Source organism: Vipera berus (genome assembly GCF_964194415.1).
Source record: "Vipera berus genome assembly, chromosome: 4".
Taxonomy (NCBI): Eukaryota; Metazoa; Chordata; class Lepidosauria; order Squamata; family Viperidae; genus Vipera; species Vipera berus.
Genome location: NC_138206.1, coordinates 52,171,097 through 52,315,275, shown reverse-complemented (window position 1 = coordinate 52,315,275; position 144,179 = coordinate 52,171,097). Strand labels below are relative to the sequence as shown.

Below are 144,179 nucleotides of genomic sequence, written 5' to 3'. Positions count from 1 at the left end.
GCTGCTGCATTTCCCAGCCTCGGCTTATACTCGAGTCAATAACTTTTTCCAGTTTTTGGGGGTAAAATTGGGGGTCTCGGCTTATACTCGAGTCGGCTTATACTCAAGTATATACGGTATATGTTGAACAAGAGGAATGTATTCTCTCATGTGTGAAACAAATACATTAGCCCTTCTAATTGTGAAGGGGAGGCATTTAGGCCTTGTCTTTTCCCCCACTCAGCTACTTGTATCTGAGCTTCAGCACAGTCATACTCTTCTGGCTGATTGGAAACCCTTGTTACAGCCCCCCCCCTCATATTTAGTGCTCTGATTCTCAGTCCTAATATCTTAAGATATATTGCAATTCAGAGATAACTATTTATTAAAATAAATGTTAAATAGAACAGCTCATAGAATATCTGATACCATTTTCAGTACAGATCAATCCATCTTATAATAAAGTTCTATGCATCAACCAATGTTTCATAGAGTAGAGATAATTGTTACAGTATTCATCTGTTGTGATTTGAATATACACCTTCCTCTATAAATTTCTTTCACTGTAATTTTTAATTGGAGACGCAACACTTTACAATTAAAAAGAGTAATCTGAAGCCAATGACATTTGTGGTAATTTGGCATGACTAGAGTCATGCCAAAATAATAAAACATGCATTGTGCTGTCTTAAGTCTAGCTTCAACATTTTATACTCGAATTGTGAAGTTGCACAGAAGTACATTAGGGGCAGAATTTGTGCTATAACACTGTAATTCATTTTCATCACTTTCCCCATGAATTCCTTCATCTGAAGCATGCATCCAAGCACACCTGAAAGTTCTGTTTTTATTCAGGCTCTGGTCTTAAACATACCAGGAAATAAACTGTATTGAATGCAAGTCATGTTTCTGAATAAATATACCTAAAGTTATTTGTCTATCTTGTCTGTTGATACTATTGCCAAGCCTATCCCACACATTCCTTATAAACGTCACTATTTTCTCATTCAAGTTTAACAATTAATTATAAATTGGCCAGGAGCTGATAAAATGAAGTCCTATATTCATAATAAATTCAATTCACATATGGAGTTTAGATTTAAATTAATTACAGTATATGTCTAATTATATGGTTATAAATCTGATGAGCATTTCTGCATATCTTAGTTGGTTTTTGAACAGAAAGAAAGGTTTTTTCAGGTGCCCCTAATGTAGCCTGTTTTTGCCATATTTCTTGACTGGTATTGTTTGAAAAATTGTCTTCAGGGAATACAAGAGGTTGCTACAGTATTGTAAATGGGAGACAGGAATTCCCTAAGCTACTGGTAGAACTTGATAATAATCAAGCTGCAGGCAGGAATGGCTTCTGAATCCAGGCAGGAATGTTGGAGTCCCAACTTTTTTGGTCAAGTGGGTAGAAATAAATGCCTTAGAAGAATAGGAAAAAGTTGAGAAAAGGCCAAAGGAGAGCACAGACCTTCAGAAACAGTTGCAAGGTTAAAAACCGCTAAATTTATTTCTCTGTCTGTTTGTTTTTACTCATCCAATTCATTAAATTTGTATGACTGCCCTTTCAAACATATCTTGAATTGAATCCTGAAGTTGATTGGCAGCCTGTGCAGCTCAAGAAGCAATGGTTTCATGGGTGTACGGCAGTGAATCCGTATTGTAACAATTTGTTTTTGTATTCCAGAGCACTTCAGTGTAGCGTGTAGCGTACTGTTCTTCATCCAGGAAATAAAATCAAACTATGTGGCATGTTATTGGGTACCATGCACCTCAGAGTTTTCTAAAATTCAGTGTGGGGTTGGCCTGTTCTGGATTAAGATAATAGGTTAGCAGGAAAAGATCATTCTACCTTTCTTTAGCAAAACCCTCTTCACCTCAAATAAATCACCACAAAACACAACCCCCTCACCCCAAATTACCTTTCTCAAGAGCCAGTGATGATCTGGATCAGGACTGGCTTCTAAGTAAAAGAAAAATCAGAGCTGTTCGTTCTATATTTCCTGAACCAGAGGTGTTCAAGTGTTCACATGAACCCTCTCAGGATTGTGAGAGTACCATGCTAAAAATCAGAACAAGAAGACTCATTAGACTCGAAGGGCTGTTTATTTTTGATTCCTAAAGCAGCATCACACCTGAAAGCTTGTGAGGAATGCAAGTCAAAAGGTTTTTGCATTTATCTAGGCTGACTTAACATTATATTTCCTGAGGCAAAAGACTACATGGTGCTCTTTTCAGATCCCATCTCAGAGACAAATATCCTCCACATTATGTGTGTTAAGAGAGTAGCTTAGGGGAACAGGAAGGCTGCAAAACATACTTTGCTCTGTCCTCCAACATTAGCCTCTTCCTGCTTCTTAACATCTTCTGCCTCTGGCAGCTGCCCCATTCTGCCTAATTGTAGGGCTGGCCCTGATATTCATAGCTTTATAATACTGGTTGCAGTGCATGAATTACATGTATCATGAACCAAAAGTCATTTATGTTGTTTGAAATAAAGTCATCATATGATGAAAATTTAATGTTTGTGTTCTAGGCCTAGAATTGCAAATCCTTAATATGAACAGAATGTATCTCACCAATCAACTCTATGGAGCTAGTCCTCTTTCATTAGAATATATTTCCATATTTTTATCTGCATTTCTGATGTCAGAAATGTATTGTATTGCTGCTTAATTTCTAAAACAGAATGGGATTTCCAGTTCTTTTCTTAGAAAGAAATCCTGTCTCTTTATTTTAATAGGATGGTTTATTCCATGGTGCAAAGGATATGAACAGATTGATAGCCCCTGGGAACATCTGGAATAGCCCTAGCTAGAAGTATATCGGGACTATTTTCAGATAGTAAGCAATGAGTAAAATGGGATACTTTCATACATTTTATAAAGAAGAGAGTGATGACTGAAAATATGAACTATTGGTGATATTTTTGGTTCTTCTGACTTTTGTGCTATTAAACTTTGAAAGTACTTTTTATGATAATTACAATGAATTGTGTGCAAAAATGTATTAACAGCTAGCACTGAATTGATTCAAGGGAACTTCTTGCTCTCTCAGTTTTGCTGATGAAGCCCTAGCAACTATTCAAGCATTCAGGTGCTCAATACCAGTTCAGGTTCCCAAAGTATCTTCCCACATGGATGACACTGCAGTAGTCAGAGCTGATTTAACACCAACATTCAGAACCAAGATTAGGATTGCTTTCCTTAGACAAGATCATAGTTATGAAGAAACAAAAAAAAACCCTTCTATGTCTGAAGGCAAGAAAGCTCTGTAAAACAACTTCATTTTTCATTATATCAAAAATACTTTTCATGACAAAACTGGATTAATATGTGAAAAATTGTGCTCATTATAATGATTAAATAGCAAAAGGCAGATGTGCCACTGCTGGGTTTTTGCCATGATCCTGAGAGTCCATTTACTTGTTGCCAAGGAACTGAATGCACACAGCAGGGTTCTTTTTTATCATTTTGAAAGCCACAGATGAGGGATTCTCAATAGAGATTTTAGTTGACAAATTAAAAAGAAATATGTAAAGAAGTAGTGAACGGGAATCTGACTTTAAAAAAAAAATACAAATCCCAAACATTGAGTTTGGAGTGGGGATGGATTAGTTTCATTTTTTTGTGTGTTACTATATTTACTTAACTACTTAACTGATCCGTATATATGGATTAAACTACAGTACAGTTGTTTTCTAGACATCCAACTTGAAGTCTGCTACATGTAACCAACATTAAGTAAAAGGGAACAAGAAAACAGAGGTCAAAACCTCCCTTTAATAGATTGTCTAACAACATTGTTTAGATTACAGCTAATGATTCCATTCTCATTAACGAGGACCAATGTATTCCCAATGTCTTTCTTTTGGTGAAGTGAGGCAGTCAAGAACCAACTGATTGTATTCAAAGAGAAATGATCTTAAGGTAAAGGTAAAGGTAAAGGTTCCCCCGCACTTGCGTGCTAGTCGTTTCCGACTCTAGGGGCCGGTGCTCATCTCCGTTTCAAAGCCGAAGAGCCAGCGCTTGTCCGAGGACGTCTCCGTGGTCATGTGGCTGGCATGACTAGACGCCAAAGGCGCACGGAACGCTGTTACCTTCCCACCGTAGTGGTCCCTATTTTTCTACTTGCATTTTTTACGTGCTTTCGAACTGCTAGGTTGGCAGAAGCTGGGACGAGTAACAGGCGCTCACTCTGTTACGCGGCACTCGGGATTCGACCCGCCAAACTGCCGACCTTCCGATCGACAAGCTCAGCGTCTTAACCCACTGAGCCACCGCGTCCCTGATGAAATGATCTTAAGAGTCAGAAATTTTGCTTTCAACACCTGAAAATATTTCTTCAACAAAAGATTTAAAAGAGAGAGTTGATTATAGTGATTAATGTTCCTGGAGCTTTTAAAGTGTTTTTGAAGCAATTTATTTCATTTATTTTTAGGAAATAGTAGATTAAAAGATGAAAAAGTAATAATAATCTGGCATTCCAACTAACAATTAGGAGTTTCTACTGTTCTTGTAATGAACATATTTAATGAGCAATCCTGAAAATAGAGACTCATCTGTATACAGACTCATCATCCATAGCAGCAGTCCCTTAATTTAATGTATCCCTCCTTATCTTACCTATGGATCAAAAGTAGTGGCACCGCAATTACTGAATTTTAGATATAATCCATCCATCCTTTCACATATCTATAAGTTTGAAATATCTAAAATGGGAGGTCATATGAGGAAGCCAAGTGGAAGACAGTCACCATGCTTGAAATATTACTTTAATATATATTTTGAGGGTTGTGCAATGATCTACATTCAAAGGAGAAAGGGTAATTTAAGGTGTGTATGGATATGCATAGAGCACAAGATGGCAACATCTTTAAAAACTGCTTCTTCAAGGAGTTGCTGACAGCTTTAGATGTATGGAATTATTTTTTGACATAATTTCAAAATAGGGGCCAAGTATTGCCATAATTCCTGTGTATTAAGGGGAACAGTGGTAATGACATTAAAAGAAATGTGCATTATTAGGAAATGTCCACCTTAAAATGGATTGGCAAGAATAATTGATAGCTATTCTTGATTTTACCCATTAGGTAATTTTCAAAGTTCGTCTAACCTCTAAATTACATTACTCTTCTGAGGAGGAAAAAAAATGAAGAAATTAAAAATTTGGTTTAGCCTGATTTGGGGGCAACAGACTTGAGAAAGGGAAGGGAAGGTTTACATTCTCTGAATATTTGTTTTTTAACATCTAAAGAGCTATTACAGTCGGTATGAACTAATGGGGCACAAGGCTTTGACACCCAAATGCGCCCTAGATTTGGGCTGAAGACCACTTAACACAGAGAGGTTGGGCATATTCTATATGAGGGGTAGGCAACCTTGGCTCTTTTATGACTCGTGGACTTCAACTCCCAGAATTCCTGAGCCAGCCATGCTGAGGGGAAAGGGAAAGGTTTCCATGCTTAGCCATGCTGGCTCAGGAATTCTGGGAGTTGAAGTCCATGAGTCATAAAAGAGCCAAGGTTGCCTACCCCTGTTCTATACCCTAGGACAGTGATGGTGAACCTTTTAGAGACCAAGTGCCCAAACTGCAACCCAAAACCCACTTATGTATCATCAGGTGCTGGGGTGGTGTGGGGTGGCCCATTAGGTGGGTGTGGCCAATTGGGTGGGCCTGGCCCTTTGGGGGAGCGTGGCTGCAGTGGTAACGGCAGACTGGGTGGGACTAAAAAGTTCAATCAATAAATTCCAACTTTGCGAGTTTTTTTTCCCCGCAAGAAGTTGAAAATGATTGATTGAACTTTTTTTTTTTTGCACATGGCGGTGGAGGCCTAAAGCGAAAAGTTTTTATAAAGCCCAGCTAAAGGCCTAGGACTGGGTTGTTAGTGTGCATGCCCACAGAGAGGGCTCTGCGTGCCACCTGTGGCACCTGTGCCATAGGTTCGCCACCATGGCCCTAGGATGATTCTGAACAGGGGATTTGTGCCTGAACTTTCTCCCCCTCTCCTAATGTTACAATTATTAAATGCTCAACAGTGTTATAGCTGCGTTAAGGACATCAGTTCCTCCTATCTTTAGGAATGAAGTTTTATAAATACAAAACAAAATAGAAAAAGAAAACAATAGCAGCAGCTTTTGTGGTTGATAGTTGTGTCCCAGCTGGTTTTGCTGTATCAGGTTTTTCAGGGAAGAAAGTAGAAAACTGAGGTAGATAACCTTTGGAAGGCCACATCTTTGGATCATAGATTTAGAAGCTGCAGTTGAGGCTATAAATTCCTACTCCTGTTCAGCGGAGAAATACCAATTAAAGCTCCTCTGAGAAATTACCTAGCCTCCACTTGAACACATCTAAATGAAAAGCAGCCCAATTCATTGCCAGATTAATAGTTTCACTGTTGAGTTGCTCTTACTGTTAGGGAAAGTTGGCCCCTGCCAACTTTCAGCTAGAATCTGCCCTCCCGTAGCTTTAATTCATTTGTCCTGTGCTCTGGAATTATGACAAATATGTCAAGACCATTTTCTGTGTGACACTGCTTCAGGTATTTCAAGAATTCCCCTCATATCCCCTTTCAATCTTTTCTGATGGGAACCCATTCCCAGTTCCTTCAATCTCTCTTCATAGGCTTAGTTTCTAATCCTTTGATAATCCTTGCTGTTCTTCTCTGAGCCTGTTGAGGTGACACTGATCTTTCTGAAAGTCTTGTGCCCAGGATAGAACACTCAAAGTGGAAACTATACTTCCCATGATGTTTGAAACCATATTGCTAACTAGTCTAATTCTGCTGACTGCCAGCAGTTCGGTTCTCATCGGCTCAAGGTTGACTCAGCCTTCCATCATTCTGAGGTCAGTAAAATGAGGACCCAGATTGTTGGCGGCAATTTGCTGACTTTGTAAACCACTCAGAGGGCTGTAAAGCACTGTGAAAAGGCATATAAGTCTAAATGCTCTTGCTATTCCAAGATCATTTTCAGAAGCAATGTTTTCGAGCTAGATATTTCTCAGTTTTCATTCCTGAATTTATCTTTTTTTTTTAACTTACCAAGTTTTTCTTTTGGTTGTGGAGGCTACTGTTGTCTAGCTAGATTACAATAATTACTGTGCTGGTGGGAAATTATGAGTATGGAGGAACTGAGGCAGTTTGTACTGATTCCATTATATCTACAGGGTACATATGGCGTCTTTTAGAAACACAGCAGCAAATAAATTCATTTCAAAAGTTCCTAGCATGAACACTTTAGGCAAAAAGAAGAAAAATGTACAATTTTATTCTGAATTTAATTTCTGTCTTTTATGGGATTAATTATACCATCCAACACTGTGACATCGACAAATTTTTTCCCTTTTCACTTAAGTCATTAAAAAAGGAGGAATTTAGAATTGAATCATATAGCACATCTCTCAGGACTTCAATGGGAGTTATAGTTCTGCACTCGGAAATCATTGGTTTTCTCTTTCTTAGAGTTGTGCACCCCTCTGGTTAATACAAGAAGCCAAGTTTTCTTCACTATTTCACGATAGATTTTTCTCTTTTGTAAGGCAGAGAATGAACCCAACTCCAATTTGAATGAAGAACTGTGTTTGCATTGTTCCTGTAAAACAGGGGTGTCAAACTCAATTTCATTGAGGGCCGCATCAGCATTGCGGTTGCCCTGAAGGGGCCGGGTGGGTATGGCCAGGGTGGGTGTGGCCTACTGGGTGGGCGTGGCTAGAGTGTGTATGGCCTACTGGGTGGGCGTGGCCAGCTCTACATCGTTTGCATCAAGGGTGCCTATGGGGGCCTGGGCAGGAGTGGGACAGATCTGAGGGTCTCTGGCAGAAGGAGGGTCTCTGGGCCAGGGCCAAGGCAGTGGGGGCCGTTCCCTCACTGTTTCTAGGATGGCTTCGCGGGCCACATGAAACCACTTCGTGGGCCGGATCTGGCCCCCGGGCCTTGTATTTGACATGTCTGCTGTAAAATAATTATTTCTTCTGTTTCCATTATCCATTCTCCTCACTTTCCTTTAGTTATCATTCTAAAGTCTCCACATTCTGATATATTAGAAACAAGAGACGATGTAAAACGGTGGGCAAGGTTTCAAAAGTAGTAGAATATAGCATTTTTATGCTTCTCTTTTTTCCTCTAGCCTCTTTGATATTTCATCCCCCCCCCCGCTACCTTTTCCTTCTTCTGCAGAGATCTCTTTGCTACCTGTCAGCTTCCAACTATAAAGATTATTTCAGGTAGGTTGAAGTCTTCTCCGCTCCTCAATCCTGCTAGGTTTTGGGGATATACTGCAGTATTTTGTTGTAGGTCTAAAAACTGCTGGAAATTTGAATCCAATATTGTTTAATTCCAGATGTTTTGGTAACAGATTGCATGAGTTTTATAATATTAGATAGCAATTTAGAGGCTTATACTGCAGTGGAAAGACAGTGAATTCTACAAAACAAATTGAGCAAAACTATTCCTGCTTATGCTTAATTTTGAAGGTTGGAGGATCTTTAACGTCTGGGAAGGTAAGGAGAAAACTCTTTCTGCTTGTCAACTTGGATTCCGAATAACAGCCATGACCCTTCTATCTTTTTACTTTTGCAAGTTTCCAGTTGTATTTTAAAAATATATACCATAAGTTATTTTTTTTAACTCGTTCAGCTAATAGAGCCAGCCTCTCAGGCTAGAAACTGAGAGGCTGTGAATTCTAGTTCTACTCTGTGCACAAAGCCTTTTGAGTGACCTTGGGCCAGTCACTTTCTCTCAGCCTTAGGAAGGAGGCAATGGCAAACCAATTTTGGAATCATGCTAAGAAAACTGTAGGTATTCATCCAGACAGTCGCCGAGGGCCAACAACTGACTTAAAAGGGAACACGCATAAGTCATAACACTTGAGAATATTTCCTCATCAGTTCTAAAGCCGTGACTGTTTTTGAAAACTCTTTGCTTTTTCTCCTTTTATAATATGATTTTATATTGTGTGGTTAAATCATTAAAGAAAAAAATCATTGTTAACTGAGAGAAATTATTTTGGATGTACTGCAGGTTTCTCATAAAACGACTGTGCCTCTTACAGGGCTTTTTCTACAATGGGTTAACTCATGATGCAGGCATTAATTAACAGGTGCTTCAGGGTGTGGCAACTCATTGATGTTTATTAGGGTTCAGCAGTGCATCTTCCCAGTGCTCTGTTTTGTTTGCATCTACTACAAGTAGATGTCATAATCCCACTCTTGTTTTTTCAGCCTGCCTATCCAGCAGTGATACTGCTTTCTTCAGCATGGCATGGGCAGCTTAACTGTTGAATAAGCCTTTCTGCTTTTGCTCCGGAGAAATAATTCCAAAATCTAGGATAGTTGCCTAATTTTGAAGAGCATGTTGCCTCCTGTTTTACGGGAGGTTAAAAGGATTTTCTTCCATTTCGCAGACGTAAATTTGGATAAGAAGAGATCTGCATGAAAACGAATAATGCTTCATTTGAATGCAATGTGTGGAGTTTGGTATGTACATAAAGGAGAATATTATTTCATTTTCAATCAGTGATGTGAAACTGGGAGAATAGGATGTGGTTGGTTTTATGGGAAGTGAGTGGAGGAACCTCCTAGCATGAAAGAAGAGTGTAAAAAAAAGTGGCACTGAAACTTCTAAAAATGGGCAGAGAGAGAACTGATTTGCAGTTTCAATGGAGAAAATGAGGAAGAATTGATTAAAATTGTGATCTACCTGTCCCATAACTACCGGTATCTTCCTTACCTGTTTAATTTATCCTCAATATTTAGAGGTGCAGAGGGTTAGACTTTAAATTCTCCTAGGGCTGAACTACAAGTTGTAGATGTGGAGGCTCCGCAGTTGTGAGCAGCACACACAGAGAGTGATAAGCCCGTGACCAAGGGCAAGTAATGATGGTGAGAACTAGTTTTGTTGCTTTCAAGCGGGGAGGGGGGGAGTGTAGTGGCAACGTGACAGTCAAGCTGCATAGAGGTAGGAAAAGCTAGGATAAGAACCTTTCCAGGGTTTCCCAGAAAATTTTCTCAAATCTGTTGTTGCTGCTTAAAGACTAAAGATTAATGGAAGGGAGTGGGAATGGCTTTCTCTCTTACTGCTGCTTTTAAGCAATTGAAGAATAGAGTTTTGAATGGACTGCATTGCTGTTCCTAAAGTCTCCCTGAAAAATAAAATTCCAAATTACAGACCTGTTATTGGAAGCAGTATATTGAGGAGTTTATTGTTTTGAGACTAATGTCTGTTAGCCAATGCCGCTTGGGGTGTGTGTGTGAAAGCCCTAATAAGCAGGCATATACATAGAATGAAGGCTACTGCTAAGCTTGTAAGCCGCCCTGAGTCTTCGGAGAAGGGCAGGATATAAATGGAATTTAAAAAAAATGTGTCCACCATGAAATCTAAAGTGAGATTTGTTGATAGCCATTTGTTGGGAGAGAAGATTGCAAAAATGTGAAAAATGTGCGCATTTCTATCAAAAATGTATTTCAGCAGGCAAAATATTCTGCCTCTTCATTTTAAAACAATGTGAATGTTTCTTTTGGACTTTCTCAACTTAACTGGTTATTTAAGAGGGTGATCCAGAGTCTGGAAATGCCTGTTTTCAAAATGTAGTGGGCGTGAGTTGACAAGCCACTGTTGTGCCTTCAAGGGCTATTGGCTAAGGTGTCAGTCAGACGCTGTGAATTTTCCTGAACTGGTATGCGCCATTTGTGATTTTGGAATATGCTTAGACTGTAATATGTCATCTCCATGAGTCACCTCCTTCAGTCGGGCTGAACTGTAAGCATTGTCTACTTCATTTACAGCTGATTCTTACTAGAGAGGAAGACTAAATAGTTGAAATGCATGACTAAAGAAAAAGTGATTTTCTGCACAAGAAATTTTAGGATCCTTGCTAAATAAGATCAAATTCTGTTTATTGCCTATTATCGACTCAAATCAGTGACTTGTATTTCTCGATGCATCTGTTTAATTTTTGGGTATATTTTATTCTCTAAGTTGAAATTTTCCATTTCCTTCATTATCTTGTTAAAATAATTCAAATGAAAGTAAATGTGTGTAGATAGCAGAACATAAATGTAATGCCTGTATAAACATGTAGTAATTAAATAAAATAATGCAGTATTGCAAATTATCTCAGAGTGCACATGAAGAGAGGCTGACAGCAAAATGGTGTGCACCACTTAATGTCTTTTAACTCTGTAAAACTATTTAAAACAAAGTTTCAGTAATTTTATTTCTAGCTAACTGCAGTTAGCTAACTATTTCTAGCTAACTCTTTAGAATTACATATATAATTAGTTGTGTTTGATATCTGTGTCTGCTAGATATTGCTTTTGATTAAGAATAGAACGCTGACTCCATGCAATTTTAGCATCTGCATTTCTGAATCATTAATAATACTACCCAGCTGTGTAATCTTCTAAGCCAGCCTTTCCCAACATGGTACCCTTTAGAAGCATTGGGAACACTGCTGCAAATATTGGAAGTGGTCTTGTGATCCATGTGCATTATAAGATTTTGCTGCCTTTAGTATGATTAGAACTAGTCAGTGATCTATTATACTTGGAAGATTCTTTTCGTTTACAGTTGGTTTTCAAGTGTCAGGGTTAAGCATGTATAAGAATGGCAAAGCATCTGCTATGGTTTATCTCTTTTAATGGAATATTTTGCACATTCCATATATTTAATTTGTAATAGAAATGTAAGTGGAGATTTATACATTTAATGTCTTCAGTGCCAAGATATCAAGATAATAATAGTGTCCCTTTTCTCTACCTTAAAGAATAAATCTTCATGAGCTCTGTGAGGTTCACATTGCAATGTTAATTTTGCTGATGGCATTCCTCCCAGTAATTGCCGGTCTGTTTGCCCATTCCCTAAAGGCACATGGATCAGATAGGCCAAGTGGTAGCCTGCCCTCAACTAATGTCTATGAGAGGAGGAAAATATGATGATTAAAGACTTCTACCTATGACCTCTTAAGAACATGGGAATGATTAGAAAGAGAGAGATGTAGGGTACTGTGAAAACGAGTCAGGCAATCTTCTAATGGGCTTTTTTTTAGAACTGTCAAATTGCTTTGACTATATTTCATTAAAAATTGAACATGATGCTGAACTGTGCCTTTATAAAACACGTGCATCTATTAATGGAAGATTTAAACCTTGCCTGTTTACATTTAAAGAATGTCCAAGATACAACTTGATTTTTAATCCGACAAAGTAATACAGCTGCTCTGTTAAAATTCTGTATCCGCACTAGGAAATCAGTGATGTTCAGGAATGTGTGACACTTTCGTGAAGGCTTAATAATACCTACCATTGAATTTGATCATTATTTTGTTTTTTATTTATTTTGATTAATTATTGTAAGTACAATAGTAAAAGCCAATAAAAATTAAACTACAGAAATAAAGAAAAGCGCAAAAAAAGAGTAGAAAAATTGCAAATGTACCTTAGAGCAGAGGTCCTCAATCCCCAGCCCATGGACCGGCACTGGTCCCTGCCATGTCAGCAACCGGGCTGCGCAAACAAGCAAACCCCCATCTGTGGGATGCAGGCAGCATGCAAAACCACACCCCCTCCGGTCCTTGGAGAAACCTTTCTCCGCAGAACTGGTCCCTGGTGCCCAAAAGGTTGGGGACCACTGCCTTAGAGCTTCAATATTACACATGGACAGCTGCTTCAGCCTCTCCATATGTAATTCTGCTAATGACTGCAAATATGACGTGACATTATTTTCTGAGTCAGAGTGGGGAACCTGTGATCCTACAGATTTTGCTGGACTATTACTGGTAACTGTTACCATGGGTAGTTGATCAACAATTGGAGAAGCTTGAGCTGCTTTATATCTTCCTTTTCCTTTTCTTTTCCCTTTTCCTTTCCTTTTCCCTTCCCCTTCCCCTTCCTCTTTTCTTTTCTTCACACCCATCTCATGCACCATATCCTGGGAGTGTATATAACTTGATTTCTCTAAACTGCTATGTAATTGTACACTGACCAAAACTTTCCCAAAGAAGAGAATGTTCAAGCTTGGGCAATTGTTGTCAAATATATGATAGATCCAGGAGTGGGTGAATTACAACCACTTTCAAGATTTCAAGAACATTACCACCTCCAAAGTGAGGAATGGACCACCTCCTAGATCCAAGCTGTCATGCTTTCTTCTGAAGGAACCAGGGGACAAGCACACCGACGGTCAGGGACAAAACAACAGTTCACCATTCTTATCCACCATCAGAGTTTACAGGCCATAAGGAGTCCCAGACAATATGGAAGGAAATTGCAAAATCTAGTCACCTAGATTTTATCCACGAAAAGCCAAAAGTTTAGTGAATCTGAGTGTTCAGCGATGTCCTGTGGTAACTGGCCACAACAACCAGATGGAGATCTACCTGTTGCCTTTTGTCTGAAAGGAAATTGGCCATCTTAAACAGGGCTGCTGAATGACACTCTGTCAATTCAGCAATACGTTTGGGAGGAGGCATTCTTGGACTTTAGAAGTGAAACGTTCTGTAAAAGCTAAATTCAAACTGCAACTATTAAAAAGGACATGTGTAGAAGTTCCCTTCAGGGTGTGTTAAAAACGATGGTATATTGGTACCATGTACAATGATGCAGTGGGATTTAACTTCTTTCATTTAAAAGAAGTTACGGTAACATTTAAAATTCTGATGATTGAAAATTAGAAACAAATAATTTGTGCAGCTCTCTCTACTATCTAATAGTTGACTGGAGTGTCACAGTCTAATAACAGATGGAAGGAAGTTTGGAAGTTACAGAACGGACCCATGTCTTTTCCCATTGACTCCCTTTAATGAGAAGCATAACAGGTTTTTAAAGGTTGCATTTTCTTTACATTTAAAGAAAATGTATCCTTTAAAATTCTGCCTAAAGATTTATTGTGCAGATAAACAGAGTAACAGGTAAATTGTTGCTTTTGTCACAGATATTAGGTCTATGTGGGAAAGACAATATATCTGAGTAAAAGTGGCAATTTTTTTTCTTATACACTGTATTTTATATGACCATCTTCTAGCAGAAAAAAAACACGGATTTATATAATTCCCCTTTCGTAAAAGGTGCTTGTCTTGGTAAATTTCTCATGGTCTTTCAATTGTTAAAAAGAGCATAAATTGAAAAGGGTGTGGCAGGAAGACATTCTTTATTCTTACAGTTGGTTGGCAGAGACATTGTGATCCTAATCCAGTCGTGAGTCAGGAACTGCCTTTGCCTGCTCTTTGTATGGACTTTCCTGATCGACCTGTTGCTTTGCCATGTGTTAAAGACGCTCGGGTGCAATTTCTCACTTGCGGACCAGGCTTCCCTCTCTATATCTGTTGCATATTATAGCTGTCAACATCTTTGGCAACCCAGCACTCCTGGAGAGCAACTGCCTAAGAAGGCTGACCTGGCCTTTTATTCAGCAGCTCACTGTGTTTCTTCAGTGATTGTCTAAAGCTGCTGTTGTCTCTTAAGCTTCTTTGTCTCTGCTGTGAGGTGCTGTGTTTGTAGGTATTTAGATTTCAGGGAACTGAAGGAGGACCCCCAGCCTGCTTTCTTCTATGTGACAAAATGGGTGAAAAAAAAGAAAAGCTTTTTTTTATTCTAGAGAAAAGGAGGGAGGAGGAGGAGGAGAGGAAACTTTAACAAATACACCCAAATGACCCATTCCCACTTAGCATGGAACTTAACAAGTTACACCCACTTTCTGAGCCAGAAACGGAATGAAAGATTCATGCTTCCTCATTTTTGTTGCTAGAATTGGCTGCTTTCTGAAATGAGAGCAGAGAATATGTTTCTCTGTCACTGAGGAAAGAGGTAAGCAGCTACCAGCAGATGTTCTCCTATGGGGTGTGCTTATAGCCCTATGCAAAAAAGCGGGATTGGGGAAAAATGTATGCGGGTGGTTGCTGTCATAACTGGCATGCTATTTACAGAGTATTCCCTGTGTTTTCACATGTCCGATCTTCTTCCATGCTAGAAGCTGAAAAGCTGCCCTTTTCTGTTTATTTTATACAAATAGGTCTTAGTTCTCGTTTTCCCCCCCTAATCTTTTCATCATTTATCTGTAGACCTGAAATGTGAGACTTTTTCAAAAAAGGAAATTTGATGCTGCGGGAGGGAGTGATTGAGTAAACGTATTTCCAGAGAGGCAGAGAAGACAGTAAGTTTCATATGACATATTAAAGATGTACCTTTCCCCCGAGCTGCTTGCCTGTATAATTATAGGTTATCACCTGAGTAACCTTTAAAACTTGCATTGTGCAAGTTTCCAGTTTCAGTCAAGATTCTGCTGTGAGTACTGAACCTTTGAAAACCGGGAATGTGATTCTGCAATATTTATACTAGATTTCTGCACCTTGATATCTTCAGGAGGTTTAGCCTATCCCCAGTCAGCAAGGTGATGGTTCCAAAGATATTTTTCATGGCATCTAAAAGGATTCTTCCTAGGGAAAAAAGCTGCATTCTAGTTATAAGAAGGGCTTGGGTCTGTCCCATTTAGATTTGAAAAGTGTTCCAAAGCACAGCTGTTTAAAATCATTTTGTGCAATTACGACAGCTTTTTCTTTACAAATTTTAACATTAATTTGAAATGTTTCAAGTTAAAGTTTCTTTCCTTTAGGAAATAATGAAATGTGAGTAGCAAAGGTTTTTGACCCGTGTTTCTTTTCATTCCTATTTTCTTTAGTCAACCTTGCTATCTTCACTCTTCATTTTTCTGTATTTTTTCTTGTTTTCAGTGTTTTTATTTCTAACTGTTCAGAGTCATTGGAAGTTGGGTAGGATATAAATTTAATTATTAATAATAGTTGGATCATGTTCAATCAATTGATAGCAAAGTTTAATGAAAGAAATTACTTGGACCGTGCAATAAAGTGTATTGTACAAAAAATGAATTGTAAGTTGATATCATTATCAAAATGCAATAAAAGTGAGTTAAGATAGAATGGTGTAGGCCAGTCTTCTCCAATGTGGTGCTACTGGCTGAAAATGAAAAAAAAAGTTGTTATCCCAGGTATCTGGAGAGCAACAGGTTGAGGTATTTAAAGCTTTTGCTTGTTTCTGACTCAGATATTATAGCAATAAATGGGCTGCATGTTGAAGTTCAGGCACTGGCCCATTTTGTCACAATAATTTCTCAAGGTTACACAAACAAAATACATTTTCTTTAGCTTTATTAAGGCACTGATGCTGCTTGGGTTGTTTCATTATGTTATCTCCAATTGTTGCAGCTGTTATTAGTCTTAGAAGTGTTGCTTTCCAAAATTGATTTAAATGATCAAGTGAAATTAACATAACAAGCCTTTCTGGACCAGGCTTCTGTGAATATGTTAGTTTTGACCTTAAAAGCAATCATGATTTCATTTTGAAATACTTCGAAAATTGCTGTCATAGTTGTATTCTTAGTGTACAGTATTTACTCTTAAAAATAGCATTGTTTCTCGATTTGTTATTTCTTCCATGATTAAAACAAATTTTCTATATTGGTGTCCATCAGTTTCAGGAAGCTTGGGCAGGAAGTTGGCAGATTCATACTTTTTTAGCTTTAATCTGCATAGGGTGTAAATGATATCAAAATGCAGGTGAGACTGGGCAATCAAGGCCCCACATAGTCGTGCCGGCCACATGACCACGGAGATGTCCTCGGACAAACGCTGGCTCTTCGGCTTTGAAACGGAGATGAGCCCCTAGAGTCGGAAACGACTAGCACGCATGTGCGGGGGAACCTTTTTAATGAATGTTAAAAAAATTCACAGGCTGTCAACTGTCTAGTCCCACCCACTATTTTGTGTCATTGACTCCCTCCATGGATATCCCTGTTTAGATTATTTTTTTGTTTTTCCCCCCTTATGCCTTCAGTGCATGAATGCTACTGATTGTATGAGGTGCCTTAATAAAAGCTGATGCAAAATGCTGACAACTATCTTAAACATGCAATTTTATTTTAAAACATTGGAAATAATTTTTTTCCAGTACATGTCAGTGTTCAATATTCCCTTCCCTTCCCTTTGTTAGTAAATGAATGAACAAGTGAAGACTGAAGCATGAGTGAAAAAAATGAGTCCAAATATGATCCATGACAAACTTCATTGCACCAGAATAGAGCAAATTATGGTCTGTGCAAATCTTATGTAATATGTTAAACCAGAACAAAAGGTGACTTGCTAAACCCAAACGACAAGATTGAATATCAGGAGCAGAGCAACACTCTTCTTTCTTTGCATTGCAAATTTGTACATAGCTTTCTCTGATGTTCTTCATAATATTATCTCTTACTTCCCTGAGAAACTGCACATACTTGGTTGTTTGAAGCAATATGAGGCACACCTAATAATGTTCAAGAAAGAAATGTACCACAAGGACTTTGTGACCCTAATGAACTTGGAGATTTATTGTGAAATAATGTCATGGACCAGAGCCATCTTTATTAGCTATGATTCATGAATTCTCTTCCAACATGAAATCATTTCATTTTTAGGATTCCACACTGAGGTATCAAATAGCACTCCTGCTAGGAAAGCTGTGCCCCATCCTGACGAGCAAGTGCTTAGCTTTGATGTCACCACTGTCCAGAAAACACTGCGGAAACTTAACATTCAGAAGGCAGCTGGCCCAGATAATATCCCTGGGTGGATTCTTAGGGAATGTGCTGATGAGCTGGCTTGTGTGCTTACAGATATTTTAAATCTCTCATTGCAGCAGGTATTGCTCCCATCATGCTTTAAGATGGCCATCATTTTGCCAGTGCCAAAAAAGTCCACAATTACAGGCCTCAATGATTACTGTCCATTGCACTGACATCCATCATTATGAAATCTTTGAGAAGCTGATAAAGGACATTATGGTATCTAGTCTCCTGCCAGCATTTGACCCGCTTCAATTTGCTTACCAACCAAATCGCTCTACAGAGGATGCTATTTCTTCTGTTCTCCATCTGAGCTTGGAGCACTTAGAGGAAATAAATACTCATGTGCATTTGTTGTTTGTCAATTTCAGCATTTAACACAATCATTCCCCGGCATCTAGTAGAAAAACTGGGCCCTTTAGGCTAAACACTCCTTTGTGTAACTGGATTCTTGATTTTCTTACTAACAGGCCCCAGTATGTGTGAGCTGGAACAAATATTTCTAACACCATTTTCTTGAGCACAGGTTCTCCTCAGGGCTGCGTCCTATGTCTGCTGCTATTCACCCTGTTGACCCATTACTGTTGTGCTAGGTTTGCCACCAACCATATTGTGAAGTATGCGGATGATACAACAGTAGTGGGCCTTATTCAAGATGACAATGAGGGTGCTTACCGCAAGGAGGTTGAAGGTTTGGTAAACTGATGTAAGGAGAACAGCCTAGTTTTAAACATTAGAAAAACCAAAAGAGATCATTGTTGATTTCAGAAAAGGCAGGCACAGCCACACTCCTCTGTGCATTAATGATTCACCTGTGGAGATGGTTACCAGCATCAAATTCCTGGGTGTGCAGTTAACAAGTAGGCTGGCTTGGTCACTCAACAGCGAGACATTGGTGAGGTGGGCACAGCAGCACCTGCATTTTCTGCTTTGCATGAGAAAAGCACATCTTCCTTCTCCTGTCCTTACCACTTTCTACAGAGGGACAATCGAGAGCATCCTGTCATACAGCATCACAGTCTGGTTTGAAAGCATCACTGCTTCAGACAGAAAGGCGGTGCGGAGAGTGGTGAGGATGGCTGAAAAGATCATTGGCAGTTCCCTCCCTTCCATCCAGGACATAGCATATAAGTGTTGCTTGAATAGGGTCTGCAAGATTGTCTGGGACACTACACATCCTCTTCACAACCCATTTTCTTTGTTACCTTCTGGGAGGAGGCTCCGTGGTACCCGAAGCAGAACATCCAGATTCAGTCACAGTTTTGTTTTATAACAGTATTAACCTTGTGAACTCTAAAGCTTCCTTCCTCCTTCCATTATATATTCAAGATGGACAGTGATTAATATTTATATGTTACTTATATATAAGGGTGTAGGTCTATACATATGTTGTATATAGTATGCTTAAATGTGTGTTATGTATGCTTTGAGAGCAAGCAACTAAATTTCATTTTTAATGTGTGCCATTGGGCCCACAGTAAAAAATGACAATAAAAGCTGTCTGTCTGTCTGTCTGTCTGTCTGTCTGTCTGTCTATAGAGGGAGCCGGGGTCGGTCATCTCTGGAGCTCTGGAGCGGGTCGTGGGAATGCCAATTCCCACGACGATAGGGAATGGCTGCAGGTGTAAGATCAGAGGGCCGTATCGACCTCCGGGAGGGCCTCTCCGCTATCTGCAAGCGGTGAGGCGCTCCGACCCTCTGCCTTCGACCCAAGGCTCTGGGAGCGGGGATGCGCAGCCACCTGAGCTCCGACTGGTGTACCTAAATGCCAGGTCCGTTGCTAATAAGGCTCCCCTCGTCCGGGATTTAGTCGAGGGTGAGCAAGCGGACCTGGCTTGCATTACGGAAACCTGGTTGGGCCCAGAGGGTGGTATCCCCCTGGTGGATCTCTGCCCACCAGGCTTCCGGGTGCTACACCGGCCTCGGACTCAGGGTAGGGGTGGGGGAGTGGCTGTAGTTATGAGGGAGACCTTATGTCCGCAGGAGGCCACCGTTCCTCAGATAGTCGGGTGTGAATCTCTCTTATTGAGGTTTGGTCCTAGGGCGCAGTTGGGCTTGCTGCTCACGTACCTTTCGCCTAGTCGCGTAGCAGCAGCCCTGCCTGAGCTTCTCGATATCCTCTCAGGGCTGGTGATTGAGTTTCCTAAACTAATGGTTTTGGGAGACTTCAATCTACCATCCCTGGGAGGAGTATCTGAGTTAGCTCGGGAGTTCATGGCTTCCATGACGGCCATGGACCTGACGCAGGTAATTCATGGACCAACCCATGAGGGAGGCCACACCCTTGACTTGGTTTTCTTATCTGGTCGGTGGTTAGATGATCTTGGTGGGGGCTCCCCAATTGTTATGCCCCTGTCATGGACCGATCATCATCTCCTGCGGCTGGTCTTCCGTTTTGCCACTCCCCACCGTGGGGTTGTTGAGCCAACTAGATGGTTCCGCCCCAGGCGCTTAATGGACCCTGAGAGGTTTCAGGCAGCGCTGGGGGCCCCACCTGCCTCCCCAGCTCACAGCTCGGCGGATGCCTTAGTGGAGGCCTGGGAAAGGACGGCCACGGAGGCACTTGACCGAGTTGTACCCTTGCGGCCCCTGACCCGGCGCAGATCCCAATGGGCTCCATGGTTTTCCGCGGAGCTCCGGGAGATGAAGCGTCGGAGACGGGGCCTAGAGAGCGTCTGGAGGTCCACCCGATCTGAATCCGACCGATTGCGACTAAGAACCCATATTAGGTCTTATCTCGCTGCGATGAGGGTAGCGAGATCTAACTATTTCGCTGCCCTCATCGCGTCCGCAGATAATCGCCCGGCCGCCCTGTTTAGGGTGACCCGCTCCCTCCTCAACCAGGAGGTCAGTGAGGATCCCTTGCAGGGGCGTGCCGAGGAATTTAGTCAACATCTGTCGGACAAAATCGCTCGGATTCGGACCGGTTTGGACTCCGACTGGGCAGTATCAGACGATCAGGACACGAGTGATCTTGTCGATGTCATCTGGGAGGAGTTCGATCCTGTGACTCCGGAGGAAGTGGACAGGATCATGGGGAGGCTGAGCTCCACCACATGTTTATTGGACCCGTGCCCTTCCTGGCTGGTTTATGCAGCCCGGGAGGGGACACGAGGCTGGTTCCAGGCGGTTATAGCTGCTTCTTTGAGTGAGGGCAGTTTTCCCGCCGCCTTGAAGGAGGCGGTGGTGAGACCTCTCCTCAAGAAGCCTACCTTGGATCCGGCTGTTTTGAATAACTTTCGTCCGGTCTCCAACCTTCGCTTCCTTGCGAAGGTTGTTGAGAGTGTGGTGGCGCATCAGCTCCCTCTGGTCCTGGATGAAGCGGATTATCTAGACCCGTACCAATCGGGCTTCAGGCCTGGGTACAGCACGGAGACGGCATTGGTCGCGCTGGTGAATGATCTCTGGAGGGCTCGGGACAGAGGATACTCCTCTGTTCTAGTCCTATTAGACCTCTCAGCGGCTTTCGATACCATCGACCATGGTATCTTGCTGCGGCGTCTCAGGGGATTGGGAGTGGGAGGCACGGTTCTTCAGTGGTTCTCCTCCTATCTCCTGGGACGTTCGCAGTCGGTGTTGACGGGGGGGCAGAGGTCGACCGCGAGGCCTCTCGCTTGTGGAGTCCCTCAGGGGTCGGTCCTCTCGCCCCTTCTGTTCAACATCTACATGAAACCGCTGGGTGAGATCATTCGTGGTTTTGGAGTTGGGTGTCATCAGTATGCTGATGATACCCAACTTTTCATTTCGACCCCAAACCACCCCAGTGATGCCCTCGACGTGATGTCCCGGTGCCTGGAGGCGGTCCGGGTCTGGATGGGGAGGAACAGGCTTCGTCTCAACCCCGACAAGACGGAGTGGCTGTGCGTACCGGCATCCCGGGATATTCAGGATATCCCACCCCTCATTATGGGGGGTGAGTCATTACCTCCTGTAGATAGGGCTCGCAACTTGGGAGTCCTCCTAGATTCACAGCTCTCTTTAGAAGACCATATTGTAGCTGTAACTAGGGGGGCGTTCGCCCAGGTTCGCCTGGTGCGCCAGTTGCGGCCCTATCTAGACCGGGATGCCTTGCGCACGGTCACTCATGCGCTCGTGACCTCTCGTCTTGATTACTGCAACGCTCTCTACATGGGGCTACCCTTGAAGACCACTCGGAGGCTCCAGCTGGCACAGAATGCAGCCGCGAGAGTTGTGTCGGGGGTCTCCCGATACTCCCGTGTTACACCTTTGCTCCGCGAGCTGCATTGGTTGCCAGTTGTCTTCCGGGTGAGGTTCAAGGTGTTGGTAATGACCTACAAAGCCCTCCATGGCATGGGTCCAGAATACCTTGGGGAGCACCTGCAGCCGGCGTCAACTTCCCTCCGCCCAGTACGCTCCCACAGAGAGGGCCTCCTCAGGGTGCCGCCGGTCAAAGAATGCCGACTGGTGGCCCCCAGGGGGAGAGCGTTCTCTGTGGGTGCACCGGATTTATGGAACCATCTTCCGGTAGAGCTCCGGATGGCGCCCGACCTCCGCTCCTTCCGGCGCGACCTTAAAACCCATCTCTTTAAGGAAGCGGGCCTGGCCTGAGGGGATGGGGTGGGTTTGTTATTATGACTTTAATTTTAAATTTGTACTATGGGCATCGTTTAATCATGTTTTAATAATTTTAACTTTTGTATCTGTCTTTTACATATTGCCCTGTTAACCGCCCTGAGTCTCTTGAGAGAAGGGCGGTATATAAATTAAATAAATAAATAAATAAATAAATAAAATATCTATCTATCTATCTATCTATCTATCTATCTATCTATCTATCTATCTATCTATCTATCTGTCTACCGTGTCTTTGCTATAATTATGCAAGAAAGTATAAATAATAAGTGTTGTCTCAAGCACTGGTTAGTCTTCTTCAACTTTTCCTCCACACATGGTCAAGATTGAAATTGCCAGTATTTCCAGTCCTAGCATATCTGGAGGAGGTCAGCTTGCGGAGAACTAATTTATCTTCATCCTATACTCTTCTCCTTGGCTTTATTATGAAAACTGACAGGGCAAGTAACCCAACGCAGGTAGCAATAAAGTTGCATAGATGAAACACCAGCTTATCAACTGTTGCAACCCTTAGCCGGTCTTTGTTTCTAATCAGAAAAAGTTTTTAAAAAATCACTTGCTATATCCAGGATCTTTAGATTAATATTTAAAATTGTGAATGTGCAGGGGCAGACATTGGTTTAACTGCGTTTTCTTCAGAATGTCTTTCTGGATATTTGTGCATGGGTGATTCCAGCATGTTTCAGTGATTTTTATGGAAGAATAATCCATTGCTAGATGAGAGTAATAAATTATTAATAGAGCTGAATGTTTCAGCACTGGGCTTTTAAGGGAAGTCAGGAGACAGAATGCTCAGTTCAAGATTAACACAGCCAGGCTACAATGCTCCAGGAGCAGCGAGGAGGGAAATGGGTAGAGAACAGGTTTAGGAATCCTGGAAGCATTTATGCTTTAGTCAAAGATGGTAGAGAAGACTGCATCAGATTCTAGCTGATTCCAAAAGCATCTTTCTTTTGAATGGTTGTGTGGTTATAACCTAATATAATATAATAATATAATATAAATATAAACATATATAAACATTATATATTATTATATAATAATAATATAAACAGAAGTGACGTGTTCACTCCTTTAATTCAGTAGATAGGTTCTTTGTTGGTTTAATTGTGCTGCAAAACATTTTCATGATGATGATATAATAATAATAGTAATAATAATAATAATAATAATAATAATAATAATAATAATAATAATAATAATATGATGATGATGATGATGATGATGATGATGATGGGACCTTGGAGGTCTTGTAGTCCAACCCCCTACTCAGGCAGGAAACCCTATATCAGTGATGGCGAACCTTTTAGAGACTGAGTGCCCAAACTGCAACCCAAAACCCACGTATGTATCGTCGGGTGCCAGGTGGGCATGGCCCATTGGGTGGGCGTGGCCATTGGGTGGGCGTGGCCCATTGGGTAGATGTGGCTGCGGTGGTAACGGCAGACTGGGTGGGACTAAAAAGTTCAATCAATCAATTCCAACTTTGTGAGATCTTTTTTTCCCTGCGAGAAATTGAAATTGATTGATTGATTGAACCTTTTTTTTTGCACACAGCGGTGGAGGCCTAAAGTGAAAAGGTTTTATAAAGCCCAGCTGAAGGCCTAGGACTTGGGTGACGGCGCACATGCCCAGAGAGAGGGCTCTGCGTGCCACCTGTGGCACGCGTGCCATAGGTTTGCCACCAGGGCCCTATATAATTTCAGACAAATGGTCTGGATGAGTCTGTTAAGAAGCCAGAGCACAAAACTTCTAACCAATTCATGCCTCAAGAAGAACACCTTATAAAGAATACATTATAAAAACACTGTGGAGAAATTTGGACTCGTGTTCCTCTTTTTTTAGTGAGTGAACTCCTTTTATTCAGCAACATTGAGAAAGCTTGACATATCTGAGCCAAAGTTAAGTCCTGCAAGGGCAAGCTAACATAGCTCTTGTTTAGGCACATAACATTAGAAACATAATTTAGCTGATTTTTCAGCAGAGATGAAGAATGCAATCGTATTAATTTCTGTCAATATAAATGGAGTGACTGTAATGTTGACAGAGTGAGAATTAAAAACATGAAGCCTGGTGAAATAAATCATAGTCAGAATCACAGATATCTACAGAAGAGGAGACCTGCATTCAGCAACATATTAGTAAAAGTTTCTCTGGTTAAGCTGAATCCTGAGGAATCCTGGCTTATATCTGTTTGATGAGCCTCATTTGTTTTTTTCCTGCCAGTGGAGGCAGCTAAAAAAAACCCCCTGGAAACATTTTCTATGATTTGCTTTATCTTGATGTGGGCACACATTACTTGCAATTCTTGGTTTGTAAAAAGTGCTCATATTGGGACTGCAGTTTCTTTGCAATCGCTAATCTTTCAAGTGGCAGTCTCCATCTTGTAATTTCATGCATTCTCTCAAGAACTGACCTGGGAAATTTCATGCAAAACCAGAGAGTTCTTGAGAGTTTGATATAATTTCAGCCATGTTGTAATGATTACAAAAGTATTAATATGTTTAATTTTGTGAATTAATTGGCACCCAATAATTGTGAATAGTTACTGTCAATAAAATAGGCATAACTCCCTTTATTGTCTATGTTTTGTATAAGTCCAATTCTGCCTTCCCTAACCTTCTGCCAGAATAAAATCTTGTCCCTTCCTTCCTTCCTTCCTTCCTTCCTTCCTTCCTTCCTTCCTTCCTTCCTTCCTTCCTTCCTTCCTTCCATCTTCAAATTATAAAAAATCTGATTCTGCCATTAAAAAACAACAATAAATGCTAAACTAAGTATACCAAACATTAGAATTCTGAGAATTCTCTGTAAGAAGCAAGCATATATTTCTGGATATGGTTTTGTGCAAATATACAACATGAGTTTATTAAATAAATCTGGATTTCAGTATATCATGAAGAAATGGATGAAATAATATTGATCCTCATTGATAGACTGTTATTTTTAGAAGGTTTTATCCAGTGCTTTTTTTTGAAAAAAAAAAGGTGCCAGAACTCACACATATCTAGAATCCGCCTTGCCTAACCTACAAAGTTTACTTTTGTAGTTGAAAAAAAACACACCTTCAATTTTTAGTGTAACTAAAAGACTAGGATTTTGTTCAAGGTAAGTTAATGCTATTAATGTTACCATGCACTGTGCGGCTTTAAATTACAAGAAGGCATTTTATTAATCTTTTGGGACATTTACTATTGGCATACCCATTTAGTTTAATGAGTGGAAATGTCTGCTTTCTATGTGGACTGAAATTGGCCCAATAAAACAAGATTTGGTTGCTTGTAAAAGAACGAATTATTTTTAAGAAGTTGTCGAACAAGGTGGAAAAATTACATTTGGAGTTTAATATGGATATTGACTTGAAACAAATTGAAGATGAAATTTGGTCAGTGAACAGATTACTTTTAATTTACCTTTAAGTTAAACCCAATTTAATAAATAGATCTGATTAAACCTCATACTGTAGATCTACCTTTACATCTGACCAATACATAATTAATATATATATATTATTATTATTAATAATAATACCTCCAAATCACAAGGCATTGGCTTTATTCTTACTCTTCCCCTCTGCAGTTTGAATATAAAGTATAAAAGACTAAAAAGAGATTTTCATTGACATCCCAGCCTTTGAACTACCCAAGGAACTGAAACAGCAAAGTTTCGCTGTTGGGAAAGCTTCCACGCTAGCCGCCTTTCTTTCCTCTTGCTTTGCCTCTTTTTAACCTCACACCCCACCTTCTGTAAGGGAAGGCAAAAGGCTCACTCACCCTCGTTAAAGATGGCCTCCATGTTTATGTGTCTCCCACCGCCACCATTGGCTTCCACACCACATGGTCCGACCCAGCCAATCAAGGCACATTCTGGCTGTGGTGCTCTGGTGCCTCATGGCTCCTCCTAGAGGAGGCAGACAGCGCCGGAGGGGATCCTGCTTGTACTGTACCACCAGCGGGGCATTTTCAAAAACAAACGAGGATAGGAAAGTAAACAATAGAAAAAGAATGCAACTCTGGAAAACCCATCGAAAAAAGGTGCCGGAATTCCGTTCTGGTGCATTCTATGACAAAAAAAGCCCCGGTTTTATCTATTTTTCCATAGAGTCTGATTTAGTTTGGTAGATCTTATACAAGAAATCTCATATTAAAGTTTGTGGAGTTCTTTCCTTTTTTGTAATCAGGGTCTGAATAATTCCTGAACAGCAATTTGCTCATGGGCTATGTAGTGATATCAACATATACTAATTTCACTCTTCAGAAAACCTGTTAGGAAACAGTTGCATTATTTATCACAACTGAATAGTGGATAGCGACAGAACAATTCCTACAGCATGTTAAGTTTAGCCTTTATATATCTAAGAGAGATGGCATTTTGATCTGTTTAAATAATATAGCAAAGCTTACCTAATGTAGGTGATGATGGTCAACTGTTTTTATAATAGGTAAAAAAATCCAAGCTAAACTGGAAAGGATTTTCTAATTATGGGAGAAAATGCACCTTCAAATAATATTGTTGCACAACACAGAAGAAAGAGTATTTTTTATCTCATATGTATTATTTGAAGTGTATTCTCTCCCAGTATTAAGCAAGTTTACCAAAATAGTTTGAGACTGACTTGTATCATCTAATACAGAGGCCCCCAACCTTCTGGGCACCAGGGAGTGGTTCTGTGGAAAAAGATTTTTCTGTGGACCAGAGGGGGCGTTGTTTCATGTGCTGCCCGCATCCAGCAGATGGGGCTTTGCTTGTTTGTGTGGACTGGTTGCTGGCATGCAGCAGCCCGGTGCTGGTCCACTGATCGGGGGTTGGGGACCCCTGATCTAATACAATAATTTACACTATCTTGAGATTTGTTAGTATATACAATCAAATTTATCTTGCATCCTTCATCTCAATCAAATTTATTTTGCATCCTTCATCATTCCAGAGACTAAGGACTCCTTCTCACTACAAACTGGAATATTCATAATTGGAGTATCACCAAATCTCTCCTTTTCTGGCTGGCTTTTAATTGTCTTGCCTGATTTACATATATTGAGAACTCAATATTTCCTGGCTATCTTGTAAACCTTTAGCTAGTTTAACAAAGATATTCCCAGTCGATACTGATTTTAATAGGAACATTTCTGCATACATGGAGATTAGAATATTGGCCATGAAGGGCTTCTGATAGGTCACCTTTGATTAGGTTTGCCTAAGAAGGTAATGCTGATTTGCTGTAGCAAACTCTGCATAGAGCCATTCATCTGTGTCTATTGTCATTTTCTCTTTCTGAAAAAATGGAAACCAATATTTTGATTGAAATTAGCATTCTTGCACACTCTGAATTTCTTATAATTATATAAAGGACTTTTAACTCATGTATTTTAAAAAGTAGCATTAATTTTATTCTTAGTTTTATTTTTTTAGAGAAGGGCTATAATAACTCTTCTGCATCTAGACCTGAATTTACCAAAATCCCCCCTCTGGCATGTCATTGGTTTATTACAGTAATCTTCACTAACAGTCTTAGACTATCAATCTGACTCTAGATTATCAGCACTTAATAATAGCAGCACTAGAACAAAAACACCAGAAGTCAGTTGCAAAAGGCAGTTTTACAGCTAACATTCTATGGTGTTACTTTTACTATTATTAAACAACATCTGTTTAATAAAGAACTCAATAGGTGGACAAAAAATGCCAAATCCAGTTCAAACATCTGGCTGATTGGTTGACCAACCATAATAATATTAATGGAAAAAGAAATATGCTTAGAGCAATACCTAAAGGATTATCACTATCTGGAAATTTTGAATTTATCAGATCTGCACATCCAAATTTTCCCAAAAGTCACGCTTTACTTGGAACTTTCTATATTTTTAGTCACTACCTTAATAATTCTTAATCCTTAGTTAAGACTTGAGTTATTAAGTTTTTACAAATCTTGGACTGTGAATCTAACTGTAGATTACTACTACTATTACTACAACAACTGCTACAAATGACATACTGAAAATAAAAAAAACCCAGAACTGCTATCTTTTATAAAGTATATAACTTTTGAAATGAATCTACAAAGGCTGTGATTTACTTTCCAGCAGTTGATCCTTCATTTGAAGATGCCTCTATTTGAAGGGGTGTCCAATTCAAACCTGATTTTTTTTTCTTATAAAAAGGCTATAAAAAGGCAAACTCTAATCCAAAAGTTGCCCATCAGCATCAATACCTAGATAAAAGAGCCAGCAAATGGAAGATTTGCTGGCTGCACTTTCCCACCATAGTGAAATGTTCTGCATTTTTTGCTAAATTATAGTAATTATTTCTAAATCTGCACCTGCATCCCTCTATATAAAAAATAACATGCTGACCTTAGGCAACCTGGCATTCTGCTTTGTTCTCTTATGTATTTTTTCCCCTTTTTTTCCTGGGTGGTGATCATCTCTTAGTAACTGCTCTGGTTTACAGTGACAGTAGGTTTTTTGTGTGGATTGTAATTTGCTCTGTTTGGCTGGGAAGCAAGAGATGAAAAAGTCAGACAGTGAGGAAGCATTACAATGACATCTCATTATGCTTTTAAAATCTCTAGGTGTGGCGTCAGAGAAATAAGGCTCAGACCAAGCAGATTGTTTTAGTCTGCTTTCATAGATTATTTCGCATCTCCATGGTGTCTGAGCCACAAGTCCCAAGGGCCAAGAAGATCTAAGCAAATCATGAATGGCATCATGGCTGAACACCTGCATCTTTTCCAGCTAACCAGGGCTATTAACATTTAAATTGAGAATGCTGAGGGAGGGGGGAAAGCAGTCTAGACAGAATAAACAAACTCACTTCATAAAAGTATAACATAAAAGGCAGGAGATGAAGTAGAACCAGAGAGGTCTAAGAATTAAGCCATGTATTTCAGTCATGGGTCAAAACAGTTATTATTCTTTTAAAATATATTTATCAAGTTTCCGATGGATCAGCTTTTCAAAGTGACTCTGAGGCAATGTTTACCTTAAAAGTCCTTTATTTAGCCCTATACATGGCAAAAGCTTGCTAGAGGAAGCTGGAATCTGAATCCCCTCCCCTTTGCACAATATATTAACCACAATTCTCCACCTTTCTATTTCTGTCATGAATCACATTCTCCAATTAATTTGAAGAATCAGTTTCTCTTCTGTTAGACAACCCGCCAAGTTCTTCTCTTATTTCAGACAGCCTTGAGGTACAATCTTCCTCCTCCTTCCTCCCGGCAATAATCTAATTCTAGCTCTTATACTAATACACAAGTTTAATATATGAAATAGCTGCTTCTTCATCTCTTGTCAAGCAAGAACATTCAAAGTTAGCAGCGTTGATAATATTTATTTTAGGAGAGTGCACACAGAATCACTTACTTGTAACCAAAATAAAGGTTGATACTTTTACAGCAGCCTAGATACTAAGAACTATTGCAAGCTAATTTTTAAATTGTTTTTGTAACATATTATTTAAAATTTAAATAAATAAATTTATTTAAATAAATTTAAAATTAATAGTTCTACACTGTATGCAGTGCTAATTTTTCTCAAAAGATTTGGATATACCATTTAATTGTCTGTAAGCCACCTTGTAAGACCCAACTCAGAATCTTTACTAGCACCAGTGAGGTTCAAAAGGCAGATGAAAACACTGCTTTTTCACCTTTTGTAGAAATATATAGTATAACATTTTCCCTTTAGGAAAATAGGCAAAAGTACATACAAAATTTATATTTTATTAAAAATGTCTTTTAAATAAATGCCTATTTCATATGGATGCAAGTCAGAAGGAACACTTACAAAACAGACAGCTGGAAAATTACCTGTTTTGCTATTGGTTTAAAATAGCTTAGTGCCAATAAAACTGTTCAGTTATCCAAAGCTTGCATCACATTGGCCTTTTTTTCTATTGTAGAATTCACATAGAACTAGTTTTGTTAACGTGAAACACCCTTAGATTGCCTAAAGGAGATGTTCAGTGCAAAAAATGATGTTGGATCTTTCTTAGTTTGCTTAAAATGTATTTCACAGCATGCCTTTAGGTATGGCTTATATGCTACATATGGCTTATATGCTTATATGTTAAAAAAAAGTTCCTTAGCATCAGTAACTGATTAACATTCCTTTATATGTTTTTGTTTATAATTAAAAAAAATTAGGCATGCTACAGCCTGATAATAAAATATCTTGAATATCTTTGTTTAGATAGGTTAAGGATATCAGATTTCATGAGCCCTCGTTTGATTTCCTTCCCTTCTTTCTCCTCCTTCAAGTAGTAAACTTTTGTATAATAATATATGTAGATGAAGTTGTACTTTGTCAAAGTGTTCGTTATGTTTGCCTAGCCCTCTATCATGGTTGCATTTTATGGTATATAATATCTATCTCAGCTATCTATCATCTATCTAAACATTTAGAAGCTATTTGCTCTCCAAGGAAAAATAAGCAGGAGTCATACTGTATATGTTTTAAACAAATGAACTTTGGAAGGAGAATGGAGAAAATCAATATTAGCGCTTGTGTGATATTTCACCAATCTTCTGCAAGATATATTTTTTATTACTGCTACAGGTTGGGAAAAGATATAGTTTTGATTTCAAAAGCATAGGTATAGAAAGATTAATTAAGCTCCCTACAAGCCAACATACACATAATTCAAAATATCCTTTAAAAATAATTATGGAATAGATTTTTTTTAAAGAAGCTTTAAGGAAGCCTTAAAGAAGGAAAAAGTGTATTGTCCAGTTACCATACTGCATATTTATATATAACATGTAAGTAGATTCAGATTCAGCAATGGGTTAAAGTGATTTACTTTAATGTAGAATGTAGATGTGCTCTAATGTGCAATTTGCCATATACTGTAGATCAGCTTTTTACAAACTGGCCACCTTCCAATGTATTTGGATTACAAATCTCTAAATTCAGAGAGTTGACCCATTGATTTCACTGAATTCAAATCTCTTGGTAAGGGCGTGTGTGTGTATACACTTGTGTGACTATTTGTTTCTTCCATTAAAGATAAAAAATGAAATTATTAATATATTGCATGTGAAAGTTTCTGTAAACTAGTAGCTTTGTGGAGTCATAGTTTTGGATTATTGGACCTGAAAGGATAGTTAACATCACACTATTTACTGGATAATGAATTGGGGTTCAGAATACAGATAAGACTGGAAATGAGTTGTAGGAGTCTGTACCTGGCACACTCTTTAGGCTATGACATAAATTCTTCATAAATTAATATTTTGATTATATTTATATCCTGATTTCTTGCAAGATGCTCACAATTCTGTCTGGTTTTTCATGTCAGTTTTGTTGTGAGGGCATGCAGGTATTTGGTTACTACATTATCAAAGTAAAAGCCCCTTGAGGTAGGCCATGTTAAGACACCCAAGAAATATTAGAACTTTATTGCTATGGGCTGTAGAGGCGGAATCGTTAAAGCCTGACAGAATTTCTCCTTTCCTCCTCCTCATACCAAGGAGAGTCAATGTGAGACAATCTTGACTTACTTTCTCATGCTTTTCTATTTCCAGGACTAAGTTCACATTTCCTGATGGTTGCTACATATTTTCTTTCTCTGGGCTGCTCTACACCATCTCATTCTGTTCTTCAGTTATTCTGAATGCACGTTAAACTAATCATAGGCCAGTTCCATTTCAGTTGTAAAATGAGTCTAGATTTATTTTGTGGTTTATTTACTGACATTTGTTTATAGCTGATAAAGAACTAGGAAACTTATTTTGAAAATGCCCAGATCAGAAATCCAGATCTTGGTAGGTGGAGGCTAGAGCCAGGATAGAATTTGGGAGGTTTGTAGATTATGAGAAGGGAGATTTTTCCCTGAAAAAATACATAATTAGCTAGATGCTTTTTGACTCAATTAAAGTTGGGATTGTTAATTTATTTAAGCAGTCCTGAGAGAAAACGTTTAGCTAACACTGCAGAGAGATGGCTCTGTGATGACTTGAATTGCTCTTGCTTTCTCCTTCTCTCAGCCCTTCTCTCCACCATACAAGATTGTCAAAATTGGTAGACTAGGATTTTCCCTGTTTTAATGGCTTATTTTAAATCTTAGTTTAATGTTGAGCCTAGTTTTAAAATATAAAATGACCATTACTTTGGTGAAAGTGTTTTTACCTCCAAATTTAGGTAGTGGTCTGCAAAAGAAGCAGTTGGAGATATGTGTGATCTGGAGATCACTTGTTGGTCTCCTCTGCCTTACTTGAAGAACTAATTCATGCAAAGAAGTGTAACAATCATTCCATTTATTGAAGCAGAATAGTAGAACTTCATCTTTGTTCTTAGTCCCCTCCTTTCATAGGCACAAGAAATAAAAATATTTTGGATTATTATTACAATTAAAACATTATGATTCTAATAGTAATAACACTGGTAATTAAGACACCATAATTAATATGAGAGAATATCCAGCTTTCATCCCTGTTTTGTATACAATACACTTTTTTTTTTACAATCCTTTAATCCCTTAATTCAGGATAGAGTTGGGGTTACTGGGTGGAGCTGAGCACTTACTGGCCAGATGCCCTTCTTGATGCCTGGAGTTTGTAGCAGATACTTTTTCTTTGGTGCCCTAAGAGAGAAACATGTGCCAATACTTGGCATTGAACTTTCAACCTCCTGAGTGGAAGGAGAGCTTCTTCATCACTAGGTTACCATGCCGCATCCAATACATTTGGTATCTAAACAATAGAATGTTAATGACTTAAGTATATTGTATAAATATCATTGTACCGAAATAACAATGGATCAAGACTTATATTAACATAATAAAAAGGGGGGGGGGAAAGCACAATTATTACCATTATTGACAACTGTAGATCCAGTGGCATCTTTTAATTGCATCACTCTTCATTGTACCCTACTGTGTTACAACATCAAAGGCCATTGATGGTCATTCTTCTATCTAAAGTAACAGATATGAACTAGTGATGAGAAAAATTCTCCAGTGCTTTTTCCTTAATCCCACAGAGCTCCTTCCTTGTTTCTCCTTTGTGTTTTATTCCCATTGTCTGTTCTGATGAGGGAGTCTGTGAATTGGAGATCCAAAGGTCCAGAGGTCATCAGGTTGAAGAAGGCTGTCCTAATGACCTTAGAGGGTATTGTAATGCATAGGGTTTATTCCAAACTCCTCCTTTTCTACATTATTAATTAACTATTTCTCATTTTGCTGATTTTATTGTGTTTGGAGGATGTGACATGACAGTTACATAGGGATACAAGTTCTTTGGGGAGGGATAATTAATTTTCTATTTATAGTTTTGTGTAGGATTGATCTTCATACTGGGATGAATCATTTATCTGACAGTTTTATCTACAGTTTTGTTTGCGAAGGTTCCATGAATAGACCAATATGCTGAGAACAATAGCTGCTTTTTGAAGAAAGAAAGAAAGAAAGAAAGAAAGAAAGAAAGAAAGAAAGAAAGAAAGAAAGAAAGAAAGAAAGAAAGAAAGAAAGAAAGAAAAGAAAGAAAAAGAAAGGAGGGGAGAGGAGGGAAGGGAAGGGAAAGAAAAGGAAAGCTTATCACATATTCTTTCAGAACATCTACTTGTTACTACATATTCACTGAATGAAAATTCCATCAATATATTTATGCAGTGGGGAGTTATAAAGAATCCTGTGATAGGTTTCTCCTTTAGGCCTGGATATTAAACCAGATTTATATCAGGTATAGTTTGCAAAATGTATTTTTGCTATGTATGTATTTTGATTCTCTGCACATTGTATACTCAAACTTCTCAGCCATATCTTCCAACCACATTGTTTCTGCAATGTAATATTCTACATGAATTTCCTCAGAAATAAGTATAGTCAGTGGTGGAATTCAAATATGGGAACAACCAGTTCTCTCTTGCGATGCAGCTTTCGGAAGTCCATTCTGGGCCTGGGCAATAAAAAATTAGCTACTGGTTCTGCTGAAGTGGTGCGAACTGGCTGAATCCCACCACTGAGTATAGTAGCATCACATCTACATTTTGAAATCCATTATCAACATAAAAGTAATCTCAAATAGCACTTTTTTGCCTGGTAATAATCTGAAAGTTCCAATGATGATGATAAGGATAATACATTTTATGAGATGGATTGTAAGATGATTGCACCTGTTGAAATACCTGAATATCACTTTTCCATGCTCTAAATCATGAGCAAAACCCAAACAAGCCAAATAAATAAAAGAATTCAGGGGACAAGTGAGAGGTGGAGATAGAGCAAGGATGAAGAAAGAGAGAGCAGGGATAGCCAGTAATTGAGAGAAAGGGGAAAAAGCAAACAAAGGGAGTGAACTACTTGTTGTTGTTGTCAGTTGTGAAGTCATGTCCGACCCATCACGACCCCATGTACAATGTTCCTCCAGGCCTTCCTGTCCTCTACCATTTTCTGGAGTCCATTTAAGCTCACACCTCCTGCTTCAGTGACTCCATCCAGCCACCTCATTCTCTGTCGTCCCCTTCTCTTGCCCCTAATCTTTCCCAGCATTAGGGTCTTCTCCAGTGAGTCCTTCCTTCTCATTAGGTGGTCAAAGTATTTGAGTTTTAGCTTCAGGATCTGGCCTTCTAAAGAGCAGTCAGGGTTGATCGTCCTCTAGGACTGACAGGTTTGAACACCTTGCAGTCGAAGGGACTCGCAGGAGTCTTCTCCAGCACCATAGTTCAAAGGCCACAATACTTTGGCACTCAGCCTTTCTTATGGTCCAGCTTTCACAGCCATACATTGCAACTGGGAAGACCATGGCTTTAACTATACGCACTTTTGTTGGCAGGGTGATGTCTCTGCTTTTTAGTATGGTGTCTAGATTTGCCATAGCTTTCCTCCCCAGGAGCAAGTGTCTCTTAATTTCTTGGCTGCAGTCCCCATCTGCAGTGATCTTGGAGCCCAGGAAAACAAAATCTGTCACTACCTCCATTTTCCCCCCCCCATCTATTTGCCAGGAATTGAGAGGGCCAGATGCCATGATCTTGTTTTTCTTAATGTTGAGTTTCAAGTGAACTACTTACCCAATGCCATATAATTGCCATTGTTTGCCAGCTTAATAAAATAAAATTAGACGGCAAATGAACACTCATGCTATGGTAATATAGCTGGGAGCTCGTATCTTAGAAATGGTAAAATAAAAATAGTGTAAAACTTATTTCTTAAAATCATGTACTGTTGCTAAGGATGTATTTTACAGATGCAAGTAATATTGTGTATACTTAATTGGTATAATCCATGGTATAAACATTCAGCATGCAAGTAAACCTTTTGCTCAAGGACTTGCTTGATTGGCTGAAGGAAGAAATACTAGCAAACTAGCCAAATCTGCCTTTCGATTCTCGATGTCATAGCCCTACCTCCCATGCTCAGAGGATGGGGAAGAGCAGGGGAGATCTTGTAGAATGGAATCTATAGGCAATGGCCCAACAGGGCAAGGCTGGAAGGTTTGACCCCCATTAACAAAATACTCATGGGCCCAGCTCTGATTGAAAGCATCCTCCAGTGGAAGATGATTTGGAGATCAACCCCAGGTATGTCCCAGAGCTGAAATATATCAGGAATGTGAGATTGGACGGTTCCTGTGCTCTTGGAATAAACTGGCATTCTGAGTTGAGTGAATGCAGTCCAGCTGGCTAAGAACAGAGATTTGAAATCTGGACCTAAAAGCTTACCATCTGATGTGAGTCAGAGCTGGGTTCATCTTTGATGTGCTTCACTAAACAGCTGCCTGAAATCCTGCTGACCTTGTAGTCTCTGCTTTGGTATATTTGACTTTGTCTTCACTTAATGCCATTTTGGATTTGGAATTTAGCTAAATTGGCTCAGTTCAGATATTGGCCTGTTTTTGGACAATTCCTTTGCATAATTGCCTACCTATTGTAGTTCATAAATTTGTTTGACCTCTCAGCTTAGCTGTCTGTTAGATAGGAAAATGAACACAATAATCTCACTTTCTGTGTACAACACTTTCTAGTTTCTGAGTAACTGGCTAAGGAGGAAAAATGGCTTTTGTGGCTAATCCTCCACTTGATATTAATAAAGTTTTTCTTATAAATGGATAGATTAAAAGGCCTTTATTGTATGGTAAACTAGAAAGAAATGCACTAGAAAGAAATTACTGTGCATACTTCTAAAAAGGAACCTCTGTTCCTCGGCCTGGGGCAAATATAAGCACAGCACTTGAGCACAGGTGTCCTCCAGCTAAGTGAAATGGTCAAATGCCATATAAACATATTAATCTTTCCAAGGAACACAGCTGTTTGGTCTAATTGGAGTTTCTCCAGTGGGTTTACTCTGTTCCTCGAGGGAACGGTTTTTTCTTATCCCTCTTTGAGGTTGAGAAACCAGAAGTGCTTAGCTTTGAGTGATCTTTCTTATTAATAACTGTTATAGTTCAACCTTAGTATTTCTTCAAGAACCCTTTAATTAGCAGAGATGAGGTGATACGTGTTGGCTTGGGAAGTAGACCTTTTGTGTCCTACAGTGATGAGTTGTTCATAAAAGTTTAGATTTTGAGCATGGCATACTTTTTCAGGTATACTTGATTGCTAAATACGGATTGCAATTGAGTAATAGCTGTCTCTGGAGGTGAGCATTTAAAGGCAGATATCAACTGCAACTTCCAAGTAGTCTTCAAACGTAGCTTTACAATAAAGTACATGACAGTAGTTGACTTTAGAGGTGATAATAGAATGGGGACCTGTGAAGTGCCGAGATTACAGTGCCTTGAATCTGCATGGCCAATAATTATTGTCACTGGATTTAGGGATGGGCCAAATTAGCACAGAAAGCATTATTCAGCAAAATGCCATAATTCAAGACTGCAGCTTTCCATTGAAGTCAGTGAGACTTAATATACAATTGAAATATAGCTGGTTTCAAACACAAACCCTTTAGCAAATGAAGGTAAATATACATGTCCTAGGACATGGGTAGGCAACCTTGGCTCTTTTATGACTCATGGACTTCAACTCCCAGAATTCCTGAGCCAGCCATGCTGAGGAAAAAGGAAGAGGTTTCCAAGCTGAGCCATGCTAGCTCAGGAATTCTGGGAGTTGAAGTCCACAAGTCATAAAAGAGCTAAAGGTTGCCTACCCCTGTCCTAGGATAATGTTGGAGGATCCAATCTGAATCGGTCACCAGGACCAAAAGTTTATTCTTCCAAGGTTTCGGACTGGAGAACATCATCAGGGAACTTCTCTCTCCCCAGAATATGCACATAATTTGAAGAGAGAGAAGTTCTCTGATGATGGGTTCCAGCACAAGCCGGAAAGCTTGGAAGAATAAATCTCTGGTCTGGTGACAAGACTCATATTGGATCCTGCAACAAACCTTTTAATGTGGTTGTTTCCTGGTGATTTCTTTTTTTCCCCCTCACACATTCCTGCTTTTTGGCAAATCATATCCTGTCATTTATGCTTTAAACTTTAAAGTATTTTCAACTTCCTTGTAAATTAGTGTTTCGTTTAGGAAAAAAGAGTCACAGGAAGGAGACCTAGGTCCACCACTCTGTCACATAATTGCAAACTTTGGTTTGTGGAATCATTGCATCCTGAAGATTTGTTTTCGAGCAGTACATCAAACAAATCTGTACAATAATCTGGGGAAATAATTACAATATCCTGCTCCCAAATAATTTGGTTCAAGGTAGCATATGCCAAATATTTTCCGTAGTCATCCATATGTATGATCTGCCTGTTTGTTAGACTTTAAGGAACAGCTGGTGTTTTCAGTGTAATAGGTAACAATGATATCAAAATATCACACCTTCTCTTGATTTTTGGATAATTCTTTTCTACTGGGATTTTTTTTTAACAAATGTAAATGTTGCCTTTAAAGTAAAAGTGTATGGAAAAATCAGGTCATATGCATGTCTCATTCAGTTTCACCTTATACTGTTAGTCGTTTTATAAATTGTGCAACGACAGTGAAGCCAGTCAAACCTGTTTCTCCAAGTGCTGCCCTTTGAATTCAACTTTCAGGTTCTGAAATTCATGTGAATGTAAAAGCATTTCAGTGGGTTTCTTTTCTTATTGAGGGGGCTGTGTGAGAATTGCTTCATATAGTGATTTGTGGAAATGGCAAAGAAGGGCCATTCCAATTCGAATCTCCTTCATTTTCTTTGTGATTTACTCCTTCTGTTTAAATCTAAAGATGCTATTTTAGGTTTGCATTTGTGTTAGACTTTTTTTTAAAAAAAATTATAATTCCTATAAGTCAACCCCCTCCCCCCAATCTTTAGAATACAACAGAAAGATAATTATTGTTTACTGCAGTGTGGCTTCTGTAACATCGGCACATAAATGATAAACATAAATGATGAAAATGGAACTTTATACCCATTCTGGCTAAACCTTTGTTTTGCTTCTCTTTTTTTCTTCCCCACCAGGATTTTGGCATATATTCACAGGCTCCTACAAGACAATAATGAAGCCTTTGAGTGGCAGGTGATGACATACCTGCAGCCCCAGTAACTGCTCATTTTGTTAGAAATCTAAATTCCACATTTTCCCCTAAGAGAGTAGTACCGCGCTTCAGAACTTGCTGGGAGAGGTATGTGGGTTCTACACATTTTTGTTTGAGAGTTTCCTATCAGGAATGAAACTTTTGAGACTAGGGCATAACTTATCATTATACCCGTTGACTTCCCATCCAATGACTACTGATGGCACCTCCCTTTCCCCTCCAGATTTGAATTGCTTGCCAGCCAATTTTAGAATGCATTTTGTCCTTTAATGGATAAATAGTAAATAATAAATGGCCACAGACCATTCAAACTGAAATATTGCTGCCGTGGTATGCTGATAAAGATTAGCGTTGTACATTACAATTAAGCAACACAAAAACACAAAGTTAGTTTGACTTCTGAAGATTTTTCATTTTGTACAAAATACAGGTTTGCTACAAGATACATCGAAAAAGTCACCACCACCACCACCGTCACTTCTTCTTTCACTTCAGTTTGCCAGCCCATTTTTGGGGGGAGGGGAGGGAAAGGGCAATGAACACACTTCCAAAGAAAACATGGAGTTGCACTCACAATTTCTCCCCCCCCCAATTTGGTAACAATACATATAGGGGCCTATGCCAGAGCTCCAGAAGTGGTAGATGCTTATGCTTTGCTTTGCAGTGGGCTAACTATCAAAGGAAAGAAGGAGCTAAAGATACTGGAGCAAGTGCCCTGGAGTCTTCAAATAAAGTATCAACTAGCACATTATTAGCCTATGAAAACACCTTGTCTTTTGTGGTTAAAAGTAGCTGAGACAGACTTGGCTTTAAAATAAATAGCCTGCTGCTATCATATATAGCTTGAGCCTAGAATACATTTAGTTCAGGGGACGGAAGTTTTGTATTGTTGAACCTTTCTTCTCATTTTCACAGTCTTAAAACCTAGCTTGCAGCAGAAAGCACAGATCTGATGGTAATAGCCTCCCACCAGAATCTAATTTCAGTTTGCAATCTGTTGTCTTGTAAGGTACTTCACATTTAATGGTGGTGGTGTAAATTCAGGAGAGCTAAAACTTTGGGGATTTTAATTTAGCTTGCAATTTTGAGTGACGTTAATAAGGAAAAAAAGCAAAATACTTAATAAAGAGATGATTTGTCAGGAAGCAAGAGCTGGGTAAACCAGTAGCTTTAATTTGTAATTAATATATCAGGGTATTGGTTTGTAAAGATTTACTACATAAACAGCTGAGATATCATAGCAACAAAATCAAGAGCTATAATCTAGAAAGCACTCTGTTCATTTTTATTACTTTAATTATTACTATTAGTTCAGACATGTCAAACTCGCGACGTCACGTGACATCGCGCGATGTATTGGAGCTTTTTCCCCATTGCCCGCAATGGGGTGAACTTGTGACATGTCCGGTCCGCGGGCCAGCAGTTTGACACCCCTGTATTAGTTGATGTTGATTAGTTTTACATTCCATTTTCCCTTGAGGACTTCAAAGTTATAAACTGAACAATCCTATGGGAGAGGGAGGGATTCAGAATCACACGGAAAGCTTCATCCTTAAACAGGAAATATTTGAAAGGAAGGAAGCAATAGTATCTTCAAGAGGAGGCAACTTTTGTTTGTAGGAAGAAACATAAGTTGGTCTAGTATTTTCATTTTATTTCTTTTAGCATTTATTGATTTATTTCACTATATTGAAAGTCATACACTTGTAATATGTCATAAAAACTACCAAAAGAAGACCAATATTCCTTATTACAGAAGAATGGTCAAAACTGGACTGTGTGAGTTTTCTAACAAATTAATTGCATAACTGAGATTCAAAAAGCAAACAATTATTCTTTTTCCTTTATGAATTTTGAATGTGAAAGCTTCAGGGAATTGTGCAGGCCAAAAGACCATCCTTTTTTAATTACAAAGGCCATTGTTATATTAGTTTTAAAAGCCTGTTACGTTACACAGGTTTTACTTCAATGTTTATTTTATACCTTTATTTAGCCAACAGACATATCATAGCAATATACTTCCTTTCACTGAAACATTTCACCTCAGAAATGTATTGCCCTAAGAGAGACTGTGGAATTTGGGGGGTTGCAATACTGCTTACTTTGCTTTTTCAATTGTTTTACCTCAGACACATAGACAGTATGTAGCCTGACCAGTACTTTACCTCTTTTTAAATAATTGAACAGTGCAAAAATGTAGTAGGATTAACATTTATATTGTCCCCATAACCTTTGGGGGTTGTGAGAAATCTTTCAAAAATTAAGTAATGTGTTTTGCTATTTGAATACTATCCATGGCACGTTACAGGCTCCGAGTTTATATCAGCTCCAATGTACTAGAGCTGCTTAGGTCAGAGTACTATCCTGTTATCATTTGATATTGGTGGCTAAAGGGTTTTCATTATTTCCTCTGTTTGTATTCCCAAATATAGTAGTACTTAGGGAACTATTATCTGAGATTCTATGTGGTAGCAAATCTATTTCTGCTTGCATTAATACACTTTTCTCTTAGCTGCTTTTCACCCAGCATAGATTACTCTAGGATTACTTTGTGTGGAGGGGGGATAAAGAACCTTTTTACATTTTGTACATTTATGTCCATTATTTATATTTTATGCATGGTTCATGGTAAAATGAGGACCCAGATTGTTGGGGACAATTAAGCTGACTTTGTAATAATGCCGCTTGGGGTGTGTGTGAAAGCCCTAATAAGCAGGCATATACATAGAATGAAGGCTACTGCTAAGCTTGTAAGCCGCCCTGAGTCTTTGGAGAAGGGCGGGATATAAATGGAATTAAAATAAAACAAATAAATAAATGGTAGGCCTTAATTGAACAGCACATTGTCTCCAGTTGCCTTTCTGAGAACAAGTTTTGACATGTCTAGGGATGGAGTTTCTGTATTTATTCAGTCTAGAATGAGTAACTTCGAAAACTTTTTCTCACACGGTGATCTCATATTCTTGAGGGTGATCTATCACAGAACAGATTTTTACAGCTTTAAAAAACTAAGATGAAATATGGTTGCTATTGAAAAACAATGCCTGGTAGTTCTCAAATTTTATCTCTGTTTCTTCCCTAATTCAAGATAAAAAATGAGTGAAGACTAATCCTCTAAAGATACTAACCTTGGGATAGAATCAATTGAATACTGTGGAATTTCTGAAAAGGAGACCGAGGATTATGTCTCAAATCTAATAATTGCAGCTAAGAAATACACACTTAACATCCTTTGATTCAAATTAGTTATCTTAAATCTTTAAAACTAAACTTGTGTGCTTCTGTTTAGGATTGTTAAATAGCGATGCATATATTCTTTGTTTTTTGAACTTTTGGAGGTTGGAAAGAGAATAACATTTTCCAGTAAACATTTAAAAGTGTGAAACATGTAAAAGAACTATTCTGAGCATCATTCATAAACGTTGTCGGAAAGAAGAACATGGGGCAGCTTTCCTCAGAAGTTTACCATACTGACTGTAATCAATACATTTGGGGGATACCTTATTTCCCTGAAAGTAAAACACTGTCTTATATTATTTTTGCCTCCAAAAGAGGCATAGGTCTTAATTTTGGGGATGTCTTATATTTTTTGTGACACCTGCCTCGCCTCACTACCAGCCCACTTCTGCTGCTTCCACTCACAGCAGGGGGCCACGCAGCACATTGCGCCACTGCTGCCATGAGGCAAAGGAGGTGGAGGAGGGGGATGGAGTTGCCCCACGTGCCCTGCACCTTCTTACTGGTACTTCAGGCCCCCCCCGCCAGGCCATTCCTTTATCAGTGACCTTTCACTCCCCTCCCGAGCCAGACTGCCATTCTACGGCAAATGGGATGGGCGGGGTAGGCCCGGTCCCCCTCCGCCATTTCGGAGCCAGGGGGAATGACGGCAAATGGCTCCGCTGCTGCTGTGCGCTGCTGGAGGGCCTTTCTTTAAGCTTCACCCTACAGATCACCTGCACTTTGTTCTCCATCAACTCTCCTGGCCACCTGCCTCCACCAGTCCTTTGTCACCTGTCTCATGGAGAACAGAGAATGCAGCAGCTCTGTGCAGGGATGCAAAGCAGAGAACAGCACTTGATTGCTGCCTGCATTGCCCCACGTCTTCCTTCTCCCTTCTCTCTTCTGGAAATGACAGCCCCCTTTCCTGCCGTTTCTCCTCCTGGCGAGCTCCTCCCTCTTCCCAAAAGTATTTCTTCGCTAACATGCTTTCCAGCTCTGGCATGTTTCTCTTCTGCTGCAGGGAAACAGAGTTTGTGGAACTAAACAAAGGTCAGTCAGATCTTCCAAATTCTCGCTGAAAAAAGAAGATTTGCCATCACACCTCATTGGCTCCAAAACAGCAGAGGGGAACCAGGCCTACCTCACCCATCCCATCCGCAGTAGCAGTCTGGCTCGGGAAGGGAATGAAAGGTTGATGATCAAGGAATGGCCTGGAAGCGGGGGGGGGGGGCTGAAGTACTGGTAAGCAGGTGCTGGGCATGTGAGGCAGCTCCACCTCCTCCCCCACCTGCCTTGCCTCGTTGTGGTGGCAGCGGCGCGATGTGCCACGCGGCCTCCTGCCCCATTGCAGCAGCGAGGTGGGACGGAGTGGGCAGGCTCCTAACTAGGGCTTATTTTTGGGTAGGGCTTATATTAGCCCCCCCAAATCAGGGCAATTTAGGGGAGGGGCTTATTTTCAGGGAAACACAGTACTAGTTTGGGAAAACTTGGCATATAATTTTATCAGGGATAGCAGAAGATATTTTACCGCTTGAAGAGAAGATGGTGCTCCCCAACCAACTGCAAACTATTTCAACTAAATGAATCAACAACTAGTTTCAGGCTAGAGTCTATGCCAAAAGGAGAAATACAAAAATGAGAAGTCAGTCAAGCAGCACAGGCCAGTGTGCAGGTGACCTACTGTGTTACATAATTATCCAACTTGATCTTGAAAAGTTTGATAGGTCAAGCAATAGGCCAAGCAATAGAGACACACCAGGAGAGGAGGGACCTCTGATTCTGTCAAGCATGGAGCGAATAGACAAGGGTGAGAAGAAGCAAGCTGTGCTCAGACACTACTGAAATCTGTTGCCTGAGGCCAAAGTCTCACTCAATCAGGTTAGTTTTGCCTTCTGGCAGGGTGAATTATCCTAATGGACTTTGGATGGTATAAAACCTCACTTTTTTAGGTAGGATATATAGATAAATTTTACTGCCCAAAAGATGCTTGTAGCTTGTACATAATATTTGGGTTACTTCTGATAAGGCTATTGTTTTTTATTATTTCAGATTTTCCAACAATTGTGTTTATACCATGCTTTTAAACATAAAAAATGGAACCAATATAGCCCACATTTTTTGTTCAATTAAGCTAAATTTTGCAGCTTTTATTTAAGGTGCAAATTAAATAACTATTGATTATCTGCTAAGATGTAATGTAAAAATGTCACATATAACTCCAAACTTGTTTGAAATAAATAGGAATAATAAGAAGGTACATCATATGGAACCATACTAACATGCAAAAGGATATTAAGAAATATTGTAAGAACATGCATTATCCAAATGATTAATAATTACAATCAGTTTGGTCAAAGTAATAATTACTTTCCAGGAAGAAAAAAAGAGAGCTTATAATTATATCTATGCAGACAAAGTAATGTAAGTTACCTATTTGCTAGTGATACACAATAACATATTCCAGGCTTACAAAAAAAGGAAAAAGTAATATTTTCAAGTTTATAGAGTGTAGATCAAACACCACTGTATATTCAGTTTCTAACCATGACATTTTGCATTCTTGCAGGTATTAAAACAATGGGAAATGCAGAGAGCCAAAGTGTAGAACACCAATTTTATGGAGAGAAACATGCTAGTTTGGGACGAAAGCATACATCACGTTCTCTTCGCCTTTCAAACAAAACAGCTCGCCGGGCCAGACATGCATCCTCAGGAAAAATTATTCACAGAAACTCAGAAGTAAGCACAAGATCTAGCAGTACTCCCAGCATCCCTCAATCATTAGCAGACAATTGTCTGGAGTCTTTTACTCAAGAATCCAGTTTAGGGGATTTTGGAAACCCAATTTGGATGGACAGAATGGATATGGGCTTGAGGCCAGTTTCTTACCACACTGATTCTTCTGTCACTCCTAGCATGGATAGCAGTTCAGCCCTTATGGCAGCCTCGGTACAAAGCATGCCGGATACCGAAGGCGGAAGACTCTACAGAGATGAATCAACATATTTGACTGAAGTAGGTGGTAGGCAACATTCTTATTCAACAAATGGGACCACATTTTTGGAGCCTATGACTTTCAAGAAAAAACGTTCAAAGTCTGCAGATATCTGGCGGGAGGACAGTTTGGAATTTTCTCTATCTGATCTTAGTCAAGAACATTTGACAAGCAATGAAGAGATCCTAGGCTCTCCTGAGGAAAAGGATGGTGAGGAGACTCCAGGGAGAGAACCTAGTAATAGTCGTCCAGTGTTGGTCACATGCCAGCGTGCCAATTCCATGAGTGACTTGTATTCTCCTAAAAGTTCAACTGTTACAATAAATGGTGGACCACGTAACATGCTAGGAGGGTATTGTCGGAATATAGGGTCTCATATCCCAGATATGGAAAACCACAAAATATCACCAAACACAGTGGATAATGTGTCCTCTTATAGTAATTACAACACACTTCCCTGTCGAAAATCTCATTGCCTTTCTGAAGGAATCACTCGCATCAAAATGAACCACAGCAACACTATGCATGGCAGACGAGCAAAAACAACTCAGGTAAGAGGCCTTTCAACATAGACAAATACCAGGTTGGCTGATAACACTTTTACTTAGATAACTTCAGATAAGTTATGTTTAGTTTCAGAACCTTTACAGGCGATAAAAGGGCAATATAGTTATTGACAGAACTGAAGCAATTGCTATGTTTTAAAGAGAACTTTGTTTTCCAACACTTATCTTACATGAAAACTTTTCCGAGAATAAGACTCTCAAAACATCCCTGATGGTAACTGAATTTAAGCCGAATAGTAGAGAACAGCATTTCCCAAACTAGAATTTTTCAGATACCTTGCAATGAAGTCCCAAATTTTACAGCTGGGCTTGCCAAAGGTATGTCCCAACAAATGTAGAAGGCATTTATGTTGGCTAAGATTGGAATAGCCATAACTCTTATAGTTCAAAGAACTGCATTTTTGCCCCATGAAAAATTCATGAATGGTGAAAAAAATTACCTGCTTAGTTATCAATTTATACACAGTCCATGATGTTTGCATTTTACTACTAATCTTGGAAGAAGAAAATTTTTGTCCTGTACTGAAAAAGAATTTACTCTATTATATACAGTAATGGTTCAGTGGAGTGAAATAGTGCTGTTGTCCATGCTTCCTGTTGTGTTTTTTAAAATTTATTTAAAAATAAATATGCTTGATGGTGAATGAAACAATATAGAAGTCACCAGTGCTTTTTTTCTAAAAGAAAAAGGTGCCGGAACACACACATGTCATACAACCCGCCTTGCCTAGCCTACAAGGTTCCATCCAAAAAAGGTGCCGGAACTCCATTCTGTGTGTTCTATGACAAAAAAAAGCCCTGGAAGTCACAGTCAACAAAGCTGATTACAAAAATGAATCTTTTTTTATGAGAAGTACTATATGATGATTACCTGATAAGATTTCCAGCAGCCACTTCCTGATGAACTTCTGTTTCTCCTTGCAAGCTATTAAGCTTTCAGTAATCTTACTTTTAAACTATTTGTATTTGATCAATGGAAGCACTCTGGGAATTTATTCTCATACTAGACATGCAATATGAATTAATAGCCAAATGTAAAAAAAAAGTTTTCAGAAGCTTTTGCAAACAATATTGGAAACCTAGAAAAGAAGAAAAACATAGATCTGTGTTCCATTTTTAATAATATTTATTAATTCCTTTTAGCTTGACAGGTTAACATTTTTAGAAACAGTCATTTCAAAAGCATCTGTATTGTAAGTTTTGCTTTGGATTAACATTTTTCAATGTTCTGGGCTGAAATGGTATATGAGTCAAGGTTAAAAAAAATGAAATTGATATCCCATGCAATTTATGCTCAAGATGCAACTCTTCCAATTGGAATGTTTTCAGTAAATATTCTTTGCAGAGTACAGATTTAAGAAATAAGTGCTAAGATAATCTTAGTAAAATGTTTTTGAGTAATCTCTAATTGCTTTCATTCAACATTTGATGTGAAATGTAGCCAGCAGTGTGAAACAGAATACAATAGTCCAGGAAAACAACTTGAACAAATAGGTCAAGGCTCGGTATAGTTTCCTAGTATTCTGATTTTCTTATATTTTCAACCTTGATATAGTGGGAGGACTTCAATGGTCCTGTGAATAACAGTGGCAGCTACATGAGCTGATAGTACCCTGGTGGGGTCATGCAAGCATGGTAAAAAAGGTATGAAGCTAAAGGAATTAACAATCAGATGAGTGCAGATGGGACTATACAGTATGAGGGAAGCCAACAAACTTAGGAAATGGAGCTCCAGAATCAACCTGGAAGAAAGCAAACCATTATTCTATTCTCCTGGCAACAACACAACATTGGTTTACTTTCTTCCAGTAATAATGTCCTCATTGTTATTATTTACATGTATTATAAATTTATTGTAGTCCAGACTCTGGGTAGCTTACAAATAATAGAATGCATTAAAAACATACAACCCATTGACAACCCAGACTAAAACGATCAACAATAACAAACCAAACCAAACCAAACCAGAACAATCCCAGTCCTAAGACCAAAGCCAGGTCTTAAGTGCTTTCCAGAACACTAGGAGAGAGGGCTCTATCTGTATCCTCAGGGAAATTATCAAAATTAGACGCCAAAACACTAACAACTGAGGTCTGCAAATGTTACCACTTTGTTAACTGAAAGCTTAGAGAGCTAAGAGATTCTCATTATTAAAGTAAAAATGAAGAGGAGAAATCTTGTTTAGCATTAAATATTAAGAAGATAATGTTGATACTAACAGCATACAGTATGGTTTCTCTTTTGTTGGCAATAAAGCCACTTGTTTAGTCATGTTCCTGTGGGCTTTACCATTAGTGAATTCATTAGTCTTTTAGGGTGGAAATTTATTGCTGAACCGGGCATGACGTCTGACACTTAGCGAACTTACAATTTATAGGAAACAAGTGAAAGTATAGAATTTTTTTTTTTATCCTGAGCACAACAATCTGGGAAAGTTGGTAGAAGATTATATAATGCTAGAGAGGAAGATAATCATAACTTAGACAAGACCATGAAGGATAAGGATACTTCTATTACAACAAAGTTCAGAAGAGTTAAAGTTTTAACTCCACTGATTATATGGTTGTAAAAGCTGGATATTGAGAAAACTAGACAAAAGTGATACCTTTCAGTTATTCAGTTATTCCAGCAATTTGCTAAGGATAGTAAGAGTACCATGCCTGAAAGAAGAACCAACCTGAAGCAAAATAAATGCCAATTGTTTCTCGAGGCAACTATCAGTAAGCAGAAATTCCCATGCTTTGTCTCCTGTCCATTTGGAAAACTATCTGTGTTTGGCATAGGAGAGGGAAAGGTAAGACTGTGGACATATGGAATTATAGAGGTTACTGAAATATTCTTAGAAAGGCTGTGGATTATTACTGGAGACACGTTGAGATGACATTTGCCCATACAGTTATCAAGTTATCTGCTTCAGCTTGGTAGCACCAAACTAACCGTATGTGACAGGGAATGCAGACTGCATCTTATGACCCAGAAAAGAAACATTCTGAATATAAATATAATATGGTGGTGGGGTAGTGGGGTGAGAGAGATCTCTGGATTGGCAACCCAGATGCCTTTGGCGATGCAGCTCTCCTAAATGCTATTCAATTTAAGAGTTTTAAACATCCTGCAAAGTGCTTGGAATCTGCAAAGAGAATGCATTAGATAGAGAAGCCCACTGAGTAATGAAAATAAGTCTCAACAAACAGAGAATTTGGGCAGGAGGCAGGGAACACATATCTCCATTGACACTGAGGCAGCTGGAGGTGGGTTTCTGGATTTGCTGCCTGTGCTTCGTCTGAAAAGATATGCTGCTTCTATATATAACTGTGACATTTTGAAACAGATGCTGCTGTTTTCACAGCAGAAGCTCTATAGCTTAAAAAAAATCATACTAACCTTTCTTTCCTTTTTGAGGTTATTTATCCAGGACAGCCCCTTCATGGATTACTACCCCTTCATGGATTACTGCCTTGTCGTGGCGAAGGGGCTTGCGTAATTCAATGAAACTATGAGCTATGCCGTGCAGGGCCACCCAAGACGGAAAGGTCATAGCAGAGAGTTCTGACAAAACGTGATCCACTGGAGAAGGAAATGGCAAACCACTCCAGTATCTTTGCCATGAAAACCCTATGGACAGTACCAAAAGGCAAAACGATATGACGCTGGAAGATGAGCCCCTCAGGTCGGAAGGCGTCCAATATGCTACTGGGGAAGAGCAGAGGGCTAGTACTAGTAGCGCCAGAAAGAATGAAGCGACTGGGCCAAAGCCGAAAGGACGCTCAGCTATGGATATGTCTGGTGGTGAAAGGAAAGTCCGATGCTGTAAAGATTTTTTTCTCCATAGGAACCTGGAATGTAAGATCCATGAATCAAGGAAAGCTGGACGTGGTCAAACAAGAGATGATAAGACTAAACATCGACATCTTAGGTATCAGCGAACTAAAATGGACAGGAATGGGTGAATTTAATTCAGATGACCATCAGGTATACTACTGCGGGCAAGAATCCCTCAGAAGAAATGGAGTAGCCTTCATAGTCAATAAAAAAGTAGGAAAAGCAATACTGGGATACAATCCTCAAAATGACAGAATGATCTCAGTTCGAATCCAAGGCAAACCATTCAATATCACAGTAGTCCAAGTCTATGCCCCAACCACCGGTGCTGAAGAGGATGAAATTGACCGGTTCTATGAAGCTCTACAGCACCTTATAGAACTAACACCAAAAAATGATGTCCTTATCATCATGGGGGATTGGAATGCTGAAGTAGGAAGCCAAAAGATAACCGGAATAACAGGCAAGTTTGGCCTTGGAGTACAAAATGAAGCAGGGCACAGGCTGATAGAATTTTGTCAAGAGAATACGATGGTCATAGCAAACACTCTTTTCCAACAACCCAAGAGACGGCTTTACACATGGACATCACCAGACGGTCAACACAGAAATCAGATTGACTATATGCTCTGCAGCCAAAGATGGAGAAGCTCTATACAGTCAGTAAAAACAAGACCAGGAGCTGACTGTGGCTCAGACCATGAGCTTCTTGTTGCAAAGTTTAGGCTTAAATTAAAGAAAGTAGGGAAAAGCGCTAGGCCAGTCAGGTATGAATTAAATCATATCCCTGTTCAATATACAGTAGAGGTGACAAATAGATTTAAGGAATTAGATCTGATAGACAGAGTGCCTGAAGAACTATGGACAGAGGTTCGCAACATTGTACAACAGGTAACAACCAAAACCATCTCAAAGAAAAAGAAATGCAAGAAAGCAAAATGGCTGCCTGAGGAAGCTTTGCAAATAGCTGAGGAAAGGAGGGAAGCGAAAGGCAAGGGAGAAAAAGAAAGATATGCCCAATTAAATGCAGAATTCCAAAGAATAGCTAGAAGAGATAAGAATGCCTTCTTAAATGAACAATGCAAAGAAATAGAAGAAAACAATAGAATAGGGAGGACCAGAGATCTTTTAAAGAAAATTGGAGAGATGAAAGGAACGTTTCATGCAAAAATGGGCATGATAAAGGACCAAAATGGCAGGGACCTAACAGAGGCAGAAGAGATTAAGGAGAGGTGGCAAAATTACACAGAAGAACTATACAAGAATGAGCTTAACGTCCCTGATAATCACAATGAGGTGGTCACTGACCTCGAGCCAGACATCCTAGAATGTGAAGTGAAGTGGGCCTTAGAAAAGCTGAGCAACAACAAAGCTAGTGGAGGTGACAGTATTCCAGCTGAGCTATTCAAAATCTTAAAAGACGATGCAGTAAAAGTGCTACACTCAATTTGCCAGCAAATTTGGAAAACTCAACAGTGGCCACAGGATTGGAAAAGATCAGTTTACATTCCAATTCCAAAGAAAGGCAGTGCCAAAGAATGTTCAAACTATCGCACCATTGCACTCATTCTTCATGCTAGTAAAGTTATGCTTAAAATTCTACAAGCTAGACTCCAGCAGTATGTGGATAGAGAACTACCAGAAGTACAGGCAGGATTTCGAAGAGGCAGAGGAACAAGAGATCAAATTGCTAACATACGCTGGATCATGGAGAAAGCTAGAGAGTTCCAGAAAAACATCTACTTCTGCTTCATTGACTGCTAAAGCCTTTGATTGTGTGGATCATAACAAACTGTGGCAAGTCCTTAAAGAGATGGGCATACCAGACCATCTTATTTGTCTCTTGAGAAACCTATATGCGGGCCAAGAAGCAACAGTGAGAACTGGACACGGAACCACTGATTGGTTCAAAATTGGGAATGTAAGATCCATGTATACTGTCGCCTTGCCTATTTAACTCATATGCAGAGCACATCATGAGAAAGGCAGGGCTAGATGAATCAAAAGTTGGAATTAAGATTGCCGGAAGAAACATCAACAACCTAAGATATGCAGGTGATACCACTCTAATGGCAGAAAGTGAAGAGGAACTAAAGAGCCTCTTGTTGCGAGTGAAGGAGAGTGCAAAAGTTGGGTTGAAACTAAACATTAAGAAAACCAAGATCATGGCATCTGGCCCTCTCAATTCCTGGCAAATAGATGGGGAAGAAATGGAGGTAGTGACAGATTTTATTTTCCTGGGCTCCAAGATCACTGCAGATGGGGACTGTAGCCAAGAAATTAAAAGACGCTTGCTCCTTGGGAGGAAAGCCATGGCAAATCTAGACAGCACACTAAAAAGCAGAGACAAAAAAAAGTGCGTATAGTCAAGGCTATGGTCTTCCCAGTTGCAATGTATGGCAGTGAAAGTTGGACCATAAGAAAGGCTGAGCGCCAAAGAATTGAAGCCTTTGAACTATGGTGCTGGAGAAGACTCCTGCGAGTTCCTTGGACTGCAAGGTGATCAAACCAGTCAGTCCTAGAGGAGATCAACCCTGACTGCTCTTTAGAAGGCCAGATCCTGAAGCTAAAACTCAAATACTTTGGCCACCTAATGAGAAGGAAGGATTCACTGGAGAAGAGCCTAATGCTGGGAAAGATTGAGGGCAATAGAAGAAGGGGACGACAGAGAATGAGGTGGCTGGATGGAGTCACTGAAGCAGTAGGTGTGAGCTTAAATGGACTCCAGAAGATGGTAGAGGACAGGAAGGCCTGGAGGAACATTGTCCATAGGGTCGCGATGGGTCGGACACGACTTCGCAACTAACAACAACAATCCAGGACAGATCAAAGGTCTGGTTAAAGATCAGAAACAAACAGAAAAGTCCTTATAGACATCTACCTTGGTGTCTGCTAGGTTATCTTCCCCTTGGAGTAATTTTTAAAATACTTTTTACTTAAAAATAGAAAGGAAACATACTGCAAAACATGGTGCCAGCTTTTAACACTTTTCCAAAAAAATAAAAATAAAATCGGAATTGCCTTAAATCCACACACTGTATGCCCCGTGGGCATTTTTTAAAATAATAATAATGATTGGCTGCGGCCCAGTGCTTCTGTAGAAGTATATCTGTTTGGTCAGAAAAAAATAAGAGCACACCAGTGAGTCTGGAGCAAAATCCTTCTCTTAGGGCAGGGGTAGGCAACCTTGGTTCTTTTATGACTCGTGGACTTCAACACCCAGAATTCCTGAGCCAGCTGTGCTGGCTCAGGAATTCTGGGAGTTGAAGTCCACGAGCCATAAAAGAGCCAAGGTTGCCTACCCCTGTCTTAGGGCATTATAATGTAGAAGAAGGCCAGTGGCCTGTGTTACAATAACATGATGCTGCTTACATCACTGTGGCTCCCTTTGTTCTCCTCCTGTTGTCACTGCTGTTCTAGAGTGTCAGGGAACTGCATCTTTAGCAGTTTGCCTTCTGATAAATGTATGATGGGCCACACTCAGTCACCAAGTTTCCTAATAGCAGCCATTTTGTTGGCATTGACAGAACAATCTCAGAACTCCAAAAGCTTATTTCTGAAATAGATGCTTTGTTACTACTATCAAACAAATGTTCAACCCAGAACATAAAAATTAAAAAAAAGTTTTGTCTTGAAGGATATATACTTCAGTCTTTATAAAACAAAGAACACAGAATAACGTCTGAGTTTCTTTTTTAGCTTTGTAAGGCTATCCGTTGGGAATAATATGGAAAAGTTCAAAGCAGATTTTTTTCTTTGTATTGACTAAGATAATATCTATGAAAATTAAGTCTAATATCAGTAGGGACTTACTCTGTGATGTGCTTTCAGAAGATTTTTTATTCTTAGGCTTGTCTTTCAATTCTGGGCTGTTCTAATATACTGTTCTGCTGATACTTTCCAGAAGTTTATTCTAGAAAAGAGAAAACAGAGCTACAAATCTGAATGCACTGACATTTCTCTTTGCTTTAAGCTATAGAAAAGTAATAAATAAAGGGATGATTTAAAGACATAGCTTTCCTCAGAATGATTAGCTCTACATATTGTTTTCATATTTTCTTCAGATGTGGAGAAAACCGATCCATCGTATACCGAATCTCTGTGGTAGATGATCCATGAGTCAAATTTGCTTCTGAAATACAAAATTCAGCTGAAATGCTGCAAATAACTTTTATAACTTAATTATACAAACCTTGTTCCTAATTTCACCGAAAGTATGAACAGGCATATGAAAATTGCTTTGTGGTTCAAATAAAAAAGTTTTTAGTTTCCTTTATTTAATTTAGATTAAGCAGGAGCATAGCTTTTGAGAACTGGAGTGCTTTTTGAGTGCTCTGAATGTGAATGGATGCAAGTGATTAACATCTAAAATATTGGGGTAAGGGTAACTACAAAGCACTTAAGAATTCAGCCTAACTGACAAAGATCCCCTGGAGAGGGGGAGGAAATATTGCTTCGATTTTGCAGCTTATGTTGGCATAAAAGCTCTGAAGGAAGCCAGCTTTTCGGTAGCATTCTTTGCTTTAACATAAATGTTCCTTTTAGATAGCCACGGTTCTGAGCTTCTTTCTGATCCTTTCCTTTTCAAACAAAACTTTTATTATTCCAGAGTGATCTCTAGACCCTTTGCTGTCCTTTCATACCACTTAAGAACTGCTGCCTATGCAAACTACCCCAAGGACTGACCTTGAAGATGAGAGAGAAAGACTGATTGACCTCTGTTGCCTTCCTTTCTTTTCTGAAAGACTCATATTGGGTCCACAACCATTTCTTCTCATTAAAAAGGAAAGGAAAATTAGAGGTCTGTAGTTATAGAATGGAGTTAGTTGTTTTTCATTTTTAGCAGCTATTACTAAGCTTGTTGGGTGTGTGTATGTATGTGTGTGTGCAAAAACATGATAGTTACATGTATCTCCTGGAAAAAAAATTATTTAGGAGATGATTGCATTCTTTTTAACAATTACCATCAATGCATTTTCAGCTGGCATTGCTGTTCTGCAATCAATTGCTCATTACAGACACTCATGAATTGGCCATGTGCAATAACTGCTTATAATGGGAGCAGATATCTAAGTTGTTATTGTGATTACAAGATAAATAGCTATATTTCAAAATAAAAATTTAAATTGTTACTGGGAGTAGGAACAAATTGTCACACAGCATAGAAGAATGTTAAAAATGTTTTTAAGTAAGTGCATACTATCCACATTTCTGAACGAGATATCCATAGCCTTAGTTTTTCAGCTGTGAAAAGGACAAATTGTAAATTGGATATGTGAGATAGCCATCAGTTGTTGACAAATCTGCTTTTAACTTAGTAGACCCAACTCCAATCTTATTAAAAATAATAAAGATTAGAAGAATACAATCTGAAATGTCCCTTGACAGGTTTTTGAACCTTCCTGATATAACCTACATGGAAAGGGATTTGTCTGTGCTTCTAGTGACTTGCCTCATAAGAGATTTTGTACCCTAATCCCTCTGGGTTTGCAATAATGGTAATTAATGTGTATTTAGCAGCACTAATTAGAGCTTGAACATTGAGATATAAATATTAGAGCATAAAGCCACATTGGGATTCCAAAGGAAGGTGAAAGATCTATTGAAACCAGAGACATTTATTTCCAAATTAGGGTTAATTGAATGAGGTTGAAAGATTATATTTTAAGCATTCTTTTTTTTTGTCCTGGGCCTGGTTTGGCTGGTCTTTATTTTATTTTATTTTTTGTATATATTTTATTGGAATTTTTTAACATAACATAAATCATTCAGTAATTTGTAAACAGTATGTTGTCTGGGTAACATTTATAAGACAATCTTTAACAATTGATTTCTATAATTTATATTCCATATGTTAATTTCAGTTGATTTGCCCTTTCCCCAAAGTATCTTTCTTTGCAAACATTAGATTAAAACAATTCTCATTATTCTGATAAACAACGATTAAGTATGTAAATTTTTCCAATATTCCTATTTATTATTTTAGTTGCCTTATCGTAAACCCTGTTACCGTGCTTATTTCAGCTTATTTCTCCCCCCAAATTCTAAATATTCTTACTAGTGACAATTTTCTCAACAATTAACTACATTTATATTGGTGGATTTAATTCTATTTTTTCCATATAAGCCCTCTCATACTTTTATATTTCTTAATCAATAGGTAAAAAAGTAGAAAGAGAAAAGAGGAGAGAGACAAAAAAGAGGAGAAAAAGAAGAGAAAAAAAGACAAAAGCACTGAGATACAAAAAATAACATACTACTTAAAATATGTATCCCTCCTAATTTAATATATATTTATTCCCTCAATTTCTTATTCTTTTTTACCATAGCTGAGAATGTATTTAATCTATTTAAACTTTAAGCATTCCATTCAATAGATCTAATCATCTATTCCTTTAACTCTCATTCAAAACACATTTTTATGCTTTTCTTATCATCACAATTAAATAACTAAAACGTTTGCTTTGTTTAAATCATTTCAACTTTTTTTTTACAGAAAGGAAAAAGAAAAAACATATTGTATTAGTTAAAAAAAACCATCCCTCTAAAAGTAATGTATTCCAAAGTTTTTCCATTTCTTTAGCCATATTCAGACAAATGTTTCTTATTGTGTTAGTTAACAACAAAAAAAACCATCTCTCTAAGAGTAATATATTCCAAAGTTTTTCCATTTTTAGCCATATTCAAACAAATGTTTCTTTTTTAAGTATTCTCTCTGATAAGTCCCATCATCTATTTTCTAGATTTCCATTTTAATCTTTTTTCTCTGGCCATTGCCTTTCTTAATCAGTATGTTTTGTTGCATCATTCGTTTCCCTGTAAAGTATTTTTTCTCATTCTTTTCCTTATCTTCAAAGTTGCTTGGACGTGTTGAAATATTTCCCATTTGAATTAAATCATTTTATTTTATACGGTTCCATCTTTAAGTCTCTATCCTCGGAATTATGTTCAGTCATCTCTACTGTATTTTTCTGGGAAATTTCTTGGAGTGAAATTAAGTTGGAGATAAGTTGATTCATACTCTCAAGGTTGTTCTGTATTTCTTTGTGGTTTAAAATCATTGTCCTTTGAAATTGTTGCTGCTTATCATATGTTTCCTTTTGTAAAGTATTTATTGCTTCAGATTTGTTACTCTCACTTTGTTTACACAGCTGCATTCTTTAAGAGCTTTGTGGGTCAGAGAAAAAAAATCCTCACCCACCAGTAGGTGTCAGCGTTTGCTCATTTTTCAGATCTTTCTAGTCTTTTTTTCTCTCTCTAAAGGGTAAGTTTTGCCGCTTCCGGTGACCAAAAGGAGGAAGTAGAATCCCCCTCCTTTTTCCCCCCGGAGATCTCTTATTTTTGGGACTTTCTTCAGGAAAATAGGTAGGATAGAGAAAATCAATATTCTTACCCAGATTCAAGCATGCTGTTTAAAATCCGCTTAGTTTAAAGCTCATGACTTCCATTGTTTTCAGCTATGACTGGACAATGGAGTTAGCCAGCCTTTTCTTCTGTTGGTTTCTGGGAGGCTTCTCCTGACCATTCAGGGAGACTGCCGTCTCTCCTAAGTCCCTGGGATTTCCTTCCTTCATTCCACCCCTTCAGGGTGGGTTATGGCCCCTTAGGGTCTCTAACAAAAAGAAATTTCAGCTGAAGGGTTTGGCATTCCGAATCTTCCGACTGCTCCACTGGAAACAGGAACCGGAAGTCTATATTTTAAGTATTCTTATTAGGCATTGAAGCAGGCAAAGATTTAGTTTTTATAAGATTTGTATGCCTGCCCATCATGTGAAACATATCTCTGGGCAGCTAATAGCATAATAGACCTGGCTCTTCGAGCTCTCTGGCCCAGGCTGAGGATTAATCTTATTTTAACTGGGGTTTTATTTATACAGAGACAAATATAATTTTTTTAAAATTTGTTTTTAACTTTTGTATCTTGGTTTTTTTAATTACCCTGTAAACCGCCCTGAGTCCTTCGGGAAAGGGCGGTATATAAATGTAATAAAATAAATAAATAATAGCACAAGAATAAAACAATCCAGCAAACAAACAAGAAAAACATGGCACTTACTCAGTCAAAGGCATCTATCCAACTATAGAGTCCCTTGAGTTCCAACTTTGCTATTCCAATGCCTGATGGAAAAGCCAATTCTTAATGATTTTCTGGAAAGCTAAGAGCATGGGAAACTGCCAAAGGGGAAAGTATTCCACAAAACAGGGTCTGTCATAGAAAAAAAACATGCTTCCTGAGTCCCACTAGATGGCAACATTTGAGGGAAGGGACCTGGAGCATGCTACTTTATCTGACATAGTGGGATGAGCATATACCCTCAGAGAGAGTTGGTGCTGCAGATAACCTGTTCCTATGTCATATAGGGCTTTAAAGGCAATGACCAGTACCTTGAATTGTATCCAGAAAGAAACTCAGAGCCAGGGCATCTCACACAGCAGTAGTATAAAATAGGTGAATCAAGAAGCACTCCGTACAGTACAAGCAGTTGTACTCTAGAGCAGCTATAATTCCCAGATGATCTTTGAGGGCAACCTTAGGTGGGGCATGTTGCAAGAGTCCAACTGGAATGCGACCAAAGTGTGAGTGAGTGCAAGGCTTCCCATTCTAGGAATGGGAGTAATTGGCATACAAGACATATCTGTGCAAAGCCCCCCTAGCCATGCCTGCCAGTTGCACCATCACTATTGCTGAGCCATCCAAAGGTCATCCACAAGCATGAACAATGATGTTTCTGTATTATGTCCTGGGCTGTAATGGAATATGTAGATGACCTTGGAGGAGAAGGGAAAGAGATGCTGCAAAGATGTCAGTAAAGGTGTTTACCTCTGGATATACGAGGGAGGAAACATAGCTTGATGAGTTAAATCTACTTGATCCCACTACTTGATCCCACTGCTACTGCTTGATCCATTAGGGTGAATCTTTTCTCTTTCTCTAATTGTTAAGTCACTAGAGGCTCCTGCCTTTGTTGTCTGATTACTGTCTAGACAGCATCTCTTCTCTTCTTTTCTTAAAGTCATTCCCACATTTCATTAGTCTAGGAAACAATCAGACAAGACTAGTAGGAGCCCCCAGTGAATTATCAACCAAAGGAAGAAAGTCCATAGCAATAAACATATAGCCATGTGCATCCCAGGTCCATATATTGTACTTAGGGTTTCTTGGACAAGTTTTCAGGAAGTCAAGATTGAAATTTAGAGTTTTTTATTATATTTTATTAAAAGTAACTGGAACATAATAAAATATGGGATTGATTTTATGTTAATAGAAACCTAATACAATACAAATAGATGTAATACAAGTTCATTTATAGAGTTCCTCTCCAGAAATGGTTTCAGGTTGAAGTAAATTCTGTGTCAGATTTATTTGTGAACCATAAAATTATTCTGGACAATAAGGCATACCCCCAGGTTTATTAATCTTTCTTCTGAGAAAGAACTCTGTGTACTTTCAAACAGGTGTAAACCATAATTGTTACATTACAAAAATTATTTTACCAAAATTTTTTGGTAAAAAATAAAAATATATAATTGTAGGCATATAGGGTTTGGTAAAATTTAATTTAAAAAAAAGTTGAAAAAAATTTCAATAAAAGCTTTTTTCAAAATTATTGAGTGTTCCAACATTGTGATCAAACTGGAAAAATCCTCAGATTTGTTCATTATATTTCAAACCATATTAAGAGAACTGCCCTTTTTAGTGATCAGACTGGATTGTTATACCAGCGCTAAAACATGTTACATCAGTTTTCTCTAATATTCACAGTAAATATTTTTCTCCCATTGAAATATCCATTGTTGCATATAGAATAGAAATAGAAATAGAATAACAGAGTTGGAAGGGACCTTGGAGGTCTTCTAGTCCAACCCCCTGCTCAGGCAGGAAACCCTATACCATTTCAGACAAATGGTTGTCCAGTCTCTTCTTAAAAACTTGCAGTGTTGGAACATTCACAACAACTATTAATTATTGTTGCAAGTTCTTCATTTAACCGTATCCTTGCTTTGTTGGAATTTACAGCAGACAAAGTAGAGAGTCATATTTCATCAACAATTTAGAAACAAGGCCCAATAATTGCTTCAAAATTTGTATTATATGGTTTTAAAATAAAGTCTCAACTTCCATAATCCTTAGGCTGTGCAGTCACTGGCTTTTCAGGATAGAGACTATGGAAACTGAAATGCAATATGTCTAGAAAGAAGAAAGCTTTTCTTTTTCTTCTTTTTTTTAAAAAAAATCAAGGTACCTCAAATGGGCTAACTTAGAAAATATGTCCAAAATTCACAATCCGTGACTTCCCTGGAATTGAAATTTGGCAAATTTTATAAAACATTTTATAAAACTTAGCATAAAACAACACAAAACGTCATTTCCTGTGCTGATGTTTGTGCTGCACATATCAACATGGACTATTTTTAAAGCAGATACATCTTTGAATGTATCTCCACATTTCTAGTGAAAGTAACACATTAGAACAGGGGTCCCCAACCTGTAGGCCCTGGTCCACTACCAGGCCATGGCCTGCTGGCCACCAGGCCACAGGACAGGCTGGCCAGTGCACACATGTGTTTGCATGCATTCACCCCCACTCGCGCTAGTGCTATGGTCACATGGCCTAAATGGCAAGTACTGCCTAAATGGGGCACCACACGGCAAAAATGTGGCTCTTCACAGGGAAACGGGGTGCCGCATGGCTTAAATGGGGCACCAAGCAGCCTAAATGAGGCTCAGCACAGTGAAAACGGGGCACCGCACAGTGAAAATGGGGCATCATGCGGTATAAATGGGATGGAGCTAGCACCCGTGCAGCAAAAACAGGGCAGGGCTAACAAGTGTCACGTGGGCACTACCACTACCCCATTTGTGTTGCGTGCAAGCTCATGGCCCTGTTTGCGCATGTGTGCGCATAAAATCCTTTCCCTCCAGTCCGCCAACGGAGAAAGTTGAGGACCTTTGCATTAGAAGTTCTGTCATTGCTGAAGGCATTGAAGAATCTGGTAAGGAAATGTCTCATCTGATATGATGACTCAGCGAGACACAGGTTGCCTAGTGGCTATTATAAACCATATATTTATCACTCTCTGACATTTAATTTTTGGGCATTTAACCTAGAGCTAAAAGACCACAATATAAAATATTAAATTAACAACAGTAATACCATTTTCCTTCATTAATTTAACATGAAATTCTACTGTATTGTGCAAATTGCTCAGTGTACTATGTTTGGATACATTATTCAACTGAACTGAAAGTTCAAGGACTTATTTAAAATACCTTTCCTCTCCAAATGCAATAAATATGTTAGCAGGAATGTAAATTATGGCTAAAGTTAAAAATGGTGTGTAAATCATATATTGGCCAGGTAGCTGGTGTTCAGATTTACTAGGCAGCAGTGTTCCCTTTTTTTTAAAAAAAAAAATCCTGTGAAGATTCAGCAGGAATCTGCACTTTCGCTAGGCTAGATGTTAAAAATTTTCACCTGGGGAATATAGAAATATCGTTGTTGCTGCTCTTGTGAAACAAATGGTAGGTTGGCTTTTTTTCTCTACCACCAAAGAACTAAAGAGAAAAAGAGGTTTCAAAGACCTGAAGAGAAAAAAGGGAGGAAGTGAAGAGAGGAGTGTTAAAAGTTATTGCTCATAAACATCATTTGATACCTGAAAACCTTTTCAGTTATCTTAATAGAATATTTTGAAATGATTGGAGTTTCATCGTATTTTCTATTTCTAATGCTCAAGTGTGAGTACCATTGCACATGTAACAAAAATCAGTAAGTGGTAATGGTTTAAAGTCTGGAGACGTACAATAAACCAAGTAAGTAGGATGATTGACAGAGCTGCATAACTCAGAAGCTGGAAACTGGAAGTTCAGAATAAGAATCATAGATGTCAGAGAACAAACCAGAGGAAGAAACCAGAATTATCGTACAAAACACCAGAAATTTTATATGCTCATAAGAGTATCGCAATATTTTCTTGCCTGAGCAGAGTTCCACTGGGAAGAACTCTTATATGCACTCTTATATTTTTTTCTTTCTCAGAAGAAAGTAATGGCCAGCCTATAAGCAGCTAACCCCAAAGGCTTTTTTTTTTTTTACCAAGAGCCATGGCTGTCAGCCTGGGTAGTGTTTCCAAATTATTGGGATGGTCAAAAGAGCTTTGATTTTAAAGGCTTGATATTGTAATACAAAATAAATGATTTCAACTAGTTCAATAAACATTTGTGATTCTTCCTCCTACCCTGACACCCCACCATTGCATTTACTGTATATAGTCCAAATATAATGGCTTTAGATAATTACAGTGATTTGGTTTGCTCTTTGTATTGAATATACAAATTTAAATTTTGTGCACACAACTGAAGTTTTTGAGCTAAGGAAATCTCTTGATTATATATTATACACTTCAAGGACACCTTGTGAAAATTTACAAAGAATTGCTACAACTGATGAGAAACTATGTTCAATTAAATGAGTGTTGTTTGGAACAGTTAACTTTTCTAGTTAAGTGTATTTTTCAATCTTTTTTTCCTGAATGATTTTTTTTAACATTTTTCTATGACTGGTTTGACATGTGGTACATCGTAACTAATTTCTGTCTCAATTCATTTATGAAACTGTTCAGACAAGCTGCTTGTATGCAACTAGCTTGCTTCTTCAGCATTTTTCTTGTTCTATCTTGTATACTTTGAAAATATATTTGAAGGTAAGTGCAAATGCTCCTCATCTTTTGCTGAAAGGCAAGACTGTTTGCTCCAGCCTTAAAAGGAAGGTTTTATTTTCGTAAACATCATCAGGTATGAAAACTATCTCTTCCAGCATGTTCTTGCAGTTAAAATAGTTTTCATATAGATCATTTTAACAGTTTCTTAGGGAAACGGGAAAATAACAAGTCCAATTAACGTATTTCACTGAGATGAACTTGGATTTTGTCATGAAACATTTAAACAAAAGACAGCTGCAATCATTCATAGCTCTCTGGTAATCGTTCCATGCAGTGCCCATGTTTGCAAAGCATATGTGTCATATTCATATTTTACATTTTAAGATACATGCATAGACTCAGAAAGAGTATGAAGTATTCAGTGGTCTGAATAGCTTCTTCAATAGTTTGATAACATTGATTCACTATTATCAACCATAGAGACAACTAGAAAATCCATCACATGGATTTTTTCTGTTTGTACTTTGCTGGTATGAAAATATAAATATAAATATCTACATGATTGATTGGTACATACTATAAGTAAATAAAAAAATACAGTGTCCTAGTTTTTATCTGTCACTCTGAGTTATCTGTTAAGTTATAACACGCCTGTTATGTGGAAATGTCACTAGGGTCTCCATAGGCCTTTCATATCTAAATCTGTAACTTGGTATCAAACAACCGATCGCATGCTGAATGCCATTTGGATGTATTAGGCCATGTTGCTTGGAAATCATAGAAAATTTACACCAATGCATCAAGAGGACACCAGGCTGAGGAAGGTTAACATAAAACATAGCTTCTTTAATATCTGCAACAACAACTTTCTGTATCTGCAACAATTTATCTTTTATTTGCATTCAAGAATGATTTCTGTTTAAAGAAATCTTGTTGTCCATCACGTGATTTTAAAAAAAATGCCGTTCAATGTTTATATATGTTTGATGGTGCATAACAGTACAGCTCTCTCTCTATCATAATGAAGATTTAATTGTCATGAGTGCCTTAAGATAAAACAGATATTGCCAATAATAATCAAACTGTTGGCTAATTACTATTATAATTTTTATTATTTTCATCAAATACTTACATTACAAACTTGATGCATTTCATTTTCCTCAATCTCATAGTTCCATTGTGTAAAATAACTGAAGCTTCTTCTCAGAATCTGATAGTGTTGACTACTGGTAAAGCTTAGGAATGGAACATCTGCCAGCATCATAGAGGGCAAATAGATATAGCGAGCACCCAATTCTATAGACCTAAAACATGGGTGCTATAATTTTTGGCAAATGTGTAGCATTTAACAAGTTTCCCATTATCATATATGGGTGTTGCTTCTGGAAGGAGGTTATCAGTTTTGCCTCTGGCAATATTGCTGAAGTTTTACTGAGAAGCAGTAATGACCTGGATCAGTTTTTAACAAAGAGGGCGAAAAACTTTGCACTCTAGATCCTAGCCATTGTTTCACATAATATGAATTCTGCCTATAATTGGCCACCCCTCAGTTCTGGCTGAGCATCAGAAGCCTCAAGGAGAAGAACTAAACAATGTATATAGTCTGTTAGGGGTTGCCCAGTGATGCAAGAAATTCTGCAAAGATGGAGAAAAAAAAATACTGTTTAGGAAAACACCAATTTAAGAATTATTGCTGCTTTTCCTTGATTCTTGGATCCAGAGGAAGAACTGAGAGTCATGGAGAAGAACTAAAGGATAGGCATTTGAATACAGTGTGGAAAAAACTTCCATGCAGTGATACACAGAATAATTAGACAGACACCAACATTTTAATTAATTTAATTTAATTTAATAATTTGATTTCTATACCGCCCTTCTCCCGAAGGACTCAGGGCGGTGAACAGGGCAATACACAATAAAAATATTATACAAAAATTAAAAAGCCATTAAAAATTATGCCCTTAAAATTAATACATATTACAATTAAAACTATTTATAAAAACCCAACCCCATCCCGTCAGACCAGGCCAGCTTGTTCGAAAAAGAAAGTTTTGAGATCGCGCCGGAAGGAGCTACAACTGATAAAATTTGATTGCCAACTTGTGAATTTCGAAGTTTGCATTTTTGGGGGAGGCGACCTGTGTAAAATCTATATAGACCCAACTGCTTATATTTTGTATTAAGGCCTCTACTGACTATCTTGATGCCATATTGACTTGGGAGGCCAGTGTATGGTGTAGTTGGTTCACATGGTGTGGTAGGATGGAGGGTTTGTTGTCACTGTGTGTTGGGGAGAGAGAGCACGGGGGGAGGCTCAGCTAATCTCAATGTATACATGTTGTACTTTGACAATAAAGGTTTTATTATTTATTATTTTATTATATATCTTAAATTTCCAAAAATAGCACTTAAGACTTACATACTGCTTCATAGTGTTTTACAGCCCTCTCTAAGTGGTTTAGAGAATCAGCTTGTTGCCCCCAACAATCTGGGTCCTCATTTTACTGACCTTGAAAGGATGGAAGGCTGAGTCAACCTTGAGCCCTGTCAGTATCGAACTCCTGGAGTAAGCAGTGAGTTAGTACTGATGTTTCTAAGCTAAGGTTTATGCAAACAAGAGCTGATTTAATTCATTTACTCACAACAGAATTGGAAGTTTTCATGGTTGAAAACCAGTCTTAGTACTGGTTTAGTATGGTTTGCTGGAATAATGTAAATAACAAGTTTGAAATTCTAAGCAGTGAGGTACGGTAATTATAAAGAAGCATAATAAAGCTTTCAGTCCTCTCGGCTGGACTACTGCAATGCTCTTTACATGGGGCTTCCCTTGAAGACCACTCGGAGGCTCCAACTGGTACAGAATGCGGCCGCGAGAGTTGTCTTGGGAGTTTCCCGGTACTCCCATGTTACACCTTTGCTCCGCGAGCTGCATTGGTTACCAGTTGTCTTCCGGGTGAGATTCAAGGTTCTGGTAATGGTCTTTAAGTCCCTACATGGCATGGGTCCGGAGTACCTCGGGGATCACCTGCTGCCGGCGTCAACTTCCCTCCGCCCTGTGCGTACCCACAGAGAGGGCCTCCTCAGGGTGCCTCCGGTCAGAGAATGTCGGCTGGTGGCCCCCAGGGGGAGGGCCTTCTCTGTGGGCGCTCCGGCTTTATGGAACCAGCTGCCGGTTGAGCTCCGGACGGCACCGGACCTTTGCTCCTTCCGGCGCGGTCTGAAGACCCATTTATTTGAACAAGCTGGCTTGGCCTGATGGGGGATGTTAGGGTTTTTAATGGGTTTTTATATTGTTACTGTTTTATCTGGGTGATTATTTAATTCTCTTTTAATTTTTGTATTTTCTATTTATATGTGCCCTGTTCACCGCCCTGAGTCCTTCGGGAGAAGGGCGGTATACAAATTTAATGAATGAATGAATGAATGAATGAATGAATGAATGAATGAATGAATGAATGGAACTGCCAGATTGAGTACAGATCATCTTGGAGAAGGTCTATGTGGTCATTCACTTGATGGCATTTAGTCCAAATATGCACTTGGAAGGAAAGCTCTGGTTTTGATTTCAAGGGAAAGAAAAGCACTTGATGGGAAATTTGCCACTTCTGGCTGACTGCATAAGCGTGTACAATCTGGACAATATTTAATTATCCTTTCTTTTGTTATTAATGATTCTTACACAGACTATAGTTACATTTCAATATGAAATATTTATTTATTTATTTTATTTATTTTAATTCCATTTATATCCCGCCCTTCTCCGAAGACTCAGGGCGGCTTACAAGCTTAGCAGTAGCCTTCATTCTATGTATATGCTTGCTTATTAGGGCTTTCACACACACCCCAAGCGGCATTATTACAAAGTCAGCTTAATTGGAGCCTTGGTGGAGCAGTGGGCTAATGCCTCCTTAAGTAACACCAGCTGCCTGCAATTAATGCAGGTTCGCATCCCACCAGGCTCAAGGTTGACTCAGCCTTCCATCCTTCCGAGGTAGGTAAAATGAGGACCCAGATTGTTGGGGGCAATAAGCTGACTTTGTAATAATGCCGCTTGGGGGTGTGTGTGAAAGCCCTAATAAGCAGGCATATACATAGAATGAAGGCTACTGCTAAGCTTGTAAGCCGCCCTGAGTCTTCGGAGAAGGGCGGGATATAAATAGAATTAAAATAAAAAAAAAATAAAAAAAAATTGCCCCCAACAATCTGGGTCCTCATTTTACCTACCTCGGAAGGATGGAAGGCTGAGTCAACCTTGAGCTCAAAAACTAAAGGGAACAGAAAGTAAGACACCCTACTATTAAATACAGTACATTGTGTTGTTTAAGTGTTCCCTTTATTTTTTTGAGCAGTATACTTTTATTTCTGAGTTAACATTTCATGTAAACCTGTGATTCAATTGTAGCTATATTTACCATTTTTACATGCTGGATATTTCTATACATTTTATGGATTTGGTCACAGAGAACATAAACCATGTAACGTGCTTCAGTGATGAAATTGTTTGCACAATTGACTAATGTATTAACAGCAAACAAGGGCACAACTGTTGGAATAAGAGCCTAGAGCCGTCATTCATTTTGTAAATATTTTTTTAAAATATTCCAATTTTGCTATTTTTAACAAAATAATAATAATAATAATAATAATAATAATAATAATAATAATAATAATAATAATAATAATAATAATAATAATAATAATAATAATTTTATTTGTATACCGCTCTTCTCTCGAAGGACTCAGGGTGGTGAACAGGGCAAACATATAAAAGTACAAAAATACAAAAGTTAAGAAAGAATTAAATGAAATGCCCAAGTTATAACAATAAGTTAAAAACATTTAAAACAACAATAAAATCCAAACCCATCCCCCATCAGGCCAGGCCGGCTTGTTCGAACAAATAAGTCTTGAGATCGCGTCGGAAGGAGCGAAGGTCCTTGAGCAGGATAATCTTGTATTAACTTTCTATTTTAGAAATTCCTCCAATAATGCAATGAGGAACTAGAACCTGTTAAATTTCACACAGGGCAGTAGAGATGGTATATTTATGTGGTTATATTTTTTTAAAGGCCATGGCTTGAAATTCCTTTCCCAAAACTATAAAATACCTGGTAACTTTTCCATATTTGGCAAGGATTGAAATATGTGAGTTTTGAAAACATGTGCTTTCATCCTGTATTTTGGATATTTACTACCAGTGAAGTAATATACTGTACATCAGAGCAAAAATAAACTGTAGTAGCTAAAAATTGTCATTAAACACTTTATGACATAATATAAAATGTCATAAAACATTTCCTGTGCTGACATCTGCTGATACAGATCAACATGGACTATTTATTTAAGACAGGAACATCTCTGAATGTATCCCAGCTTTTCCAGTAAAGTTGGTACATTAGAAGTTCTATCATTGTTGAAGGCATTGAGGAATCTGGTAAGGAATCAGAGATTGTTTAGTAGCTAATTAATTCTAGCTTGTCTTAAATAAGTTTTACTTTCTTTCTTGTTTGCTTGAATAAAGAACAAGCCAGAGTTTCCCATTCAAGCTGACTTAGAAAACCACCCCTATTTTTTATTTTATTTTTATTTTAATTCCATTTATATCCCACCCTTCTCCGAAGACTCAGGGCGGCTTACAAGCTTACCAGTAGCCTTCATTCTATGTATATGCCTGCTTATTAGGGCTTTCACACACACCCCAAGCGGCATTATTACAAAGTCAGCTTAATTGCCCCCAACAATCTGGGTCCTCATTTTACCTACCTCAGAAGGATGGAAGGCTGAGTCAACCTTGAGCCAGGTGGGACTCGAACCTGCACTAATTGCAGGCAGCTGGTGTTACTTAAGGAGGCATTAGCCCACTGCTCCACCAAGGCTCTTTGTTGGATGGAGTGATTTATTGGTCATAGCAGCTGGGGCTGGGGGAGAATAACTGAACTATACATATATTTTAAAGTGTAATGTTTTATGTGACCTTCTAATGAACCCCTTTCAATTCAACATAATTAATCATAACATATTGAAATGCCAGTGGAAATATGTAATTGTTTTCTTAATTTTAATATAATGTTTAAACAATGTTATGGAGTACAGTATCACATCAAAGTTACTTGGTGCCTGAAGCTGCAATACACTTTTTTTGAAAGCCATTTTTTTAAAAAATGAGGCAACTCATGAAAATGAATAGAAAGAGAAGCAGTGATTGACAGCTTACTTGAAGCATCTGAGTTGGAATAAGATGCAGCTGAAACAGCCTTTGATGTAGTTTTATCTACATCTGTTATTCAAACTGGAAAGGTATGAATGAATTATGGCTTCACAGCTGAGGAGCAAGTTATAGATTCACATTTTTAAAAACATCTGTGTCCATTAACCAATGCCACTTTTTTAAATGGGTCAAGTACATTTTCTTTAAATCTCTAGACTAGTAATTCCAACTTTTTTCTTTAGATAGATCACTACATTATCATTGAAAACTTGTCAAGGGTTATTACATAAACCAGGAATCAGCAACATAATGACATAGGTATCCTGGCACAAGAAGTTTCCATTAGATTCCAAAATTAAATATTTAGAATTGATAATGAGTAATCTTGTGAGATTTTTGGCTATTTTAAAAATATAGACCTGAGTTTATTTTGATAGCTGCACTGGAGACAGTCTGCTGTAACTCTGTATTATGATCTATGCATCACAAACTTGGAAACACTGTGCTAGACCACTTTTCTCATAAAAGAGATTAAGTTCTCCAAACACTACATCTGGACATTCTAAAGTGAGTCACAGTTAATGAACAATGTTTACTTGATTGGTATTTTTATAGACATTCCTCATTCTACTTTTTTTTCATTTTTAACATTATTACAAAATAGAAGTTAAAATCTTAAAGCAGAACAAAATAATTCTTTATGAATAACAAGTAGGACTTCTGCTTACTAGTTCAATATAAAAACGTGTTTCTAAAACAGTATGATCCAATACTAAACTATGTTTTGAATTCCGGAGGGAGAACTAAAAACTGATGCTAACACGATTTTCAAATTTGTAAGCTAACGCAATTCATTTTGAATTGCTATTTCCATTATAACATTACATTTAAAATTTCTAATTAATATTTTGAATATTTATAGCCTAACTCTAGTAGCCTATTCTCTAGATAATATTCTGGATTATTAGAAAAATGAAAAAAAATCAACATCTGAAAAACTTTATCAAAATAAGAAGAGACATGTTATTAACGTATCTATATTTAGCCGGAAATGTTTAAATCATTCAAGTAAAGGTTGTATAGTGATAAAATCATAAATTAATTACTTATAAAGTCGACACATTTTTTCTTAGAACTAACCACAAGAAATATATAATCCACAGAGAGATTCTCATTTTTAATCAATTTTGACAGTTTGGCCTAATCTAAGCTCCAGGATTTGTGTTGCTCAAAAGCTGAACATAAATCCAACATTGAAATAAAGCTGATAGAATATTCATGGCTAATCAACAGCCACTTGTCCAGTCCCAGAATTGGAATCCTCTGATCCTGATACCACAAAATAGTTAAAATAAATTCACCACCTCCTATTTGCCTCTTTTAAAAACTTTTGTTATAATTTCAATCTGTATCTGACAGGGAACAAAAATTTAAAATAATTTATTTCCAGGAACCGAGAAATTGTTTTTATACAACTGTAATTTTTGCTGTTCAGTGACCAGAACTGAACAGAACAGAACAAAGCTCCAATTCTTCAAGTGCCTGTTCCTGTTTAGATGCATGGAAAAGTATGACAATGCAGCAGTTTGCATTTCCAGACTTAGTCCCTAACAGTCTATCTGAAGGTCATTCAGACTGTCTGGGAACAGCTGATTGCTCTAATTTCACTGAATGTAGTACACTCCCACAGTTATCCACTGCTATTTATGGAAATTTGCCCTGAAAGTTCATATTTGCTGTTTCTGTGCCTCTTTGTGAGAATCATTTGTATGATAATCCCAAGGGTCTGAGTTATTTTGTTTATATCAGATTTCCAAAATGTTTTCAGGATATGCAAGGGGAGCATTTGTTCTTGAAAACATTCCTAATCAGCCAGACAGGATTCACGGTTTTGCAGGCATTCAGAAATGTCTTGGTTGCAATTTATGTCTTTATTCCTCACTACTTCAAATGGAATTCTGTCTAAGGATTAGTTCAAGCACTTGGTTTATTCACAGCATTCAGTCATATTGGAAAGAAATTAACTTTGATCCTTTTGTTGGGGAATTTGCTTCTTTTATTTTTGAACCCAAGTGCTCCATTACTATGGTCATATTGTAAGAATATATAATTCACCAACAAAATTAGCCATATGAAAATGTATACCGAAATTCTGCAGCTTTTACACATGGATCTAAAATGTGTAGCATATATCAGGTATCCTTGCTATATTAAGGTTGATTTCAACCCCACCTCAAAAAAAATTGTGCTCTTATGAGGGTGATTTTTAATTTAAAGATGATTAGCAATATGTTACAGTTGTTGAATATTAATAAAATCCAAAAATTATTTCAAAATAAAATATTTTATCGGTTTTATATTCTAGTAATTTGTATTCATGAAATAAAGAACAAACAAGTTCAGTGCAAATTTCCTTAAGAAATGTTTTAAACTCTTTACACTTCTGGTTTAAGTTTGTATCTATGAATTGCTTTCTAAATTTGGAAATTAGCATGGATGGAGATTTAAGACAGAGAAAGAATAATTCTCTGCTGATTCACTTTAAGTAGTCCATTTGTACATACACTCATGTGTGCATGTGTCAATCACCATCATTATTATCATTCCAAATAACTCCATTTCAGGACGAATGCCTGTTAATTGAAATTTGTAGACCATAATTTATCTCTCTGGCCCAATCAGGGTTGGTAGGTAGCCTTTTTTATTTCTCAGCTTAAAGTTGGGAGAGACTAACTGGTTGAAAATCACCCAGCTGGCTTCTACTCATAAGAACTACAGCCTTTAGTCCATTTTCATTTCGACCCCAAACCACCCCAGTGATGCCCTCGACGTGATGTCCCATTGCCTGGAGGCGGTCCGGGTCTGGATGGGGAGGAACAGGCTTCGGCTCAACCCTGACAAGACTGAGTGGTTGTACGTGCTGGCATCTCGGGAAATTCAGATTATTCCACCTCTTACTATGGGGGGTGAGTTATTACCCCCCGTAGATAGGGCTCGCAACTTGGTGTCCTCCTAGATTCACAGCTCTCCTTAGAAGATCATATAGGAGCTGTGACTAGGGGGGCCTTTGCCCAGGTTCGCCTAGTGCGCCAGTTGCGGCCCTATCTGGACCGGGATGCCTTGCGTGCAGTCACTCATGCGCTCGTGACCTCTCGTTTAGACTACTGCAATGCTCTCTACATGGGGCTGCCCTTGAGGACCACTCGGAGGCTTCAGCTGGTGCAGAATGTAGCCACGCGAGTTGTGTTGGGGGTCTCCCGATACTCCCATGTTACACCTCTGCTCCGTGAGCTGCATTGGCTTCCAGTTGCCCTCCGGGTGAGATTCAAGGTGCTGGTGATGACCTATAAAGCCCTACATGGCATGGGTCCGGATTACCTATGGGAACACCTGCTGCCGGCGTCAACTTCCCTCCGTCCAGTGCGCTCCCACAGAGAGGGCCTCCTCAGGGTGCCACCGGTCAGAGAGCATTATCTGTGGGCACGCCAGACCTTTGGAACCGCTTACTGGTTGAGCTCCGGATGGCTCCCGACCTTCGCTCCTTCCGACGTGATCTAAAAACTTATTTATTTGAACAAGCCGGCCTGGTCTGATGGGTTTGGGGTTTTAACATTGATTTTAACTAATGTACTGTATTGGGCACAATTATTTAATGTATTTTAACTTTTGTATCTTGTATTTTTGATATTTATTGCCCTGTACACCGCCCTGAGTCCTTCGGGAGAAGGGCGGTATAAAAATCAAATAAATCTAAATCTAAATCTAAACCTTAACCCCTACATGCTGATGTCTATATGTGTATAGTGGGGGTATTGTTATAATACATGCATATTAAGGCAAACTATACTAATTTTTGAATTTGCTACATGGTACAGGTGGTGGAAAATAGATTACTGTACCAGAGGGCCTGTTATTTAAATAAATATAACCATAAAAGGGACGCAGTGGCTCAGTGGGTTAGGACACTGAGCTTGTCGATCGGAAGGTCGGCAGTTTGGCGGGTCGAATCCCGAGTGCCGCGTAACAGAGTGAGCGCCTGTTACTCGTCCCAGCTTCTGCCAACCTAGCAGTTCGAAAGCACGTAAAAATGCAAGTAGAAAAATAGGGACCACTATGGTGGGAAGGTAACAGCGTTCTGTGCGCCTTTGGCATCTAGTCATGCCGGCCACATGACCACGGAGACGTCCTCAGACAAGCGCTTGAAACGCTTCGGCTTTGAAACGGAGATGAGCACCGGCCCCTAGAGTTGGAAACGACTAGCACGCATGTACGGGGGAACCTTTACCTTTTTAACCATAAAAGCAATCTTTGTCAGTGGCAGTGACTGATGGGATAACCATCAAATCCTTCTGGCAGGAAGAGACAGTCTACTTGAGCCAATTCCAGTCTAAAAATCATTATTTGTTTTATTGTCCTTTATAATCATCTCTGCAAGGGAAAATAAGATCTCTAAACAAATTATTTGTACATATATATGTCATATATATTCTAAAAGACATGTTTTTCTTGTTATCACTTGTGTTATCCAGACTTCCCAGTGTATGGATTTTTTTGCTGCTGTGATCTTAAATATATGACCAACTGATGAGCTTTAATCGCAATAAACTGTAAAAAAATGTTCTGATGCTAAAAAATGAATATTCTGCATTTAGTTTTTAGATGCCTGCTTGGCTAAGGATCTTAAATATTTGATGTATGTTATAAATCCTTCCTTCCTTTCATTTCATGTTTATAGTAATTTTGAATTTTGTATCGCTTGACTGTATTTTACTTGTTTTAATAATTTTCTTTTCTTTTACCTGATGACATAGAAGAAGCATAAATATATTTAAATAAATAATACAAAATATGATTTTTGAGTACTTAAATTTGATGAATTTGTCTATCCTTTAAAATACTGTTTTAATTTAGTATACAATGACTACTGTTATTTAGACAATGCCACCTCTGGATTGTGAGTATCATCAGCAACTGCAAGAAAACAACCATAAAATTCAGCATCACCAAAGACCAGAGGAGCTTCGATTTTCGTTTTCTGTGCTTATATTACCATTTCAGATCAATTTAAAATGCTGAATGAATAGCTTAAAACTTAAGGCCAAATGGTTTTTATCTCTCCTGAAAATCCACAAGACTTAAAAAGGTTAAACTTTTAAAATGCACTTGTTTCCAATAAATCTATTAAACTATTTGATTGTTAAATTTTTTTATAAAAATGTTTTTTTAGGACCCAAGGAATGTTTTTTTTAAAAAAACAAAAAAAACTAGCAATTAAGATAAATATAGTTTATGTAGAACTATAAATGATATGCTCACTGATTTCTGAATGAAGGTTCCTCTACTAGGTGGTCATTATGAGTGCTAATTTAGATGAAACTACTCTATGTAGACAACAAAGAATAGAATTTAACTGCAAAAAATGAAGCTTTTAGTAACTAGACCGAGTTGGAGAACTTCATGTTGCTTTTATTTATTTATTTTAAATAGGATGTTAATACGGGAGATGGGAGTGAATTTGCTGACAGTGGAATTGAGGGTGCAGCGACAGACACAGACCTCCTTTCTAGACGTTCCAATGCGACAAACTCCAGCTACTCACCAACCACCAGCCGAGCCTTTGCTGGCAGTGACAGTGGCAGTTCTTCAACTGGAGACGGGGCACGTCAGGGAGTCTATGAGAACTTTCGGCGAGAGTTGGAGTTGAGCAGCACCAATGACAATTTGGACGAGGCTGGCTCTACCCTGAGTGATGAACAGAGCAGTGGGACTTTGAGTTCCCCAGGACAGTCGGATATTCTTCTTACAGCTGGGCAGGGAACCGTAAGGAAGGCTGGAACTCTTGCCGTGAAAAACTTCCTTGTCCATAAAAAGAACAAGAAGGTGGAATTGGCCACACGGAGGAAATGGAAACAGTATTGGGTTTCCCTGAAAGGTACAATGAATATGTTTTGTTTATCTGCACATTACAAAAATATAGAAGTACCTAAAAATTACATAGAATTAAGGAAGGCTTGCTTGGAAGTTTTATGTGTGTGTGTGTTTGTGAGAAATATTGTGTGTCGCATGCTATTTGTAAACAGATATCAAACTTGTGTATACCTGAGTGTGAAGGTTCATTCTCTGAGCTTGTGGGTTGGTTTCCAAACATTTTGTTAACAGGCTAGGTAGTATCTTCAGCAGAGTTTAGGGGGATGTTAATGTTCTTCTGCTTATAAGGGCTTCAGATGTGGGTGTGTGAAGTGAGGGTTTGTGATGGGTCTTCTGATGAGTCAGGTGTGAGTCATCAGTGAGTCCTCTGATGGGTCTTGTGATGGGGAGGTTACATCAAGTCAGGGTCATTGGGAAGTGAACACTGACATCCCCTAAACCAGGGGTGTCAAACTCGCAACATCATGTGACGTGTCACGACATATAGTGACTTTTTTTTGCCATTGCTGGCAATGGGGTAGGCGCAGTTTCGCTATGATGCATCCGGCCCACGGGCTGGCAGTTTGACACCCCTGCCCTAAACTCTGCTGAAGATGTTACCTAGCCTGGTAAGGAAATGTTCAGAAACCAACCCACAAGCTTGGAAAACGAACCTTCACCCTTATCCTACACCCCAATGTACAGATATTCACCACTATTGCAAACCGTGTATACCTTTTGCAGGTTCATTTTGTGAAACGATCAATATTCTTTTCTGAACATACTGAGGTGTTGAAAGGCTACACACTCTTGAAGGCTTAGTACATGTCTGTTTTGAAGGTATTTCCACCTCGCTTGGTGAGACAACAGTTCCACCAAGATTGCAACTGAAGCATAGAGGCTTGGAGGGAGGCTTGGTCAAAGGCAGTATGACTAATTTGTCAAGCACTCTTAAGTATAGTAAATGCAAGCAAGAGTCTTTTGTTGTCTGGGTTTTTCTTTCTTTCTTAACATGTTTGGAGGTAACATAATATGTTAGTACAGGTAGTCCGCAAATTTATGACCATAATTAAGGCCAGAATTACAGCTGTAAGTCATTGCAGTTGCAAATTAAGATATCACATGGCCAGACCCAATTTTTCAACATTTTTTGTGGCAGTTGTTAAACGAACACCATGGTTGTTAAACAAATCCATTTTCTCCAATGGGTATTTTTTGCTAGAAAACTGGAAGTAAATGCCACCAGCAAAAAATGTTGCAAATTGTAGTAAAGTGACCATGGGCTACTGCAAAGGCCCATAAAAGTGAGCCAGTTGCTAAGTGCCCAAAATGCAGTCACATGTTTGTGTGTTTGCATGAATGTATGAACACTGTTGTAACTTCAAAAGTAGGTCATGAGTAACTTTAGGGAGAGGTCTGTCAGAACTTTGCATGTCATTAAGACACTGATCATAAGTCATAAAAATTCAGTAGAAATTAATGCAAATGGGGATAATTGGATACCAATGATTTTAATGATGGCCTCAGTTGCTGGTTTTTCCACGATCTCAAAATCAGCAATATTTTAAATTCATTTCCTTTATCAGTAATAGCAAGTGTTACAAGCTGATATTTGATAGTAGTAATTTCAATCAAAGGTTTTAAAGTACCTTTATCCATGGATTAAAATGTATTTTTTGTATTGGGAAAAACTCCTTTGCTTTAGCAGAAACAGTATGAGATTGTGATGAATGATAAATAGTGTGAATTAACATTAGATCCCAATCCAAAGTACATTTACCGTATATACTTGAGTATAAGCCGACTCGAGTATAAGCCGAGACCCCCAATTTCACCCCCAAAAACTGGGAAAAGTTGTTGACTCGAGTATAAGCCGATCCGCCGTTCTGCAAGCCTCCGCCGCCAGCAGAGGCTCGATCCGCCATTTTGCAAGCCTGAATACACAGGAATACCCTGTGTGACCGCGGCTCTCGGGGAAGCCCTGGCTGTCCGCTTCCTCGCTCCACGCTGCCATTCGGGGCCCGCGCGTTCCCCGGGCAAATCGCGGCGCCCAGCAGGCGAGGAAACACGCCCGCTCCAGTCGCCCCCCCTTCCCTCAGGAGACGCGAAGCAAGTGACCGCCCGGAGCTTACCGAGGACTTGCGCGCGGCCGAGGCTTCGGTGCTTCCAGGATCGCGCGCACCTCTCCCAAGCCGCCGCCGTCCGGAGACCTGCCGAAGTTTGGGGAGGTGCGCGCGCACCTCCCCAAACCTCCCCAAACGTCGGCAGGTCTCCGTTCCTCCGCGCAGACCTGCCGACGTTTGGGGAGGTTTGGGCGCCTCCCCAAACCTCCCCAAACGTCGGCAGGTCTCCGTTCCTCCGCGCAGACATGCCGACGTTTGGGGAGGTTTGGGCGCCTCCCCAAACCTCCCCAGGTCTCCGTTCCTCCTGCCGACGTTTGGGGAGGTTTGGGCACCTCCCCAAACCTCCCCAGGTCTCCGTTCCTCCGCGCAGACCTGCCGACGTTTGGGGAGGTTTGGGCGCCTCCCCAAACCTCGGCAGGTCTCCGTTCCTCCTGCCGACGTTTGGGGAGGTTTGGGCGCCTCCCCAAACCTCCCCAGGTCTCCGTTCCTCCGCGCAGACCTGCCGACGTTTGGGGAGGTTTGGGCGCCTCCCCAAACCTCCCCAGGTCTCCGTTCCTCCTGCCGACGTTTGGGGAGGTTTGGGCACCTCCCCAAACCTCCCCAGGTCTCCGTTCCTCCGCGCAGACCTGCCGACGTTTGGGGAGGTTTGGGCGCCTCCCCAAACCTCGGCAGGTCTCCGTTCCTCCTGCCGACGTTTGGGGAGGTTTGGGCGCCTCCCCAAACCTCCCCAGGTCTCCGTTCCTCCGCGCAGACCTGCCGATGTTTGGGGAGGTTTGGGCGCCTCCCCAAACCTCCCCAGGTCTCCGTTCCTCCTGCCGACGTTTGGGGAGGTTTGGGCACCTCCCCAAACCTCCCCAGGTCTCCGTTCCTCCGCGCAGACCTGCCAACGTTTGGGGAGGTTTGGGCGCCTCCCCAAACCTCCCCAGGTCTCCGTTCCTCCGCGCAGACCTGCCGACGTTTGGGGAGGTTTGGGCGCCTCCCCAAACCTCCCCAGGTCTCCGTTCCTCCTGCCGACGTTTGGGGAGGTTTGGGCACCTCCCCAAACCTCCCCAGGTCTCCGTTCCTCCGCGCAGACCTGCCGACGTTTGGGGAGGTTTGGGCGCCTCCCCAAACCTCCCCAGGTCTCCGTTCCTCCTGCCGACGTTTGGGGAGGTTTGGGCACCTCCCCAAACCTCCCCAGGTCTCCGTTCCTCCGCGCAGACCTGCCGACGTTTGGGGAGGTTTGGGCGCCTCCCCAAACCTCCCCAAACGTCGGCAGGTCTGCGCGGAGGAACGGAGACCTGGGGAGGTTTGGGGAGGTGCCCAAACCTCCCCAAACGTCGGCAGGAGGAACGGAGACCTGCCGACGTTTGGGGAGGTTTGGGGAGGCGCCCAAACCTCCCCAAACGTCGGCAGGTCTGCGCGGAGGAACGGAGACCTGGGGAGGTTTGGGGAGGTGCCCAAACCTCCCCAAACGTCGGCAGGAGGAACGGAGACCTGGGGAGGTTTGGGGAGGCGCCCAAACCTCCCCAAACGTCGGCAGGTCTGCGCGGAGGAACGGAGACCTGGGGAGGTTTGGGGAGGCACCCAAACCTCCCCAAACGTCGGCAGGAGGAACGGAGACCTGCCGACGTTTGGGGAGGTTTGGGGAGGCGCCCAAACCTCCCCAAACGTCGGCAGGTCTGCGCGGAGGAACGGAGACCTGGGGAGGTTTGGGGAGGTGCCCAAACCTCCCCAAACGTCGGCAGGAGGAACGGAGACCTGGGGAGGTTTGGGGAGGCGCCCAAACCTCCCCAAACGTCGGCAGGTCTCGGACGGCGGTGGCTTGGGAGAGGTGCGCGCGATCCCGGAAGCACCAAAGCCTCGGCCGCGCACAAGTCCTCGGTAAGTTTTTTTGTTGACTGGAGTATAAGCCGAAGTGGAATTTTTCAGCCCAAAAAGTGGGCTGAAAAATTCGGCTTATACTCAAGCATATACGGTATTTGGAAATAACCTCCTACTCATTATACTTACAATAACCTGTGGTGATTGTTTTGGAATACATATGCCTAGCCTTGATTTTTTTTTCCTGATTTTCCTTGTGATTACAGTTGTTTTTTCCCCTCAGATTGCTGAATAAGACTAGCTACATAACTCTCACAGTTTTCCTACTATCTTAAGCAAGTGTAGTATAAATATTTTGTTCACATGGGCAATATGTGTGTAATTGCAGTTTTGGTTCCATTGCTTTTCCTTCCCAAGAGCACCTTTTCAGCTACAACTTAAGATGCAGCACATAATAGAAACCATAAGAGCTTCAAAGAAACAGAATAGGATCCACAGTTTTGAACCAAATGATGCTTATTATTTCCCTCTGAAGACTGAGTAAGCTCTAGGTGAAGCTCATATCACCTTGGCCTAAATGAGAGGATTCCCATATGGTATTTGTAATATTAGGAGGTGGTGATGCTGGTAGTGAGAGCATCAGAATGGAATATGGCTCAAGGCAGATCAAAGAACAAGGGACACCGCAGCTATTTTCTCTATGGAATTATTCTAAAAAAATCAGCATTGAAATGCTAGTTAATAGCCAGATCCAAGGGATGGATGGTGGGTCCATTATTTCATAGCAAGGACAGCCTGAAGCCTATAGAAACTGAATGTATGTACAGATAGCCCTTGACTTACAACTACAATTGAACCCAACATTTCTAAGAAAGACAAATGTTGAGTGAGTTTTGTCTTGTTTTACAACCTTTTTGCCACAGTTGTTAAGTGAATCTCTGCAGGTGTTAAGCTAGTAACATGGTGGTTAAGTGAATCTGGTTTTCCAATTGACTTTGCTTGTTAGAAGGTCTCAAAAAGTGTTCATATGTCCATGGGATGCTGCAGCAGTTGTAAGTGTGAAAAACAGTCATAAGTCACTTTTTTCAGTGTCATTGTAACTTTAAGCTGTAGTAATGTTGAGGCCTATCTGTAATAGCTTTGCTTGCATTACAGCTGAGTCCAGAAAAACTGATCAGCTATGGCCAGTTAAGGATTGGAGAGAGCAGTGATTCGGTTAACCCAAGCAGTGTGCAGGAAGAATGTGATAGTGTGACACAAATAAACCCAGCCATCTGGAGAGAAAGAAAAGGGAAAAGATGATTAGAAAAGAGGTATTAAAGTATGACTCAGATTGGATTACTGAGGTTTAGTAAAGTTAGTATTTAAGCTTTGAAATTAACAACTGCTGTCTCTTGCTGACAATTTTCTGAGGTCTTGGGTTAGCCTGGTAACCGACTTGAAAGTAGAAAATATACATTAAATTGAAAAAAAAATGATCTGAAACTCTGAAACTAATATAAATTTTAATTGCATCCTTCCAAGCTATAAGGGTCTAGCTTAACTGAAAAATTGGGTTTTTAAAAAACTTGAAACTTATCATTAGCTAAAAGATTATGCTAGTTTTTGTTCCCTTTCAGTGAGGCTAGATCAGGCCACAACATTTCCCCCCCAGAAAATTCTCATTATTTACTTTAAATCAGCTTGGAATATATGGTTCAAGGGTGTGTATCTTCTTTTGCATGTCTAATTACCCCCAAATGATTTTGTTTTAGGAACCAGTGGTTATATCTGCTGGTTCTTCCATTAATTGATTTCATTTATAGAAAGGCAGGACAATATTAAAAACAAAAAAAAAAGTTGTTTAACTTAGGAAAATACATTCTATTTCCCCTTGCTAACTCTGACCAAATGGGCTCTAGTCCCAAAAATTTAATGACAATCAAGAGGTGTATTAAAGAGATATAGGACTCCTTCAGAATTATGCACATATGTTTTTCATCTATTTTCATCTATTCTATCTGCCAGTGTAATGTAGATTTTTAAATTATGATAACAAGTCTGACTCAGATTCCTTTCCTCACATGAAGTGGTCTTATCTTTGCTTAGTAGTGGCATTCCCTTTTATGCATTCCTTTGCAATTAGATACTCCTTTGAGGACCAGAACTGTATCAAGTTAATTTATTTCCAAAGAAAAAAAGAACTCATGAGAAATCTTGAATAATTGTTTCATGGAAGAACTTTGTTCTTTATATTTCTCCTCTGCCTTTTGAGGATTTCATCCACTCCATCCAATATGACTTTCTCAGTCTTCTACTTCCTATCCATCCATTTCCTTGTTCTTCTTTCATATACTTGTTTTGCAGTTAAGTCCTCATTCATATACTCTGTATGACCAAGCCATTTCAATGTACTTATTTCATGCTGGTCACTCACTTTTATACAGTCCACATTACTTTAATATAATAAAGTGGACAGAGGTGCACTGTTATGCAAGGCCCTCTTTACTTCTTTATGGACAGTCATTTCTTACAACAAACCACATTGCTATCTATTAAATCTTTAAAAAAAATTAAAATTTTCTATCTTAATACAGCATCATCTGCATACACAAATGCAATGCAGTCATAGCATTCTTTTATTTATAAATTTGTGAAGTAATCAAGAAAGTCATGCACATGTCAAGCTCATGGCAATTGTTTTTAACTCAAATGCAGGGTTCCCACAAAGATTTCTTTAAACAAATGCGTTGCATGTATCTCAAGCTGTTGAGATGTAGAGAACAAGACTGTCTCTAAATTAGATTTAAGCTTGCATAAAATAGTATTAGGATGCTCAGTGTAAAATTGGGCTTTGTTTGAACCTTTTCCTACTGCCCAAAATATGCCATTACCATTATCCTTACTATTCTGAAAGAATGCTACATATGGCCCAGATATTGAAACTGGTAACATAGTTTCTGTATTGTACTTTATGCATCTCTGTATTACTAAAAGTGCTATGTGAAATATGATTATTATTACCATGTATGCAGAAAATTCTGTTAATACTGGTCATTATATTGTCAAACTGGCATCAGCTCTGAACAAAAGGTGGGGAATGAAGATATTGATTTTTAAGTTTGTCAAAAATTCAAGTTTTTAGGGGAAACACTCTCAGTCCATAGAAGGCGCAACATGCTTGGTGAACATGGAATGCTAATTAATGATTGAATAGGAATGGCAAATATTGTATATATATTATAATGCATGAAATGGAACATACTAAAGGAGGACATGGCTAAGTGTAGATATACACAATCCACAGCAGAATATACTTGCTTGCTTATTTATTTATTAGAGCTTCTACGGGCTATTATTTCTATTGTTTCATCATTCTGAATGCTGGCATTACATAAGATTATATTCTGCTAGCTGTGTTGTCTTGTTAGATACATAAGTTGCTAATAAGTTGCTGTTTTTCTCAAGGTTGTACTTTATTCTTCTATGAAAGTGATGGCAGATCTGGGATAGACCACAACAGCACCCCAAAGCATGCAGTCTGGGTGGAAAACAGCATAGTGCAAGCAGTACCTGAACATCCAAAGAAAGATTATGTCTTTTGCCTCAGCAATTCTCTTGGAGATGCATTTCTCTTTCAGGTTAGTTCCATCCATGTTGTTGTGGCTGCTGATGCTGATTTCCTTCTTGATCTTATCCTTCAGAGAAAGCCCTGGATGATACATCAGCAGTTGAAGAGGGCTCCTAATTATTGACCTGCTTAATTACTTATAACTGTACAAATTATAATCACTATTGATATTTAGGGTTTTTCCTTTATTCACTACCCAGAGTTTCATTGCATAGCTAAGTGTTGTAGATAGATATCATAGATAAATGTGGGCTCATTTTATAAATTGGGCTGATCCAAAATACATAGTGATAGGATGTAAACAAATGCTGGGGAACTTTATGCAATTTAGAGCTGATAGGAATTTGTTCCCAGGTTGTTGTTTTTTTGGCAAGACCAGTCTACATCATATCATTCCATGGTTATCCTGTGATATATTTGGGGCTCATGTCTTCCATAGTAGTATTAGTAGTAGTAACAACAACAACAACAACAACAATAATACCACCTTACTCAGAACTGCCTATATACTCAGACATTACTTTAACTTCTTAGGTAAAGGTAAAGGTTCCCCCGCACATGCGTGCTAGTCGTTTCCGACTCTAGGGGCCAGTGCTCATCTCCATTTCAAAGCCAAAGAGCCAGCTCTTGTCCGAGGATGTCTCCGTGGTCATGTGGCCGGCATGACTAGACGCCAAAGGCGCATGGAACGCTGTTACCTTCCCACCGTAGTGGTCCCTATTTTTCTACTTGCATTTTTACGTGCTTTCAAACTGCTAGGTTGGCAGAAGCTGGGACGAGTAACAGGCGCTCACTCTGTTATGCGGCACTCGGGATTCGACCTGCCAAACTGCCGAGCTTCTGATCGACAAGCTCAGCGTCCTAACCCACTGAGCCACTGCATCCTTTTTAACTTCTTAGGACGGTCCTTGATTAGGACTTGAACTGTTAAGTTTTTACCAGTCCCAGACTGTGAATCGAATTGAAGACTAAATATAGGGAGTCCCCAAGGTACGAGCCTAATAGAGCCTGCCCATTAGGCTCATAATCGCCAAATGAATCAGACTCAATATTACAACATTTTCAAATCAAACTTATTAATTGAATCAAATGGGTCGTTAAATGAAAAGATTTGACTTACTATTTCCTCCAATGGCTGCCTGAACTGAGAGACTTTTCCCACTGCAGCTGCAGGCTGTTTCCAGCCGCCAAACAGCTGTTTCCGGTTTCAGTAACTACAATACTGTAAACTGCCTCCCAAGCAGGCAGTAGGCTTAAAAAATACCCCATTTGTTACTAGGCAGCTCAAGCTTCTTCAGAGGGTGTGTGTGGTGGAGAACTCTACGATTGCAGCTGCCACTAAAGTAATTAGCTTTAGCGTCTGGAGGCAGGCATGCAAGGAAATGGGGGTGGAGTTTACAGATCTGTTGGCTTGCAATAGTAACTGAGATGGAAGGGACCTTGAGGTCATGTAGTCTAACCCACTGCTCTCACAAGAGAGTACAGTACTGTACTATATTTCTGATAAATGCCTATCCAGTCTCTTATTAAAAGCCTCCAGTGAGGGAACACCCACAACTTCTGGAGGCAATTTAAATTTAAAACCTTAAAAACAAGAACAACACTGCCCCTGATCAGCACAAGCCTCTAGGGGCAGAATTTATGGTTGGTGTGTGCTAGGGAGAGGAGGCAGCAGCAGCCACATGCTATACGTTTCAAGCAAATGCAAACAAACAATCTTGCTAAGTACTGTACTTACAAGCACAATAAAAAGCAGAGCAGTTCCCAAAGTGATTACAAACAATACACTACACTACAATACTATACTATACAGTAGAATATTTTAAAATACTTACAGAAGTAATTCTAGCTCTCTACAGTAGTCCTCAAGCCCAGCAAGCAGCAGATCTTCCATGCAGCTCCAGGAAAACAAAAACAAACAGTTGTGTCGGCCTGCAATAATCACTGGATGTTGTTTTGCCATGTGACCAGGCACAAACATACCCCCCAAACCCCCACTTCCGGTTTCTCATAGGCCTGAACCAGCCCAGGCAAGTCACAGAGTTAAAATGGCCACCGCAGCAGGCAAGACTGAATCCAAGTCACATGGCTACAGAGGCCTGTTTTTGATCGCAATTTTGAATTTCTAATGTAAGTACTGTTTCTGAATAACCTTGTTTTTGTGAAATCTCACTAAATAAATGCTTGTATCTAGGGGATTATCTGTACTAACAACAACAACAACAACAACAACAACAATAATAATAATAATAATAATACATCAAGAGAGTGAAAAAGATCTTAAGGAAGATACTGGACTGGACTGGACTCAAGCAGAAACTAAAAGCAATAGATAGGAAGACCAGAAAAATAAATAAATCATGCCTTCATCCTTGCAGCGACACTGACAGACTTTACCTACCAAGGCAAATAGGCGAGCATGGAAGATTGCAAGTACATCAGATGCTTGAAGAAGAAAAAATGTATTTGGAAGAATATCTGAAGGACAATGATGAAAATGCACTGAAGTTAGTACATCAGGAAGGCTTACTGACTACTTAAGAGACCAAACTGGGCTACAAAAAAGACCAAATGCAGAACAGAATGGAAGCATGGGAAGAGACATTACATGGCCAATACACTAAAAAAAAATTGCTGGGAAAGCAGATAATAACAAGACCTGGCAATGGCTAAGAGCAGGAAAATTGAAGAAAGAGACTGAGGGACTAATTCTGGCTGCACAAGACCAAGCCTTAAGGACAAATGTATACAAAGCCAGAATTGAGAAGACAGCAACAGACAGTAAAGTGACTCCTATGCAAAGAAGATAAAGAAATAGTGGACCACTGGTAAGCTGCTGCAAAAAGATCACACAGACTGACTGCAAGCAGTGGCATGACAAAGTAGCAACAATGGTATATTGGAAGATCTGCAAGAAATATAATTTGCCTGCAAGCAAGAACTGGCGGGACCATAAACTAAAGAAAGTCATAGAAAATGAAGAAATTAAATTGCTCTGGGACTTTAGAATTCAAACAGACAGGCATCTGCCACATAACACTCCAGATGTAACAATTGTTGATAAGAATGACAAAAAAAGTCTGGATAGTAGATATGGCAGTGCCTGGAGAAAGCAGAATAGAAGAGAAAGAACTGGAGACAATAACAAAATACAAAGACCTACAAATACCGTATTTTCCGGCGTATAAGACGACTTTTTAACCCATGAAAATCTTCTCAAAAGTCAGGGGTCGTCTTATATGCCGGGTGCTGAAACTTTAGGGAACAGGGCTGGCTGGAAAACCTGGAGCGGATCTCCCATTTTGTCTACGCAGGGAAAGCGGGACCAATTGGAGAAGAAGCTGCAGTCTGTGATTTTTTACAGGCTGGGGTCTGGGCGTCTTTCCTTCTAAAGTTGAAGAGCAGCTGTAGTCTATCCCAACTTGAAAGGCAGGTGGGGAATGCAGCAGTCAGAGCAGCTGCTTAGCTCTAAGGACACATTTGACTCAGGAACTGGGCGGGCTGGCTGGAAAACCTGGAGCGGATCTCCCATTTGGTCTTTTTTTTTTAATCCCATTTATATCCCGCCCTTCTCCGAAGACTCAGGGCGGCTTACAATTTAAAGCACAAATCAATGTGCTTAGCAATAGCCTTCATTCTGTGTATATGCCTGCTTATTAGGGCTTTCACCACCCCCCAAGCAGCATTATTACAAAGTCAGCTTATTGCCCCCAACAATCTGGGTCCTCATTTTACCTACCTCGGAAGGATGGAAGGCTGAGTCAACCTTGAGCCTGGTGGGATGCGAACCTGCACTAATTGCAGGCAGCTGGTGTTACTTAAGGTTCTGCGCAGGGAAAGCTTTAGAGTGAATTACGAAAAGTTTAATCCACTTGCACTGTTTTATGTTTACATGTTTGATAATAAACAGCCTTATGTTTATAAGTGACAGTTTTCCTACTGGGACGCTGAGCTTGTCGATCAGAAGGTCGGCAGTTTGGCGGGTCAAATCCTGAGTGCCGTGTAGCAGAGTGAGCGCCTGTTACTTGTCCCAGCTTCTGCCAACCTGGCAGTTTGAAAGCACGTAAAAATGCAAGTAGAAAAATTGGGACCACTACGGTGGGAAGGTAACAGCGTTCTGTGCGCCTTTGGCATCTAGTCATGCTGGCCACATGACCACGGAGAGGTCCTCGGACAAGCGCTGGCTCTTTGGCTTTGAAACGGAGATGAGCACCGGCCCCTAGAGTCGGAAACGACTAGCACGCATGTGCGGGGGAACCTTTACCTTTACCTTTTTACCTGCATGTCATAAGCATTTTAATTAAAATTACCATATTAAAATAAAATCTGATGTTTTTTTAATTTTTATTTGGTGTGCGTTGGAAGACGGGTAGTCTTATACGGCGAGTATAGCCCAAACCCTACAATTTAACAGGAAATGTAGGGGGTCGTCTTATACGCCCAGTCGTCGTATACGCCGGAAAATACGGTAGAAATAGAACAAATGTGGGAAAGGCAAGCAAGGGTAGTACCAATAGGAATAGGTTCCTTGGGTGCAGTGCCAAGACAACTGGAGCACCACTTGGACACCACTGGCATTGACAAATTCACCATCAGTCAACGATCCTGCAGCAACATCTGTAACACCATAAAACATCCAGTTCTACCTATCCTAGGTCCTTGGTAAGGATTCAATAGGTGGACAAAAATGCCAAACCCAGTCTGAACATCTGGCTGACTGTGTGATGATCAATAATAATAATGTTGGACCTCAAAGGTGTAGAAAACATGTTTTTAATACCTACATTTAATATATGGGGAAACATAACATTAAAGGTAAAGGTTCCCCCACACATGTGTGCTAGTCGTTTCCGACTCTAGGGGCCGGTGCTCATCTCCGTTTCAAAGCCGAAGAGCCAGCGCTTTTCTGAGGACGTCTCTGTGGTCATGTGGCTGGCATGACTAGACGCCAAAGGCACACGGAACGCTGTTACCTTCCCACCGTAGTGGTCCCTATTTTTCTACTTGCAGTTTTACGTGCTTTCGAACTGCTAGGTTTGCAGAAGCTGGGACGAATAACGCGCTCACTCTGTTACGCGGCACTCGGGATTTGACCTGCCAAACTGCCGACCATCTGATCGACAAGAACAGCGTCCTAACCCACTGAGCCACCGTGTCCCTAACATAACATTAGAACCCATAAAATATTTTACTGCAGTTCTATAAACACTACTTGGGATATTGTTTATAACTCTTCCCTGCTCTGCTTTCAAGTATGCATATATCTTTTGCATCAAAGGGAAAAAAAATTGCCTAAAGACATCATAAAATATTTTTTTGTAAAGATTTACTTTTTTAGATGGAGAGATACTCTTTTGTTAAAGAATAGGTATAGCACTGTTTTTCCAACCAGTAAAGCAATTTCAGTTTGTGCATCTGCCAAAAATCTCTGGATATTGCTGAAGATTCTGAAATACTGAGTTGGGGTACTAATTCATGTGGGTTTCACCCTATTTGATTTTTGCATAGCCTGCATGAATTGAGGAGCATCCTAGAGCTGACATTCTTCATTTTCTGCATATTTATACTTGTGCTTAGGCATGTCTTGGCAGTTTTCAACTCTGCTGACCAGTATGTCCTTCTGAGCTGGCTCCACAGGTTGGGGATTGTATGAACTGTTTTATAAAAGTTCTCGTCCTATCTCTGGGATCAGTTTTAGTCATGAGGGTGAGGGAGACATTGCTCCCTAGAATCCTCCTTTATGGGATGCTTCAGGTCCTGTTTTCTCTCTCTGCCTTTTCACTATCTACATTAAATCACTCTGCTGATTTGGGGTTTGGTATCATCAGTATTCTGATGACACCAGTTTATATCTTTTGACCCTGATACTGTGATACTGTCGTTATTATTTATTTATTTATTTATTTATTTATTTATTTATTTATTTATTTATTTATTTATTTATTTGATTTGATTTGATTTGTATACCGCCCTTCTCCCTAAGGACTTAGGGCGGTGAACAGTGACATAAATATCAGAATGCACAAATACAGATATTGAAAACAAATTAAACCCTAATTTTGCCCAAATGCAGAAGATAAGTTACCTTAAAACAATAATTACAACAGAACCCGTCAGACCAGACCGGATTGCTCAAACAGATATTATTATTATTATTATTATTACTATTATTATTATTATTATTATTATTATTATTATTATTATTATTATTATTATTATTAAAATTTATATACCGCCCTATTCCTGTAGGACTCAGGGCGGTTTACAGGGAGAATTAAAATACATAGCATACAAAAATTAAAAGCAGTTAAAAACTATAATTAAATTACAGTCCCTGAAATTATAATCGGCTTAGCACTAGGAGGGCCCCTATGTATTTATTTATTTAATTTAATTTCTATACCGCCCTTCTCCCGAAGGACTCAGGGCAGTGTACAGGGCAATAAAAATACAATAAAAATACAATATACAAAAGTTAAGAATAAGATTAAATAGAGCTAGCCCATTACAATAATTAAAAATACTAAATAAAATACCCCAAACCCATTAGACCAGGCCGGCTTGTTCAAATAGGTAAGTTTTCAGATCACGGCGGAAAGAGCGAAGGTCAGGAGCCATCGGGAGCTCAACCGGTAATTTATTTATTTATTTATCTAGCAGCTATCTGGCCCATTGTTTTCTAACTTTCTTTTTGAAAACATTTTGTATCTTTACAGACTTATTAGGAATAAGATTGGTACATAAAAGGCAAATTCACTGAAACAAAAGAGGTAAACTCTCTGAAGGATACTTTGCCCTTCACCACTAATCTTCCTTAGCAATATAATAATAAAAATAATTACTAACAGTAATCTATTAAATACTTGTATATACCATATGACTGACAGTATCCTGATAATTTACAAATCAAAAATAAGAAAAAAGAGGAAAAAAAGAAAAGTAAAGATGGTGAAAAGCAGACAGAAACATAATTAAACCATGCAATCCAAAGGGGACTTTACTCATCCTTCCCCATCCTTGCCAAAGGCCTGGATGAACAACTGGGCTTTCAAGCTCTTCAAGGCACCAGTAGGGTGGGGGTGATTCAAATCTCATTCCAGAGGGCAGGCACTGCTACAGATAAGCCCACTTCTGGGGTCTTGATAGATGATAATAGTTAAAGACACCTTGAACATGCCAGTCCTGCCAGATTGAAGCAGCCTGGCAGATATTGTTAGTCCCTCGGGAAAGGGCGGTATATAAATGTAATAAAATAAAATAAATATTACAGAAGGCAGGCAGTCTCTCAAGTAACTAAGCCCTATGCCCTGTAGGGTAATGACAAAGCACCTTGAATCATATCTGCAAGCTAGCTGGCAACTAGCGCTGCTTGCAAAGCAAAGGGTTACATGAATATCCCAAGACATAACACTTCTGGGTGAACTTCAAGGGCAGCCTCATGTAGAATACATTGTAGTAGTAAGTAAGTCATAGCTGACTAAAGGCTCCCTTGATCTAGGAAACGGTACAACTGGCATACCAGATGAAGCCTTGCAAAATTCTACCTGGCCACAGCTGCCACTTGCTCATTGAGCAGGAGCTCTGAGTTCAGTTCAAATGGCACTCTATCCTTGAATGGTGAAGTTCAAGGTTAGAGATGAAATATCCCCAAATCTGGGCAGCCCAAAATTCAAAGTCACTTGTTAGAAGTGAATCAGATGTTTTCAAAAAGAAAGTTAGAAAGCAATGGGCCAGATAGCTGCTAAATACATAGGGGCCCTCCTAGTGCTAAGCCGATTATAATGTTTTGTTTTAATTATAAAGTAATTTCTCTCACCGATATATCTATCAGGCCTTCCTTCCCTCTCTTTCTCCTAAGATTTAGGAGAGAAACTGTAGTAAGAAATATATAAATATAACGTATTATGGTAGACTTAATCTGCATATTATTATACCTCCCCAATTTTGATTTGTAAAATTTTATAAAAATATGCATTATAATTTAAATGTAATAATCTACCTTTGCCCACATAATTCATGAATATTTACAATAGCATATAAATGGTATCAAGTAGCGTATAAAGTTAATAGAAAGGTCTTATTTATGAGATGTTATTTATAATTTCAGATATAAAGTTCCTTGGCCATTTTCATCTCATTCAGGACTTCAATATGTAGCAGAAACTGCTGATGAAACTAAGTGCAAAACAAAACTGTAAAAATATTGCTACTTAGCATAAGCAAAGAATAGCTGTTATTGTGGGTTCAGAGATAACTTTGAAGAAGGCACATAATAGTAGTTACAAAAAGCATCAAAGAAGGAAAGACAGGAGGAAATGAGGAAGACGCTTAAGCTTGTCCTTCCTTGACTCTCTTTAGCGTAAGTAGGAAGGGAAAAAACAACACTGTCAAGATTCTGTTGTTATATTACATGACAATAACACTGAGCTTGTACAGTTCTTCTGGTGTCTATTTTCTGACCTACCTCAAAGAACTGTCACAATTTGTGCTGCCTTGCCTCCAAATATACTCCTACTGATTTCCTCTTTAGGTAGGCAGCTACCATGGATACCTGTGCGGATCCATTAAATTTGAAAGACGTCTGGTGTTAATCAGATGCCTGTGACATCTTAAAATGGCATGCTCATGTTTCAGGTACATACATTTCTTTATAGGGTTTTACATTTCTTTTGGAGAAAACTAAATTCTGCTTAGTTTGTAATAGCTCAGCCCTCCTCTACTTCACTTAATTCTGAGACAACTTAAATAATAGTTACATTCCCTTTCTGTCACTGACCAGTCAAAACACTGACATAACTGATAAGTGAATTCTTCGCTGCAGTAAAGCATTGTAATTTAAACTTCACTTACAGTTGTCTATAGCCAACGTCAACCAGAATTGTTCTGGCTTTTTCCAGCTAATGAAGCTTATTATGTGCTCCTTCCATAGTTATTCCATATCAATTCACTTAAAACAGCTATTGTTATTATAGTTGGCCACACAGTCAGCCAGATGTTTAGACTGAACTTGGCATTTTTATCCACCTATCAAGTCCTTCCCAAGAACTTGGCTTGTCATATTGTTATTATTATTTCCCCATTATTTAGCTTGTTTACTGAAGGTTATTACATATTTAGCTATGAATAAGGAAGTATGTGGGCAACATAGAAATAGAAACATTATTCAGTGAAATATTCTTTAAGATATAAAACAGGTGAAAGAAAAATGATGAAAGGGTTAATAAATATTAGTATGTAGTTAACAGATTTCTGGGTAGGAATTTGAATCTTAGTTATTTGTAACATTTTGTGTGTGAGATCTTCAAAATAGACCCTCTGTTCCCTTTTTTACCCGCATGATCTAATTGCAAGTTTTCTCATGCATCTTCCAGTTATGTCTGCACCCAAATTAATTAATTTGGTTAAGGATTACAAGAACTTACTCTTAACTGAAGTTTTAGAAAGGGGTTTCAGATCTCATACATCTTTTCATTTTTTTTAAATGGCAGTGATATAATGCTGAAAAACAGTAGCCAGGGGATAAATTTATGAAAATTTATTAACCAAGCAATTGGTTCTTCATTTTAACTGCAACTTATTTATTTATTTTTTATTTTCCACCCACCTCACTTTGCAGGATTTAAATAATAGATAAATAATATTCTGAAAAAATAATAATCTAGCTAGCCAGAAGTGGTTGTTCAGTCCTGAGCTATATTTTAAGGGCATTTAAAATCAAATTTTGTTCATTTCTCAACCTTCCCAGGAAATAAAACAGGTAAATCCTTTTATCGCTGTGTCAGGAACATAAGCATTTCTTTTTATAAATCTAATTTCTATTGTGCTTCTATTGATTTCTTCTTTTTTTCCTGCTTCTTCATATTTATTACTAACTATCTGGTAGCAATGGTGGAGATAAATGCCTATTATATAATAAAGTCATATAGATCTAATAAAACTCTTCATGTCACTTATTCTTTGATGTGGGTTATTCTGTCAATTGTTTCATAATTTAATTACAAAGCTGATAGAGATATTATGGAATAATTATGATGATCATTTATAAAGTTGCTAAATGATACTAATATTAATGAAGCTATATGTAGTTTTTTATTATTATAAACAAATAGTTATACTATAAATATTTACTTGTTGCCTCTAAAACGCTAGTCTAAATAACTGAATATTCCTTTGGGGATGTTCTAGGAAGCTTTTCTTAACACAATGATTCTTTAGTTTTAATGACACATTCTGCAGTTGTTAGTTTTGGTTCTAATGCTAAATACAAGGTGATAAAACAATGTCTACACAGTTTACTGAAGCAGAATCTTTTAAAACAGCTTATATTAAACAAGATGCTTCTGGCCTCTCTATTTTATAGACTTCTAGCCAAACAGAATTAGAGAATTGGATCACAGCAGTTCATTCTGCTTGTGCCACAGCAGTAGCACGACAACACCACAAAGAAGATACTGTGAAACTGTTGAAAACTGAAATTAAAAAACTGGAGCAGAAGATTGATATGGATGAGAAGATGAAGAAAATGGGAGAAATGCATTTCCTGAGCTTGTCTTCAGTTAGAGACTCTAAGAAAAAGAAAACGATTCTCGATCAGGTAGTTTTACTTTAATGTATTCAATATGCAACTCTAAACTAAATTCAGGTGACCTAAAGTACTTCTTATGCAATACTGAAAAGTTGTTAGACTTGTCTTTTCTACTTTCTTTCTCAAAATTTGTTATGTCAGAATTTTGTAAATAAGAAACAGTCTGGTTTCTGTTTTGAAACACAGGCTTCCCACATGAAAGGGATCACTTTTGATTGACTTTGCTAAGGATTAAAATCATACGTAAATTCATAGAGCACAGTCTTTTTTGAGACTGTTTAAAATTGCAACATATGCCATATTGACCTCCTGAAGGAACATCGACAAAAATAAATAAACAACCAAATTTCAGACAATCACCTGTCTGAGATGGTATAGGTCAGACATGTCAAACACAAGGCCCGGGGGCCGGATCCGGCCCACGAAGTGGTTTCATACAGCCCACGAAGCCATCCTGGAAACAGTGAGGGAACGGCCTCCACTGCCTTGGCCCTGGCCCAGAGACCCTCCTTCTGCCAGAGACCCTCAGATCTGTCCCACTCCTGCCCAGGCCCCCATAGGCACCCTTGATGCGAACGATGTAGAGCTGGCCACGCCCACCCAGTAGGCCAGACACACTAGCCATGCCCACCCAGTAGGCCATGCCCACCCTGGCCATACCCACCCGGCCCCCTGAGGGCAACCGCAATGCTGATGCGGCCCTCAATGAAATTGAGTTTGACACCCCTGGTATAGGTTCTCCAGCTTGAGCAGGGGACTGGACTAGAAGACCTCCAAGGTCCCTTCCAACTCTATTCTATTCAAATATGTATTCAGTAAACAGATTTGACCTCCTGTGCTGAGTTATCTTGGACTACTAAATGTGTATAGATTATCCAGAAGAAAACTGTATCATACAGAGATAGTCCTCATTTAGCACTTATCAGAATCAGAAACACCATCATTAAATGATAAGAGCATAAGTTTAAAAAATCACATGACTGCTGCTTAGTGATGGTAGTTCTGGTTGCTGTTGTTAAATTTGAGGTCATTAGAGGAGGACTTCACATGACCATGATTTGCAACTTTTTGGCAGCTTTCCCACTGACAGAAGCTGGCAGGGGACTGCATGACTCTGCTGTTATATGAGGGCCAATTGCAAGTTCTATTTGTTCAGCGCCATCGTAAGTTTGAATGGTTGTTGAATGACTGGTTATTAAATGAGGACCACCTACATTATGGGAATTTCCAGGCTATTGGAAATATTTTCCATTAGCAAGGTGAAGAACACAAATGATGATACAGCTGGTGAAATTTATTACTCCCCAGAGTATTTTATTTATTTTATATAAATAAACATTGGCTTTAAACTGATGGTGTCAACAGTCTAGAGCAGGGGTGTCAAACTGCCGGCCCGCGGGCTGGTTGCATCATATGGAGACGGCCCCCACCCCAGCTCCAGCAATGTAAAAAACATTGTGATACATCACGACACATCATGTGACGTGGCGAGTTTGACACCTAAGGTCTAGAGCAGGGGTAGGCAACCTCGGCTCTTTTATGACTCGTGGACTTCAACTCCCAGAATTCCTGAGCCAGTCCACGAGTCATAAAAGAGCCAAGGTTGCCTATCCCTTGTCTAGAGAGTTTTTCTATTGAAGTGCTGTCTTCCTATCCCTATGATGTTGCATGACAACTGTTTCTAAGTGATTTTGGATCTTTGAGTGAAGAATCTAGCCACAATAAAGAAGAAATTGAAACTGGACATCTATGGAAAGCATGACAAGACACTTCTGCTTTTTAAAATTGTAATCTTATTAACATCCAAGTAACAGCTGTTTCAGGATCTCTGTCACTTGCTTTTTCAAAATAAGTATATTTACATTGTTCTCATTTAGAACATCAGATTCTTCCTTCTTCATGGAAAATGTGATCTGTTTGTATGATATAAGACAGGGTTCTTCAGACTTGGCCCTTTTATGACTTTTGGACTTCAACTCCCAGAATTCCTCAGCCAGGCACGCTGGCTGAGGAATTCTAGGAGTTGAAGTCCACAAGTCATAAAAAGGCCAAGTTTGAAGACCCCTGATAATAAGGTATACTTTTTCTCCTTAATTTATTTTGTCTTCTTGTAGATCTTTGTTTGGGAACAAAACTTAGAACAGTTCCAGATGGACCTCTTTCGATATCGTTGTTATTTAGCTAGTCTTCAGGGAGGAGAACTGCCAAATCCAAAAACATTACTTGCATTTGCAAGTCGCCCAACTAAAGATGCAATGGGTCGTCTTGGAATCTTTTCAGTGTCCTCTTTTCATGCACTGGTGAGTTTAACCTGAAGGTTATTTTTGTTAAACTACGTATTACCTGGTGCAGAGTGCAGAGTGAATGCTGTTGCTATGCAACATCTGGTTTCTGCTCCCCTAGCCATAAAAAGCCAAATGTATTCTTTGTGACAAATGTTTCTCTTTCTCTTCCAAACTCCTGACTAACATAGATTTACCTTAATAGGTGTTTTTCTTCTGTATTATAAATTTATAATTCCAAGGCTGCATGAAGAGAAGTTGGAGAAATGGGGAGGAAAGGGTAAACAGTAAAAAAAATTCTGCTCCTGTTTCTGGAAGTTTAATCAAAGAAAAAATGTCTATTGCAGATAAAGGAAAGAACCATTAAGATCAACAGTATAAGTGGCAGAGTCAGTACAACTCACATATAAACAGTTTTAATTGACCTGTTGAACTAAGAGGCCTTCTGTTGTCTCTGATTTGGATCTTTGAAAAATGTAACTTTTTATTTTAAACCGATGCAGTGCTATTATGGCACATGTGCAATTGCTTTCTTGACAGGTGCAATGTATGTGAAACCCATGTATGGATTGAGCACATCTATCTCGTCCTAAATAATCGTTTGTGTAATACATATGTGTAGATATGTATTTCTTGGCATTATTGTGAGTCTCTTAATTAAGGGATTTTTTTTTTGATGGCTGATAGGTGGCAGCTCGCACAGGTGAATCTGGTGTCAGAAGACGAACACAGGTAATGTCAAGATCAGCAAGCAAACGAAGAAGTCGGTTTTCTTCTCTTTGGGGCTTGGACACTGCTTCAAAGAAAAAGCAAGGGAGGCCAAGCATTAATCAGGTAGCCCACATGGCTTAATAATTAATTGGAGGCTTTGAAGATGGTCTTTATATTATTACATTCTTTTCTTTTCTGTCGGGATGTAGGGCAGATATGAACTATAATATTAAACAAAAGTAACATAATCCATTATTGTGTGTATTCTGTCTTTCAATCTTCTCCACAATTTTTAAAACTTGGAATATATGTCTGCTTTCTGCATCACCAAGATTTATTAAATGTAACAGATGAAAATTTGTTGTCTGTGATCTACTTGATGCAAGCTATTTCCCATTCCTGGGTCATGTAATTTTGAAGCCATGGTGGTTTCTTTACAATTCTTTCCTGCAGGAAAAAGTATGATTAATTATTAATCAAGTGTCTGAGGTTTATTAAAAATAAGCTATGTTCTTAGCAGTGTATCCAACTTGCTTAACTTTATAGTAAACACATGTCAACAAAATATGACAAGTTTTTCTTATCCATCTTTCATCCATAAAATCTAAATTTGCAAAGGGAGGCAAGTTGAAATCTGGGCCTTTGAACTGCTAGCAAGTCTATATCTTAGCTTTTCTAAGAAAGGACATGTCATCTTGTAGATACTTTTTCAGAATTCACATTCTGTGTGCTGAACAGCCTGGGTGAGATTAATAAAATTATGTATGACTTGGCTCTAATATAATTTCATCAATTTACAGTTCCTGCATTTTAACACAACCGAAGAATAATGTGTTGCAAGTATTAATGAATGATTTAACATGTTGTCCATACAGAGTCTCTTTGGGACTGGGATTAGCTTAGAGACACTACTTTATAAACTATAGTGAATATTTGGCTGCAATTTATAAGTTCTGCCTATTAGCATCCTCACTTCTGGCTTGAAAAAAAGTTTTTCTTTTGCTCATAACTTGTTTTTTCCAAATAGTTGCAGTTTAGAATGAGTACATTTTGGATTTTGTTTGAAAAGACCAGGTAATGAGCATAATTTAGCTATTTTTGTACTTAGAAACTAATTTTATCCAAATATAATTGATATGCAAATTTTCCTCCTGAGCCCTTCTTCGTTTCTTCTATCAACATGAAGTGTTCCCAGATTTAGCAAGTATTTGCATCATCTTATTGTATTTAAAATAGCACAATTTCTTTGTCTTTTGAAGGTTTTTGGCGAAGGAACTGATTCTGTAAAGAAATCTTTAGAAGGAATATTTGATGACACGGTGCAAGAAAATAAGGTAAAAAAAGAGGAATATAATTAATTCACATAAAAGAAGTTCAATTAGCTTGTGACCCAGTGCAGTGAAGCCGAGTGAAATGATATGCAATGAAGATCTGAAGCAAAGGGGAAGAAGAAGCAAAGCTCGAAACATGATGACAGCTCAGTTCAAAGTCTATTTGCTAGAGATATGAAAGTTTCTAAATATTCGCTGGCATTTAAATTAGTAGTTGGTGAACACAGAAGTAATCAGAATTTTGTTTATTTTAAAAATGACAGCATGACTATCATTGATAGAAACTTCTTCCCATGAAAAATATTTATCCAAGAACTTGCTATTATGAGAAGCCTACAGGTTTTCATGCATATTAAGTTGAAATTAGCTGAAGTAGAATTGAATTCTGCTTTCAAATCTATGGTGACACCTGCTTTTACATGAAGAGATATGAAACTAAATATTTCCCCTTCAGATTATATAAGAACATAAAGACTTGGGTATTTACTCTGCTAGATCAGATCTCAGCTCAGATTTAACAAGCATTTAACTAGCATAGGGGAACTTTATGTCCCATTTTGACTTTTATTGAATATGTGGATAGAAAATGGACTGGTTTTGCAGTCCTGTTCCCACACCTCTCCTGCATTCACATGTTCAGAAAGGACCCTGAAGTGAAGCTGAATGGGTGTACACTTAAACAAGAATACAGCTCTCCACTCTTGAGCTCACTTACAGTGGCAATTGTATTTGCATTCAAAAGAGTCGAATCCACTTTTCCTTCACGTGTATGGCCTGAATATTATGGAAACTGACCTAAAACAGACAAGACTTTTTCATGTGCTTATGTTCTCATTTTACCTCGCATTCTCCATGTGTTCCGGTGAATATATGTTTTTGAGTATTCTGCTGATCAGCTTTCTCCTCTCTGGATAAATATATACCTTCATTTTATAAGGCTGATTTTATTTTTTGTTGAACTGACTTTTGTTGTTAAGATATTTTTCTTCATCATGGTAAGGTAAAGGTAAAGGTAAAGGTTCCCCCGCACTTGCGTGCTAGTCATTTCCGACTCTAGGGGCCGGTGCTCATCTCCGTTTCACAGCTGAAGAGCCAGCGCTTGTCCGAGGACGTCTCCGTGGTCTTGTGGCCGGCATGACTAGACGCCAAAGGCGCACGGAACGCTGTTACCTTCCCACCGGAGTGGTCCCTATTTTTCTACTTGCATTTTTACGTGCTTTCGAACTGCTAGGTTGGCAGAAGCTGGGACGAGTAACAGGCGCTCACTCTGTTACGCGGCACTCGGGATTCGACCCGCCAAACTGCCGACCAATATATCTTTGGTACTTTTCAAGACCTTTTCTAAACTGTGAAGAGCTTTTATACTACACTATTTTTATTTTACAAAAAAAAACCCTCAACCTTACAGCTACTAGAAAGAACCAATTTTTTGTAATCAGTGCTTTTTTTCTAAAAAAAAACCAAAAAAAGGTGCCAGAACTCAGAGGTGCTGTCACTGGGAGCGACGCCGGTGTCTTGCTACGGCGTTGCCACCCGTCCTTTGCACCTCCGCCCCTACGGCTCGGAGCCATATGCCACGGGGATTGCCCTCCCCACAGCCGCCGTGGGGATTCCCCTCCCCGCAGTTGTCACACTGCGGCCCATCCTGAGCCCCCACCCAGAGCTGCTCCGAACCCCGACCCAGAGCTGTGTTCCTTGTGGCAGTGGTCTCCGGTGCCAAACATCCAGAAAAATTTGTAACAAACATTGGAATTCTCAAGGCCATGTTTGGTATTTCCCAGCAATCTGTTACTGGAAGGAAAAAGCAATCCCTGCTGCGTTACTGATCCCAGAGAAGCACTTGCATGTATGCAGGTATCCTTAGGGTGCCATAGTTATGGATGAGAAATATTGGTTGCAAAGTTGGCATTTCTGGATGTAATACAGATATTTTGGACTTATTTTTTGTTTCTTTGCATATTTGATATTTTTTAAAAGGCATATACTACTGACTACACTTATGTAACATCTTTTGCTAGGATACATGACCACTGCTTTTCCAGAATGTGAAAAGTGAAAGATTGTGACTAAACAAAATTTTAATGTACAGATAATACCACCAGAAATTATTTTAGCCTTTTTAATAAATGTTGTTATTGATGTTAAGCTCACCATGGAAAACATCATATATTGTTATGTATATACTAGGTTAATTATTTAAAGACTGAAGTGCAACATAACTAGATTCTAAATAATCTATTTTTCAAAACACACAACAGTCCAAACAGTAAAAGTAAAGTCCAAATTAAGAATATTTCATTCTTAAGAATTGTTTAATTTAAAGTGGTTTAGTTGTAATAGATGGTTATAGATTCAAAATATTTTCAAGAGTGTACAAAAGACACTATTTTTTCTAGCATCAACTAAATTAGACATATTACATTGAGAAAAATGTTTCTCATTTCTTTCCTGTTACCTTTATTGATTTCATTGGAGAGATGTTAACATAAGAAATAGATTATTTTGTTATCTAATTTTACCTTCCAAAAGACAAAAGCAGATGAAAAATGTGAGGTTCTTTCCTGTTGGCTTTTTTGAAATAGCTGTTTTAGATTCTAAAAGTTTAGTTCCTAAAGAAGTAACCTTGTAAATAATTTTAATGTCCTCCTCTAGTGCAGGGTAGGCAACCTTAGCTCTTTTATGACTCAAGGACTTCAACTCCTAGAATTCCTAAGCCAGCATGGCTCAGCTTGGAAACCTCTCTCTTTCCCTTCAGTGTGGCTGGCTCAGGATTTCTGGGAGTTGAAGTCCATGAGTCATAAAAAAGAGCCAAGATTGCCTACTCCTAAACCCAATAGAGAGAGCTTTTTTTCTTGCAAAAAAAAAAAAGGTGCCGGAACGTCGTTCTGAGTGTTCTATGAGAAAAAAAGCCCTATTTGTAATATTTTCTAGAGAATTCAGAAGAACAAAATACCATATTACAGTCACTAGGGCTCTATTCCTTATTAATAAACTATATTATTAATGATATGCATGCAAAGCCAAATGCAGAGACTTTCATCAATAGTAAATATAATTCTCTTTCACATATTACTTTGCTGCCTGGACACTTCTGATTTCCACGTGTGTTCCTTCATGTTAAGAGCCTCATTGCATTTACTTTTCCTACTGCACACAACAGAACATTTATCAACTTTCTATCTGTGTCATTACATGTGGTTTTATGTCTGTTTGTGCACCAGTAATATACTTTTCCTTTCTTAAATAGGACAATACTGAATTTTTCAATGCTAACATTAAATATAGTTGAACATATAACACTTTTTTCCAGAAAATATCAGGGAATATGATATGCAATCATAAAGTCTAAGCATAAATGGAATATTTCCATTTCATATTGAAGAACCTTCATAGAGACCTCAGCTAATTAATTTTTCTCTATAGTTGATTAGTATGTATAGTTTAGTGAGACTTCATTTTTGATAAATACAGTTCTGTTTTATCTTTTTTGTATTGTATGTGCATAACTGAAACTGAATTTTGAAACATTATTACTTAGGGCCAGTGGGCATATTTTTAATTGAGCAAATGGGATTTAACAGTGTGATACCATTTAAAACTAATGGAAATTCCATACATCTATCACTTGATAGAAATGGTAACCTCAAGGTCTAGTTTAAACTTACAAAAGCAGCAAACATTTGAAATGAATGCTATAGTTTGCCACAGGACATTCGTAATTCTAAATCAGCCAATTCCATAGTGAATTTATCACCTTGATTTATTTCTGTCGTATTAATACAAGAAAATGTTAGCTTTAACTTCAGGGGCCCAACTCCAACACATGCAAGAAATTCAGGAGAAACAGGCTTCCCATTGGGAATCCAATGCATGTATGGAATTGTTCCATCAAAGAAAGTGATCCTTTCCCCAAATGTTGGGAAATTGCTAAGAAAACTGACACCTGGACGATTTGCTGACAGTCCTTAGGTTTTTCTATTCAGCACCAGGTGACTAATTCCCCATGTGTAATAAAATGCATTAGATTTTATAATTTAATTTGATAGAAAATAACTCTACCTCAATAAGCTTGTTCTTAATTGGAAAAGCTGAGTTACATTTAATAAAAAAAATTCATTCCTTTTTTCAGAGAGAAAAAGAAGTAGCCCTCACTACTGTCCATCCTCATAATCCTGACTCTGACATCTGGGTTCATGAGTATTTTACACCATCATGGTATTGCCTGCCAAATAACCAGTCGGCTTTGACTGTCATCCACCCAGGAGACACAGCAAGAGATGTCCTGGAAATGATTTGCAAGGTAAAGTAATAAACTATACATAAATAAATACAATTGTGTGTTTGTGTGTGGGGAACTTTATAGAATTGGTATCCAATTGGTAATTCAAATGGTATTATTTGAAATGATAAGAAATTATTTATAGATGGCTCCAATTTCAAAGCATTTCCACTAAAGCCAGCAGTTCTGTGAATTTTTCCCTTATATGCAAATACATTGGATAAAAAATAAAGCAGTGCATTTTCCATATCTGAATGATCTGTATTTTAATAAATGCATGGAAAGTGTACATTTGAAGATTTTGAGCTTGAAAATCACACTGAAATCTGCTTTCCTTCCTAATATATTGTTGAAAGATGGGAAAAGGAGAAATGCTTCAGCTGTAATTCATTATACTCTTATCTTTTCAACTAGATTTAATGCAATTAAATTCAATGTCAGTATAATCTGAATTTAGATGATTTAGTGGAAAACATTTCTAAAGGCAATAAATATTGGAGAAAATAGTTGCTCTGATATACTTGCATTTCATAGCTTCCTGTAATCTATCTCTTTGCATGCAGGGAATTAATTGTGTGAGACATTCATATTAATAATGTCTGCCTGCAGATAGTCTTTGGTCAACAACCTCTTGTTCAGCAACTGTTTGAAGTTAAGACAGTGCAGAACAACTGGCAGCTTTGACCAGTTCTCAAAGTTTTAGCTATCCCAGCACCCTTATGGTCATGTGATCATGATCTAGGTGCTTGAAAACTGGCTCACACAATGTTTGCATCATTCTTCTGTCACGTGTCCCATTTGTGACCTTCCCTGCCAGTTTCCCAAAATCAAAGTCAATGGGGAAGATGGCAAGGAAAGTTGCAAGTTGCTCAGGTAAATCTCCCCCAACCCTGCCTCCTCCCTCAACCCCTCTGCTCATGCACCCTCCCCGGCTACCTGTGCACTTTTATGCACCCTCCTTGAACCTCACTATGCATGTACTGGACCTCCCCTGCCTGCAGCAACCTCCCCAACACCTGGCATTAATTTAATTTAATTTAATTTATTACATTTTTATACTGCCCTTCTCCCGAGGGACTCAGAGTGGTGTACAGGGCAATAAATATTAAAAACAAAATACAAAAGTTAAAAAACAATTAAATATTATGCCTGGTATATACAGTAATTAAAAACCATGTTAAACCCCAACCCCCCAACCCATCAAACCAGGCCGGATTGCTCAAATAAATAAGTTTTTAGATCCCGCCGGAAGGAGCGAAGGTCGGGGGCCATCTGGAGCTCGACCGGCAAGCGGTTCCAAAGGTCTGGCGTGCCCACAGAGAACGCCCTCCCCCTAGGGGCCACCAATCGACATTCTTTGATCAGAGGCACCCTGAGGAGGCCTGCCCTCCTCACGCCATTAGCACCTGAAGCCCTGCCCTCCTCACGCCATGCCCCTGTCACACCTTTCCCACCAGTTGTGCACCCTCTCACTCCTTCTTCTGCCCGGCAGCAGCGGACTTGCAACTTCCTGTCAGCTTTCCGACTGACTTTGCGGAAGTTCCAAGAAGGTGCTTGTCCGATGATCCACAATCCTCGCTTAATGACAACAGTGGGGACTGCAGGAATTACTCATTCATGTAGATACTAAATAATGTTATATTTGAAAATGACGTGGCTCTGTTCATACAAAACAAACCAAGATTCAGAAACTTAGTTCAGTCCCTGGCTTTATATACGAGCAGCAATCAGAAGTCTCTGTTTAGATATAGCAGTTTGGAAACAACATAAGCTCTTTGTAGCAAGTTCTGCTGTTGGAAAAAGTCAAACATGCCCTCAGATAGTTTATAGCTATATAAGTCAATAATAATTTCAGGCTATCATTTTCTGTCAATATGTTCACTGTGTGAAGTATAGGTAAAGGTAAAGGTTCCCCCGCACATGCGTGCTAGTCGTTTCCGATTCTAGGGGCCAGTGCTCATCTCCGTTTCAAAGCCGAAGAGCCAGCGCTTGTCCGAGGACGTCTCCGTGGTCATGTGGCCGGCATGACTGGACGCCAAAGGCGCACGGAACGCTGTTACCTTCCCACCGGAGTGGTCCCTATTTTTCTACTTGCATTTTTACGTGCTTTCGAACTGCTAGGTTGGCAGAAGCTGGGACGAGTAACAGGCGCTCACTCTGTTACGCGGCACTCGGGATTCGACCCGCCAAACTGCCGACCTTCTGATCGACAAGCTCAGTGTCCTAACCCACTGAGCCACCGCGTCCCTTTCGTGTGATATATAGTATACCTGTGCATATATGTCAACATTCTTTTCATCAGGCTGTGAAATGTCAGTTTCTCTAAGCAGCAAGTATCTTTCAACTCACCTCTTGTTCCAAGATGGTATTGACAGAACAAATATTCAGTATGATATGTATATGTATATTCAATATACTATGCATACTGTTTTTGATTAACCCATGAATCTATATGTCCAAAATTGTTCTGGATTCTCAGGCGGGATCTGATGTATACAGATGTGGAAATAAATCTTGATGGGCAGGTTTTTAATTGTTGAACTTTTTCAATACTGTTCCTTCACATTAACAATTTATTCTCAAGCTTTACCCCTAGGTTATTTCTACTAGTAGAATTCAAGATTAATGTAATGTAAAGATTAATGTAAAGACTATTTGCTGTATTGCAACAAATTGAACTAATAATTTTTCTCCAAATTAAATTTTTACACTTGAGAAAAGAATAATTAGAAAATGATGTGCAATGTAATTCACAAAGTATAGGAGGAATGGATGTACAGTTATAATTTAGAAAATCATCACTGTTATCCATGGTGTTCATCCCCAATAACATGAAGTATTGTACAATGTACATGATATTCTGTATTTTCTGTATTCAAATTATATCTTAAGGCAGATTTGCATATACTGTGTGCAAAAGGTCTAATTTAGTTAAATCATATATCATTTAGTAAATAGATTTCTATAAATAGATATTCTTGAAGAAAAATATTTCATTAACACTTATTTATAAAAATCAAATGATTTTTTTTAAAAAAATGTACACAATAGAAAACATTTAACAGTGATCTTAGCAATAATTTTATTTTTAGAACTTTTATATAAATAGTAATTTTGTACAGGTAGTAACTTGCATACATAGCAAAGATAGAACATGAGAAGTTCCCCCCCTTCTTTAGTTTACAGTATGTAAAATGTAAGCACATACTTTATATGAGACCAGTGTTAAATTGTTTTAAATGAATTCACTTTGGCTAAACTGGTTTGTGATTCACACTATGTATCTGTCTCTTTCTTTCTGAATTATCTATGTATGAAAATGCTGATGGTTCTGTCTTCCCTGTAACATCTACTAATGAATCTTTCTCTTCTGTCTCTTGCATTCAGCTCATTCTTTTTCCTTTAATTCTCTGAACCACATCATTTCACATCAGTTTGCCATCTGCCATCTGAGAATCAGTCGAGTTCTGGTATAGTAAACATTTCACGCTCTACAGTTCATATAGCTTCTTCATGCTCTAGATGTTGTAAAGACTCCCATATTGTAATTTTTACCTGGATCATGGGAACTAAAGATGAAAATTCTAACCTTTGCTAAATGTTCAGGACTGTAATTACTGCTAGCAGTAAATATGCTTTGATTTTGATGGTATGTACTATCCATTCACGTACAAAAGGAGACCCAATACTCAATTTAACACCATGTAGTTTTATATAAAAAGAAGTGGATTCCACCCCTCTCATTTCCAAGCAGGTGTGGATAAGATTACTGTCTAAAATTGAACCTACCACTATTCAATCCAGAGAATGCAGAGTTTAACGGATCTGTCACTCTGATCTGGTTTTTGTATCATGCTAAGTTATTGTCTTGTGAGAACCCAGCTGATTGTGGTATTCTATAGACGAAGTTTAAACAAAGCATGAGCTTAGCTCAATGTGTGAATTCAGTCATTGGAAAGCAGTTTAATCCTGTAACCACTAATAACAAGTCTACTACTTCAAGACAAAAAAAAACAGACTATTCCATGTTAACAATATCAGTCCTAAAGTTTAAAGTGCTAGGGAAAAGAAATACCTTAACTTTCTTCCCATATGTCTCCCTCATACAAAGTGAACTATAAATTCCCCACCCTCCAATAAGAAGGTGTCCAAAAACTGCCTTTTATCAGCATATGATAGATATCAGTATTTAGTATGATGTTCCCAAGACATTAATTAGTCTGTCCACTTTAGATTGAATTTTCCTGCCATGTCTTTTTGGCTTCTGCATTTAGAAGTTGAATGAGGTGCAGAATGTACACAAGCTTCCATGGATCAGTAACTCCCAAAAGGCTATTGGGAGGTCATCAATTCCATTTATGTGGTTTTATTTCTTTGTTCTTGTCCTAGCCTCTGAAGTTCTGTTTTAATGTGTTTGAGAAATATTCAGGTTTCTCAAACATTGTCTTCATCAATTACATGTTGTATCTAATCTGCTTTCTTATTGGTAGCTTGAATTTATCTGGATTTATTTTGGAAGGGATGGACATTAAGAACAATAAAGCAGAAGATAACACCTGATATTGCATGTATGAACTGTTGCTTGCACACAATGAGATGGCTTTCATTTCTTCGGTTTACTGTAGAGGTTTACAAAGCAGAGAGCAAATTTCAGGCTCAGTACATAGAGGAAATATGATTTTTTTTATACTTAGAGGAAGAAATCTTCATCTGTCTTGGGTGCTGCATTCCAGAAGATACATAGGCTTCCCGTTGTGCTTGCAATCATAATGGAATATAGCCTAGAATTCTCTGAATTGATTACAAATGAAGATTGTAATCAATGAGTACTTCCGGGCAAGACAATATCTTCTGTTTGGTATAAATCAGGGGTAGGCAACCTCAGCTCTTTTATGACTCATGGATTTCAGCTCCCAGAATTCCTGAGTAAGCTGACTCAGGAATTCTGGGAATCGAAGTCCATGAGTCATAAAAGAGCCGAGGTTGCCTACCCCTGGTATAAATGTAATAAGTCACACTGGAACTCATGTCATAAGATTCTATTAATTAGAAAACGTTGTAGGAGAAGTGCTGTGTTAATCTATGGTAGTATAGAAATAGGAGTCTACTACACCTTCTCTAACTAACAAAATACTAAAAGCATAAGTTTTCATGACTTGCAACCTTTTACTAAAACCTGTTAGAAAAATGCTACAAGACTTCTGTTGTTGTTTACTGTTGATTTGTGTGAATCAGAATAGAATTTGTGCAGGCCTACCTAATGTGAATAACTATTGTGTCTTTAGGAGTGTGGGTAAATAGCAGTCCTAATTTGCCCAGATTTTTTTATCCAAGACATGTCGTTTTCTTTGTGCCCAATCAAGAAAATGAAAAATGTGTGTGTGTAAGTTATCAAACATCCTTTTAATGCCAAGATATTGTAAATGCAGCCTTACAGCTCCTGTTATGTGGCTTTTGATCTCAGCAAGAATATGGCAGTGCTACCCTTGGTTATGTTTCTTGGACCTTTAATTCCAGAAGAAAAATAAGATTGGCTTTTTTTTTCAGCACAGAACCTCCTATTGCATTATTATAGCTGAATCACAGTGGGCAATTCTTTAAAGAAAGGATTCGTATTTTTTCATTTGAAGGAAAGAATGTTTGAGGGCATTCAAGAATAGGAAAGAGAAATATGCAAGTTAGTGGTACAATAATAAGGACATTGGCTGATATAATTGGTTAAATGAACATTATAGCAGATTTAGGCTTATAATGTTTTCGATGAGAAGAAAATATACTTGTTTGATTTGGTTTTGTAATTATTTCAGCCCATTAAGAAATAACTTTGGAATGGTACCTTTGGTCATCATTGATCAACTGTATTTTTAGTCTACTTTAATCAGTAATGGGCAATTAACTTGGAAATACCATAACCTATGGCTAATTATAACTAATTAATTTTATTTATATAAATTATTTTAGATGAGAAAAGATTTTGGGAATTCATCAAGTATGGTTTGTTTCAGAACAATGTTTTCATAATAAATGGAATTTATGTTACTAATGTTCCCCTTTACACTCAGAATTATAATATATTTAATGACCTATTTAGAGACAATGGATACATTTAGTAGCAAACTAGGTTGTATTATACGTAACATGAGGTTTTTATTGGGAAATAAGAGAAAGAAACTGGTTAATTTTAGTATTAAGTTTAGTACATGTATTTCCACCCAGATGGTGATGTTTCTGTTCAGAATAATGTTGTTGCCTTTTCAAATTAGGGAGTCAAATGTGACCAGTTCTCTTTTGAGCATCAATAAAGTATTTTTCTTGAGTTGTTTAGACAATAATTGTAAACTTTTCCTTTTAACTAGAGCAGAGTTTTCCCTCCATTAAGAGATGCACTGCACTAAAAAAAATATTTATTGATATGGACATTTATTTTCTTTTTTCTTTCAGGCACATCAGTTGGATTACTCAGCTCACTATCTGCGTCTCAAGTTCCTTATAGGAAAACAAATGGAATGGTACATACCAAAGGCAGAAGAAGATATTTATGAATTGGTAATGTGGAACTTATATAGATGTCCTATATATATTGTTTCAAATAGAACTTAGGAAAAAAAGAGATTGCTGTCACCGTATCTTGTGTCCTTTTGATATTAAGAACTCTAAATATAGAGCAAGATAAATTGAGCTTGTGTATAGTGGAACAAAGGAGCATCCTTAGTTTTAGTATATTGTTCCATCTTTCAGAGAGTTCACAGAAGTAGATAGGCTGCTCTGCTCTAGTAGATAAATATTAGCTGAGCTAATATCACTAGAGAGCATGGGATTTGAATTCAAGTCCCCTTGCTTATAATAATAAGCAAGTCTAAGCCCTTCAGATGTCTTTCGGCTATAATACCCAGAATTCCCAGCTAAGGCAACCCCTCTGTTTGGAGAATTGTAGTTTTAATACATGACATTAAATTTAAGAAATAAGCTACTTCAGGACGTGCTGACATTACTGTCACTCTTATTCACTAATTTCTTATATTGAGAGAGGGAAGAAAAATGGGCTGTATGAAAAGGAGGAAAATAAATAGATATTGATGGAAGAAAGAAGTGAAAGTAGACATTAAAGATGAAGAAAAAATATATCTTGCATTAGGGAGCATAAATTAAAGTAGGAGGATATGCTTCAAAATATTGTTAGATTTACATTTTATAATCTTACAGCGCTCTGAAGTAATGTGACTGGGATACATATACATATACATATACGTGTGTGTGTGTGTGTGTGTGTGTGTGTGTGTGTGTGTGTGTATGTTAAATGTTTGTTAAGTATTTAGATTACCTTGCTAGGCCCCAAACATGGGACAAATCTTATTTCCTGTTTCAGCCTAACCCAAGGCCATCAACAGGCAGTAGTCACAGCAGTGACAGCTCATATTTGTGTAATTTTTTTGGATTGCTTTAATTCTCCCTTTAATTCTTTGTTAGCAATCCAAAAAATTTACATACACACATATATATCTCAAAAAAATAAAGGGAACACTTAAACAACACAATGTACTGTATTTAATAGTAGGATGTCTTATCTTGTGTTCCCTTTATTTTTTTGAGCAGTATGTATCTATCTCTATCTCTATCTCTATCTATCTCTATCTCTATCTCTATCTCTATCTCTATCTCTATCTCTATCTCTATCTCTATCTCTATCTCTATCTCTATCTCTATCTCTATCTCTATCTATCTATCTCTCAGTGTGTGTACACACACACACACTGATCTATAGAGGAAATGATTGAGATTATGTGATAAAGAAGGAATATTGTGCAAATTCAGTTTATTAGCTGAAAATTACATGGTAGTTATCAGGAGCTGAGGTCCACATAACCCAATTAGAACTTTACCATACTGTGATTTTTTTCTTCTCATCTCTGTGTTTTTTCTACATTCAAAAAGGATGATGCATGAAAAATGGCAAGGAGTAGTATAATTCTCTGTAACTAACTCTTTCTAAAAATGTGTTGGCTTTTCAGTTATATAAAGAAATTGAAATCTGTGAGAAAATTACACAGAAAATTCAGCTTGAAAAATCTGACACATTGGATAACTATGGTGAGTTTATATTTGTATACATTTGTATATCAAGTTTTCCCTTACACATGTATCATAAAATACTTTAATATTTATTTATTTATTTTATTTTAATTCCATTTATATCCCGCCCTTCTCCGAAGACTCAGGGCGGCTTACAAGCTTAGCAGTAGCCTTCATTCTATGTATATGCCTGCTTATTAGGGCTTTCACACACCCCCTAAGCGGCATTATTACAAAGTCAGCTTAATTGCCCCCAACAATCTGGGTCCTCATTTTACCAACCTCGGAGGGATGGAAGGCTGAGTCAACCTTGAGCCTGGTGGGATGCGAACCTGCACTAATTGCAGGCAGCTGGTGTTACTTAAGGAGGCATTAGCCCACTGCTCCACCAAGGCTCTTCACAACAGCAACTTTCTTTTATCTAGTAGCTTCTAGAAGTGTTGACTGCAAGCCATGGCATTCTGAACAGGTAATGGGGGTTGTGAATTATGAAGCTGAAATCTTTAAAAGCCTTATTGAATCTAGTCTGTAGCCAGATCTGAGGATGATCATTTTAGGTGGCTAACTGTGATTATACTGGCCATCTTTCCATTTATAAAATACAGAAAGAGGCGCTGCTGAAAAATAATCCACTTTTCAGGGGAGAAAGAAAGTAACTTTTCATACTGAAGGTAGGGGATAAAACTGTGCACTGCTAAGTATAAAAACATTAATCTTCAATGTTGAAACTTTCAGAAAATGTAACAATTTCATGAAATCATAAAAGGCCACTGAGTTCATTCCCTATGGTCTTCCAAATTAAAGCATTCCCAAAAGATTGCTATTCAGCCAGTTAGTGAAGGTTAATTCACAATCTCTCTCTATAATTGATTTTACTGTCAAACTTTCAGGAGTTTTTAACACTTTTCAAGAAACCTTTTCATACATTTTTTTTTCAGTCTGGCTAACTTAAATTTACTATTCCTGTTGTGCACTCGAGTGTGTGAAGGTCTTGATTTTTTTTTAGTGTGATATATTTTCAAGTATTAGAAAAGTGTTATAGTCCATCTTACCTAGCATTTCTCAAAGTTAAACTTACTTAACTCCTTCAGTCTCTCTCTATGAGACCTCATATCTAGTCCCGTCATCCTTGTTGTTCTCTGAGCCTGTATTAGTTGTTCTGAATCTGTCCCAAATTGTAGCACTTAAGATGGTAGCTGATCAAAACAGAGTGAAATGGAATAACTACTTTTTATGATTTAATACTTGATGTCACTTGATGCAGCCAAAAATTGCCTTTGCTTCCTGTGCAGCTTCATCACTAGAATTATGTCAACTATTATTCCATAAACTTTGCACAAGTACAATCATATAGCAGGGTATTCTCCATTCCTAAATGTCATGTGGCAGCTCTAAGTAGCATTTCAAATGCTAAGAAGAACATTTTTTTCACTAGTTGACCTTTCTTTGGAAGTTCCTTAAGAAAAAGATACCGATCTATTAAAGCTTTCTTTTGGACGATTAACCATTTATTCTTTCAAGATGATATTCTTTGCAGCTGGCAAAGAGTTAGGGTTATTGACCTCTAGCTGTACTGTATTTCTTTATCAACATCATGGTGTTCTGAGGAATCCCACTTGTTTTTACACTAAGTCAGCTCCAAAACATTTTTTCCTCTATTTTGTCATGGCTTGGTGCATATTTAGGCATAATTTAGATTATTTTATTCATTTATTTATTAAACAAATTTATATAGCTGCCCAGCTCACACATAGCTGACTCCAGACCTTACAACAATGTTCAGAGAATTTACTTTCATAGTACGTCCTTAATTTTAAAAAATGAAATTTTGTTTGCAACTCTTCACCCTCTTTATAGTCTGTCTGAAAGAATAATCTTATTTAACAATCCAGGGAAAGCTGCATCCTGCAAATGAATCACTACTGTAGCTTTGAAAGTAATGATGCTATCAATGATATCTTTAATAAAGTCAATTAAGTTTCCAGCACACTTTTATAAACCAGCAGATGGTCAATGGTAGGCCTAATTCAGGTTATATTACTGTAGAATAATATAGATAATACATCTGGCCAATTCCTTCCTTTGTCTTCAGTGACAGTGTCCTTGCATTGTAAACTGAAAATGATTCTTGATTTTTTTTCCTTGGGATTTTTGGTTTGCTTAAGATGTTTTAGAGGAATTTAGTTGGCTGTGTGCTACAGTGATACTGTGTAGTTGTAGTCTCTTGGTTATTTCTGAAATCCTTTTGATTTATGGGTGTGTAATCCTTTTCATAGGTTGTATTGGTTGTGTTAAAGCAGATTATGTGGCTATGCACTTTTTGATAAAGTTGTGTTGTTATCTATTTTGTTGGAATATGTTTTATAGGTCTGTTTTTTGTTTCTGGCATACTGGGTTGCTGCAGTGTGTTTGGACTCATCTGAATAATGTTCTTTCATAGCTTCTTTTATGAGAAGTTGGGTTGTTGCTTTGGTGGCTGAGCACTAGGTTGCTTTGTGTTATTTTCTGATAGACGTGGGTTTCTAATTTGCCGTCATTTCCTGTTCTGGTGAGGATATCCAGGAAGAGTAATATGCTCTTTTTCATCTTTTCTTGTCAATGTTATTCCTTGGCAGATTTTGTTCACTGTCTCATGTACCTGTTGTAATTGTTCGTTTTTTATTACCATGAAGGCAGTGGTGGGATTCAGCCGGTTCGTACCACTTCGGCAGAACCGGTAGCTAATTTTTTGTTGCCCAAGCCCAGAATGGACTTCCAGAAGCAGCATCCACACAGAGAACTGGTTGTTCACATATTTGAATCCCACCACTGGATGAAGGTGTCATCTACATAATGGACCCATACTTTGAATTGTATGTATAGCTTCTAGATATCGCATCACAGCCTCTGCTATGAATCCTGAGACCGATAATCCCATGAGTGATCCACTTTAATATCTGTTTCTCCATTTTTATACTATAAATATTTTTATACCCAAATCTCCAAACTAGCATCCAATATAGTAAAGCTGTTTTTCTCTCATACATACTGTTGATTTTCCTGATGACTGCCAGATTTTAATAGTGAACTTTTAAAACCAAAGGCAACCAATTTGCATGCTATTGTTTCCAAGATTCTACATAAACTTGAAAGTTTTGTGTCATTAATTAAAAAAATACAACATCTGAGTCCTATTTTACAGCATTTATTATATAATGTATACACATATGACTGCAAGTGAGTGTACATGCTATTTAACATACCCAATGTTCCCAACATATATGTTTTGTATGTATGCAAAGTCTGAAGAAGAGAATCATAACATTTAAGCAAAAAAACCATTACTGCTGGGAGAAGTGTTATAATCTGAAGAAATGGTTGTATAACTCATATTATTTATTGTGTTATTCTGTTATTACTTGAATAAGATTTTTCCTTTTTGTGTGGGAATCAGCAAATAAAAATAGTTTGCTTGCAGAGAATCAAATGCTTCATTTTAAATGTGTTGCTTAAAATATTAACAAATATTCTTATTTTTTTATATTTTAACAGGTTTTTCTCTATCCTCTATAGAAGAAGAAGGGATTCGTCGTCTCCATGTCAATAGTGTCAAAGAAACAGGTCTGGCTTTTAAAAAAGGTATGATGCTAGAACCTGTGTCATACATTCTTCTCTAAAATATCTTCAGCATTCAAGGATTTCCCTCCTCTGGTATTCAAGAATATACCATATACCTTATACCATTTTTACCGTGTAAAAATAATTTGTGAATCTCTATAAGAAATAGTGATTCTTTTAAAATTATATATGTATTCATTATATTTTAGTTATTTTATATATAATAACAGGTTAGTGTATACTTTTTTGCCATTGAAAATTCATGATCTTAAATTTATTGTATCTTTAAACATCTTTCCTAATTTAACAGGTAACAAAGCTATGGTTCATTGAATTCTGAGTTATGTACATGAAGTTGCTGAGTTTCTGGTCAAACATTACAATATATATAATCTTACAAATTCTCTATCCAGACCTATGCAATTTAACATTCCTACAGTGCTGAACAATTGTGTATGTGAGTGGGAAGCTCCATTAAATTTTAACAACAACAACATGAATAAATCTGTGAAATAGACTGATTCCAAAAAGAATGAGACCAAACTATATACTCTCCCCTCATTTATTCACCCTATATCCCTATATGTGGAAAATATTGAATACTTATTCACAAAAGTCACCTTGCAAATGGTACTTATTTATCTACTCTCATATAACATGCTTTTGAACTGCTAGGTGGGCAGAAGCTGAGGCAAGTGATGGGAGTTCACCCCACCACTCAGTGCTAGAACTCGAATCTCCGTAGCAAAGACCATCTCTAGCATCATTAAATCACAGAGACACCGTGCTTCTATAATTTCAAAGTATTTGTATAGGAATAGAATAGCTGCAGTGACTTCTTTGCAAACTGTGCTTAGTATTTGGCTGTCATATATGCCAAGGTTTATTGCGATTCAGGTACTGTTGGACTAGATTAGTACAGTAGAATGCATCTGTGAATGTTGTCTGGAACTGTTTCATTAATGATCAGTAAAATGCTTTTTATCTCAAAATACAGAATGTACAGGAAATGAAAGGATTTGTTCTTTGGTGTCTATGACTTAAGGAAAATAAAAATCCTAACATTTAGGTACAGAGCAACCCTTGTTGAGCTTTAATATGTCCCTTTTCCTTTTCAGGTCTGAAAGCAGGTGATGAAATAGTTGAAATTAATAAGAAGGCTGCTGAAGACCTGAACTCAGCCATGCTAAGAGATGTTCTTGTTCGGCCTTCTCTGTGCCTTATTGTACAGACTTATCCTGAGAGAGAGGCAGGGCAGCATCGAATGTACTTACCACCTCGGCGGGCAGATGGTTCTTTTGACTTGACTGACAGTCCATTGAAATCTGTATGCAGTGCCCAAGGTACCCATGTTTATTGCCATGAGATTAGCTTACATTAGGATTTTTCTCTACTGAAGCATGCCGTATGTAACCACTTAAGAGTAAAAAGTACTCTAGACCTTTGTGTAAGCAAATTCCAGGTTATGCTTGTTGTTTCACCATGTAAAAGTGCTAGATATCAGCATTATTTAGTAGTTCAAAATAAGGGATCTACAGTTGGAAGTAACTACAGTGATTTGTCATATATGATATTAGTTGTTTCAGGATAATCAATCGTAGTGCTGGATTAAAAAGAACAGGGACTTTCTGTTTATATGCTGGACTACAGAATGTTAAGAACAGATTCAAATTTTTAAATTCTTTTCTCTGAAGAGATTCATCCTTCACGTGTATAGATATTCACAATTGGATGGTGAAGAGTGGGGAATTTTTCTGCATAATTAAAAATAATTTAATTATACAACGTATAAATCTGAGTGTAAAAATGTAGAGTATGTCTGTAAAAGAAGTATGAAAAGAAAAGGCTTGTGGTTTTGAAAACGGAAGTGGCCATATTTATAAAATAAAATAATAAAAATATAGGTGGATAACAATATATCTATCTCCCAGCTAGGTGGCAGCACCTAGCAGTCTTGAAAAACTAAGAAGGTCTCATCTATTTTGTACTTGGGACACAGAAGACAGCAAAGGCAATTCAACGTGGATATGGAAGTCACTAGGAATCAATCTTGACTTGAGGACATTTTATCTTTTACACAGTTATTTTTGTTCTATATCTATATCTAAAGAAACTTGATAAAAATATAGAATTTTAGGATACCACTGCTTGGTCTCTGTCTCATATATACCAACAAAAACATACATCAAAATATATTTGGCCACAAGATGTCAGTACCGACCTATATGGAAATTCATTCACTGTAGGTATTATTTGTTACATTAAGTATACTTGACAATAACAAAACGAAGCTAAAAGGTTATTAACAATGCAGTGAAAATAGACCTTCAAAATAGACCTTTTATACAACTTGGGAAGCAAGTCCCTTTGTATTCACAGAATATACACTGCATAGAACTTTTTATTGAGGGCCAAAAATATTTAAAGTTACAAAGGGCCCCTCACGTTTGAATGACAGCAAGTTGCATATGTTTGTTGCATAGCAATAAAGCAACTTGGGTTCAGAACAGTTTGGCAACATAAATTCTGAGTGTACCTGTGTTATATAACACACTAAGAGGACATTGCAAGTGCATGGATAAAACCAATGTCTAAATGTGAACAGCATGTATTATCTAAGCAGCAGAATTCACTAGTCATGCCTTTGGTGAAGCCAGAGAACTGTCAAATATACTCCTTGTAGAGACCAAAAGTACTGCCGGTCCTATGACCTCAGAACACACACCGTCATGGGTATGCGTTTCAGGAAGCCAGACTTTTTCTATCACTTGTTCTTGTGCTATTCATCTTCCTTTACTGTATTTTTGATGTGGGAAAATTAATAAATTCTAGTAGTGTACATGTTTTTTTAGAGATTCTTCCACACTGAAAGGACTTTTCTATTGAAGCCATTTGCCTTGCTTTTTCTGATAAGATAAATTGGAGAAATCTTCAGAGAAATTTCCTTGGGGAAAAGGAACTCATTCAAATAACCTGACTGCAAGTCTTCAAGACTTGGAAAGTTAAACTCATTTTGAATTGGACTATCTCACTGCCTTATTTTGGGCTACCTGAAATTTAGTTTAGATATGGCAGTGTTTTTAATGTACTTTTTAATGTATTTATATCTACATATACACATACATAACATAATAAGCACACTTACTTTAAAGAAGAAAACATATATTAAACTTAAAATTACATACTTTATTTAGTTTCAACAGTGAATTAAATCTAGACCACGTTGCCCAGTCTTGTCTCTTTCAGTTCAAAATTGGGCAAGTGTTCCACTACCGTTGGTAGAAATTGTATTAATAGCTTGCATTTTGAAATAATAGCATTAATCATTGCTAGTGAATAATTGAAGTAAAGAATTTATGTTTTTAGAATGGAAACCACTATTGGTTGTTCTTTATAATTCAAGATTAAAATAGCTCACTTTGGGGGAATAATGTTTCTGTTGCAGGAAGCAGATTACTGTATGGTATATTTTTTTGTGTAACAGGAAGAAAGTGCAGATAGTTATAAAAAGTTCATTAGCATCAGCTAAGAAAGTTAATATTGACATGACTTAAAGTCACTTCTCCATATCAAATGAAGCTATTACAGCTAGGATACATGGCATTGTTTTAGCCAGTGCTTTTTTTGTAAAAGAAAAAGGTGCCGGAACTCACACATGTCATACAACCTGCTTTGCCTACCCTACAAGGTTCCATCCAAAAAAGGTGCCGGAACTCTGTTCTGAGCGTTCTATGACAAAAAAAGCCCTGGTTTTAGCTATTTTTGTAGATGCTTTAGACTTTTTTTTTAGAAAGGAGCCCATTGTTATTTGAAAGCTGAGTATTTTGATATATTGTGTATATACACACACACGCGCACACAAACACACACACACACACACACAGAGGGAGAGAGAAATATATCAGATATCCAGTTCTGTATGGTAAAATATCTGGCAGTTTTATTTTGATCTGAGACTATCCTATTGACATGATGCTAAGATCCAGTAAAAAAATCCATTTTTTAAAGAGTCTTGCCAACATCAGAGAAGAGACAAGGAGATTTTTCTTTTCTTTTTCTTTCTTTTTTTTTGCTTATAAACTCTTTTTGTGTGTGTGTTGGTACTGAAATGTTACCAATCCCATTATTTCACCCTTGTTTTGCATCCTGGCAGGAGGACCCTTGGTCAGCAATGATCAAGACAGCTGTGTTGAGATATCTCTAGAAGAGGCAGAAGTGAACATCTTGGAATCCTCTGATGAGAGTGATAAAAGAAGCAAGGTGTGAAACTTTCATTTTCACATTTTAAATAGCAAAATCTCTGCTGGCTCATACTTGTAATGCCGATTCACAAGACTGTGATTAGAGTATTGCTTTCAGGAGAATATTGTTCTTTTCCCCCCCTGTTTACAACTAATATGAAATAAAACCAATTAGTGCCTTCATTATAGCTCATTATCACCTGCTAAATCCAAATGTTTCTGTCTTGCCCATAATAAGTGCAAGAGCTATGAAGTCCTAATAACTACCATGAGTTTCAAATATTGATATTGCCCCTTTTTAGCGTATCAATACTTCTTTGGCACAATTTTAGACACATCTGTACGTATGCCTCCATTTTTAATATATGGGACGTGTGTGTCTGTGTCTGTGTCTGTATGTAACAACAGTTTTCATAGAAACACTAATTGGAAAGTTATTTCAGGGCTATCTACCTTTGACTGAAGCAGAACACAGTTATATTAAAGTGACTGAACAAATGGATTTCTAATTGCTAACCATTAGCGTATGAGCTTGCCAATTTCATTTTCTTATCTAATACCTTACTGTGAAGTTTCTTATCTTGAAATTCTTCTAAAGGTACATGTGTGTGAAATATAATTTTAGAAAGACACCCTGAATTATATGTGAAAGGTGTTTTTCATGATGAATCCAACTTTCACAGAATTCTTTGCTATGTTCAAGCATTTTTCTAATCTATGGGGTGGGGGGGTCATGCAAAAAAACACCCACTTCATCTAATCTCCAACATGCTCAGTGGCCAGAGCAGGTTCAGTTTGAACGAATTTATAGGCATTTGCATGTGCATGGCTACAACTAAGCACTTCCATTACTTCTAGAGAGTTTACTCTTTATTTTTTAGAGTTGGAATAGTATAACAATAGTGTTGTTGCATTGGTATCACAAATACCATCATTGGGTTAATCTTGTAGTGATATTTATTATAAAGTGCCACCTTTGGTGGATTTTTATTAGGAATGTAATTAGTATTGAATGTTCATCAAGGCTAAAGCTTATTCTGTTTACATTCAGATTAAATAAAGTAAAGTTCAGTAATTTAATTTAATTTAAATTTCACACTTTTTGTCCATTGGTCTTTTCATTTGGGACCTGGTTTTGCTTGCTTGGAGCCCTCAATCTATACACAGTCCTGATACTTGGAAGTGATGCAACCCCAAGTAGCTTTATGCAATATTCATCCCTTACATAAACATCATTCTTCTGCCTCATCTCATATATGTATGCTGCCATATGGGATGAACACATTAATGCATATTACTATGAGGCAGGAAAAAATATTTGCTAATATTCAAAGGCTGAACAAATGGCAACAAAAATAAATTCATTGGTATGTGTAAATCATTCCTGTTAGAGAGATGGAATATCTACTTGAAAACACAATAGTGTAATGAATTTACCCTGTGAGAGTTGGGTCTGACCTATGAAGTAATGCACTAATACTGTTGCCATTGTATCAGAGTGGAAAGGAAGGAAAATGCACTTGGCCTCTGACTTCCTTACACTTTGACATATAAGCCTGTAGCCTTTCTTCCGATAGTTAGTATTAGACAGTGGAAATGAGCTAGCAGAAGGCAAACTCAAGTTTGAAGCAGCTGCAGCACTCATTCCAGCTGCTAAAGCTGAAATGCTTCGTCTTGCAAAAGACAGTGAGTTTGTCCTTGGTTTTTTGGAAAACCAATTGTAGGTAAGTGATGCTGAATGTTTTAAGTTTAAAAGGGAAGAAGAAATATATTAACTTTTCTTAAGACATGCCTGTGTTGTATTAGTGTGAGCTTGAGCAGCATACCGTTGTTTCTTTGATGTTACTTACTTTTAAAGTGATTTATTAATTGGAACAGTTTCTAAATTATCTAGTGCTATTGTGCTTTTTAAAAATGCTTGTCTTTCATAGGGACTGTTTGGAGTATTTCTCAAGAATCTAGTTTCCTTTCTTTTTAGTTTTTCTTATATAAGGTTTCATTTCAAGCTCCATAAATAGCAAATTAGGAAAAAAAATTCAAAACTTTAGTAAATGATTTATGACCAACTTCCTTTAAGTAGTTGGGTCATTAATAAATCACTTGGCTTAATTATACCACCCCTTGTAATCTCAGGGACAATGATGCATTTAGGAATAGGAAATTAATTCAAGATTTAGCAGTTGAGAAACACTTTGTATAAATGAAGAATACTTTTTCGTGTATTCTCATATGTTGAAATGCATATTTGGTTTTTCTTGTTCTTTTAAATGGGAGATATAGAATGTTAAATCATTTCTGGATTTTATTAAAAACTGTAAAATGTGCTTCTGTTTGTTTTGTGGAAGCAAGAGATTGTGGATCAAGGAAAACAAACAATAAATTGTGTGCAGTAAAAATAGGTTTCTTTAAAATGAGAATAGTGAAACCAGAAGGTATACCATCATGAATGAATGAGTGCTAATTGAATAAGAATTAAATGCAAATGTGAGTGACCAGTATGAAAGAAGTATATTATTTGGCCATTTATGATATATAGAGAAGGAATTAGGATTAAATTATAAAACTAATATATGGAGTGGGAAAGCGTGAATGGATTGAAAGGAAGGAAAACGCTGAAAAAATGGTAGTTTGGATTGTTTTGAAGAGATTCTCAGAAAAACAGAGATGAGAAGTTTAAAGAACAAATTACAATTTGTAGACATTCTGGAAGCAAGTATAGAAATAGGAGATGTATAATTAGTTGTGTTTATGTAAACAAATTTAATTACTTTCCTTTTGCTTTCTACGTTTTGATGATTTATATTTTTTAAGTTTTGATACAGTCTGTCACGGTCTGCTTTAATTTACATTTCTTGGAACAGGAAAGTGTACTTTAAGATGGCTCATTCAAAAGAATTATAATTACCACATTATTGAATTCTGGAAATAATCATTTGTATTAATTTTATAGAGTACAGAGCAGGTTGCTGCTTTTTGTCGCAGTCTTCTTGAAATGAATCCATCCGACTCCAGTGTTACTCTTCAGGAATCTACTGGACCTCAGCAATCCGTTACAAGACAGCTAACTGATGCGGATAAACTGCGCAAAGTTATTTGTGAACTTCTTGAAACAGAATGCACGTATGTCAAGGTAACACACAGTTATAGTATGTGTTAATTTGCATGTCAAGAAGTGTAGACTAGAGTCACAAACCTGACCCATTCCAGCCTTCTACTAGAGTTAACCCATAATGCTCATGAGTATCATATCTGCTGTTCTCTTCCTCTAACCTGTTTTTCTAACTTTAGCTCAAGCAGAAGTAAGATAACATTGACTCTTTAAATGTCATATCTTCAAAGAAAAAAGACTGAGTCCTTTGCTATATCTCTTTCCTGTTCTCTCTTTCCTCTGCTGCCATCAGCTCTATGGAAAAGCCCTTTGGAGTACAATCGGAGTGTCTCTTTGTTAGCGGTAGAAAAATCAAAGCAGTTCACCATTTCCTCTCTTTAGAATTAGCCTTTGTTAGGTTTTCTGTCCTTTACTCTGCTAATAGAGGATCTAAAGTTAGATGCATCCAGTGCAGTTGTGTTTATAATAACCAGATGATCAGGGTGTATTGGAGTAGAGTTAGCAGCTGCAGAAGAAAAGGGAGTAAGTTGCAGATCTCAAATATAAGACAAAAAAGTTAAATACCACAGATATTCCTCATTTAAAAACAGAAATTGGGACTGGAGTTTCTGTTGCTAAGTGACAGTCATAAAGTATGATTTCCTATGACCATGCCACTGAGAAATTGCAGTTCTGATACTTTCCAGTTGTACTCCTTAAACGAATCCCATGCCATTATTAAATGCAACATCACATTAAATGCAACATCACAACCTCCTGACGGGTTTCCCCCTGACTTTCTTGTGGGAAGCTATCAGTCAAGGTTGCAAATGGCAGTCACATGACCGTGGGAGCTGTAATGCAGGCATGTCAAACTGCCAGCCCGCGGGCCGGATGCATCATACTGAAAGCGTACCCACCCATTGCCGGAAATGGGGAAATAGTCACGATACATCGCACGACATCATGTGACATCGCAAATTTGACATGCCTGCTGTAATGTCATAATCGGGAGCTGGTTGCCCAGCTCCCAGATTATAGCCATGTGACTGTGGCAACACTGCGATTCCAACTATGTGGGCCAGTCATAAATACTACTCATTCAGTGCTGTTGTAAGTTTGAATGGTTGCTAAATAAGTGGTCATTAAGCGAGAACCACTTGTGTTTCTTAATGCATATCAGGAATACATATTTCTCATGACAGATTTTTCCCTATGATTTGGCAAGTCCATAACACTAAGTTCAAAGTCCATCTTGCCCTAAAAATGTAAACACAAAGCCTCTAACCACCTAAACTAAAGTTACCCTGCAGGTATGATGGGTGGCCAATAAATTTTATAAATAAATTATAGATAAATAAATAAACTATTCCCTTTAAAAAAATGGTATATACAGTTTTGAACTGGAAAAATATTGCCCATGGGTCTTGCTTTTATCATCTTTATTTAGTGGAGACAATTTTAAGACAACTAGTATAAATCTTGATAAGATTAATATAATATTGACTTTCTAAATCTACTTTAGTGTTTCCACAAAATGTACTTTACTGTGATAAATGCAATAAGTTAAGTGCTTCAGCCTTCCCCAACTAGACATCTTCCAAGTTGGCTGGAAATTCTGGGAGTTGCAGTTCCAAAGTATTTAGTTTTACATTGGTGAAGGCTGATTTAAGGCCTTTAAGTCATGTTTTCAATAGTGATGCTTTTCCTTTTCACCTTTGATGACCCAGCATACTTTTAGGTCAGTATTTGTCATCTTATTTTTCAAATTATATAGATGAGTATTTAGGACATTATATCATGCAACATTGAATTAGGAATTAGATGCAGCAGGGAAAAGAACCTATGCATTAGATTAATGCTCCAATAAAGAAAATACAATGAGGATTCCATGACTAATCAAAGCAATATATTTTATCTAATAGAGAATTTATTTGACAGTAGCCAATAGATAGATCAAGTAAGTTCCAAACACAGCATTAATGTTGGATATTAAATGATTGAAAACCCTGCAGAGGCATTTGGAATTTGAAGTTTTTAAATTTGCCATTGAAAACTCCTAAAACTATGGTCTTTCATTTTCAGGATTTAAATTGTCTAATGGAGAGATACTTGAAACCACTACAAAAAGAAATTTTCCTTACTCAGGAAGAGGTATAGTATCTATTGTTTGTTGGTCAAAATAATAATAAAAAAGATACTATAGATTTATGTGTATACTTCTAAGTATTCTTTTAAAACAATGGCTAACAAAGCCAAATGTGACTAACATAACACTTAAATGTTATTGTTTTTTATGAAAAATATGATTTTTTAAAATTTTATGCCTTACCAGCTTGATGTTCTTTTTGGGAATCTGACTGAAATGGTGGCATTTCAAGTGGAGTTCTTGAAAACACTTGAAGATGGAGTAAGTTTGGTGCCAGATCTGGAAAAGCTTGAAAAAGTTGACCAGTTTAAAGTAAGCCTTTAATTGCAATTCTTTTACTAGTAATCAGAAATATTACCACAGTAGTCAAATGAACATTTTTTCACAGTTTTTGTGTTTTTGCAAATCATTTGCTAAGAAATAACTTTGATGAGAATGATATCTTAAAAAAATAAAATACATTAGTACTGAAAGAATAACGGATAATTGCAAAGCCTGTAAAGTCATACCTAATTATATATTTAATTCCATATGTCAATTTTTGATTAGGAAGAGTTAGCAGCAGAAACATTGCTGCCTGAAGTCCTAGTTCAGCAACCCTAACATATCATTGCCTACAAAATAATTCAGACAACGTCTCTGAATTATAATTGTAGCTTGAATGCTCACTGAAGCAGGAGAAAAGTAGTTAAAGTGCCTGCTGAAACAGTGGTGGTGAAAGCTATTAGCCTTTGACACTTGTTTTTTCTCCGTCAGGAATTGTCTATCATTTAAAATGAAGGAAAGGGTAACTAAACAAAAATAGTAAAAAAATAGGCTGAAAAAACATCGGAGGCATTGAAAAATGGCATTAGGTATTACTGTAGGCAGTAATTTACAATAGGACAATGGGTACATATTCTATAATTCACTGTGATTATGATTTCAATGCAGTTGAATTCGTTTAGCTTTTAAAATGTTCATCTGATCTCAATAAGGTGACATGTTTGAATGATATTTGATCCCCAGGTATGGGTTTCTTGTAGGACTATGCATTAAATAAATAATAAGACCAGCTTAGCTGCAGTCATCACTTTCTTTGTGTAAGATTTTTAAACTGGGAGCCGATGCTTGTCACAATGCAGCCACCCAGAAAAGCTTCCTCTTTCCATGTAGAATTAAAATTCTCCCATGTGTGGGAATGAGCATGGCCAAAAAATCCATATCAATCATATTCTTTTAAAGATTAGTTTAATAAAGAGGGGACTTCCTAGTGACCCAATTCTATGCAATATTGCCTGATTTTAGCAACAGAATATATATCTTAGTGTTTGATTTGTATTTAATGTTTTAAGAGATCTCTCTTGCCCCCTGTCTCTTAGAATTTATAAACAAAAAACTTTGCTTTAGTAAATTTCTTTTATGCTGTTAAGGTCAGCAGGCTGTCCCTCCCAAATCTATTTCAACATTCTAATTTATATATTCTTGATCCTAGAAAGTGTTGTTTTCCTTGGGTGGATCCTTCCTATATTATGCTGACCGTTTCAAGCTATATAGTGCCTTCTGCGCGAGCCACACAAAGGTTCCAAAAGTCCTAGTGAAAGGTAAGAGTGAGATATGCCCAACTTTTTCTGTCCCAGATAGTACAGTGTTTCTCAAAATACAGAATTGTCTCAGAGTGTGAAGATCTAAGTGATGTTGGAACTTCAAAAGACAAATGGGAAAGGGGAATTCTACTTTGCTGGAGAGTTGATGAGGCATCCTTTTGTCAATAATTCTTTATTGCAAGCTTTAAGTGTAGTAGGGAGCTGTACTTCATGGCAGCTGAGCTATCTTCAGATTCTACACTTCGGCAAACATTACAGATTCATATAAGTAAGGTTATATTAGGTAGGGTTGGTTGAAAAATATTTTGAAATGGAAGACATTTCAGCTCGAGATCTTTTTAGCAATATGAAATGTGAGAGCCTGATTTCTTTTCTGTTGAAAAATATAAGGAAGAGAGTAAGTGTAACATAAATTTCTATGCACTATTCCTTCCCATATGATTATTAAACTACTAGTTGGTCTCTTTATATCATTCATACACAAGTGGTAGATCAAACTTAAACTACATCATTTTTGTGTTTTGAATGTCCAATGGCCATTTCTTCAATCTTATATAATGTACTCTGGAAAGATCACATTTTAAAGATGAAAGCTGGAATAAGTTTGATCTATAATTAGTATCTTCTGAGAGTATATCACAAAAAAAATATCATCTTGAATGTTTTTATTTCAGTATGAACAATTACTCAAAATGCAGAAAGCAGTGACTCATTTTGACTCTGACTTGCGTGTGTAAGCCAAATCCTGTTTCATATATGAAATGAACTTGAAATTAAGGACTTCCTCAGATGAAAACTCACACAATATCACACATAAAGTGAACATGGAGAGCATTTTACTCCAATGTGTTTTCAGTCTTAATGAATGGGACTGTCAATGCCTATCATGAGTTTTTTTTGTTTGTATGGATTATATTTATTAATATTTATCATATTAAAAATTCAAATTGATGCATCTGTGGCTTGACACAATTGTTTGATGGGATTTTAATATATTATTTTCTAAGATATTCTAAGCTGGCAAATAATTTTGATTTTGTGGACCTCATAAGAGCTTCTCGGGTGGAGTACTCCTGGACATCCTAGGACCATAGTTTAAAAAATACTTCTCAATGCTATTTTGACAACCTCTTAAAAAAAAGAGAACAGTTAAAATAATATGGTAGAAATATTCTGTAACAGAGAGAGTAACTAAATTATTTCTTGAGATATCTTTTTTATTTTCAAAACACAGCTAAGACAGACACGGCATTTAAAGCATTCTTAGATGCCCAGAATCCCAGAAGACAACATTCATCAACATTAGAGTCTTACCTCATCAAACCAATCCAGAGGATACTGAAGTACCCTCTTCTGCTGAAAGAACTATTTACTCTCACGGATGCTGATAGTGAAGAACATTATCATCTTGATGGTAAACTATTCTAACTTCTCTTTCATTTGTACTTTTGGTTTTGCCATTGTTTCTGATAGTTTCTTAACACAGAAGAATGTATACACACACACACACACAGACAGACAGACAGATAGATACAGATACAGATACAGATATAGATATACAGTAGATAGATACAGATATAGATAGATACAGATAGATATATAAATATAGATATAGCTAGATAATCCTCGATGTACAACCATTCGTTTAGTGACTATTTGAAGTTACAAAAGCCCTGAAAAAAGTAGCTTTTAACTATTTTTGACACTTATAGCCATTGCAACATCCTTGTGGTCACATGATCAAAATTCAGATGCTTGGCAAATGGCATGTATTTATAACAGTTGCAGTGTCCCGGGGTCATGTAATGACCTTTTTTGACCTTCTGACAAGCACAGTCAGTGACGAAGCCAGCTTCACTTAACAACCATGTCCCAACGCTGCTAACATCAGATGTTCTTGCTTTGACAATATATGAAGATGCAGCCATTTTCCCCTTAACTTGTGTGTTACTTTTAGAGTTAGAATTAGATGATGCTGGGGGGGGGGGCAGGAGGAAGAATGTGTATGGGAATTAGTTAGACATAACAACATCATAATAGAGTGTTTTTCAAGGTTGTTTGAAATAAGAGATGATAAGAAATGTTGGGTTGGAGAACTGGAGGGAAGGTCTGCATTTCAAACTAATTGGAGAATGTGATTTATGACTGTTAATTAGAGGAGGGAATTGTGCTTTGATACTATGTGTTTAGCGGAGGAGAATTCAGATTTTGGCTTCGACCATGTATGTGCAGATGCCATGCTACTTGAATAAAGATTCTTTAAGGTAAACAATGCCTCAAAGTTCTTTGAAGAGTTTCATCTGTCAGAACCGTTACACCATGTTACTAACGTAACAGTAATTCACTTAACAACAAATCTGTCAAGAAAAGTCATAAAATGGGGCAGAACTCACTTAACAACTTAATTAGCAATGGAAATTTTGGTCTCAATTGTGCTCATAAATTGAGGACTACCTGTACAGACGTACAAAGAGTCCTTGACTTACAACCACAGTTGAGACAAGAATTTCGTTAAGTAAGTGCAGTTGTAACACGAATCATGTGACTGAGCCCAATTTTAGAAACAGTTGTGCTGTGGTGGTTAAGCGAATCATGTTTGTTAAATGAATCCAGCTTCCCCAGTTGATTTTTTTTGTTGTCAAGAAACTGACTGCAACCTACAAGGATGCTGTAGCTGGTCATAAATGCGGGTCAGTTGCTAAGCACCTACATTGTGATCACGTGACTGTGACTTGGTATGACCATCATAAGTATGAGAACAGGATGGAAATAACTTTTCCCAAGGCTGTTGTAACTTTGAACCATTGTTAATATCTGTAGCCCTTAGATTTTATGAGACTGTGGTTGAAAAGGCAGTTTGTTCACTTTAACTGCTGCTCTTTTGCTTGCTAGATGAGACTCTGGAGACATTTCCATTGAGTTGATGATCAGAACACTAAAAATGACTGAGCCAATAATGCAAGGGAAAATAAAGTTCTTGCTGACCAACATAGCATAATATAATATCATCAGCCTAGCACCATACTGAAGTGTTAAAATTACGATTTTAAGACTATTTCAGAGAAGAGCTTTCCACATTTGGTAATATAATCAGGTCAACTCTGCTGCAATCTGTTTATATCTTTGCTTGCTTCCTAGTGGCCATAAAAACAATGAACAAGGTTGCTAGCCATATCAATGAAATGCAGAAAATCCATGAAGAATATGGAGCTGTGTTTGATCAGCTCATTGCGGAACAAACAGGAGATAAGAAAGAGGTACCCAGCTATGAAAATCCTCTCTCACAGTGATGTAAATAATGATGCTTACACCTTTCTTCGATTGTATTAGATATTGCCACCTGGATGTTGTAGGGAGCTGGGCTCATATATTATAAGGAAAGGGAAAATTAATTGGAAAGAATTCTCATTGTTACCATATACGTGTGTTGCTTAAATAGAAATCTCAGTATTAATATTTTGATGAAGATTCTCAGTCATCTAGGTAATTAGACTGAGGAAGTTACGTGGTTGAGCAGCAAAACATCTCAAGTTAACAAAAAGTAAGTCCAGTTGCCATGACTCAATTTTTAGACAACTCTACCCAGGTGACTGAGAGTCTTCATTGACATATTGCCACGCATTTTGGGGAAGAAACCCCGAATTTGATGCATTCCAACAACACTCTGCCAAACTAACATGCTCAGACTGAGGAAGCGGCTTGGATGAGCAGCAAAACCTGTCAACAAAAATAAATCCAGTTGCCATAACTTAATTTTCAGACTCGGTACTTTTTGCGTTTATTACTGCATGTGTAATCTCATTTCTTAAATCACGATAGGCATTTTTAGGTCACATTGGTGAATATCTGCTTTGTGTGTTATACATAGTGTAGCAAAAAATTATCCAGTGAAATAACTGGGTTTTGGGTTTAGTTTCCTTTTGATAGACATTCTATAAGGAAATGATATGATTAATAGCTAGAATTTTTTTAGGCACATTTGAAACAGTTTTAATACCTACGGCATAATGTACCTGGAAATTATTAGGACAATTGATTTAAAATTAAAAGGTATACAATAGGAAGCTGTTATTAATCTGCTTTTTTCTTTTGTTTGAAGAGATGATGCAAGAGAAAAAGCAAGACTTTCTTCCTTTGGCTTTTAGTCTTTTTTATTTCCTTTTTTGTTTTCTTTTTGTTCCCTTTTCATGTTTTATTTAGATAAATATTTAGATAATTTGGATAAAACATTAAAAAGGAACAAAAAGAAAAAGAAAAATGAAGAAAAGATTAGAGAAAAAAGGGAGAAAGGGAAAAAATTGGGAATATCTGTGTGTGTGTGTGTGTGTGTGTGTGTGTGTGTGTGAGCTTCTGGTCCATTCCTGCCATCTCACAAAGCAAAGCAGGACTGGTCCTGTTTACTTCTTCATTGGGAATCCAATGAAGCTGTTTCACATTCTGAAATGTATGAACTTAGCATACGACTGCAACACCTCAGAGCTGCTCTGTTCTTTCTTGAGACTTGTGTGGCCAAAGTCAGAGAATGCCGGGAAAAGGAGGCTCAAATTTATTTTTAGTCACTTTATTAAATAATGCCTTTTAAAAACTCTCCATTTTCTTTTGCATGGGCGTGTGACTGGCAGGTGGCAGATCTTTCTATGGGAGATTTGCTATTGCACACCACAGTCATCTGGCTTAATCCTCCTGCGTCACTTGGAAAGTGGAAGAAGGAACCTGAACTGGCAGCATTCGGTACGGGCTTCTTTTCAGAGAAAAAGCAAATGAGAGCGTTTCATATAAAAATTAAATAAAACATGCACCTGTAATTCCCAATGACACCACTGAAGGGAGTGCTTGCGGGGGGGGGGAATATCAAGATGGCAATCACAACTGTTTAGCTCCCCCCCCCCCCGTTTTATGTGTGTCACAGCAAACAACCCTGTTTCTGGCACAAAATGTGTTAATATTTGCGGCAGATTGTCCGTTATGACATTGGATTTCAAAGCATCAAAATAATTCCTAGAGTCACAGGAAAGCTTGATTAAATATGTGAAAATATTGGAAAATAACTGAGCAAAATTTGACTTTGCAGTCAGGTATTTTGGGCCACTCCCTCCTCCTGTGGCATACTTTATATTGGAAAGGATGAGAACCAAAACACATTAGATTTGAGGAAATCATTTTAAGCTGTTTTTTAAAATATATTTTTAGAAGCAATTTTGGGCTTTGGAGTCTGTTTTTATGCCTTACAACAGACATGTGAAACACAAGGCCCGGGGGCCGGATCCAGCCCGCGAAGTGGTTTCATGTGGCCCACGAAGCCATCCTGGAAACAGGGAGGGAATGGCCCCCACTGCCTTGGCCCTGGCCCAGAGACCCTCCTTCTGCCAGAGACCTTCAGATCTGTCCCACGCATGCCCAGGCCCCCATAGGCACCCTTGATGTGAATGATGTAGAGCTGGCCACGCCCACCCAGTAGGCCATACGCATTCTAGCCATGCCCACCCAGTAGGCCACGCCCACCCGGCCCTCTGAGGGCAACCGCAATGCTGATGCGGCCCTCAATGAAATTGAGTTTGACACCCTTGCCTTACAAGCTTAGTAATATTGCAAAGCTCAGTAAATCAGGAAATATAGAAAAGCTGTGAAATGTAAAATAAATGGCTGAAGGCAGTAGCTCTTATTTTTCCTTCCATCTTCAGAGTTCATCCTTCAGGGAGATTTGCTGAAATGCTGCTTGTATATAAATGCTGGTTTCGGTTCTTTCCATGCATAATGCTGTATCAGAGAAATTCCCTGCGAAAAATCTAGGAGTGTGCATGATAATTTGTGTAATTTTTGCACTATATAATTTTTAACTTTTTGTTCATAGTTTTGAAAAATCATTACATGAAAGTTTTATATTTTAGAACATTTTTAATTGTTTATATGGACCATTTACAGGTACAAATATTAAATGGTGCTTATTAAAGGGCTTACTCTAGAGAAATTGTGTTAAATGAATGAACTGATTCTGTTGGGAAGATCCTCAAATCCCAGTAAATATGTGATTACAATTTATAATTCTTTATCAATGAAATAAATGCTATTGTATGTTAAAAACATTGAGCATTATTTTTTTGGCCAGAACGATAGATGTAGTTCTCTTCATTGGGCCATCATGTGTTTAGAAAATTATGCTCTTTCTTTTTGGCATATGAAGAAAACTACTATATTTCTCTAGGCCTTAACTTTTTGGGTGCAGAGGAAGAAGCTTTGAACATTTTCCACAGAATTAGTAGCGGATATTTTTTCCTGGTTGTGCATTGGCAAACTGCTGACTTCCTATCTTTGGTTTCTTACCTTATAGTATTCAAAACTGCTGTGGTACTTGTATATAAAGAAGGAGTGAAACAGAAGAAAAAGTTGGTAAGTTTATCAACCGTAAATAACATTAAGCAACAAAAATAAAATTTCCTATTAGATAGATTGGGATAATTAGATAGGTCATTTTAGCAATAATTACACTAAACTATTTTTAGTTGTAAATTTAATGCTTGGAAAGATCAGTCAAAGTTTTCCTTTTTTAATAGAGTGATTTATTATTACTATTAGTTTGTTCAAAAGCAAACACCTCGGATATACCTATTCTGTTTCATTCTTTGTAACTAATGTCCTAATGTATGCTCATACAGATCTTAATCTCCTGTGCTTGAGATAGAATTGTATCTAATAGAACTGGAAAGAGCTATTTAAAAAAAAGGTAAAGGTTCCCCCGCACATGCGTGCTAGTCGTTTCCGACTCTAGGGGCCGGTGCTCATCTCCGTTTCAAAGCCGAAGAGCCAGCACTTGTCCGAAGACGTCTCCGTGGTCATGTGGCCGGCATGACTAGACGCCAAAGGCGCACGGAACGCTGTTACCTTCCCACTGGAGTGGTCCCTATTTTTCTACTTGCATTTTTTTTACGTGCTTTCGAACTGCTAGGTTGGCAGAAGCTGGGACGAGTAACAGGCGCTCACTCTGCTACACGGCACTCGGGATTCGACCCGCCAAACTGCCGATCTTCTGATCGACAAGCTCAGTGTCCTAACCCACTGAGCCACCGCGTCCCGCAAAGAGCTATTAGGGCCACTCTATATGATAATCTAAATTTTTAAAATAGTAAAAATCCATGATATCAAATGATTCATGAATCTTCATCAATGATTTGGATGAGGGGATAGAGGGAGAACTCATCAAATTTGCAGATGACACCAAGCTGGCAGGAATAGCCAACACTCCAGAAGATAGGCTTAAGATACAGAAGGATCTTGACAGGCCTTAACATTGGGGTTTAACTAACAAAATGAAATTCAATGGTGAAAAAAGTAAGGTTCTCCATTTAGGGAAGAAAAATCAAATGTACAGGTACAGTATAGGTGGTACCTTGTTCAATAGTAGTAACTGTGAGAGGGATCTCAGAGTCCTAGTGGACAATCACTTCAATATGAGCCAGCAGTGTGCTGCAGCTGCCAAAAAAGCCAACACAGTGTTAGGCTGCATTAACAGATGGATAGAATCAAGATCACGTGAAGTACTAATACCAGTTTATAACGCCTTGGTAAGGCCACACTTGGAATACTGCATCCAGTTTTGGTCACCACAATGTAAAAAAAAGATGTCGAGACTCCAGAAAGAGTACAGAGAAGAGCAACAAAGATGATTGGGGGACTGGAGGCTAAAACATATAGGGAATGGTTGCTGGAACTGGGTATGTGTAGTTTAACGAAGAGAAGGGTGAGGGGTGACATGATAGCAGTGTTCCAATATCTCAGGGGCTGCCACAAAGAAGAGGGAGTCAAGCTACTCTCCAAAGCACCTGAAGGTAGGACAAGAAGCAACGGATGGAAACTAGTCAAGGAGAGAAGCAACCTAGAACTAAGGAGAAATTTCCTGACAGAACAATTAATCAGTGGAACAACCTGTCTCCAGAAGTTGTGAATGCTCCAACACTGGAAGTTTTTAAGAAGAGACTAGACAACCATTTGTCTGAAATGATATAGGATTTCCTGTCTGAGCAGGAGGTTGGACTAGAAGACCTCCATGGTCCCATCCAATTAATGATGATGATAATAATAATAATAATAATAATAATAATAATAATAATAATAATAATAATAATAATAATAATAATAATAATAATAATAATAATATAATAATAATAATAATAATAATAATAATAATAATAATAATAATAATAATAATAATAATAATAATAATAATAATAATATAATAATATCAATATCTGGTGAAGAATAACCAATCACTTCTCTGGGCAATTGATACCTTTCTAACATCCAACCAGAATTTGGTGTTTTGTAAATTAAATATATTATTCTGTGCCCTGCCATTTGGGGTAATGCAGAATAGAACACATTTTTAGATGGTTAACCTATGCTCCCCTCACCCAAAGTATTTTTATTTTTTTCATTGTCTCATCATAGGATTTGATTTCTTCTAATTATGCCTGCTGACCTTTTCTGAACTTGTTCTATTATCTGTGAATTGTTCTTGAAATAGTTATAATGTTCTAAGAGAAGTTTGACCAAAGTAAAATAAAGTAAAATTGTGTCTTCCTATAATTATGAAAGTATAGTTCTGCTGATGTAAAAGCTGCACTTGCCTTTTTTTGCAGCGATAATACCCTGCCAACTTATATTTAATGCAGAAAACTTTTAGTTGTTTGCTGTGTCAGATATAATCATTACCAGTTCTCTAATTTCGGTACAAATATAATTCACAAGGCAATACTCTTGAGATGAAACAGAGATCTTCTATTATACCCCTGTGACATTTGGTATGATCTTAACCTTTTTTTCTGCCTGAGACAGAAAAAACCATTCAGGAAGATTATTATTATTATTATTATTAATTTTATTTGTATACCGATAATGGTTGCTGTGACAATCGAATTAAGGGAATAATGGAATGACAATATAAAGTTATTTTTTCATGAAATTATCATGAAATAATTTTCAGAAATTATCATGAGGGGATGAAACAATGAAGCAGCCCTTAAGGAAAGCTCCTATCAACTTCCTTAATTCCATCACTTTCGTTCACTGTGTATTGATCAAGATTGAAGGCTTTTGCAAATATTTTAAACATTTGATGTAAAATAAAGCAGTTTTCATAATACCATTAATAAGAATTGTTTTTCCCTACATAGGGTGGATCACATAGAGCTTCCATTTATGACGACTCAGACCCATTTCGTTTCCGACATATGATTCCCTTGGAGGCTTTGCAAGTTCGAGCATTGGCAAGTGCAGGTAGGGTTAAATGGTTTGTTTACGATTTTTTTCATTTGGTTACTGTACAACTTCTCTTTTGAAAAACTATATCCCAGGTAGTTACCAAACTACATGTTTGGTAAGTATATAATCCAGCAGGAAAGCCAATTTATCAAAATAAGAATTACAAAAAAAGATAGCAGAAAAAAATAGCAGGATGTCCCATTCAGATTATATTTGATAACAGTTTTAACTGCCCAAATGGGGTCTTTTATTTGGTAAATGTGGGTGTTAGCTCAAATTCTTGTTGGTTTCCTATTTCCTGAATTTCACCACAGGAACCTAAAGAGAGCAGGAATTGTGTAGCACAGTTGCTTTCACACTTTCTTCTTTTAAAGAGAGTTAAACTCTTAGTGATTGAACTGTTCTGTACCAGCCTACTACTGGCCCTGCAGATAAGGCAGGGACAACCCCTTTTACAAGAAGGCAAGAGGCTGGAACTAAGCCTGCCAAATTTATGAACACAAAAGCAAATAGAGCAAAACAAGACACGAACCATGAAACAGGAACTATTCAAACGGTTGCCTGCAGCAAACCAGCCCTCCCACGCACTCCCCTTTTAAACAGTTCAGGGCGTGGCTTCTCTCTGCCTCCTTCCGAGGTGCCCCATTGCCTTCCTCTGTTTACTCCTGATTGACTGCCTCCTGCGTCGGGTGTCCTTGAACAGGGCCAGCTGTGGGTCATCTTCATCCACGCTGTCAGGCTCACACAGCTGGGTCTGCGTCGTAACCAGGTGGGAGGGGCCTGGCTGAGGGCTCTCATCAGCAAGCTCTCCAACCCCCTCAGCAACCTCTCCAACACCCCCCTCCTCCTCCTCTGAATCGTCCGACCCAAATGCCGAACCCACAGGCTGACCCTGAATCACAACATGAACATTTAACTTTACAATAATTCTGATAGTCAACAAAGTTACTTAAAGGAGTGGGGGGGCACCATTATTTTAGTGTTTGAACTAATGCTTGCTAAACACAGCTTCAGGGTGCTGTTTCTGCTGGTCCCCCCTTTCTTTGTTTACATTGCTTATTAGTATCCATAGCATCATTATTTCTAACTGGCCAAAAAACCTCTTTATCCCTCTCCCACAGCCCTTATCTCCTCTGGAATTTGCCTCAGTCACTATTTCTCAGCCTCCTTTACCTATGAGGGAAAACAGGCCATTAGCAGGGTTAACATAGCCTTCCCAACGACTCTTGTTTATGCAGATACATTTAATCTTTAAAAATATAAAGGACGTTGAGTCTCACCTGTCAGATTATCCTTCTAACATGAAAATAGATTTGAAATTGTCCTTAATTGTCCTTAATGTAGTTCTTTTTGTCATGTCTTTCTTTCTCTCTGTATGTGTGTATGTATCTGCATCAGCTGACACAAATTCTGTTTTCTGATATAAAATTTGTAGTCTCAAAATATAGAGCAATTTGCAGATGCTTTTCAATTCCTAATATGTATTCCTAATATGAGTTGGTGATGTGCACTCCCTGTGGTGTGCCTGTATGAGTTTTTAGATTCACTACTGAGAGTTTTAATTGTGATGAGAGCTGGATCAAGCAAGGAAACAGCAAGGTACCTTAATTAAGACACTGAAAGGTTTCATGGCCTATGAGATTGTAGTTTGTTTTTATGTTGTACCATGGGATGACATTGTAGGTATATGGACAATATTTTCTTTGGAAATACAACAGCAGATATATATATATATATATATATATATATATATATATATATATATATATATATATATATATATATATATATATATATATATATATATATATATATATATATATATATATATATATATATATATATATATATATATATATATGTGTGTGTGTGTGTGTGTGTGTGTGTGTGTGTGTGTGTGTGTGTATAAATTATAAACTATATAAATAAGTACTTCTTTAGGTCTCTTTTGTTGCTTTAAAATTTGAAATCTGCATGCAGTCTGTAGTTTCTCTGAAACCATAAAACATCTCATTCAGTGCAGCCAATGAAAGTGGTCCAAATGTGTTTTGTTCAGGTCTTTTCTTTTTTTTTGGCTATGGCTAATGGTAGCTCTTGCTCTAGTTTTAGGACTCTGTTTAGATTTATGCTGAGCATAGAAGAATTCACTATTGTAGAGTTTCAGTAGATAATGTGAAAGTTGTCTATTCTTGCTTATATAAGCTTCCTTCACTTTACTTTTTAGATTTTCACTGTTTGGCTTTAAAGAAAATAGCATTGGTAATGGTATACTCAACTACAGCATAGGAGCAAAAATGTATTGACCAAATACAATGGCAGTTGCTTAAGAAGATCCCTTCAAATTGTTCACATTTGATTATTAACAAAATGGTTTGAATGGGGGTCATATACAGTCCACTCTGAAATGAACCGAGGATGTGCACGCAATGCTGCAACCGGCTGCAGCTCCTTATGGTGCTACAGAGGCAGAGACGTCTTTGTGGAAGGAATATTGTTTACTTGGGAATGTTTGATTGTGATGGTTTTTAGAATCATTCACCACGTAAGAAAAGTCAGAGTGGGAAAAAAAGTAGTACCAGTATTGGACATTGCTAATGGGAAGATGCTTGATGTGATGGATTGCAACCATATTAAGAAGCTTTTACATGTTATGGTCATTCTGTGTATTCAGCATGACATGGAAATAATCCATCATTTCACATCACCACTCCTGGGGCTATAATTCTTGAACCAATTAATCTTAGATATTTAGTTCACTAAGCTAATCATCATGTTGTTGTTAGCTGCGAAGTTGTGTCCGACCCATCGTGACCCTATGGACAATGTTCCTCCAGGCCTTCCTGTCCTCTACCTTCTTCTGGAGTCCATTTAAGCTCACGCCTACTGCTTCAGTGACTCTATCCAGCCACCTCATTCTCCCCTTCTTCTCTTGCCCTCAATCTTTCCCAGCATTAGGCTCTTCTCCAGTGAGTCCTTCCTTCTCATTAGGTGGCCAAAGTATTTGAGTTTTAGCTTCAGGATCTGGCCTTCTAAAGAGCAGTCAGGGTTGATCTCCTCTAGGACTGACCGGTTTGATCGCCTTGCAGTCCAAGAGACTTGCAGGAGTCTTCTCCAGCACCACAGTTCAAAGGCCTCAATTCTTTGGCGCTCAGCCTTTTTTATGGTCCAACTTTCAGTGCCATACATTGCAACTGGGAAGACCATAGCCTTGACTATACGCACTTTTGTTGACAGGGTGATGTCTCTGCTTTTTAGTGTGCTGTCTAGATTTGCCATGGCTTTCCTCCCGAGGAGCAAGCGTCTTTTAAAAGCTAATCATCATAGCAGTCTTTAAATTTCTGATGAGATTGTTTTTGAAATCTACAGAATGCTTTCAGTAAATAAACCAAAATTATGTTTTTCAATTTCTCTTTCTCTTTCTCTAGACACGGAGACCAGTTCTGTCTGTGAGATAGTTCACGTGAAATCTGAGTCTGAAGGCAGGCCAGAGAGGTCATTCCATCTTTGTTGTAGGTAAGCAGTGATGGTTTGCAAAATTATATTACCATTTGCACTAAATCAGGGGTAGGCAACCTCGGCTCTTTTATGACTCATGGACTTCAGCTCCCAGAATTCCTGAGTCAGCATAGCTGACTCAGGAATTCTGGGAGTTGAAGTCCATGAGTCATAAAAGAGCCGAGGTTGCCTACCCCTGCACTAAATAAATAAGTGTCAATATTCTGCTGCCAGACCAGCATATAACTGGTATGTGCTCTTTCTTTCTTCTTTTCAGTTCCTCAGAACACAGGAAAGATTTCCTGAAAGCTGTGCACTCAATTTTGCGTGACAAACACAGAAGACAACTTCTTAAAACTGAAAGTTTGCCCTCAGCACAGCACTATGTCCCATTTGGAGGAAAAAGGCTAAGTGCACTGAAAGGTGCAAGGCCAACTATGAACAGGACAGGTACTCCTGGTTAAAATTTGTTAAAGCACTCCAGAAAGGGGGGAGGGGGAAGGAGTTCAAGGAAGGATGATCCTACCCAATGCCCCACTCACTGATTACTTTGTCCTCTCACATTACGTACCTGGAACAGATTAGCCTTGAGAGAATTTACAAAACAAAACAAAGCAAAGCTCCCGCCACACAAAGATTGCTTTTCCTCATTAATATTTTTATCCCACTTATTGTAGCTTCAGAAGTGTGTAATAAGATTGTCTCTATTCATTAACTCCCATAGCGGCAGACTTATTTACTCGATGAATGTTGTGACGTGTGAAAGGAAACTGAATTCACAAAACCCCACGTGTCCCTCCATAGGTCAGGATATCACATTAAATATCAGCTGTCTGTATTTTGCCCCATCACTGCTACTTTTGCGCCTCTTCAAATGTCTGACATGCAGTGCTATTAAAGCCCTACTGAATTGCCTTATCTATTAGCATATCTTAAAACCATGAAGTGAGAAGTAACAGAGGATGACTGAGCTCATGTGTTTCAGTTTCAATGGTCCAGATGTTAAAGCTAACTAAGACAATTCTATCTATTGGAGGAAGAAAAAGTACTATCTTCGTTTTCCATTATAATATCTAAGTGGTTAACTACAGCATAGTTTAAAAATTACAAGGCTGATTTTAACCTTGTGTGCAACTTCATTTGTCTGCATAGAAAATTTAGGTATAAAAAATTTCAATGATTATTATTTATTTCAGGCATACAGGTACACAGACACACATGCACACATACAGCACAAATAGATTTTAACACATTTACCACATTCAAAACACTCATTTTTAAATTTATTTTGTATTTCTTACATAAATATATTTATATGTTGTGTTTCTAAACTATCCATCTCCATCATGGAGATTTATTAGCCTTTCTTCATGTTTATCAATTCCCCAAGTCATATCTTGTCAGATTTTACTTGCTTCATTGGGGCATGATGGCTGAGTGGTTAAATATGCTGAGCTTGTCAGCTGGAAAGCTGATATCCTGGGTGTAAGACCCGAGCACCGTGCAACGGGGTGAGCTCTTGTTACTTGCCCCAGCTCCTGCCCACCTAGCAGTTTGAAAGCATGCAAATGCAAGTAGATAAATAAGTAGCAATCTGTTGGGAAGGTAACAGCATTCCATGCACCTTTGGTGTATAGTCATGGTGGCCACATGACCATGGAAATGTCTTCAGACAAAGCTGGCTTCCTTGGCAAGAAACGGAAATAATCACCAGATATAATAGTGGAAACCTTTACCTTTACTTTTATTGTGGGGAAAAAAGAATGTAAAGGCTAATTTTTAAAATGTTCAAACTTCTCTGTATAAAAGCGTCTGGGATTTTATTTTTGTGTGTGCGCAGTGTCCGCCCCAAGCAAGTCACTCGGGAGGAGAAGGCGACGCCTAGCTCGAAACAGATTTACCATTGATTCAGATGCCGTCTTTGCCAACAGTCCTGAGAAAGAGATCCATCAGACATCCAACAACAAGGACACTGACCGCTGGGTAGAAGAGCAGTTTGATCTTGGTCAGTATGAAGAACAAGAGGACATAAAAGAAACAGATATTCTCAGTGATGAGGAGGACTGTTGTGAGCCTTTGAAGAGCACTATGGTTGAAAAAGAACTCCAGGAGCAATTGCAGTCAGTCTCTATTACAAACAACCAATCATATCGGGGAAACAAAACACGGTACACTATGGGCTCACATGCATCCAGAATGGCTCAATTAAAGAAGCAAGCTGCTCTGTCTGGAATTAATGGTGGCCTGGAAGGCAATGGTGAAGAAATCATCTGGGTTCGCCGTCAAGACTTTGTACCATCAAGAAAACTAAACACGGAGCTTTAGATCCAATACTTTCTTGTTAGATGCTAGGTATAGGTGAACCCCAAATGTATCCTTTATATATTGTGGAGAACCATCCCTTAGAATGCATACTTGCACATATAGTAATGGCAGCTAAACTGGTTGAAACTACAGCCTCTTCTCCTTTTTTCTCCTTTAAAATAGTATAAAAAGGAGAAGTGAAGTAAAATTTGAAAATGGAATGAGCTTGAGTCCTTCTCTATATAGTACCAAGGGCTTTATTTATTAAAAACAAATCAGGGGCTGCATAATATAATGGGCTGCATAGATATTGCTAAAAAACACAATGCTGTGGGTGTTTTTCTTGAAATATATGCGTGCAGCAAGTTAGCTTAAGTGATAGCACAACAGCAAATTAATTTTATATGTGATAAGTAAAATCATAGGTTCATCTTTAAAAAGTTGCAGCGAACAAGGAACAATTGTCCATGACTGCAGCAGATTTCACTCTTCAACTCAAAGCTGTTCACCTTTATCCAGCAAGGGCAATCTATTCTGCACATGGAATTTCCTTCTTTCTGAGGTACCACAAGTGGGAATGGTGTTGAATGGAGGGAATAACTTGCATTCAACACTCAAGGACATAGAAGGGATGATCTGCACTGCACATGCACTGCTAACTAGGTGTTTGACATCACCACCCACTGAGTAGTCCAGTTGCTTATTTGCAGGAATTAGAACCGGCCTTCCCTTTCTTTTCTTCTTTAACAAGTTATAGCCTTTATAGTGCCAAACATCTCTAGTAGCTGAGGTAGCTGCATGCAGTAGCATTCACAAAGCTTCCTGTTGCGAAGTGAAAATCTCTTGATTTGGTGATGCAATGTGTATTTTAGGGATGTGTGAGGGAAAATCTGGAATTTATGTTGTGCTGAGTTCTTTTTGGTCTGTGGTTAGTTTAATGTCAATGTTGGAATTTCTAATTTTACATAAAAATATAACAATGCAAAATCTTTTCCCCCCCAACTTTAGAGATCAAAATTCAACACTTGAAAATAGTTTTCTCTATGTTACCTAAAATGCAAAGGAACAAATGAATGGAGATTTGATGGTGTTAAACTGCAATTACTGAGAAGTAAGACTGACTTTCAAGTAGACATGCCAAGGACTGTGCTGTTCAGTTCCACGTTTGGGCTGTAAAACCATAAACTTTTCAGAAAGGGTTTGAAGGTGTTGGTTTTATAGTCTGAACTGCAAACTTTTATGGACAAAATCTCATTTCTGTAAAATATCAGTGGGCAGCTACACATATTTAAGACTGGAATTAAGTTAGCAATGTCAACGAGCTGAACATCCAAGGAGGTTGAGTTAATCCCTGTTGTGATTTTGTTGCAGTTGGTAGGATTTCACCTTGGGTGAGTTTGATCCTCCCTGCCTGATCAAGTTAGGCTCAGGAAAAATTAAATATTTTATGGCCAGAAAAGCTGACCTCATCCATGTGAGATTAGTGTACATTATTACTTGATTCCCTCTCCACACTATTAAATAATACAATATACTAAACAGGCAACTTTCAATTACATTTAAAACTTCCTATTTAAACATCTACAACAGGGTACAAATCAAAGATTTCCAAATAATTTTTAAAGCACTTTTTTCTTTTTAAATATTTATATGGCTTCCCCATTTTAGTTTTGCTCTGCAAAAATGGGAGGATTTGGGGGTTTTTGTTTTTCAAGTGGGATTATTTTCAGACCTACTGATGTTTGACACATTAGTAGGTATATTAGAAATCTAAAATTTTGTAGTAGCTTTAGGGGATACTTTTGTATAATTAGCTATGGCTATGTTTGGTGACATGAACAGGAAATATTACCCAGTACCATCTGCTGTTTTATGTCCCAACCAGTATTGGAGTGTCACCTGTTTGATTCTCAGTGCACTATATTCAGTATTTTGATAGTTTTATTCTCTCAACTTTTACTATTTTTTAACCGTTTTATTAAAAAGCTTTCTAAGCCCTGTGTATCTCATCATATTAAAATTAAATCAGTTGTGTACCAACTTATTAGACATTACAATGCTTTTGCTGTCCCTAGTGGAATACAATAAGCCTGTGAAATGCTGGACGTCCTGTGCTTGGAGGGTGCCATTGTTCTTGTACATAATATAATGAACTGTCAATGTCAAAGGTTCTTATATATTTCTTTTATAAGCTAAAAGAAGGTCTATTTTTATGTTTTTAGGCATATGAATGGAACGTTGTAAATGCCTGTCAAATAAAATAATGCTGAAAAATGTTGGGGGAACATGTTCTTTTTTCTTATTTTATTTCAGTATAAAACATTTTAGTTATACTGGCTGGAGATTTGCAGAATTAATAGCAATTTATCTTGAGTACCCTAGGCTGCAAAGAGCTTGTAGTAGAGTATTGTATATGCCTAATGAAAAGGACAACAGACACAACCCAAGAAAATTTAACATCTTTCTATATCTTAAATTAGGAGTAACTAAACTAAAAGTAATCCAGGCTGAATTTCTAGATACTAGGGCACCTGGTTTATAAAAGTGCATTCACAGGTGAGTGGAGGATAAGATAGATTGTACATTAATTCTTAAACAGATTGATTTGTAAGCAAACTAAAAACAATGCTTAATTGTTTACTAATACTTATACAGCACATATTTGTTAAAAAATAAGTCTTATCAGAGTAATCTTTCTTTTCTTTTAAAAAAAAGATAATTTAGTAAAACATTTCACAAATGACTCAATATCATTCAGATTACTAAATTAAGTACTGACAGCAAAGGATTTAATTAGCTTGAAAATCACAGAGGGTTTATCAATGGGCTGATATATTGATAAACCACAAGTGCTTGTCTTGGATCATCTACTTTTCAATATGTAGCTTGCATTAAGAGATGAAAGGAATGCTTCCTAAATATCCAGATGACACAAAATTAAACAAGATTAGCTAATACCGTAGAGTAGATTCTTTTCCTTCTGTAGATGATTACTCTCTAAGAAGTCATAAGCGAATTGGAATTGCAATTTTTTAGTTGTGGTGGGGGGAGGATTGAATTGAAAACAGATCTATCTTAGTCCAGATGACCATATTTCCCTTACTTTAAGATAGATCTACTATAAAATCCATAGCAATTTCTTCCCATGGTTAGGAAGGGTCCGCCACTGGTTGTAATAACCCAAGGGTTTCCGTAGAATTCTTTTCATGGTGGCACATACAGCACAACTCCGGATATAGTTTTCTATGTCCCATTTCAACCCCGGCCACCAAAATTGTTGACAGATGAGGTGAAGTGTTTTTAAATATTCAAAGAGCCCAGCCTGTTTTACATCATGGCCCTGATGGAGGGCATTAAGGCGGCGAGTCTTGGGCAAGCACAGCTTTCCCCCTTTGTAAGCCAAACCATCCCTGCAAGTTAGGGAGGTTTGATTGTCCTTGAACCATTGGTTGGTGAGGAGCTCTTGTTTTATTTTCTTTGCCCCAGGGTCATCGGGGTTTGGGGCTCTTGAAGGCAGGACTCTGCATGGTGTGAGTTAAGAAGCAGTTTGTGGAGTGGAAATAATTGCTTCATTAACCTCTTCATGCTGGCTTTTGTACTGGGGCAGTCTGGATAAAGCATCAGCTTCTCTGGGTCTCCATCAAAGGTTGCTCTAAGAGGTGGCGCCATCAGTGGTTGATGCACTCCTTAGGGAGCCTGCATTCCCAATGGTTGCTAGCCTCCCCATGGTGGCTGCTACATCCCCAGTTGCTGCGGGCCTCCCAGTGGTTGCTGCATGTGCTGGGGCTGTTGCCACCCCCACTGCTGCTGACCTGTGAGCGGTTGTGGCATCCCCATTTGTTGTAGGCCCCTCTGCAGCCCCGGAGGTGGTTGTTGCTGGATCCCCATTGGTAGCGGGCCCCTCAGCAGTTTTGCATGTTCAGAGATGGTGGCCAGCCTCACTGCTGCTGCTGTACTCCCAGTGGTTGCTGACCCCCCTGGCAGCTGCATCATCCCCGGTTGGTGCAAGACCCCCATCTGCTGCTGCACATTCAGGGGCTGTGGCCACCCCCAGTTTGGTTGCTGCACCACCAGTGACTGCTGGCCTCCCATCTGTGGGGGCTGTGACATCTCCCATTGCTGTATGAGCCCTGGGCTGGGTGGCCAGTAAGCACGTCGATCCAGGCTTCGGCTGTCCCAGTGATGGCTCAGGCTCTTACTGGCGGCGATCTGGGCTTTTGGAGGGGCGACGACTGGAGCTGTCTCTCCCCGTGGGGCTGGAGGCCATGGTAGGTGGCTTCAAGGATGGGGAAGCTGCTTGACCTTCACAGGTAGGGCTGGGACTTCCCCTTGACATGAGTTGGTGGCTGCCTCACTGATCATCATGATCGCTCACATATGGAGAACGGGAGAGTTGTTCTCCACTTTTCATCTCTAGCTCCTCAAATCTTTCCACCAACTTCTCCACTGATTGACTGCAGACTGCAGACAGGTACTTCCACTCACCCAAGTAGTTGGTAGTAGTCAATTTTGTGATTCTCCACCGGTCCGGGGAACATGACTCGTGGGAAGCCCCTCCTTGCAGCTTGACCTCGTCCACCTTCAAAGCACTTGATTGTGGCAAGGCCGTTTCAAGGTGTCTAGAGTCTCCACTGGGTAAGGTCCGTCCTGATGACCAGATCAGATGTCCTTGCGGCTTGGGTCTTGCCCTCATCTGAGAGACCTGAAAAAGTTCCTTCTCCACTGGCGCGCTGGCCTGCGCTCCCTCCTCTGAGGTAGCATCCACTGCCTGGGTGCTGGTTTCAGGCACTCCTTCCATGTTGAGATCTTCCCCGAATCTTTGTCGGTATATCCCTCAATTCTAGGGACAGCGACAGCGACTGGGGCTTGGGACCTCAACAGTTAGGTAAAAATTGGAATTTTTGGTTTAATGTCATGGTTCTGACAGATGAAACTCTTCAAAAGAACTTCAAGGCATTGTTTATCCTAAAGAATTTATTTATTCCAGAAACAAAGTATAGGCACTATATAGTCGAAACCAAAAACTAAATTCCCCTCCCCTGGCTACAAAGTAACAAAGCACAATTCCCTCCTCCAATAAACATTCATAAATCACATTATGAGAAAAATGGCTGCATTTCCATCTGTTGTCAAAGCAAGAACATCTGATGTTAACAGCGTTGACATTTACATTTAATTTCACAACATGCTCAGGTGTGATAATCACAGTATCCAAGGGTTGAGGAAGCGTTCTATATTTCTGAGGCATGAAAATTTCATTCTAACCATATGTGTAAGATTGAGAAATATTTATTGGATTGCACACAAATGAATTTTAAGTGTGGTTATGCAACAGGTTTTCATTAGCATCACACTTCTTGTGTCATCGGTTGCATTAAATCTGAATATAGGAATAAAATGTACCTAATATATTGGAAATACAGAATTAATAAAATAAACATATATTTTAATTGGTTGAAACATTAGATGTGAATATATGAAGTAATTCTAGCGATATTATGCCTGTATAGTAGACATTGTAGGTCGGTAATTGAATTTATCTAAATTCTCCAATTTCTTGCTATGCAATAATTTATGTTAGAAAAATTGCTTCAGTGAGACTTCATCTTTTTCCGCCAGAAGATGGCATTCCTCCCTCAGAAATAAATGTGCAGCTCTCTA

The 144,179-nt window shown here is 38.3% G+C and overlaps 1 protein-coding gene across 2 annotated transcripts; it reads left to right on the top strand.

Moving 5' to 3' along the window:
* Positions 1-44,428: 44,428 nt before the first annotated feature.
* On the top strand, positions 44,429-140,785 carry TIAM1 (TIAM Rac1 associated GEF 1; the record flags this gene model as incomplete). Of its 2 annotated transcripts, none has more annotated exons than XM_081328096.1 (25): positions 44,429-45,397; positions 73,590-74,034; positions 81,383-81,555; positions 91,906-92,139; positions 94,245-94,430; positions 95,100-95,246; positions 96,383-96,457; positions 100,584-100,754; positions 107,175-107,279; positions 108,743-108,821; positions 112,335-112,421; positions 113,519-113,743; positions 116,557-116,660; positions 119,592-119,771; positions 121,815-121,883; positions 122,065-122,190; positions 123,353-123,461; positions 124,699-124,878; positions 126,603-126,721; positions 128,087-128,195; positions 129,793-129,851; positions 132,632-132,734; positions 136,145-136,232; positions 136,492-136,664; positions 138,055-140,785. In XM_081328096.1, the coding sequence occupies 25 exons, from the start codon at positions 44,429-44,431 to the stop codon at positions 138,537-138,539; spliced, it is 4,800 nt and encodes a 1,599-aa protein (XP_081184222.1). In that variant the 3' UTR covers positions 138,540-140,785. The 2 variants fall into 2 exon arrangements, with proteins under 2 accessions (XP_081184222.1, XP_081184221.1); XM_081328095.1 differs by having other exon boundaries at positions 116,554-116,660.
* Positions 140,786-144,179: the final 3,394 nt, after the last annotated feature.